The following is a 112,500-nucleotide window of genomic DNA, read 5'->3' as shown; positions in this document are numbered from 1 at the left end:
AAAGTTTCTGGATGAAAGGTGAAAATGACAGATCGTTGAAAGGTAGAACAGGGAAACATTTCTATAAGTAGAACTGGGAAATTTCAACCTTATTGTGTTTATGGCTTTAGGGCATAGCTTATGTTTTTCAGTATGAAATGGGAAACGTATACATGGCTATTTAAGATTCAATTATTTATAATATTGCATAATACTAAAGAATAGAAAATTAAGAGAAGATAATTAGATAAAACTTTAGTTCTTAGCTACATAATCGGACAACGGGTGCTTAGAGACCTTGCTTAGCCCACGGCGTTTGTTTCACCTATCCTATTTTTATACTAGCTTTTTTCTGTTTCATTCTTTGTAGTATTCATTCTGTTATGATATAAATGTTTCATTTAAAGTCCAACGTAAAAAAAAAGTTAATCTCCAAATCAAGTGGAAAAAAAAAAACATCAAGCTACGGAATTATGAGATTTCTCGTTAATGATAACAAAGGAGACAGTCTTTGATGAAATTTTCTTGACGAAATAGAACAGTTTTCTATACGAATTTTCTTTGAAATCCTTGTCTTTGCAGTATGATTTGCATTGCAAGTGGAATCGCCAAAGATTTTAAAAGGAGATAGAATAAGTCCTAAGATTTGTCTGTGATGCCTCTAATATCCTAAGGTTGTTTCAGTGTAGAAGAAATTTTCCTTTTATTTTATTTTTCCTTTTGCATTTTTAGCTATTCTGAAAGTTTTCAGCATAAAATTTTGCTTTGCTAATGCTATAAATTTGTGTGCATTTTCAATTTTTTTCAGATTACATGAATCTGCATTTCGCGGTAAATTAGCAGAGTTTTTGCATTAATTTAATTCATCAGGAAGCGATTTTAACATTTCTGGAGATCTTTTAGCAGAGTTTTTGCATTATTTTAGTCATCAGGAAGCGATTTTAACGTTGTAGAACCTCTCTTAGCAGAGTTTTTGCATTAATTTTAATCATCAGGAAGAGATTTTAACGTTTCAGATGTTCTCTTAGCAGAGTTTTTGCATTAATTTCTATCACTTTCCATGGCGAGTCAATAGTCGATCACGAAAATATGGTGACAATTGATGAAGTTTAACCAAGTAAAATGTAGATTATCAGAAAATTGTGCAACTTTAGCAGCCATCTTATTTATGGGGTGAGTTCATTTGTAATATCTGAACGAAATCATATTATCAGAAATCTTTGCATATTTGCTTTATTTTTCTCTAAAACTGACAGTACATAGGAAAACAGTACTTGGAGGTTCAAGCGTTTGCCAAAAATAATGAATGCATTAACAATGTGAATTCTTTACTAGTTATTATTATTATTATTATTATTATTATTATTATTATTATTATTACGAGCTAAGCTACAACCCTAGTTTGAAAAGCAAGATGCTATAAGCCCAAAGGCCCCTACAGGGAAAAATAGCCCAGTGAGGAAAGGAAACAAGGAAATAAATAAACTACAAGATAAATAATAAACAATGAAAATTAAATATTTTCAAAATAGCAACAACTTTGAAGTAGATCTTCCATATACTATATAAACTAAAACTTAAAAAAAAAAAGAGGAAAAGAAATGAGATAAAATAATGTGCCCGGGTGTACCCTCAAGCAAGAGAACTCTACCCCAAAACAGTGGAAGACCATGATACAGAGGCTATGGCACTACCCAAGACTAGAGAACAATGATTTGATTTTGGAGCGTCCTTCTCCTAGAGGAGCTGCTTTCCATAGTTAAAGAGTAATGTCTACCCTTACCAATAGGAAATTAGCCACTGAACAATTACAATGCAGTAGTTAATACTTGAGCTAAGAATTTTTTTTGGTAATCTCAAGTGTTGTCTGGTGTATGAGGACAGGGGAATACAGAAGGAATAGGCCAGACTATTCGGTGTATGTGTAGGGAAAGACTAAATGAACCGTATTATTATTATTATTATTATTATTATTATTATTATTATTATTATTATTATTTGCTAAGCTACAACCCTAGTTGGAAAACAGGATGCTATAATTATGGCCAGGGTCTCCAACAGGGAAAGTAGCCCAGTGAGGAAAGGAAATAAGGAAAAATAAAATGTTTCAAGAACAGTAACATCATTAAAATAAATATCTCCTATACAAACTCTAAAAACTTAAAAAAACAATAGGAAGAGAAATAAGACAGAATAGAGTGCCTGAGAGTATCCTAAAGGAAGAGAATTCTAACCCAAGACAGTGGAAGACCCTGGAACAGAGGCTATAGCATTACCCAAGACTAGAAAACAATGGTTTGATTTTGGAGTGTCCCTCTCCTAGAAGAGCTGCTGACCATAGCTAAAGCGTCTTCTATCCTTACCAAGAGGAAAGGGATCACTGAACAATTACAATGCAGTAACCTCTTTGGTGAAGAAGAATTATTTGGTAATCTCAGTGTTGTCAGGTGTATGGGGACAGAGGAAAATATGTAAAGAATAGGCCAAACTATTTGGTGTGTGTTTTTAAGCAAAGGGAAAAGGAACCGTAACCAGAGAGAAGGATCCAATATAGTACTATCTGGGCAGTCAAAGGACCCCATAACACTCTAGTGGTAGTATCTCAACGGGTGGCTGATGCCCTGGTCAAACTACTACCTACTAGTTTTCATATTGTGGTTTTAACGCTAATCGCAAAACTTGTTTTAAGGAGGGTTTACACGGTCGAACCCGGTTGTCGAACCTGCTTGGCAAACTGTTCGAAGAGCTGGAGTCGGCCACAAATGCATGTTTGTGGACAATGAAGCCCCGCCCACAAAAGTCAGGCAATAGTAGACTGTCTTCGAACGTGTTCGACAACAAAATACCCCATTCACTCGTTGGAACATCACTTCAAACACGTGTCTGTCGAACCACGTTCAACCGTGCACCTTTACACAATTGGATTGTGAAGCAGATGTGGTATCTAATGTCCTCTTTATTCTCCTCACTCAACTGAAAAAAAAAAAATTGCTATTAAGGAATCAGATTTTTTTCTCATCTAGTCTGCCATCCCACAGCATGTGACCATATCCGGGTCTCTAAGTGTAACTGATTAGGCTAATCTCTTTTGTTCGGATCTTATGCTATGAAATGTCATTGCTTTTTTATGTTTTATTTCAAAGGTCATTGCCATCTATTTGTTATTGGTTGTTCATATATATTTATGATATTGTATTGCACATTTTAATTAAGTTATTTATTCTCCATTTATATCACTCCAAATATTAATGTGTGCAGACTTTTTTTGCCTTATTTTCGTACTCTTCTCTTCTTCATTTAAGTGGACATCCGTCCATTTGTGTTTACAATTTTCCTAGATATTTGTCGTCTTTATTATCGGCCCTTAATTTGCTTCTGATTTTATCATATCATCCTTATCTGTTATTACATTACAGTATCTGACTTTTTTTCACATTCAAATCCTTAATTTAATTTGATTTAAAAGGCTTGTGTTGGGGATTTGATCCTGAAAAGATAGACATTTTAAGAGTTGACATAATGTGAAGACGGGAGTTTTACATGCTTATGGTGCATGTATGATATGTATAAATGTATGTAATTCCACTCGATGTCTATGAATACTGTATGTGTATCAAAGAAATTAATTTCTTAATGATAATAATCAGATTTTATTTTCATAAATTTTTTGTTAAAAGTGGTGAAATTACACAAGTAATCATTTTAACGTAATGCATGTCACTCTTGAAATGGTCAATAACTTTATACATACTAGAAATTTTTTAATACTATCTGTACAAAATGAAAGCAGGCGCATTATGCTTTGGAATGGTTTGTACAATTTGTTCAGATCTAATTTTATTATGCCAAACATTAAAATTTTATGCGTGATTCTCAGCAGCAAATTTACTTTTGAGAAACTCGGTAGGTCTGTGTCTTCTTCAATTGCACAAAGATTGGCTTATTGAGAAAGTCTTTCAAGATTTTCGGTGATCAATCTATTCTGAAGAAGTGTTTTAATTCTTAAGTTCTATTCTGTTTCGAGTATTGTTCTCCTGTCTGGTCTTCAGCTGCTGATTCTCATCTTAATTTGTTGGACAGGAACTTACGGTCTAATAAATTTCTTATTCCTGATCTAGATATTAATCTTTAGCACCGTCGTTCAATTAGTTCATAATGCATGTTGCATAAGATTTTCATAATTCTGACAATCCTTTTTGGACAGTTCCATCCTGTTCGTAATACTAGGCATGCAGTTAATTCTAATAGCCAGGCCTTCTCCATCATGAGACTCAATACCACAAATTATTCTGGAAGTTTTATTCCAGCTGTGACCAAGTTGTGGAATGATCTTCCTAATCGTGTTGTTGAATCAGTAGAACTTCAAAAGTTCAAAGTTGCAGCTTATGTCTTAATGTTGAATACGCTGACATAAGTTTTTAGTTATATATGAATGATCTGTTTTAATGTTGTTAATGTTTTTTTTTAATATTTAATTTTAATTTGCAATTACTTCATATAACGTTTATTTATTTCGTTGTTTCCTTTCCTCACTGGGCTATTTTTCCCTGTTGGAGCCCTTGGGCTTATAGTATCTTGCTTTTCCAACTAGGGTCGTAGCTTGGCTAGGAATAATAATAATAATAATAATAATAATAATAATAAATGTCCAATTTATGAGAATATATTTTGTTCAAATTAGGGAACAGTTTTTCATACGCACAGTTTTTTTTCATCTAATTAGGCTACATATGTGATTAAAAAAGATTTAACTGTATATAAACCCAGTTTTATTTTTTTTTTATTTTGTGTGTAGCATGTCATCCCTTTGCTTCAAAGATGGCGATTCAACAGGTCTGCAAGGTTTTTTTAAGGAAATATGGAATGTCGTGAGCGGACATTAATATCTGATTATAGTGTTCGAATAAAAGTGGCTATTTGTCATAGTCATTCTAAGTATTTTCTTGTTACCAGTTATTTTTTTAATCTAGATATTCTAGGGTTTCCAACGATACCAATCTTATAGAGGTCCTGGGGTACACGAATGGTTCTTCTTGCCCATGGCCTTTCATCCAGTAGGTTATTGCTCTTACGCTCTTGGATTATCGTCTCTACGGTTCAGTGACGATTGTGGACGATATTTGTCATATTTGGAAATGTGACTGATCAGATTTGACTGGGAATAACTATACCCATCTAAAACCTGTTGCTCAGAGAGTTTATATTTCATCTGAATAGGCATACAATTTGACTTTAGAAATCTATTCTGGTATAACATTTTTCCGAAGTTAAATTAGCTAGTTTAGCTTTTCGGTCCCGTTATATTAAAGATAAAGCCAGCTTAAGACAGAAATTAATATATACATACATACAGACATACATACATACATACATACATACATACATACATACACACACACACACACACACACACACACACACATATATATATATATATATATATATATATATATATATATATATATATATATATATATATATATATATATATATTTGCATCAGTATTATACTTACAGTAAGAAAAGATGTGTTAGAACCAAACACAATAAATAGATAACGGTGAGGTGAAAATTGTATTTTTTTGTGAATATGAGGAAGATTTAACCAATTTTTAGTTATTTTAGCAGGAATATCGAAAAGAAATTAGTTAATTGAGCAACAAAAACCTTTCCGAGAAGACAAAGAAAATAATAGGATTGTTTTTATTCATTGGAAGATATATAGAAAAGAAGAAAGAAGTTTTATACATGTTAAAAAAAGTAAAATGAAATATTAATTCAAATCGCCAGCTTACTAGGGTTGCCGTTGCAAAGGTCTGTGTCTCAACGGTTGAATATGAGCCTGTTCAACTTTTAAGTTCTTTAATCTTTAACCTGGTGTAGTTAGAAGTTATAAATAATAAAGTATGGAAGCTTTGCTAGATGTGGCGGTGCCTCTAGAAACAAATAGTGAAGAACATGGAAGTGATTTAGACGAAGAAGCAGCACTTAGAAGAACGCATAATAATGGTAAATGTGCTAGGGCCCAAAAATGGAGTGGCCCTCCTGCCACTTCAACTTCGAATCCTGCCTCCTCCTAATTTGCAGGATCTTCAACTAATGGTTATGACCCAAATAAATGACTCTGGCGATGAACCTTACGTCACCATTGTTGCTGCTACACCTCTTACCTCAGGTACTGTTGCAACTATTTTTCCCTGATGGAGCCTTTGGGCTTATAGTATCTTGCTTTTCCAACTAGAGTTATAGCCTATCTTGTAATAATGATAATAATATTATTATTGATAATAATAATAATAATAATAGACTGCCTGGATTTCAGCAGTGTCACCTTGAACTTTTTCTCAAATATATCGTACAGGGACTTGAAAATTATGGATTTTTCAATGAAATTGTCATACATACTAATATTTGCCTTCAATATATTTAGGCCTAGAGGTTGAGGACTATGGAGCGTGAAGTAGGAGATGGTGATTGGAGAAGTATTGAATTAAAACTCAAGATAGGGATGACCGGCGATATATATATATATATATATATATATATATATATATATATATATATATATATATATATATATATATTTATGTGTGTGTGTAGAGAGAGAGAGAGAGAGATAAAAACTCTTAGGTATGGATTATTTAGTACACTTTGTGGGCAAAATTGAATGACCAAAATGGATAGAAAAAGTAAATGGTTTAGCTATATAATTATTAAAACATAGTACTAATTAAAACTGTCCATTATCAGGCACAATTTGTACAAAAGTCATCTGTTTTTAATGCAAGCCATCATGGCGCTCGTAGGATTAAATTTTCAGCCATCTTCTTCATTAACGCATTCAGTTCCTATGAGAACTGCATTTACAGTTGATGTGTTCAGCTTATTTCCTTGGTTTTGAAAAAATTAACTTTACTGAGTATATTCTCGCATTCAGCATTGAAATGTAGTAGATTTAGTATTACTAAAGCAAAATCTGAGAGTTCTTTGAAATCTTTTTTTCAGCAAAGATATAGATAAATTAACAAGACTGCATAATCAGCATTCCAGTTTATACAATTTGGGTGTAATACCTATAAATGGACTTCTTGTATGTCTTGTAAAAACAATTGATTCTGTATGTGACCCATTTGTTATCTGCTTGATTATTTACATTTCTTTCAGTTCTGTTGTCAGTAAAAGATAAATCTTATGGTTGATAAATAGTTACTGGGATTTAGGGGTCATTGTCCTTTCAGAAAGTATATCCCTATTAAACCAGCTAAATGCAGGATAAAACTTGTTATGGCCAATGATGTTTCAAGCAAATATATGCCGAATGCCATTCCATACCTTGGGAAAAATGGTTCTCTACAGTGAAGTGGCCTACAACTTGACCACATGTTCACAAAAGAGTTAACTTGAAAGTACCATTGCACCAAGCAATACATCACCACTGACACCCGGTTTACTTCTGTCCCACTCATCCAAGACCTTATAGATATCTGTAGCATGGCACTGGTTGGCATTGTTTAGGGGAACACAAAAGAAATACCTGATGTTTTGAAAAGCAAATTAAATAAAGTACTAGGCAGCAGTGCTTTCCTTATATTCATAACATGATACTAGTGTCATACATGCTAAACACACTAATAACAAAGAATGGGTGCTACTTTGGCATGGGGTCTACTGCACTTTAGTGTGAGATCTACCTCCCTTTAGCGTGAGGTCTACCACACTTTAGTGCGAGATCTACCTCCCGTTAGCACTTTAGCGAGAGGTCTACCGCACTTTAGTGCGCAATCTACCTCCCGTTAGCACTTTAGCGTGAGGTCTACCGCACTTTAGTGTGAGATCTACCTCCTGTTAGCACTTTAGCGTGAGGTCTACCGCACTTCAGTGTGAGATATACCTCCCGTTAGTACTTTAGCGTGAAGTCAACCTCCCGTGAGCACTAACAATGACGGCTACCGCTGTTTAATCCCTCCCTCATCGACATCACACATTTCCATACATTTATTTTAATGATAAACAATTAATTTAAACATATCCTAGGAAAGACTGAAATAGATGAGGAAGAAAGGTAAAAATAAAAATGTTATCATAAATTTCCATACATTTTTCTAGCGATACCCACTTCATACTTCTTCTAAGAATGACACAAAGAGATCATTGGAATTTTTTCTCATCACCTTCGAGCAAAAGGTTAGGTTAGGTTAGGTTACGCAGACCTCAAGTTTCACGTGGGTAGGCTACATATGGCGGTATTCTTTTATATGAACTGGGAGAGCGGGAGCGACAGGTCACGCGGGAGACCTCAGGTTTCACGTGGGTAGGCTACATATGGCGGTAAACCTCACACTAAAGTAGCACTGAAGAATGTCCTTCTTTTATTGTGAATCCACTTACAGCCGATTGTTAGTGAAAATGGGAAGCTTGAAATCAACTTCTATTATGAAACAAAGTGAGAGGTTGATACCCTTGAAAAAATGTGTGCAATACAGCTGCAGCAGAAAGACAAATAAGAGTCCTACCCATCATTCATTGTTATAGCTTTGACTGGTAGCAGGGTAAAGTACAGTAATACAGTACTTCAGGATATGTAAGTTACGGTTCTGTATATGAAACTCACCATACGAAGAGACATACAAAGATACGAAACAAAATTTGCCCCGCTGCCGAAAAAAATATAAAAATTTGTGTGCTGCACAAACTATAAACTCGCCACCATAGTCCTGCTCTCCCATTGGTTATCTCACTATCCTGATGCTAGTTACCACCATAAGATCCTGCTCTCCTACTGACCAGCATCTTTCCCATCATGCATGTACATATCTGCGTTCCTGGACCATTTCGTTTCGGCAGCACTGTCATTCACATTGAATTCCCGTTGGTGATTTTGACTTCGTACTTATAGTTTCTGTGTTGCATTATTCAACCCGTAATTCTATAGCCATGGGTCCCAAGAACATCGCTGATGTTCAAGGATAGAAGAAGATGATGACGTTCTCTATGGAGACAAAGCTGGAGATAATCAAGAAATATGAGGCTGGCATGCAGTTGAGTGTGATCGCTAAGGAGTGTGGGTGAAATCTGTCGACAATAGGCACCATCCTTAAGCAAAAGGAAGCCATCAAAGCAACAACACCTGCTAAGGCCATGACTGTCCTTTCAAGTAAGCGGAGCAATGTCCATGATGAGATGGAGAGACTTCTTCTCCTCTGGATTAAGGACAAATAATTCACTGGAGACACAATCACTGAGATGATAATCCGCCACAAGGCCAGTGCTGTTTTTGGTAATCTTGTGCATGCTCAGGGCGAAGAAGACGCAGGAAAAGGGACATTGCAGCAGGAACACACAAAGTTCAAGGCTTCCCGCCGGTAGTTTGAGAAATTCAAGAGATGGATTGGTATTCATTCGTTGGTGCTGCATGAGGAGCCCGCCAGCTTGGACACGAAAGTGGCTGAAGCCTTTGTTAAGAAATTTGACGAGTTGAATTTTGAAGAAGGCTACAGTCCCCAGCATGTCTTCAACTGTGACAAAACTGTGCTTTATTGAAAAAAAATGTCTTGTCGGAGCTATCCCACGGCGGAAAAGAAAAAGTTGCTAGGGCATAAGGCTATGAAGGACAGTCTTACCCTTGCACTCTGTGCCAACGCCAGTGGGGATTGTAAGGTCAAGCACCTACTGGTGTATCATTCTGAGATTCCTTGAGCCTTCAAGTTCCACAAAGTACTAAAGGAGAAGCTTCCGGTGATGTGGAGGGCTAATACGGAAGCCTGGGTAACGAGATTGTTTTTCGTCGAGTGAGTAAATCTCTGTTTCGGTCCGACTGTGAAAAGTTACTTGGAAGAGAACCAACTCGTTCTAAAATGTCTGCTGGTGTTGGACAATGCTCCTGCTCATCCTCCTGGCCTTGAGGATGATATTCTTCTAGAATATTCATTTACTGTATTAAGGTTCTTTACCTTCCACCTAACTCCACCCATCTCCTCCATGTTTCAAAATGAAAATCACTGACAGCACAAAGCTCATCCTTCGTGAATTTGGAAGGAGCATTTCGATATTGTGATATACTGTACTTCAGACTCATCAATCAAGCTTGGTAGGAGGTTTCGAGGCGCACCTTGAACTCTACATGGAAGAAGCTGTAGTCTGATGCCGTCTCTTTACGAGACTTTGAGGGATTCGACTTAAGCCTGGCTGAAACCGAAGTTGATGATCCTGAACTTGTTCCACAACCTGAAGTTGAGGAAATAATTTCACTCCGGAGGTCCGTGGGGCTGGTCTTCGATGAGAACGACATTAATGAGCTTCTCGAGGAGTACCGAGAGGAGCTTACTACAGACAACCTGAAGGAGTTAGAAGCCATGCAACTAAGTATCATTCTGAAACTGTTCTTTGGCGACGAGGTGGAGGAGGACATAGATACGACAACGGCAGAAATTAAGAAGATGCGATCTTATTATCATAAGCTGGTCGATTTCATAGAAAAATAAAAAGAAAAAAGAAACACCCCGAAAAGGTTCACAAAGATTGTTTTCTTGCGCAGTTTAATGACAGTTGCCCGAGTCATTTCAGGAACGTTTTAAAAAGTAGACAGAAACAAGCTTCCTTGGATCGTTATTTTTTAAAGAGGCCATTCGTAGGCCAAAGTGAAGGTCAAAGTGATCCGAAAAAATGGAAAAGTGGAAGTGAAGAGGAAATTGATGAAATTTAGATAGTGCAAAACGTAAGGTAAAAAAAAATAGTAAAGGCAAAAAAAAATCTAATTTCAACTTTTTCTTAATGTTAAGTGTTAATGTTTTCTAGCATTCGTTAAATGTCGTACGTAAAGTCAAGTGTAGAGGTTTTTTGCCATTTGTTGATGTTTTCTGCCGTTTGCTCTCCTGCTCTGCCGCCACTTTTGCTTTCGGATATCGTCTCACTCGAAAGGTAAGGTTCCACATTTTCCTATCATTTTTGTATTATTATTTTCCATTTATTATTGTACTGTATTATGTTCTAATATCTATTTCATTTACAGGTAATAACAGTCAAGTTAGGCATATTGAATGATCAAATGTATTTAGCTCTTATTTTATTGTTGTTATAGCTTTATTTAATTAAATGTGGTGTTTGCATGGGGCTTGGAATGAATTAGGCAATTTACATGTAAAACTGCACCCATTATACGAAAAAATCATGTTACAAAAGCTACTCCAGAATGAATTAATTCTGTATCCTGAGGTATTACTATACCTTTATCTTGGCAGTGTATCCTTACCGGTTATACAGTACAGACCTGCAGTATAATATGGCATGCTGTTTGTATAAATAGCAACAAAATTTATAAATCATGGCACTTTGAGCCAGAATTTCCTGAAAGGTCCAAGGAAGTGAAACCTCTGATCAAGTAAGAAAACAACATTCTATATTTCAGAAAGTTAGTTGGCATATATCCAGTTTAAACGTGTCTATGATTTTTCTTTTGCTGGGTATATGCAACTATTACATCCTAAAATTAACCTTTGTTCCGGCTTAGATACAAAACCTTCGCTATTTACAGGGGTATACTTACGGCACAGTTGAAAGACGAGCCATGATAATTTTAGCGAGAGATAACTACCCCATCCGCTAGTTAGCGGGTGGGGCGTGGGCTAGACTGGCTACCCCGCTCACTCATACCTCGGCTGAGTAACCACTTTACTTTATGGCTCTGTAGAGGACGGACATGCTGTCTTTCTCTCCCGCAAAGACTTGCCTTGATTGTTTTTCTGTTTTATTATTTTTTGTTTTTCTTGTGTGTTTTCATTTATCTTACATATATATGAGTGTATATATGTATAAATAGAAATATACGTTGTTAGATACTTGTAACTTTAATTGCTGTTGACAACGTATCCGACTGCCTCCACCGTAAGCGAGTTGTCATTGCCGCCCTACCCTGCGACTGATGGTCGGCAGGTTCTCAACACTGTCGTGTGTTTGTTTCATTACTGAATTAAAGTGTATAACAGTTCAGCTCCCTTTCGAGGAATTATCTTACAAGGAAGGTGCCTTATTCCCCAAATAGTGTATTTTGTGCAACGGAGCATGAATTATATTTGATCACAACTTCATTTTTTCGCAGGTACCAGCGACTTAGAACACAAGGCCGAGTGCTACGGCCGCCCGGTTCGTTATCCTGCGCTCGATGTGGTAGCTCGTGAGCTGCCCTCGTTACGAGGTAGCATTCGCTGTCAACCTTCAACTTGATGTTCCTCCTTCGAGGGGAATTTCTACCTCTCTCTCTCTCTCTCTCTCTTGTGAGAGAGTGATATTTTTTTTTCTTTTTTTACACCTATGCTTTTTTCCCTTAGAGCTGGGAGAAAGCTTTACTTAGGCTATGTCCTCTTGCAGGAGGACTTCTCTCTCGTTCGCGAGAGATTTTTACGCCTACGCTTTTTTCCCGTGGTGCTGGGAGAAAGCTTGCCTTAGGCGATGTCCTCCTTCGGGAGGACTTCCCTCTCGTTGGTGAGAGAGATATTTTATGCCTAAGCTTAATTCCCATAGAGCTGGGAGAAAGCTTGTTTGTTCCGTAACCGAAATATAAACCACGCTATTTACATAGGGGGGTATTACTTTCGGCGTAGCTGAATGACGAGCCAATAGATTTTTAACGAGGGTTAAGTACCCTCTCGCTAGTTAGCGAGGGGGTAGGGGAGGGGTAGCTAGCTACCCCTCCCCCCCTCACACACCGGTGAACTGATTCACTTCACTTTTGGCTCGGGTGATGATCAGATGTGTCTGTCTCACCCTCGCATTTTTGACAGCCTTAATTTTTTTTGCTTTTTCTTACAGCTCGTGTGTTTGGAAGTTGGCCTCTCTCTATCATGCGGAAGTGCCCTGGACTACCCGACCGCCCTTGTGGGACGTTCATGTCGGCGGTCGAGACGGACCCTCACCTTGTGTCCGTACTGCAGAGGTCAACGGTGTGATAGGGATAAAACTTGTAGTGAGTGTAAGGAGTGGTCTACCTCCCAGTGGGAGAGGTTTTCCCGGCGACGTAAGAAGAAGTCTAGGCGTGACCTTTCTCCTTCAAGGGCTTCCTTGAAGAAGGAAGGTTCCAAAGACTCTTCTTCCGTTGCCCGAACCTTCTCCGAAGCTCCCACTCGATCGGTCTCTCGTGAGAGGCCGTCGAGTGGTAGCGTAGGCCATTCTTTTGTTGACCAACCTCGGGGTTCAGGAGAGGGAGTTGTCTCCCTTAGCGAGGCAGCTCCTCCTCCTCCAGGGGAGGATATTGATATTGATAACTCTGTTGCATGAGCAGACCGTTGCAGCTGCATCGCGAGACCTCTCAGCAGATCGTTCGCGATCTCCTACGCCTGCCAGACCTGCTAGTCTTCCTTCTCCGTTCCTGGACGCAGATGCGTAGTGGGCGCCAACGCACCCTGTTATCCAACGAGCACCAGTCCCTTCAGGGCAAAAGGGCTTATCTCACAATGTGAGTAAGTCCCTTAAGTGCCAGGTTTTACCTGCGCGCCCACGATCTCCTGTGCACTCGTGCGCAGTAGCGCGCAAGTGCTCTCCTGCTGTAGCTGTGGACCAGACCTCTTCGGACTCAATGTGCCAGCGATCTCCTTTAGCTGAGTCATCTCGCCGTAGATCTCCTGCTCGCCAGCGCTCACCTGCGCGTCAGCGCTCTCCTACTCTTCAGGGATCTCCTGCTTGCCAGCGCACATATGCGCGCCCTGTTCCTGCTGCGCGCCTTGCGTGCCCACGTATTCCTGAGCGCCCACGATCGCTTACTCGCCAGCGCACATCTGCGCGACCTGTTCCTGATGCGCGCCATGCACGCCAACGTTCGCCCGCGCGCCCACGATCTCCGGATCTGGGCGCAGGCAAGGAGATTATTCCTTCGCCTCCTCGCCGACGATCTCCTGGAAGGAACCCCACCTCGAGTAGGAGAATCGTCCTATGTGGGGGCAGAGAGGAGCCCTCAGTCTTCTTTACTGGAGTCCTGTATCCCTCCTAGGAGAGAGCCCAAGGAGGGAGCCCAAGGACTCGAAGACCGTCCCAAAGTCTTCATCCTGGATTCGACCAGAGCCAGCAAGACCCCAGGAGAACGTCCATGTGTCCCCCCAAGTAGAGCAGCTGGGGACAGGAGACTTTGCTGCCAGTCCACAAGGAGGAGAGCTGCATGAGTCGGAGCATGCCTTCTGGCAGGTCCTGAATCTGATGAGGCAACTCAACAGGTTCAAGGATCCGGAGACCGCCCCTCGCGAAGGCAAGGATACGGTCCTGGACCTAGTCTACGGCACTCAAAATGTTCCGAAGGCCAGTGCGGCTCTGCCCTGGTCCTAGGGGGTGAAGAGTGCCAGAGACAGGGTTGAGGGCCATCTCTCCGAACTCGCTTCCTCCAGCCGTTCCTCTGCCGGTAACAAACTCCTCCCACCTCCTCGTGTACAACAGAGGAGGTACTTTGAGATCATGGGGGAGTCTTGTTTAGCTCTTCCTCCCCACCACTCTGTGAAGAGCTTACCAGGGGAATTTCTCTTGAGAAACTCTCCGCCCCGTAGGTGACATTCTCGGCTACAGAGATCTTGAACCAGGAGAAAGTCGCAAAGTGTGCCATGCAGGCCACTTCGTGGCTGGATGTCTAGCTGGGGTCTTTGGGAATCCTGTTGCGATCCGAGGACTTGTCCAAGGAGAGCACCAGGAAGGCCATGGAGACTTTCCTCCTCTCGGGCACACGCACCATCGAGTTTCTGGCTCACCAAGTTCCGAACTTGTGGGCAAACTCGATCTTGAAGCGTCGTGATGCGGTGACCGAGAGGTTCCACTCGAAGGTCCCAGCCGTGGATGTCTGCAAGCTCAGACACTCTTCCATCCTTGGAAAGAGCCTTTTTGAGCCCAAGGATGTGGAACGGACAGCTGAGAGGCGGAGGAAATCAAATTACGATTCTCTCCTCCAAAAGGCTCTTACATCCAGAACCTACAAGCCTCCAGCACCTCAACAGCAACAGCCTCGTCAGTCTAGGACATCAAAACCGGCTCCGGCAGCAAAGGCAAAGGTGTCCAAACAGCAGCCCTTTCCGGTCAAAGACAGGAAGGGCGGAAATTCCTTCAGGGGAGGCAGGAATCCTAGAGGGAGCGGCCGAGGCCGCAAACGCTAGGATTGGCAATCCCCCTGCATGTCCACCAGGGGGGGATGCCTGCAAAGTTGCGCGTTCAGGTGGCAGCAACTCTGGGCCAATTCCTGGACGATCTCCGTGATCAGCCAAGGATATCGCGTCCCGTTCATAACATCTCTACCTCCCCTGACAGCAAATCCAGTGTTGTTGAGCTCCTATGCCATGGGATCGGCAAAGGGGCTAGCCCTTCGGGCAGAAGTTGAGACCATGTTCAAGAAGGATGCTCTCCAAGAGGTCGTCGACGGCTCCCCAGGCTTCTTCAGTCGACTCTTTCTTGTAAAGAAGGCGTCTGGATGCTGGAGACCCGTCATCGACCTCTCAGACCTGAACAAGTTTGTCAAACAAACTTCGTTCAGCATGGAGACAGCAGAGACGGTCAGACTTGCAGTGAGAACGCAAGACTTCATGTGCACACTGGATCTGAAGGACGCGTACTTCCAGATCCCAATCCATCCGTCTTCCCGGAAGTACTTGAGATTCAGCCTATACAACAAGATCTACCAGTTCAAGGTGCTGTGTTTCGGTCTCTCCACAGCACCACAGGTGTTCACCAGAGTGTTCACCCTGATATCTTCGTGGGCACACAGGATCATCATCCGTCTCCTTCGCTATCTGGACGACTGGCTGATCCTGGCAGACTCGGAGTCAACCCTTCTTCGACACCGAGACAAGCTTCTGGGACTTTGCCAAGATCTAGGGATCATGGTAAATCTCGAGACTTCTTCTCTGCTTCCATATCAACGACTGGTATATCTAGGCATGATATTGGACACCAATCTCCACAAAGCCTTTCCATCAGACGACAGGATAGCAAGGCTGAGGAAGGTCGCAGAGCCTTTCCTCAGACGAGAAGAGCTTCCAGCCCAATCTTGGTTACGTCTCTTAGGTCACCCGTCTTCCTTGGCCCGTCTAGTTCCAAATGGCCGCCTCAGGATGAGATCCCTGCAATGGCAGCTCAAGGCCCGGTGGAATCAAGGCAACGATTCCCCGGACACTCTGGTCCCTATGGGGCCTGCGGAACGGACGGACCTGCAGTGGTGGTTGACCGACGGAAACCCTCGAAAGGGAGTGGATCTTCTCGTCCTCCCCCCGGATTTGATGCTGTTCTCGGACGCGTCGAAAGGAGGGTGGGGGGCCCCACGTTCTGAACCACAGGATCTCAGGCCTATGGTCAGAATCAGAAAAGTACCTCCACATCAATCTGCTAGAAATGAAGGCCGTATATCTGGCCCTTCAACAGTTCCAACAGACCCTGGCGGGTCACTCTGTGGTGGTGATGAGTGACAACACCATAGTAGTGGCTTATATCAACAAGCAGGGAGGTACCTTTTCACAACAGCTATCCCATCTTGCAGTAAGATACTGAGATGGACCGAAGTCCACCCGATACCACTATCAGCTCGCTTCATTCCGGGCAAAAGGAATGTGCTCGCCGACAGTCTGAGCAGAGCTTCGCAGATAGTGAGTACCGAGTGGGGTTCCCCGACAGTGGACCTGTTCTCGACAGCCTTGAACTTCAAGCTGCCGCTGTACTGCTCCCCAGTCCTGGACCCCAAGGCACTCTGGCAAGATGCCTTCCAACAACGGTGGGACAACATCGACGTCTACGCCTTCCCACCGTTCTGTCTGATGAGAAGGGTGCTCAACAAGACCAGACTATTGGTCAACCTGTCAATGACCTTGATAGCTCCTTATGGCATCATGCAGAGTGGTTCCCGGACCTTCTGCAGCTCCTGATGGAACTCCCGAGAGAACTCCCCCCACGACATGAGCTACTCAAGCAACCACACTGCAACAACTTCCACTTCATGCCTGGAGACTATCCAACATCTCCCCACAGAGAGAGGTTTTCGCAACAAGTTGCGGAGAGGATGTCTCGACACCTGCGAAAGTCATCTGCAGGGGTCTACCAGGCGAAGTGGAGAGTCTTCTGTGGTTGGTGTCGTGGGAGGGGTATCTCTCCCCTCGATGCCACTATTCCAGCAATAGCGGAGTTTCTTGTATATTTGCGCCTTAAGCCTGGCCTTCAGGCTGAAAGGAATAGACATTTCTTCCTCGCTGGAACTTTCTTTGCTCATACGAAGCTACGAACTTACCTGCCCTCAGTCGGAAGTGAGACCTCCTCCATGGAACATGGTTCGGGTTCTCAGGGCTATTAAGAGACCTCCCTTCGAACCATTACGCCAGGTTTCTGATCGTCACCTGACTTGGAAGACGGTGTTCCCGCTCGCTCTGGCTTCAGCCAAGCGGGTCAGTGAACTTCATGGTCTCTCGTACAACATCGCCCATTCAAGGGGATGGGGGGAGGTAACGTTCAGGTTTGTCCCTGGGGTAGTTGCTAAGACTCAAAATTCTGGAGTTCCGGACCCACGGTTCAACTCCTTCAGGATTTCGAGTCTTCGTTCTGTAACAGATGACCCAGACCATCTCCTACTATGTCCAGTAAGGAGTCTGAGGCGTTATCTTAAAAGAACTGCTGCAGTTCGTCCTCGCGTGCAACCCCTGTTTGTGAGCACAGGAAGGACGAAGAGGAGGGTCACCAAGAATACCATCTCAGCTTGGATTTGAAGGGTCATCCATCATGCCCTGAATCCAGACCCTCCTCCGTCACGTTGCCCTAGAGCACACGATGTCAGAGGCATCGCAACGTCCCTGGCATTCAAGAGAAACTTCTCTGTGACGCAGGTGCTACAAGCTGGGGTCTGGAAGCGTCAAACGACCTTCACAGCCCACTACCTGCAGGACGTGACCCACAGGAGCCTCGATACTTTCTCTATCGGCCCTGTGGTGGCTGCACAACAGCTGGTCTAACCTCAGGCTCCTTAATGGACAGGTAGCAGAAGAGTGAGGGCATTGTTACCCGGTTTTAGACTGCATGAATGAAAAAGTATATCTGGCCCTTACTCTTTTCTTCATCCTCCCCTCTCTTGGGGAAAGCAGCATCCTAGGTTCTATGCATAGCTGACCTCAAACCACTGCAGGTAAACCATGCTTCCTTGTCTTCCTAGTATTAATATAATACTGTCGCGTCCCCCATACCCAGACGAGGTGGTATTGGGAACGTCCTAGCCTAGAATTCCATCTAAAGAACTTCAGGTCAACTTCCTAGGATGAGTCACACTTCATTCCTTCACACACAAGCTTATGTAGGCGAGGTGCAGGGACTCCTTTTCTCGAGTGCTACTCACTCGGATTCTGAGTCCCCGGGCAAAAGCCAAAGCCAGTAAGGCTGGGACTTTCCACCCTACCTAAGGGTTAAGTCACCCTATGTAAATAGCGTTGTTTGTATTTCGGTTACGAAACAAATGAAAAATTCGGAGATAATTTGTATTTTTCCTAACCATACAAAACTTAGCTATTTCCAAATATTTGCCCGCCAGCCCTGTCTCCGTGAAGTCCTACCTCTAAGCGAAGTGAATCAGTTCACCGGTGTGTGAGGGGGGAGGGGTAGCTAGCTACCCCTCCCCTACCCCCTCACTAACTAGCCAGAGGGTAGTTAACCCTCGTTAAAAATTTAATGGCTCGTCATTCGGCTACGCCGACAGTAATACCCCCTATGTAAATAGCTAAGTTTTGTATGGTTAGGAAAAATACAAGTTATCTCCGAATTTGTCATCTTAGGCGATCTCCTTCGGGAGAACTTCCCTCTCGTTCGCGAGAAACAACTTATAGGAGTTTGCTGATCCACCAGGGGTGGTGGCAGAGCTTTCTCTGAAGCAGGTTATCCCTTCGGGGGAACGAGTCTCTTGTTCTCGAGAGAAGACCGCCTCTGGGCATCGGCGGTCCCCCGTTACGCTTATGGTTCTCCTTCAGGGGCGGAGCGAGAGCCTTATCTTAAGCGACATTCTCTTTCGGGAGAACAAACCTCTTATGCGAAGGTGTTATCTTTGAACCTGCTGGTTCTCCTTGATCCTTCGGGGTCTCGTTACGATCACCTTTTGGGCTCTTGTCATGTTGATCCTGCGGGTTCTCATGACAGGAGGAGTCCTTTGGGGCGAAGGTTTCAGTTACGCTGAACCTTCGGGATCTCGTAACGATGTTAACATTGAGCCTTCGGGAACTTGTGCCATCAATCACGCTGACCTTTCGGGGTCTCGTAATATTAGTTATGCAGAACCCTTGGTCTCTCGTAACTTTTGTCACCCTGACACTTCAGTGTTTTGTGACAGGGAAACTTCGGTTTCTCGTTGCGCTGACCCTTCGGGCCTTCGGGGTCTCGTAATATTAGTTACGCTGAACCCTTGGGCTCTCGTAACTTTAGTCAGTCTGACACTTCGGTGTATTGTGACAGGGAAACTTCGGTTTCTCGTTACGCTGACCCTTCGGCCTTCGGGGTCTCGTAACATTAGATACGCTGAACCCTTGGGCTCTCGTAACTTTAGTCACTCTGACACTTGGTGTTTTGTGACAGGGAAACTTCGGTTTCTCGTTACGCTGACCCTTTGGGGTCTCATAACACTTAGTTATGTTGAACCCTTGGGCTCTCGTAACTTTAGTCACTGACACTTCAGTGTTGTGTGACAGGGAAACTTCGGTTTCTCGTTACGCTGACCCTTCGGGGTCTCAAAACATTAGTTACGCAGAACCCTTGGGCTCTCGTAACTTTAGTCACTCCGATACTTCAGTGTTTAGTGACAGGGAAACTTCGGTTTCTCGTTGCGCTGACCCTTCGGGGTCTCGCAACACAGGCTACGTTAGGCCTATGGTCTCTCGTGCCCTTAATCACGCTGATCCTTCGGGGTCTCGTGACAGAGAAACTTCTCGTTCGCACTGATCCTTCGGGGTCTCACAACGCAGTTCACACTGAACCTTTGGGTTCTCGTGATTATAGCCATTCTTATAGGACAGAGTTTTCGGACTCTCGTTGTGTTGACCGTTCGCGCTCACACAACACAGGCTATCGTGAACCTTCGGGTGAACGTAGTAGTGAGTACTCTCGCCACAATGAGAGCTCTCGCGCGCAAATTGGAGCGCACGATCGGTTTGGCGTGCACGACCAAATTGGCGCGCATGGCCGATGTGGCGCGCATGACCGGATTGGCGTGCACGACCATATTGGCACGCATGAACAACTAGGCACACGCAATCAGTTGAAGTTCGCAAACCACTCTTATGACAGAGTTTTTGAACTCTCGTTGCGCGAAGTGTTCACGAGTGCATAAGAGTTTTACCCTCATGACAGAGTTTTCGAACTCTCGTCCCGTAAGTTGATCGTGCGCGCCCATCGTCATCAAGAGTATTACTCTTATGACAGAGGGATGCCTGCTGCCCAGGGGTTTACGATCTCTACAGGTAACTATGACACAGTTCCTTTGGGTCGTGGTCACGTAAAACGATTCCTGAAAATTCCATCAGGAATCAGTGACAGAGTTCCTGCGGGTTCTCGACACAACATCCCTTAAGGTCGTGAGAAAGGAATTCACAAATAGATTCTGAACCCCTAGGTTCTCATCCAAAGCTTTTTCTGAAAACTATATGGTCGACCTCCCCCCCCATGGGATGGGTCTTCCAAAGGTGTGACTTGATACGTCACTCTATACTCCCAGCTGATTACTATATCAGCTAGTCTGGTTTCGCCAGCACTGATCCTTTCGTTTTCGAACGAACCACCGTTATTCCAGTTCATTTCCGCTGGCATTTTTTGCCTGATGTAGACGATATTTTCTCACTAGCAAGAAAGCGTTCGATGGCAACCCCTTCTGGTAAGCGATCGATGGCAATTATGTCTGGCCTTCTTAAAGCAAACCCCCACATACGAGACTTCACCCTTTTCGGGAGTCTCGTTCCTGAGAGTTTTTACAGAACTTCAATTGGTGTTGTTAAAACTTCATGAAGGCCGTAGGCCGTCCCGGAGCATGCGCTCTAGCCAAGACAAAACCGCGAGGTTTTGTTTTAAAGTCGGTCCTACCATTTGATGGAGGCAGCCTCCCCCGTCATTGTACCGTGAGTATAACGACTTGCCTTTTACACGATAGGCTTCCGAGACATTTTATTCTATCCTTACAGGGTTATTGTTTCGAACAATTAGTCCCAAAGGAACTTGTTAGCTGACGTTAAAAGAACGATAACAACAACGTGGGCAACATTTCATTACGTTTACGAACGTTTCAATCCCCACCCACAGGTAACCAGACATCCGTTTCTGTGTAATGAACACTGGCTAGCCCCTCAAATAAAGAGGAGAGGTAAACCAAAGGGGAAATGATCGCCTCTATAACTGTATATTTTGTTTGCGAACATGTTCACTCTCATTCAAGAAAATTTTACAGTTAGTCAACGATCAAAATCCTTTCGGCAATAATGTTGAGATTTGTACATACATTATTCCCGCAACCGGATTCGTTGCAAACGTTTCCTGGAGGCAGAGAATACGCTGCCCTAGCGCAAATGGACAAGTATATATATGCGTGAAGTTGATCTTTCTGCCAATAAGAGCTATATGCATCTTGCAATTAGAACTCCGTTCTATTAAGTTGTATATTTATATCCCTGACTGAAACGAGGTTATTCAGTACATTACTTGGCTACTTTCCTGTAATCAGACATACGGCATTTACGTTCTGCCTCCTTATATAGTAGGCCTTTTTTCCTTTCCCCCAATCGGCAGTCTTAGTCTTCTACAAAGGCTTTGGCTGGAAACTTCTCATAAGCATATTTGTTCCCTAGTAGGGAACATTTAATATAAATGCTAGGTTACCGATCGGAGACGGAGAAGTACGAACGTTTTTTTGTCCTAAGAAGAAGAAGCCTTCGTTACGAACGTTTTCAACGTTCTCCAACCGAGTTCCGGACACGACTTTTATGTCGAACTACGCATGTATGCTTGTCATGCTCACAGTTCGGGGTTACTACTCCGTAGTAGACTTATGTTCTTTACCTACCCAGCAATAGATTGAAGATACGTCTCAATCCCCTCTTGGGTTTGGTTGGATGCATTTGGTGATTACCATACAGTCTCTTGTCTGGAAAACGATCTCTATGGAGATTCGCTATTTTAACATAAGCTGTATTGATTAACTGGTTTTCCGTTTGGTATCAGTCTTATTCGGCCAACCACACTGGTTTAGTGGCAGTTGGAGGGAGAACAGGCTGTTACTCTACGTTGCAAGAACGTGCAATCAGTTACACGTCTCAACATCATCTCGAGACGTGTTTATTGCTAAGCACTCCCCCCCCTTACCGCTAGACAATCCGCGGATGATGGATGGCAGACGAGAGCTTCTGCAAAGAGGCCTGTCTTCTCGTCTTCCCTCTGGATCTGATGCTCTCTTTAATGCATCAGAAGAGAGGGGGGGGTGGCATATGCCGCACCATTCTAACCTCGTCCGTTGGCCCGATTCAGAAAGGTACCAGCATTCACCTCTCTTAGAGAACGATCTAGCAGTACAAAGCCTCAGATGGACAGAGGACAATTAGTTGCCCCCATCTGCTCGTGTCATTCCTGGTACAGGAATATGCTTGCAAAACCACCCAGATAGTGGTCTCCTAGTGTCTTGGAATCATCTTGTATCCAACAAAGTCTTAACTTTGTGAGGTCCCCGACTGTGGTTATGCTCGCAGCAGCCCTGATCTTCAGGCTCCCATTCGACCATTCCCCAGTCCCGGAGCTCCAAGCCCTCAAACAAGAAGTATTCCAAGATCGGTGGGGCAGCCTAGAGGTGTGCCTAGTCCCCCCCCCCCATTCGGTCTGGTGAAACAGTCCTCAGACAAGTCAGGATAAGTAGATCTTATCAATGACTCCAATAGCTTCGCTATGGCATCCCGCAGAATGGTTCCCAGAACTCTGCAGCCCCTGACAGAGCTCCAATAGCTTCGTTATGGCAACCCGCAGAATGGTTCTCGGACCTTCTACAGCTCCTGAAGGAGTTCCGAGGGATCTTCCTCCACGGCACGATCTTCCAAGCAGCCACATGTTAACACTTTCCTAAGCCGTAGCTTTGCTTTGACTTCACGCCTGGGACGATCCTACACACCCCTCTCAGAGAGACCTTTCGCAGTAAGTTACGGAAAAGATGTCTAGGCACCTCAGACACTTTTCAGCGTCGGTCTTCCAGGCGAAGTGTTCGGTCCTTTGTGACTGATGTCGTGGAAGGAGATTCTCTCCCATCGATGCCTTTACTTTACAAGTGTGAGATAACTTGTCCCCCGTCGGATCTCAACCTCCTCCTGGGAACGCAGTTCGGGTCCTTCAGTCTCTGAAGGCCCCTCTCTACGAACCTTATGCCCATCAGCAGATCGCTTCCTTGCATGGAAGACGGCCTTTCTACTCACTTGTGCTTTTGACCACGAGAGTTAGTGTGTTGTATGATCCATCTTCTGATGTCTCCTATCCTTGGAGACGGGGAGAAGCAATCCTCAGCGGTGTCCCTGAGTGGATTGCCAAGACTCAAAATCTGAGTTTGCTGTAGCCTAGGTGCAGCCCATTTCGAATAAAGAGTCTTCGTTCGGTAACCGAAAACCCATCAACTGGAGTTTTACCCAGTGAGGAGTCTGGGGTTACCTTAAAAGAACGATATGAGCTCGCCCCCATATGTCGGCACTGTTGACCAGCATGGGGAAGGTCAAGAGGAGGACCTCAAGGATTTCCTTCCCCTCTGGGATCGGAAGGCAATTGAGGTTACTCTCAATCTACTCTCTCCTCCATCCTAAGACCCAGAGCTCGTAACGTCAGTGGCGTTACTACGTCCCTGGCATTCAAGAAACTACTCTGTGGTGCAGATACTTCAAGTGGGCATGTGGAAGCGTCAATCGACCGTCACGGCCCACTACCTGCAAAGACGTAACCCACAAGAACAGGGAGACCTTTTCCATTGGTCCTGTGGTGGTCGCACAACAAATGGTCTAAACACCTCAGGCTTCTTGATGGACAAGTAGCAGAGGGTTGAGGGCTGAGGCTACCCGGATTAGTCTGGGGTGAATAAGTAAGAATACCTGGCTCCTTTCTTCCTTTCACCTTCTCCCCTCCGGGGAAAACAGCTCCGCAAGCCTCAGCATAGCTGACCTCACCTCACGGCAGGTAAGACCCATTTTCCTTGTGCCTCCTAAGTATAGAAGAATACTTTGTTACGTCCCCAATACCTTTTCGAGGGAGGGTATTGGGTAAGTTTTTAAGAACAATAGGTTTTGTACTCAAGTTCCTATGTTAAAGACAAGCTACAATGTTAGTTCCACTCACATACAAGCTTCTGCAGGCTGCTACCAGTGCTTTACCTCATATCGGTACTTGATTTTAGCGAGGGTAGGGTCCCTTCTACTATCGATCACAGATTGAAATAGAGAGGACCCCGGGTCATGATGACCAAGGCCAGTTGGTGAGGACTTCCTCCCTCCTAAGAGTAAGTCACCCTATAAATTGTGGAGGGTTTCTATCTACGCCGGAACAAATAACAAATTTGTAAGTAATTTGTATTTTTCCTAGTATACAAACCTGGAGCTATTTATACAAATTGGCCCGCCACCCTGTGCCCCGAGAAGTCCTGCCATAAAGCAAAGTGGTTACTCAGCCGAGAGGTGTGAGTGAGCGGGGTAGCCAGTCTACCCCAACCCCCACCCGCTAACTAGCGGATGGGGTAGTTATCCCTCACTAAAATTATCATGGCTTGTCTTTCAGCTGCGCCGAAAGTATACCCCTATAAATACCTCCAGGAAAAATACAAATTACATACAAATTTGTTATATTTAGTCTCTTTCCATTACTCGTACTTTACCTCTCATGATCTCAGGGTCTAAAAAGGTTTCAAGATTTGTTTATGTGAGGTAGATTGATAAAATTTGACACAGGAGAGAGAGGAGTCCGCTCTCTACCAGCCAAAAAGAAAAAGTGATTAGATCATCGATCTGTGAGTATATACAGTATATATAGGTGGTTGGGTACCCCCCTGGCCACCCCTACCCAGTGTCTGAGTAGGGTTGTCACCTCGCACTTAAAGTTTAATTGGCTACCTTCCAGCTATGCCGAAAGAATATCCACATAAATAATTCCAGGTTTGTATTAGTTACGGAAAAATACAAATTATCTCCATATTTGTCATGTTAGGGTTTGCATTGTTGAGAAAAGTGGATGAAAGAAATATTTTCCAGGTACTGTATTTTAATTTCACACATTCTTTTTTATAGGATACTGAAGAAATTGCCTTAACCAATTAGCCTAAAGATATAGCAAGAATACAACTTGATGAAAACTGGACTTTGTTGCTTTGGATCCTACTCATAGTAAGTCCAATTCTAATCAAAACACATCATGTATCCTAACCAGGTAGGTCTTTTCTCTACATAATATATTCTTTAGTTCCTACTTGCAATACAAACTTGTAAATTTTGATAGGAGTATGACTTCAGCAGAGCTGGAAGTGGTCTTTGAGCTTTTCAATGTGGTGAATATAAATTGCCTTTGTTCCGTAACTGACATACAAACCACACCATTAGAATTTTAACAAGGGTTTACTACCCCACCGCTAGTTAGCGGGGGGTAAGGAGGGTAGCTTGCTAAACCCCCGCCCCCCACACACACCTGTGCTTGAGCTCACTTTGCTCTCGGCTCGGGTGGTAGTCGGACATGTCCGCTTTCACCCTCGCCTCTTTGACAGCCATTAATGCTTTTTGCTTTTTCCTTTACAGGTGTGTTTGAAGTTGGCCTCTGCTATCATGCGAAAGTGTCCTGGATTACCCGACCGCCCTTGTGGCATGTTTATGTCGGCGGTCGATGCGGACCCTCACACCCTTTGTCCTTATTGTAGGGGCCAACGGTGTGATAGAACTAGTAAGTGTGGTGAGTGTAGGGAGTGGTCTACCTCCCAGTGGGAGAGGTTTTCTCGGCGATGGAAGAAGAAGTCCAAACGGGATATTTCTCCTTCGAAGGTTTCTTTGAAAGGAGAAAATTCCAAGGACTCTTCTTCCGTTGCCCAAACCTCCTCCGAAGCTCCCGCTCGATCGGTTTCTTCCGAGAAACTGTCGAGTGGTAGCGTAGGCCATAGTTCTCTTGCCCGAACTCGGGGTTCGGGAGAGGGAGTTGCCTCCCATAGCGAGGCAGCTCCTCCTCCTCCCCTGGGGGAGGATTTGAATATTAATTTGTGTACTAATGATTTGTTTCAGCTTTGGTCTTCCTTAGGGCTTGAGGGTTCGCCCTCCAAGGAAGCCTTGTTTGACATGATCCGGTTGGGTGCCGCCGTCAAACAGTCGCCGACTTTGGCAGAGGTTGATCCTCTGTCTATCGTCGACGTTATGGTGGAAGAGGCTTCCGATGTGGTATCTCCGACCTCTGTACCTGATCAACCTGCTGTAGCTGAAGGCTTAGTTTCTCCCTCTGCTCATCCTTCGAGGGAGGAACTAAGTCCAACAGTCTCTCCTGCCGGTGATTCTCACCCTCGGGCGAGTTCACTCACAGAGACTCCTCTTCAGAGTACTGCTGACGGTCAGCTCGCTGACCCTACGGCCCCCAGAGGGCACATACGGCATAAAGCTCGCCTTCCTTCACCTCACAAGGGTGTGAGGAGGCGCCTCTTCGGTTCATCGTCTCTGCTGCAGTCCGCCGCATAGGAGCCTCGCCATCGTTCTCCGACTTTCCCAGCTACATCCCTGGACCTCTCTGTGGATTGTTCGCGATCCCCTTCGGTGGAAGGTCGTCCTTACAAAGTACATGTCGACCTTCCACCCGTCAGACCTGCTGACCTACCGTCGCCGTTCCTGGCTGCTGATACGCTGTGGGCGTCAACACATCCTGTTGTTGTGAGACAGGCAACGGTCCCTTCGGGGCAACAAGGGAGTATGCGCAAGTTGGCGCATACGTCCCTTACGCGCCAGCGTTCATCTAATGCTGACGATGCTCCTGCTAAAGCGCGCCGGTGCTCACCTGCGCGTCAGCGCTCTCCTGATTGCCAGCGCGCCTTATGAGGAATCTCAATGGGTTTGCTGACTCAGAGATTCCTCCTCGTGAGGGCAAAGACACGGTCTTAGACTGAGTCTTTGGGACTCAAAAACCCTCGAAGGCCAGTGCGGCTTTGCCCTGGTCTCAAGGGGTCAAGAGTGCCAGAGACAAGATCGAAGTCCAGCTCTCCGAGCTTGCCTCCTCCCACCTCCTCATGTCCAACAGAGGAGGTACTTTGACATCGTAGAGGAGACTCTTCCCCTTCACCATTCGTTGGAAGAGCTTACCAGGGGAGTCCCTCTTGAGAGAGACTCCAACCGGCAGGTCTCGTTCTCGGCAACGGAGATCCTTAGCCAGGAGAAGGTGGAGAAGTGTGCCATGCAGGCTACTTCGTGACTGGATATCTCGCTAGGGACCTTTGGTATCCTGATACGTTTGGAGGATTTATCCAAAGAAAGTACCAGGAAGGCTATGGAGACCTTTTTACTCTCGGGCACTCGCACGATCGAGTTTCTAGCCCACCAAGTCTCGAACTTGTGGGCCAACACCATCTTGAAACGTCAAGATGCGGTTTCTGAGAGGTTCCATCAAAAGGTCCCTAATACCGAGATCAGCAGGCTCAGACATTCTTCCGTTATGGGAAAGAACTTGTTTGAGCCTAGGGACGTGGAGCAGGCTGCTGAGAGGTGGAGGAAGTCCAACCAGGACTTTCTCCTACATAAGGCTCTGACATCGAAGCACTATAAACCTCCAGCACCCCAGCAGCCACGCCCTGCCAAGACCACGAAACCGGCAGCGGCAGCGAAGACAGTGGTGTCTAAGCCCTTTCCTGTCAAGGACAAGAAAGGCAAAAAGTCCTCTAGGGGAGGAAAGAATCCTAGAGGGAGCGGCTGAGGCCGCAAATGCTAGGATTGGCAATCCCCCTGCATGTCCACCAGTGGGGGGATGCCTACAAAGTTGCGCGAACAGGTTGCAGTAATTCGGGGCCGATTCTGGACGATTTCCGTAATCACTCAGGGATATCGCGTCCTGTTCACAACATCTCTACCTCCCCTGACAGCGGATCCAGTGTCGTTGAGCTCCCTTGCCATGGGATCAGCAAGGGGGCAAGCCCTTCGGGCAGAAGTCCAGACCATGTTGAAGAAGGGCGCTCTCCAAGAGGTCCTCGACGTGTCTCCAGGCTTCTTCAGTCGACTCTTTCTTGTAAAGAAGGCGTCTGGAGGCTGGAGACCAGTCATCGACCTCTCGGCTCTGAACAAGTTTGTCAAGCAAACTCTGTTCAGCATGGAGACCGCAGACACAGTCAGACTTGCAGTGAGACCACAAGACTTCATGTGTACACTGGATCTGAAGGACGCGTACTTCCAGATCCCAGTCCATCCGTCTTAAAGGAAGTACTTAAGATTCAGCCTAGACAACAAGGTTTACCAGTTCAAGGTGCTGTGTTTCGATCTCTCCACAGCACCACAGGTTTTCACCAGAGTGTTCACCCTAATATCGTCGTGGGCACACAGGATCGGCATCCGTCTCCTCCGTTATCTGGACGACTGGCTGATCCTCGCAGACTCGGAGTCATCCCTTCTTCGACACCGATACAAACTTCTGGGACTTTGCCAAGATCTGGGGATCATGGTAAATATCGAGAAGTCCTCTCTGCTTCCGTCTCAAAGACTGGTATACCTAGGCATGATCATAGACACCAATCTCCACAAAGCCTTCCCATCAGACAAGAGGATAGAAAGGCTGAGGAGGGTCGCAAGCCCTTTCCTCAGACGAGAAGAACTTCCAGCCCAATCGTGGTTACGTCTCCTCGGTCACCTCTCATCTTTAGCTCGTCTAGTTACCAACGGTCGCCTCAGGATGAGATCCCTCCAGTGGCGACTCAAGTCTCGGTGGAATCAGGGTTACGATTCCCCGGACGTCATGATCCCTATGGGACCTGAGGAACGAACGGACCCCTAGTGGTGGGTGACAGACGAGAACCTACGAAGAGGAGTGGATCTTCTCGTCCTTCCCCCGGATTTGATGCTGTTCTCGGACGCGTCAAAAGAAGGGTGGGGGCCCCACGTTCTGAACCACAGGATCTCAGGCCTATGGTCAGAAACATAAAAGTGCCTCCATATAAATCTGCTAGAGATGAAGGCCGTATTCCTGGCCCTTCAACAGTTCCAACAATACCTGGCGGGTCATTCTGTGGTGGTGATGAGCGACAACGCCACAGTAGTGGCTTACATCAACAAGCAAGGAGGTACCTTTTCAAAGCAGCTATCCCATCTCGCAGTAAAGATACTGAGATGGACCGAAGTCCACTCGATTCCACTATCGGCACGTTTCATTCCATGCAAGAGGAATGTGCTCACCGATAGTCTGAGCAGAGCGTCTCAGATAGTGAGTACCAAGTGGTCTTTGGATCATCTAGTAGCCAACAAAGTCCTGACTTTGTGGGGTTCCGCGATTGTGGATCTGTTCGCGACAGCGTTAAACTTCAAGCTTCCACTGTACTGCTCCCCAGTCCCGGATCCCAAGGCGCTCTGGCAGATGCCTTCCAACAACGGTGGGACAACATCGACGTGTACGCCTTTCCCCCGTTCTGTCTGATGAGGAGGGTGCTCAACAAGACCAGAATATCAGTCAATCTTTCAATGACCCTTATAGCTCCGCTATGGCATCACGCGAAATGGTTTCCAGACCTTCTGCAACTCCTAACGGAACTTCTGAGAGAACTCCCTTCACGACACGAGCTACTCAGACAACCACATGCCAACATCTTCCACAAAGCCGTAGCTTCGCTACGACTTCACGCCTGGAGACTATCCAGCATGTCCTCGCTGAGAGAGGATTTTCGCAACAAGTTGCGGTTAGGATGTCTGGACATCTGCGAAAGTCATCCCCATCTGTCTACCAGGCAAAGTGGAAAGTCTTCTGTGGTTGGTGTCGTGGAAGGGGTATCTCTCCCCTCGATGCCACTATTCCAGCAATAGCGGAGTTCCTCATGTATTTGGGAGAAGAAATGCGCCTTTCAGTCTCGGCGGTGAAAGGCTATCGCTCAGCCTTAAGTCTAGCCTTCAGGCTCAAAGGAGGGGACATTTCTTCCTCGCTGGAACTTTCCCTACTCATACGAAGTTATGAACTTACCTGCCCTCAGTCGGAAGTGAGACCTCCTCCATGGAACGTGGTTCGAGTTCTCAGGTCTCTTAAGAGACCTCCCTACGAACCATTACGCCAGGCTTCAGATCGCCACCTAACTTGGAAGACGGTGTTGCTACTAGCTTTGGCCTCGGCCAAGCGAGTCGGTGAACTTTATGGTCTCTCATATGACATTGCCCATTCAAGGGGATGGGGGGAGGTAACGGTCAAATTCGTCCCCGAGTTTATTGCTAAGACTCGGAATCCGGGGGTACCGGACCCTCAGTTCGACTCCTTCCAGATTTCGAGTCTTCGTTCTGTAACATATGACCCAGACCATCTCCTACTGTGCCCAGTAAGGAGTCTGAGGCTATATCTCAAAAGAACAGCTGCAGTCCATCCCCAGGTGCAGGCATTGTTTGTGAGCACTGGGAGGACTAAGAGGAGGGTCACCAAGAACACCATCTCGGCATGGATTCGTAGGGTGATTCATCTGTCCCTGAATCCAGACCCTCCTCCGTCACGTCGCCCTAGAGCACATGATGTCAGGGGAGTACCTACGTCCCTGGCCTTCAAGAAAAATTTCTCAGTGACGCAGGTGCTTCAAGCTGGGGTGTGGAAGCGTCAGACGACCTTCACAGCCCACTACCTGCAAGACGTGACCCACAGGAGGCTCGATACGTTTTCTATCGGCCCTGTGGTGGCTGCACAACAGCTGGTTTAAAACCTCAGGCTCCTTAATGGACAAGTAGCAGAAGGTTGAGGGCATTATTACCCGGTTTTAGTCTGCATGAATGAAAAGGTATGTCTGGCCCTTATTCTTTTCTTCATCCTCCCCTCTCTTGGGGAAAGCAGCATCCTGGGTTCTCTGCACAGCTGACCTCAAACCACTGCAGGTAAACCATGTTTCCTTGTGTTCTTAGTATTAAGCTAATACTGTCACGTCCCCATACCCTAACGAGGTGGTATTGGGAGAGTCCTAGCCTAAAGTTTCCATCTAAAGGACTACAGGTCAACTTCCTAAGACGAGTCACACTTTATACCTTCACACACAGCTTACGTAGGCCGCAGCCCTTGCGTAATAAGGTTCTAGCGAGTCCCCGGGCAAAGCCAAAAGCCAGTACTGGTCGGGACTTTCCACCCTTCCTAATGCGTGGTTTGTATGTCAGTTACGGAACTAATGACAAATTCGTAGATAATTTGTATTTTTCCTAACTATACAAACCTTGGCTATTTAATCAGACTTGCCCACCAGCCCTATCCCCTTTGAAGTCCTACCTCTAAGCAAAGTGAGCTCAAGCACAGGTGTGTGTGAGGGGGGAGGGGGGGGGTAGCAAGCTACCCTCCCTACCCCCCACTAACTAGCGGTGGGGTACTCCGTCCACACCATTCTCTCTCTATCCATCACTAACTCCGCCGATATTACTCACTTCTGAACTCTTATTAGAGCCAATTTTCTTCTTCCTTATGTTAGCAAGGTGTTGAAATTGTCTTTTCTTCTTTGGCATGATGAAATTCTTGCCGAAACTAAGAAAAAAAGGGATTTTGACAAAGGAAAAATCTATTTCTGGGCGAGGAACCTGTGTCACCCAGTGAAATGCTCCTCTAGCACCATTTCTAAGGCATAGTTATTGCTGAATATACCAGAGAAAAAAAGATGCATGGAATGCCAGGAATAAACAAAGAATGGCTTGGTGGCGCCGCGCGGTGGCGATTTGGCGCACTATTTACAGTACGGTAGGAACGACGCTCCTATATTCTTGCCACTTTTCCCCTCGAAGCGAAAGCACTATTAGGGGTGTAGATAGCTATGAGATGTGTCAAGAATACGTCCTCTGATATTACGCGATATCCCTTTTTAAATTTTAAGGGATATTCGCTCCAGGAGTTAGAATTCTGGATACCTTTGGTAAATTCTCTGGGATATATCACTGTAGTCAAATATACCTAGGAAGCTACTATTGAAGGAACTTCCATCAGGACGACATGGCTACATTAGTTACAGACAAATCTCATCCCATACAGTGAGAATCTCCCTTTAGTTTTTCATGTCATGAATTCCCTGAAACTTTGATTACAATAGGCAACATCCATAATATTCAGAATAGTGTCAACCATTTACAGCGAGACCTTGAGCTGGCACTTGTCAAAGACTCTTGCGTTGAGCCTAGTCCCAGCACATCAACCATGATTATGGCGAAAGAACATGCTTGTTCAAAGAGATATGCCTGTTGGAGGGACTGTAGGGTCGAGAGAGCTCCCCCCCTTTACATAGTCTCAAGAACTCTTAGAGTCTTATGATGGAGGTGATCAGACCACGTCCACACCCTAAAGCTTCCCAAAACTACGCATTCCTTTTAATTTAACCTCTCCTTTGCCTATTAGAGAAGGGACGTCAAGTAGGACAAAAACAGAAACTACCGCCTTACATGATTCAGTTAGAATTATCACTCAGCCAGACGAAGCTGTACGCGCCACCACACTCGCCAACTTTTCTGCTTGTAGAAATTATCACGTGCACGACAAGTTTACAACCCATCCCAGGTTATTATGCCGCCCTACAATGACATATCATAAGCTTTTAGTTAAATGCGCAAGAACTTTTCTCCAACCCAACAAGGTTGAAACACCCTCCCTGAAAAGTCCAGGAATGGCCCAAACAGTGGCCCCATGAACATGAATGATGAGCATGTAATACCTGATATCTCAAGTGTAATGCACACGTTAGAGCATAGAATTATCTTCTGCTCAGGGGATATCCCTTCATAAACCTTGGGAGATAAAGGACACAAAACTCCTACCCTACTTCAATAATGGAACCCCAACCCCAGTCTGACTTGGTAATCAAACTTACTAAAAAGCGTAGACGTGGCTCACATTGAAGACGACACAGAGACCTCCCAGTAGAGAAATCTATCTCTTGTAATAGTCTGAATCTGGGAAAGGATGCCCATATTTTGGCCCCACATGTTGAGCCTGGAAATTTCCTTGGGCCTCTCTCCACCTCCTATCTTGCCTCAATGTATTTATGGCTAAAGAAAGGAAGGACGTTCAAGATGTGATGGGAAATGCTTCTCAAAATTTTGACATTACCAATAATCATGCAAATAGTAGCTATGTCTGCAATCCAAGCCTTATAGCTTGACAGTTGGTCTAGAGCAATATCCCACTACTGTATGTGACTTGGGAAGATCTTATGCATCATAATGCTCTATTATTATTATCACAAGGTAAGCTATAACCCTAGTTGGAAAAGAAGAAAAAATAATCACAAGCATGGACAAGAGCACTAGAATTTCTGTTGCATTAGACCGTTCTGACGCGATGCAATCTTGGCCAGATGCCTGGAGCAACTGACCCCTGGATATGAGTTAAAGTCTGAGAGACTTTGATTTGGTGAATTCCCCCTATCTATTCTTCCAGACAGAAGTAGAGTCGGCAATAATAAAGATCGCAAGACTGAAAGAAACTACCTCAGGGAGGAGAGAGATGCCTACCTTTCAGCATTAACAGACACACTCGCTTTAAGATCAGACTCCCCAGGAGAGACGAAGTCAGCCTCCAGCACAGACACCCTGTAGATCAAACTCCTCAGATCAAGGGAGAAAGTTTCCTACTAAAGGTGAAGACCACAGATTCAATGACTCCTACTAATAAAGGGTGCGTACTTAGACTTACCACAGGTAGGGAGTGGTGATGAAGTGCAACTAAGGTAGTCATTTTGTTGAAGATCAATTTCTGAACAATAGAAATAGCTTTTCCAGGTTATAGTTCTTCATATTTCCCTTCTTTCCTACCACGGTTAATCTAGATACGTCTCCACTAACTGTTTTGTTTATGTTGACAATCTAATGCTATTATCCCTCAGTTTTAGTCCTCTTTTTCAGGAGCATCTTAATACCAGTTAGGGGCACGGGAGGAACCTCGTTCAAGTCTCCAATTCCCTTGGCATTACAGTGGGAGAGAATTCTTTTGGTTCCTTCTATCTTATTTTTAGTTGGCATGACAAATTTTGAATAGTGTTTTAGGCTGTTTGTTACCCGAAAGCATTTAGTGAGGTATCAAATCTAACCTATGCAAAGTCTACCTCAAGGAAGATCTCAAAGATACTACCTTTCGATAAGACGACTCAAGATTGTGACGACAAATTCGTAGATAATTTGTATTTTTCAATATTAAACTTACCCGATGATCATATAGCTGTCAGCTCTGCTGCCCGACAGAAAAACCTACGGGCGGAATACGCCAGCAATCGCTATACAGGTGGGGGTGTACATCAACAGCGCCATCTGTCAAGTAGGTACTCAAGTACTCGATGTCAACATAGAACCAATTTTCTCTCTGTCGTGCCACTGGCAAGACCTACTAAATACGCTGTTACTAACTGGATTTGTTTTCACAACGATTTGGTGAAGTACACTTTTCCAGTTTTGAGCTTTCGCTATGCAGGGGTTTTATCTTCATTTCAAACTTGAACTCGTTTTGGATAGATTTAATTATGGTGACGAAGAGAGTATGGACTCTCTTTCACTTTTAAATGGCCGACCCTTCCCTTAGACGGAAGTGTGTTTAGGTTTTTGGTAATTTTGCTTAACACGTTATAGATCTATATATTTTATATCTCTCCGCCTTTATAGGCCTCTTCGATTAACTTTCCTGATAGTAGGCGGTCCTAACTTGGAACCGAAGTTAATTAACATTGAGCCCGTTATATCGTATTTAACCTTTAAAGAATTTAATACTTTTTAAATTTTAATGTTTTATGAAAGAATTTCTTTGATAGTCTCGTACTGTTTTCAAAGATGAACTAACGTTTAGTTTTTATTCTACGCAGTTGTTGACGTTCAGGACGTTCAACATGCGCTCTATCGTTACGATAGAGAGAGAGTGTATCACGGTTTCACTTTGCAGTAAGAGTAAACCGATTCTGGCGTTTCGTTCATTCTTTCTTAGCTTAAATGGTTTAAATTCTAAATTAAAGGAACTTTTTATTTGGAAAACCTTTCAGTTTTTTCCTTTAGCAATAACATGTTTTAACGATATATAATTGGGCTCTTCTCTCAGGTGCGAAATCAAGAGAGTAAGAGAGAGAGAGATAGAGACGGAGGGAGAGAGAGGAGAATAAACGTTTCGTTCAAGCTGGTAACGTTGTTCTCGTTTTTTACTCTCCTCCCTAGTCGCTGTAGGGGAAGAAGGTAAAACATTTCTAGGGTTTTATTCTTGTTCCCAGGCTATGTGCGGTGAGAGATTGTAAACGTAGTTTATTTGATCTAGTGTTTAGTCTCTTTCCCAGCCACTGAATTCTTTATCTTTATATATGTTTTCTGTTGCATTGTACGACTGTTTTCGCAATTACTACCTTTTGAAGGATAGGATTGCGTGTTTCAGGTAGAAATCAGTTAAAGTTTCGATTTCAGTGAAATAAGTGCAAAACAGAAAATCAAAGTGATAAAGTGATATGCGCAAAGTGTTACATGTTGCGTCCGAGGGTTCGTCTGTTCGTGCCAGTCGTTCACCTAGTCCGGGACCTCTTACAAGCTCCCAAGCCCAGGGGAGAAGTAATGTCGAACGACTTATGGGTTCCACAGGCCTTGATCAACGAACAGACGTTTTTCCCTCCGTGGTTTCGGGCGTATCTACCCAAGATCGCCCCACCCACACAAAGACGAGAGAGCCCATTTATTCCTCGTCTGCGGAAGAGGTTTCTCGTAAGAAACCATGGACCACATCTCGCAGCTTTTTAAGTGCAAGTCGGTCCCTTCCGCGCAAGTCCAACGGCCCAGGTGTAGCTACTGGGTCAGTTCGGACTCGCTGCAGTCATCCGACGACTCCACACCTCCCAAGAGAGGCAAGGTGGTACCGCAACAGGCAGTAACTCCGTCTGTTGCCGCACCAGCTGTTTTAGACCCTCAGTCACAACGGACAGTAGCTCCGTCTGTTGCCGCTTTTGTAGACCCTAAGTGGTCTTTACTGCAGTCTATGCAGACTCAGTTAGCTGCGGTTATGCAGGAGTTTCGTGCGGAGAAGGTTGACACTGCTCCCACACTCCGGCTGCCGAGAGCTCCACCACCGATGCGCAGTCGACCCTGCCAGACGCATGTTGACGTTAGCCGACGTGCGGCACCCTCCGTTGACATGCGTGAGCTACCGCATCAGCAGTGGGAAGGTGGAGTCAAGCTGCCGTGTTTTGACGCGATGCGTTAAGTTTCCGCAACCCACGGCAGTCCCCACCACGCACCACCACTCCGCTTTGGTTGTTGCCTGCTCCCACACTCCGACTGCGGAGAAGGTTGACGATGCACCCGTTTGCCTACAACCTGCCACGGTTGTGCGCCCAGCAGACGCTGCGGCTGCTCTTGTTGTGAGAGCTCCTCCACCCATGCGCAGTCGACCCTGCCAGACGCATGCTGACTCCCACAGACACACGGAGCACTCCGTTGCCGTGCGTGAGCTACCACAAGCTGCCGTGTTTTGACACGGTGTGTCAGCCTCCGCAACCCACTGTGGTTACCGCCACTCGCCCGCAGCAGACTAGTCAGTCAGGAGTTGAGGCTTCCCCACACAGCTTTGGTTGTTGCCAGCTCACAGACTGTCAAGCAGTTACATGACGTTGCCTTCTGGTCTGCTACTAATGCACCAGTGCTGTATGTCCTCACGCACCTGTTGTGGTTGACAGTTCAGTTTTTTGACAGTTCACAGACTGTCAGGCAGTTACACAACGTTGCCTTCTGGTCTGCTGCTAATGCACCAGTGCTGTATGTCCTCACGCACCTGTTGTGGTTAACAGTTCAGTTTTTGACAGTTCACAGACTGTCAAGCAGTTACATAACGTTGCCTTCTGGTCTGCTGCTTATGCACCAGTGAGACCCTCACTGAGATAACCTAGCTTTTTTCGGACATGGTTCCTGTAGATGAGAAAGTGCTGTTCTCCCTCCTACTGATATTCCTTTGAGGACTCTGTCATTTGGAGAGGAGCCTTAAGCTGCTTAGCCTCCTATGGACTTTAATTAAAGCATAACAAGGCTTCCAGGGATGGTAAATGGTTCCGCTTCAGTCGCTAACCCCGTCTGTTGCCACACCTGCTCCCGTAGACCCTAATGGGCTTTGCTGCAAGACATGCAGTCCAAGCTTGTGTCCTTGATAGAGGATTTTTTACGGAGAAGAACCTTCTGGCCAACAACCTTCCTACCGGTTGGTTGTGCGCCCTGTTGACGCTGAGGTATCCTACTCGCGTCCGCCAGTTGAGGTGGTTCCTCCACCGATGCGACCCAGTGTGGGTTGCCAGTCGCACGTTGACGTTAAGCGACTCGGAGGTGGTTGTGGACGTTCAGTGTGTCACTAGGAAGACGTTCAACAACCAGCAGAGGTGACTTGTTGTGACGCAGTGCGGCAACCTCAGCAACCCGGTAGGGGGTTGACTGCACAACCCAGACAGTCTAGACAGTTTCGGGTTGACGCTGTACTTCCTCGCGTCCCCATGGTTGACAGTTCACAGACTGTGCAGCAGTACCATGATATTGTGTCCGGCTCCGTCACGCATCCACCAGTGCGACCGGATTCAGCGAGTCAGACGTTGCCCACTCCGTTGCCGTTTCCTCATCAGTTTCGGATGAGGAACCCTCTGATGAGGACGTTGCTGAACAAGACGATCAACCCCCAGCCCTGCTATCCATCCAGAAGATGCTGAAGAAGGAACGCTGCCCTGTCAGGCTGTGGATGAGTCTGGTTAGGACACTGTCATCCGTGGTTCAATTTGTGTCACTTGGAAGACTACACCTCCGTCCTCTTCTGTATCATCTAGCTTTTCACTGGAAAAGGACAAGACGCTAGAAGCGGTCTCGATCCCGGTTTCCGGAAAGATAAAGTCTGGTCTGACTTGGTGAAAGGACTTTATCAACCTTTGAAAGGGTCTTCCCCTGACTGTTCAGACTCCCAACCACGTTCTCTTCTCGGACGCATCGGACGTAGGCTGGGGTGCGACATTAGGCGGTAGGGAATGCTCGGGATTATGGAACTCGAGTCAAAGGACAATGCATTTCAACTGCAAGAAGCTACTGGCAGTACGTCTGACCTGGAAAAGCTTCAGGTCTCTCCTTCAAGGCAAAGTGGTGGAGGTGAACACGGACAACACCCTGCTTTGACGTACTTCTCCAAGCAAGGAGGGACCTACTCTCTGACATGGTACGAGTTCGCAAGAGACCTCCTCACCTGGTCAACAGGTCTAGACTTTTCACTAGTAACGAGGTTCATCCAAGGCAACTTGAATGTCATAGCAGATTGTCTCAGTAGGAAGGGACAAATAATTCCAACAGATTGGACCCTCCACAAGGATGTATGCAAGAGACTTTGGGCCACCTGGGGCCAGCCAACCATAGATCTCTTCGCAACCTCGATGACCAAGAGGCTCCCAATAGTTTGCTCACCTATCCCGGACCCAGCAGTAGTTCATATAGATGCCTTTCTACTAGATTGGTCACATCTAGATCTATATGCATTCCCTCCGTTCAAGATTGTCAACAAGGTACTGCAGAAGTTCGCCTCTCACGAAGGGACAAAGTTGACGCTAGTTGCTTCCCTCTGGCCCGCGAGAGAATAACTCACCGAGGTTCTTCGATGGCTAGTAGACGTTCCCAGAACACTTCCCCTAAGGGTGAACCTGCTACGTCAGCCACGCGTAAAGAAGGTACTCCAAGGCCTCCACGCTCTTCGTCTGACTGCCTTCAGACTATCGAAAGACTCTCGAGAGCTAGAGGTTTTTTCGAAGGAGGCAACCAGAGCGTTTGCTAGAGCAAGGAGAACATCCACCCTTAGAATCTACCAATCGAAGTGGGAAATCTTCCGAAACTGGTGCAAGTCAGTATCCGTACCCTCGACCAGTACCTCTGTAACTCAATAGCTGACTTTCTCTTATATCTGAGGAAAGAACGATCTCTTTCAGCTCCCACTATCAAGGGTTACAGAAGCATGTTGGCATCAGTCTTCCGTCACAGAGGCTTAGATCTTTCCAACAATAAAGATCTACAAGACCTCCTTAAGTCTTTTGAGACCACGAAGGAGCGTCGTTTGGTTACACCTGGTTGGAATTTAGACGTGGTTCTAAGATTCCTTATGTCAGACAGGTTCGAACCGCTTCAATCAGCCTCCCTGAAAGATCTCACCTTTAAGACTCTTTTCCTGATATGCTTAACCACAGCTAAAAGAGTCAGTGAGATTCATGCCTTCAGCAAGAACATCGGATTCTCATCCGAAACGGCTACATGTTCTACAACTTGGTTTTCTAGCCAAACACGAGCTGCCTTCTCGGCCTTGACCAATATCGTTCGATATTCCAAACTTATCGTATGGTTGGAAATGAACTAGAAAGAGTATTATGTCCTGTAAGAGCTCTTAAGTTCTATTTTAAAAACCTTTACGAGGCCCGTCTGAAGCTTTATGGTGTTCAGTTAAGAATCCATCTTTGCCTATGTCAGAGAATTCTTTATCCTATTTTATCAGACTGTTAATACGAGAAGCTCATTCCCATCTGAATGAGGAAGACCAAGCTTGGCTGAAGGTAAGGACACACGAAGTTAGAGCTGTCGCAACTTCCGTGGCCTTTAAACAAAATAGATCTCTGCAAAGTATATTCGACGCAACCTATTGGAAAAGCAAATCAGTGTTCGCGTCTTTTATCTTAAGAATGTCCGGTCTCTTTACGAGAACTGCTACACTCTGGGACCATTCGTAGCAACGAGTGCAGTAGTGGTGAGGGCTCCACCACTACAATTCCCTAATTCCATAACCTTTTTAATCTTTCTCTTGAAATGTTTTATTAATATTTTTGGGTTGTCCGGAAGGCTAAGAAGCCTTTCGCATCCTACTTGATTTGGCGGGTGGTCAAAGTCATTTCTTGAGAAGCGCCTAGATTAGAGGTTTTGATGAGGACCTTTAGTATGGGTTGCAACCCTTGATACTTCAGCTCCTAGGAGTCGCTCAGCATCCTATGAGGATCGCGAGGCTCAGTAAGGAAGACGTACTTAAAAAGGCAGAGTAATTGTTCAAGTCGACTTCCTTACCAGGTACTTATTTATTTTATGCTTGTTATTTTGAATAACTGCTAAAATGAAATACGGAATACTTAGCTCATAATAATGTCAACATGTAATGCTGGTCTCTACCCACCCCCCTGGGTGTGAATCAGCTATATGATCATCGGGTAAGTTTAATATTGAAAAATGTTATTTTCATTAGTAAAATAAATTTTTGAATATACTTACCCGATGATCATAAATTAAAGGACCCACCCTTCCTCCCCAATAGAGACCCAGTGGACAGAGGAGAAAATTGGTTCTATGTTGACATCGAGTACTTGAGTACCTACTTGATGGATGGCGCTGTTGATGTACACCCCCACCTGTATAGCGATCGCTGGCGTATTCCGCCCGTAGGTTTTTCTGTCGGGCAGCAGAGCTGACAGCTATATGATCATCGGGTAAGTATATTCAAAAATTTATTTTACTAATGAAAATAACATTTTTCCTAACTATACAAACCTTAGCTATTTACATGGGGTAATTACTTCGGCGTAGCTGAAACGACAAGCCATAAAATTTTTAACGAGGGTTTCCTACCCCTCCGCTAGTTAGCGGGGGTAGGGAGGGGGTAGCTATCTACCCCTCCCCCTCACACACACCGGAGAATACTCCACTTTACTTAGAGGTAGGACTTATCTTGGGGGACAGGGCTGGCGGGCACATAACTGTAAATAGCTAAGGTTTGTATAGTTAGGAAAAATACAAATTACCTATGAATTTGTCATTTGTTCCGTAACTGAAATACAAACCACACTATTTACATGGGGTGACTTAACCCTTAGGAAGGGTGGTAAGTCCCGGCCATACTGGCTTTGGCTTGCCCAGGGATTCCATATTCGAGCGATCAAGTACTCGGACAATAGGGAATCCCTGCTCCTCGCTGGGGGTTGTGAAACTGCCGCGGCCTATGTAAGGTGTGTGCGAAGGGGAAAAGTGACTTGTCCCAGGCAGTTTCCCTGGAATCCCTCAGAAGGAAATCCAGGCTAGGACTCCCAATACCACCTTGTCAGGGTATGGGGACATGACAGTATTACACCTAATACTAGGAACACAAGGTATACTGGGAACACAAGGAAGCATGGTCTACCTGCAGTGGTTTGAGGTCAGCTGTGCAGAGAACCCAGGATGCTGCTTTCTCCGTGGGAGGAGAGGATGAAGAAAAGAATAAGGGCCAGACAGATCTTTTCATTCATGCAGACTAACATCAGGTAACAATGCCCTCAACCTTCTGCTACTTGTCCATCAAGGAGCCTGAGGTTTAGACCAGCTGTTGTGAAGCCACCACAGGGCCGATAGAAACGTATCGAGCCTCCTGTGGGTCATGCCTTGCAGGTAAGGGGCTGAGAAGAAGGTCTGATGCTTCAACATCCCCGCTTGTAGGACCTGCATCACTGAAAGATGCTCCATGAAGGGCAGGGACGTATCTAACGACGTATCTAAGCCCCTGACATCATGGGCTCTAGGGGGAAGCGACGGAGAAGGGTCAGGATTCAAGGCAGGGTGTAGCACCGTGCGAATACGGGCTGATGGTACTCCTGGAGACCCCTCTCCTCGTTACCCAGGATCCACGAACGAGACCTGAGCCTGGAGACGAACTGCAGCTGTTCTCTGAAGACGCCAGCTCGGACCCCCTACCGGCAAGGTAGGAGATGGTCTGAGTCATCTGCTACAGGACGGAGACTCGAACCCTGGAAGGAGTCGAATAGCGGGTCCGGCACTCCCGGATTCTGAGTCTCGGCAACAAACCTCAGGGACGAATCTGAATGTTGCCTCCCCCTAACTGGGCAAAGTCGTAAGAGAGAACATGTGACTCGCTTGGCTGAAGATAGGCTAGCAGGAACACTCTACCCAGAAAGGTGGTGGTCTGGGGACTTACGTAGTGGTTCGTCAGGGGTTTTCTTTAGGGACTCGAACCACGTCCCAAGGAGGAGGTCTCACCTTCGACTGAGGACAGGAGAGGACAAGGCTTCGCATGCGAAGGAAGAGTTCCAGCGGGGGAGAAATGTTTGTCCCTAGAGCCAGGAGGCAAGATTTAAGGCTGAGGGATAGCCTTTCACAGTCGAAATTGAAAGGCACATTAATCCCGTAATCCCAATAGGGGCTCCGCTATTGCTGGAAGCGGCATCATGTGGAGGGATCCCCTCTCCCCGACACCGGCCACAGAAACTCGCTCTTTCGCCTGGGAGACTACTGCGGAAGACTTGCGCAGGTGTCCAGGCCTCCTTTTCGCCACGTTGCGAAAATCCTCTCTCTTTGAGGAGATGCTGGATAGACTTCCGGCGGTAAGTGGAGCAAGCTACGGAGGCAACACATCGATGGTGCGATGGTGTCCCACCGTTGCTGGAAGGCATCCTACCAGAGGGCCTTGGGAACCGTGACCGGGGAGCAGAACAGCGGGAGCTTGCAGCTCAGTGTTGTAGCGAACCGGTCCACAGAGGGAGCCCCACCGAGTCAGGACTTGTAGGCTACTTGAGGATCCAAAGACCACTCGGAATGTGGTGTCCGTGACACACTGCTCAGACTGTCGGCGAGCCCATTCCTTTGCCTGGAATCAAGCGAGCTGCTAAGGAGACTGAGGGGGACTCGGACCATCCCGGTATCTCTACCGCAGGATGGGAAGGTTGTACTGAAAAGTACCTTCTTGTCTGGGCCAGAAAACCATCACTGTGGTGTTGTTGAGCCTCATAACCACAGAGTAGTCCGCCAGGCTAGGTGGAGCTACTGAAGTGCCAGAAACATGGTTTCCGTCTCTAGTAGGACTAGAGGAGGTTCTTCCTGGTTCTGACCACCGGCCTGAAGACCCGTGGATCAGAACGTGCCCCCCCCCCCCCCCCTTTCCTTTGACGCGTCCGAAGACAGCATCAAGTTTGGGGGAAGGACGAGAAGGACCACTCCCTATTGTAGGCCCTCGTCTGCTTCCCACCCCTATGGGTTCGTCTGTACCAGTTGTCCCCTAGGGGTCTCGGCGTCTGGGGAGACGTGCCCCCGACTCCCCCGCGCCTCGAGTTGCCACCGTAGAGAACTCATCCTGGGGCGACTGTGGAAACCTGACGGGCCAGGGAGGAGAGACGTAACAACCTTGAGTTGGAGGGTCTTCTCGTGTGAGGAAAGGTCTCGCGACCTTCCTCTGCCTTGGTACCCTGTTGTCTGAAGGGAAGGCTACGGGAGATAGGAGCCTAAGACTAGGCTTGGTATACCAGACTCTGAGAGGGCTGCGGGAAGGACTCCTCGAAGACCACCATGATCTTTAGAACTTGGTAAAGTCCGAGGAACTTGTTCCGATGACGAAGAAGGGATGCCTTCGAGTCTGCCAGGATCGGCCAGTCACCCAGGAAACGGAGTGGCCGGATGCCGATGCTGAGAGCCCGTGAAGAGATCCGAGAGGAAGTATCGGAGAACTCTTGAGGTGCCGTGGAGAGGCCGAAGCACAGCCCTTGAACTGGTATATCCGCCTTCCAGGCGGACTCCAAAGTACTTCCTTGAAGATGGGTGAACCAGGACCGGAAGTACGAGTCCTACCGGACCAGCGTACACATGAAGTCTTGTGGTCTCACCGCAAAGCTGACTGCGTCTCCTGCCGCTATGCCGAACGGAGACTGTTCGGCAACCCTGTACAGAGTCGAGAAGGGAAGGAGACGGTTAAGGAGGCCTCGGAACCCGTTGGCCACCTCATGGAGAGAACGTATCTCCGACATTGACTGGACTTCCGCCCGGAGGGCCCCGTCTCCTCACCGATCCCTACCCAGGGAGGAGGGAGGGGCTCGAAACCAACCGGGATTGTTGAAGGAGACAAGCTCGGAGAGCTGGCCCTCGGCCTAGTCTCTGGCGCTCCCCATTCCCTGAGACCAGGGCAAGCTGCAGTGGCGTAAGGGAGTCCTTGGGTGAGTAGAACTCGGTCCAGGACCATATCCTTCACTTACCGAAGAGGAATCTCTGAATCTGGGATCCCCTTCAGGTTTCTCCTGAGGGCCAGAACGCAAGTTCCGACCCCTGGAGCTCCTCCTCCTGATGGACTGGCAGCAAGGTCTCCCATCCCCGGAGGCTCTTCCTGGGGAGACTCGTAGACATGCCCCAAGGGTCCAACTGGATCCTGTCGGATCCTTGCGGAAAACAGGACCTTAGGATCCCTCCTATGAGGGAAACAGGACCCCAGCGATGAAGGACGTAAGGCTTCGCCCCCTCCGCACGATAGGACCCTCAGGAAGAGGCGGGGATTCTCCCAATGGAGTGAAGGGGTAGAGGACCAGGTCTTCCGACCCTCCTGGGGATGGGTAGTGCTCATCCGCAGGGGAGGGGAGATTAAGTCCGAGGAGGGCTCATCGCCTGCGTAAGGTCTCACGAAGGGACAGGATAGTCCTTGGGGGAGATACCATGACAGAGACTCCTCTCACCCCCTTCAGGGGGGAGAGGAAGCTGCTACTGATTAATGACCCCAGTCAGAAGGCACATGCTCATCGCCTGCTTGAACGTTCTGACGACGGCATCCCACCAGGGATGCCGACCAACCCTCGCGCTGACAGGGAGTCCCTCTGGAGGGAAGAGGATCGTTCGATCCTCTGGGGGAGATGACACATGAGGGTTCGCCCGTAGAGAACCTGCAAAGAAGGGAGAAGAGACCTTTGACCTATCCGGAAACCTCCCCCCCTCCGGAGAGAGCGCTGCTCTGCGATTCGGGGGAGGGAAACGCGGAGGTGGCCTGACCGCCATAAGCCCTGATGTGAACAGGGCGCGGTCGCGTCGGAGAACGGTGCGCCGATCACGCTGATGATCGCGCGAAAAGCACAGATCTTGGTAGCGCTTGAATAAAGCATGCTTAGCAGTATAACCGCACCTGCATGGCTGCGTACCCGCGTGAGCGTGGGCGTATCGGTGTCCGCGTGAACGATCCCCGCGCTCCCGCGCGTATGCAGATCGCTGGCGCTTGCGCGTGAAAGATCGTGGGCGATAGTGAGGGAAACCATCCCATGCGCGAACGATCTCGGCGAAAAAAGATCGCCGGTGCTAGCGCCGTCGGCGATTGCGTGTGGGAAACCATCCCACGCGCGGAAGAATAACGCTGCTGACAATCTTCGGCGCTTACGCGAGTACGAAGATTGTCGGCGCTAGCGCGAGAGAAGACCGTAGGACAGCGAGCGGGAAACCAAGGTGCCCGCGTGCGTATTATCTCCAACTATTTAAGACGATCGTCAGCGATTCGTGCGAGCACGGACGATCTTCGGACGCTCACGCGTACGCGAAGATTGTCGGCGCTCGCGCGCGAGAGAAAATAGTCGGCGATCACGAGTGGGAAAACCTCTGTGCCCGTGCGCGGACGATCCGTGCGATGGGTGTGTGAGCCTCAATGGTCGCGTGCGGGAAACCATCCCGCGGACGGAACGATTTCCGTCGCTTACGCGAACTGTGAAAATCGTCGGCGCTCGCGCGCCTAGCGCTGAATCCGAAGATCGGCGGCTAACGGCCGTCAACGATCGTGTGCGGAGAACCGCCTGCGGACGGCCTCGTTGTCCCGCGCGGGAAACCATCCCGCGCACTGACTGATCCTCGGCGCTTACGCGCACTAAGAACATCGTCAGCGCTTGCGCGCCTAGCGCTGGATCCGAAGATCGCCGGCTAACGACCGTTGCCGGGTTAACGATCTTCGACAATCGCGCGCGGAAAAATCGCGAGCGGAAGGGCCTTGGAGATCGTGCGCGGGCGATCTACAGCATTTACGCGTTGGCGCGTAACAGAAGATCGCCGGCTAACGATCCTAGAAGATCGCGCGCGGGCGGTCATTAACGCTTACGCGTTAGCGCGTATCAGAAGATCGTCGGCTAACGATCCTCGACGATCGCGGGATCGCAAGCGGGAAATAATCCCGCACGCGGGCGGTCTTCAGCGCTTATGCGCGAGTGAAGAACGTAGGACCCTGTGTAACAGAAGATCGTCGGAAATGGTTGAAGGATCGGCTAAACTCGTAGATCAGGAACTGGGATGTGTCCCTAAAAGGGAGGGCATCCCCTGAAGAGGACCAGGAGGTCTACTTCAGTGCCGACGATCAACTGAGGGACTGCTAAATACTCCGAGGAGTGGTCTCTGTGAGGTACCTTTCCCGCGAACGGGAGAGGTGTCCTTCGTAGAAGAGACTTAGAGATACCGTAGGCTGAAACGCTGGTGAACGCCAGTGCACTATCTCAGGAACCCCAACGATGTGCGCAAATGGGCAGGGAACGTTGGTAGCAGCCTAACTGAATACTGGAACAGGGTGTCTCTGAAGGGAGACTCAGGAACAGCAGTCGAGCGCGTAAGGGAACGTTGGCGCGCAGGTGATACCTGGCACTTAAGGTACTTACTCAAGGTGTGAGAAAGTCTCTCCTGCCCCAAAGGGAGGAGCCCGTTAGATAACAGGGGCGTGGGCGCCCAAGGCGCGTCTGCAGTCAGGAACGGATACAGCAGGCAACAGGTACACTGAGGGACGAGAGACCAAGGGTCTAACGTAGCTTGAGTAGCGAGGCCCCGAGGGGATTAGTTGTAAGACCCCGAAGGGTCAACGCAACGAGAAACCGAAGTTTCTCCGTCACTAATCACCGAAGTGTAGAAGTGACTAAAGTTAAGAGAGCCCGAGGGAACTGCGTAACTAAAGCTCCGAGACCCCGAAGGGTCAGGGGAAAAGAGAAACCGAAGTTTCCCTGTTACTAAACACAGAAGTGCTAGTGACTGAACAGCAAGCTGTTGACAACAGGAACAAACCTCCGAAGAGGAGTCTCTATGAGTGGCGCCTCTCGCGAACAAGAGAGGTGAGCACTTCGTAGAAGAGACTGGTGATGGAGCCCCGAAAGGCCGTGAGATCAGCAGACGTAAACAGGAACAATCCTCCGAAGAGGAGTCACTGTGAGTGTCCTCTCACGCGAACGGGAGGGGACACTTCGTAGAAGAGACAAAAGGAGCAATCCTCCGAGGAGGAGCCCTTAATGCGGCCTCCCTCGCGAACGAGAGAGGGCCAGACTGAACCTGCAGCTGCTCAGCCCCTTGAGCGTAGCTACAGAAGCGACCGCTCAGCCCCGAGAGCATAGTCGCTAATACCATGGTCTAGCCTTGCAACCGCTCAGCCCCTTGAGCAAGTCACAAGGGTGGCCGCTCAGCCCCTTGAGCAAGTCACAAGGATGGCCGCTCAGCCCCAAGAGCATAACCGCCAAAGGACCAAGGAAACTACCCTGGAGGCGAACCTCCTTATCGTTCTAGGATGCAATGAAGAGCTAGCAGTAGTCACAGGGGAACTTCTAAGAGAAGGGAACGCCTTGAGAGACGGCGGCGAAGCCGACTCCCCAGGAAAAACAGGACAGCTCTGCTTCGAAGGCACACAACAGGCACGAAGAAACAGCATCGCAAACTGGAAAATAGAACAGAATGATTATTTAACAGAAATTCCCCCGGGTGAAACTCCGAAGAGAAACCCCGAGGGAAAGAACATAAGAACGAAAGAAGGTATGCGGCCCCCTCCCCCACCCGGCATGCCCAGGTGAGGGGGGGGGGCGAAGGTTAACAAAACAGAATTAAAACATTATAATTATGCAATTGACTTTGAATGTTCCAAGGATCACCGATCCCCGAAGGGACGTGAGCCCTGAGCAGAAAAGTTAAAATACAATTACAGTATATTCATAAAAATAATTGAGACAAATAAAACGAAATAGCGACTCGGTCCTGAGAGGCTATCGTAGGCGTAGTACGGAGTAAGAGGTGAACGACCTCAAGAGAAGGGCCGGTCTCCACGAAGGCAACCATGGTGGCCTAGGAGGGAAAGGCCGTGATCAAGAAAAGATCGTAGTGGCCTGAAAGCCGGCGATCACTCTCGTAGACGTACACAACACACACCGCACAACACCGAAAGCAAAGGAAACTTACTATTTTCTATACACAAAAATATACATAAACATCAATAATGTTTAAATATATTAAGTATAAGAAAAGGTAAGTTAAAAGACAAAACAATAATGGCTGTCAAGTGAGGATAGGAGCGGAGACATCCGATCGCCATCCGAGCCAAAAGTAAAGTGGAGTATTCTCCGGTGTGTGTGAGGGGAGGTGTAGCTAACTACCCCTCCCTACCCCCCACTAACTAGCGGAAGGGTAGGAAACCCTCGTTAAAACTTTTATGGCTCGTCGTTTCAGCTACGCCGAAGTAATTACCCCATGTAAATAGCGTGGTTTGTATTTCAGTTACGGAACAAAGGAAAATTAGGCTGTGGAAATATTGGACCTTTTATTCCCAAGAATCTGGAATGGAGCCAGCCCCACCCAGTGACTATCAGAAGACTGACCGGCCCTTTTTTTCTTCAAGAAGGAATGGTCGTTCTCAAAACCAGATATTGGATGGCAGAACTCTATTTCACCGGGAAAATAATTATCCATTCTGAGAAGTTGTGTGTCTGCTAGATTTAACGGGACCCTCGGTGCAAGTGGTGTTTAGCATCAAAATACTATGAGTACACAGAACCCCTCCTCTGTCAGAGGAACCTTTTGCTTCCTATAATTTCTTGGCGGACATGATGACTTGAGGACAAAGCTCAACTTTGAAGTCGAAACTTAGACCTGTCTTTCCCGTCCATCAGTTAAACAAGATTTCAGTACTTCCTCTCCAATTCTAGAGAGTCTAAGAAGCCTCTCTGGGAAAGATAATGGATTAGTCACTTCTTGATAAAGGACTTTTAAAGTGAGAAGATACGCATTTACTCCTGTCAGGCAATGGAGGTTTACGAGTAGTCCTATACCAGATGTCCCCCTTTGCGGAGGAAAGTTATCACCGAGTAGAGAGCAGTCATCACTATCTCTATGAAAGTTATGTCCTCCGTACCTCCTAAAAAGAAAATCTTGGCCTTAAATGATTTCCTCTCCATCGTTTTCACCAAATACTGTACTATACTGTACTACGGTAATGGTCAATGTACTCCTCTCTTGACTCTGGAGTATAATATCAGGAGATCTAAGGGAGACAAATCGACACCACAAACATTCTTGTGTATAAGAAAAGGTCCTCAGCTCTGGAACTTTTCATGATAAACCCGAAGAGACTGCTGGACCGAGTAAAGTGGTGTCAACAATCACTCAGAGCAAGTTGCAGTAAGTTTGCTTGACATGTCACAATAGAAATCTAACTGACATCTTCCCTGGGAAGAGTTAGTCAATAGAAAGAGGACTATTCTAGAGTTTGGAGCTTTTCCAAGACTGCCTCTCCTTGAATATGGACTGTTTGACCGTATCAGCCTTGGAAGTTTAGATCTAATTCTGGATGTTGAAGCAGACCCTTGTTTGAGATTTATCTCCTATGATTATTATCACAATCCCAGACAGGAGGGCTTTACTTTACTACTAGCCTAGGAAAACAAGTCAACTTCCAGGGTCTTTTTTACTCGAAAACCCAATTCAGAAAATGTTATAAATTTTTGGGGATACCTTTTTCTCAATTTGATGAGAAACCAGATTCTGGTAATTTCCAGTTATTGTAGAATTTTTTGCAATTTGTCTCTCAAGGAGTCCTATGAAGAACAGTGATTCAACAATTCAGCCCAAGGAAACTATGTATGGATCAACCTCTTGGTCAAGACAGCGTTAAAACTCGCAAGACTCAGGAAAAGCGTTGCCAGGGATACCCCCTTCAATCACATGGCATCAGTGGACCTGCCACTTTTTACCAGTTTCTATTTTAGTGAACAAAATCCAGACTCCGGTTTGAAATGATCTCAGATTTAGCTCTTTCACAATCTTGTGTCTAAAGAGGTTTCTTATAGCACAAACAACTAGGTACTCTGTCCTGCTGAGATGTGCAAGCTTCCTGTTGGAACAAAATATGTGGGCATATTATACTCATTTTGTTCGAACTCTGGCTGCTACAAAAGAAAGTATTCAGAATCACTTTCTCCCTCTGATTAAGAGAAACTATAATGAGAGACTACATCCTTTTTTGTTTTGATTGGTCAGTCGTAGAAAACATTACCAGTTACCCATATAAATGACTCAGGTTTGTATAGCTAGGAAAAATACAAATTGTATTGAAATTTGTAGTATTTAGTTTTGTGATCACCAATTTCGCCCCATCAATATTGTGTGGTAGTCAGTAATGTAACCTTCTAGTAAGGTTTCCTCAAAATGGACAGAATTTCAATAATCAAATTTTATTTTGTTACCTGTAGGTCACATGATGTCCATCCCGCCATACCACTTCAAGTCGTTTTCTGTTATTACATATTGGTCTATGTAAACTAATAGTGTGAGATCCTGCATTTAAGGGGTGGTGTTGAATTGCTGAGAGAAGTTCTATCCTTTGAACCTGTGTAACATTTCTGCCCTGGGTTCTAGAGGAAGGTATAGGTAATGGAAAGAAAAATTAATTTTTCTTAATACTATCAAGATAAAAACAACCCATACTTGATGAGGTAATAACAATGTGATCTATAGGTATCTAAATAATTTATTTAATTAAAATTTTATGTAATTTATATTGTTACATAACCATGCTATAGATTTTGTTTTGTGTAGGGTATATACACATGCTGGAACACAATTTGTGGATAGAATAATTTTAATTTATGCTGGTGTCATTCTTTTTTCATAGGATCACAGCAAACAAGAATCTAAGACACACAGCAGTCCCACTTGGGTGTGAGATTTTAAACCACAGGCAATTCTTCAGAGATCATTTACTTGTTATCAAAGAGGCCAATTTTTGTGGTACCAGGCAAAAGTACTCATTAAGAACCTTTAATAATACACCAATGATATAAGACTTAATACGATAAAATTAAAAGACTGACTATGCACAGATAGTGCTTAATAATGTTGAACGTTAAACACGTCAGTTCTTTGTTCCTGCTATTATGTTGAATGTTAAACAAGTCAGTACTTTGTGCCTGCTATTAAGTTGAATGTTAAACAAGTCAGTACTTTGTGCCTGTTATGTTGAATGTTAAACAAGTCAGTACTTTGTGCCTGCTATTATATTGAATGTTAAACAAGTCAGTACTTTGTGCCTGCTATTATATTGAATGTTAAACAAGTCGGTACTTTGTGCCTGCTATTAAGAGTCACCCTGCATTCTATAGTAGCATGTTTATATATATTTTATAGCAGCTGTTTTTGTATATAGGTTCTATGGAATAGTATTAAGGGTGGTTGGTTTATAAAGAATCAAGACTTTTGACAAAATTCAAAGCCCTACTTAAATGTTAGTATATATAACAGTGAAGATTGTGTTTTATGTAGTTTGATTGCATTTCTGTGACTTATTCTGGTTCTGACTGGATGGATGGTGGGATGATTGATTAGTTGATAGTGTGTAATATATATACTGTATATATTTGTTAACCACTTTATTTAGTTTATTTTTATAAAATATGAAATTTTTTAGATGTTCCCCATTTTATAGTTGTATTTTTTTTATTCAAGATGAAATTTAATATAATTTTAATAAAAGAGTAATTAAAGTATAATAATGCTACTAATTTTATTCTAGTACATATTTTCCTTTTGGTCTTTCCACAAAAAAATAAAAGTTTTCATGCTAAAGTATATATTAACTAAATTTCTTTCCTATTACTGTATGTACCAAAGACCAGTTGTACAAAGTAAAATTTTACCAAGAGTAATCAAGATAATAAGAGAGTAGCAGTGTGTATATTACTTAAAAAAAAAAAAAAAAAGCAGCAAAAAGGAGACATATGACAATATTTTTTTGAAAAATATGTTGGGACAACTCCCAATTTCCATTGTTAAACAAAATCAAGAGATAAATATTTATATACATTGACAGAAGTGCACTAGACCATATTTATAGGTATGGCAGAGGAATGAATCACTGTGCTTTTAACTTACCCTCACAAAGGTATACCATTTAAAAGTACCTCAATTGCATTCCAATCATATTGTTCATGGCCAACCTACCACTGTAAAAGGATAAGCATAATCCTATAAACTCTAGGGTGCCAACATGTAAAACATCCTAGTGCAGAAAGGAAAGAGAAGTAATAAAAAAGTTATACAAGATGAAAAAATAAATAAAATTAATTAAAATAGATGTCACAAAATATGAAATGAGATAAGTCATCCTGCTTAGAAAAAGCATTTAAAACAAGTCTGAACTTTTGTAATTCCAACAATTCAACCTCTATTATGAAAATTGTCCCAAAATCTAGTCACAGATGGAGAAAAACTTTCTAGACTACAATGTAGTATTGAGCCTTAAGATGGAGAAGGCCTAACTTAGAATTAACTGCATTCCCAGTACTAAGTACAGGATGCTACAGTCTATGAAGATGTGAATGCAAAGGGTAGTCAGAATTATGAAAAATATTAAGCAACTTGCACAAACAACTAACTGAATGAGACAGTACCAGACATTAATTTCCTGATCAGGGATAAGGAATTTAATAGCCAGCAAGATAGGAGTTATCAGATAAGGCCGGACAGTAGAAAATACATGTTAAACTGAAAGAATTAAAGTAAAATTTCTCAAAACATTTTAGGCTGAAAAAATTAAAACATTTCCTCAAAAAAATTCTTTGGAATCTAATAACAGGCCATTTAAACTACAGTAAATATCTCTATAAACTTTACCACAGAGAAACAAAAATATTTTCCTCTCACTACCATGTATTGCCCTCCAAGGGAGTGCCAAACTACCATCCACCTACCATGTCTCAAGAGAGTGAAGAATTACATGCCCAAAAATAAAGAATGATATTAACTTATTGTATCAGACTAGAGTGTGAAACAAGATTTATTCAGTATTGTATTCCTATTTATTTCCAATAATCTTACCTTTGGAAAAGTAAAATGCTGAATTACCTGTTTTACAAGTGAAATGAAGGCGAGAACCAAAATTAATACAACGCTGTAACCTGTAATCCTCAATATTATCTCTGAAAACCACAGAGTAGAGGAAAAAGGCTAAATAAATAAAAACTCAACTTATCTTGTTCGAATGATACTGCTGTCATTAGTGGCAGCATATCATAAAAATAAGGTCTTAGGCCAGAAATTTTTTTACTATAGACCAATCTTTGTCATCCAAACATGTTAAGGAATTTTATTGCCACCAGCCACCCGTTGAGATATTACCGCCAGAGTAGGGTCCTTTGACTGGCCAGACAAGTAAGTACTACATTGGATCCCTCTCTCTGGTTACGGCTCATTTCATCTTTGCCTGGCACACACAGAATAGTCTGGCCTATTCTTTACACATTCTCCTCTTTCCTCATACACTTGACAACACTGAAATTACCAAACAAATCATCGTCTCTGAAGAGGTTAACTACTGCACTGTAATTGTTCAGTGGCGACTTCCCTCTTAGTAGGGGTAGAAGAGACTTTAGCAATGGCAAGCAGCTCTTCTAGGAGGACACTCCAAAATTAAACCATTTTTCTCTAGTCTTGGGTATTGCCATAGCCTCTGTAACATGGACTTCCACTATCTTGGATTATATATCTCTTACTTGAGGGTACACTTGGGCACACTATTCCATCTCATTTCTCTTCCTCTTGTTATTTTGATGATAGTTTATATATGAAAGATTTACTTTAATGTTATTATTTTCCTTAAACTTCTATTGTAGTTTATTTCCTTATTTCCTTTACTCACTGGGCTATTTTCTCTTTTGGAGCCCTTAGACTTACAGCATCCTTCTTCTCCAACTAGGATTGTAACTTAGCAAGTAATAATAATAATACATTCAGTACATTAATTCTTAGCAAAACAAAATTGCTTACATATGAAAAATAGTAACCTTTATAAGTAACATATACAATATATATTGATAAAATAACATACGAAAAAGAATGGTTGAGAAACAAAAAAGTAGAGTTTGAAGTACTGTACACTAACAAAAAATAACAGTATTGATATGGCTGAGTTGCGCTCCTTAATGCAAGCACAAGAAAAAAATATTCTTTCTAAACAAATTAGGAAATCTAAAATTAACCTTACTCAAGGACAATGGCCATGGATTTCATTCATCCGATTAAAGTTGAATCTGGGACTGAAAGCTTTTCTGGAATTTTCCATGATGTATCTACCAGGATCAAAAACTTTTAGTCTGTCAATCTGTATTGTATATCATGAATTTATGTAATCTCTTACTTTGCTCTATCACAGGTTCTAAAAACATGGCTGCTGCTGAGAAACTATTATGGAAGGCATATATTCATTTGAATAAACCTTCTGCTTTTTTAAATGTAATACAGTTGTGAGGTTTTTATCATGGTAATTGAAATTATGATCCTGCTCTTAATCGCATACAGCACTTTCTTCATTAACTCATCCAACTGATTTAGTTAACAAATCTGCTAATTGAAGATGAAATTTGGTAAAAGTATTTTCCAGGATTTGCTAAGATTTGGCAGAATGTATTAAGGAATTCAAAAGTATCCTATCATTCAGATTACTGTATATACTTACAGTACACTAAATACAGTATATTACCATTACAAAAAAGAAGAACTTCCTCATAACTACAACCAGATTTAGAATCCTTACACAAAAAATACTTCAGGACTTTCATCCATGTCATTAATCTGTTCCTGAGTAACCAATTTTATACCTTGACCAACTGAATTATTTAGGAAACATTGCCTTTTAACCCCCTTTAAAAATTCTAATAACTCCAAATGACAGAAATCTGTCATATGACTAGAACCTTGAGGAATTAGCTCACAATGAGGTACATACTATCTTCTATACATTCGCCACATGTACATGTAATTCAAAATTTTGTCCTTATCATGTGGGACAACAAAAGCCCTCTTTCATCTTTCCTTTAGAATCACCAGTTGGAGGTTTGGATATACAGTATGTAAAAAATTAGTTTGCTTTCCTTCACTTTGACCAAGATGGAAAGTGATGAGAGTAGAGAATGCTAAATGACGTATTCTGCTGTCTCCATTGGATAACTTAGTAGACAAGGGGATATATCCACAGACAATTTGAAATGGCTTTCCTTTATGTAAAATATTTTGACTTTACATGGCTTTATAAATTATACCTGGCATAAAGACCTTATTAAATATACCTTGAGACATGATGTCTGCCTCAAACAGACGAGGGGAAAATATTGCCACAATCAGGTAAAAGCTCTTTTTGGCAATATCATATGACCTATCAATAAGAAGGTAGGAAATTAAATCTTGTTTGATGTACTCTGATGTAAAATGTGAAAATTGAAACTACTTATGAAGGAATATGGCAGTGTTACATCACAAACACAGCACCATAAATTTAGTCTAGAGACAGAGATAGGGAAGCTAGATGAATATTGTATAAAGGAGTTTACATATGGCATAAAACAAAACTAAATTGTGTTAATACCAGGAACTCTTGATTGATATCAGGCTAGTATCTATATTGCCAGTTTCTGCCAATAATACAAAACAAACAAACAAAAAAATTGGAAAACAGCACAGTAACTTTGCAAACATCTGAATGGAATCCTTTAAAATAAAAGATAACCTAACTGACCAAAGCAAATGCATCAACAACTCCCATGGGCAGAACCTTCAACAACATGCACAAAATGAAATCTACAAAATACTGGAATCAGAATCTGTAATCTTACCAAACTGTTTCTTCTAAACCTTACATCTCAAGTCTGTTGGTCTATCCTAATATATTTAAGGAATTAATTCTTATCATCAAGGAATACACAATGATGACACTGAAAGGCAAAAGTACCAATCAGTGACCTATCATAAAACCTGTTCAAAATAACAAAAAAAAAAATTTGCATTTAAGACAATATGTTAACAAACACACACATTCCTGTGTAATGTTGAAATGCAAGTATACCATTACAGTAAGACAAGCCTCTAACTATTGTGCTTACTGTTAATAAGACATGAAAAATAAATAAAAAATGGAAATAGATTTAAATTACAGTACATGTGTACAGGTAAGTGAACACATGACTTCATTACTCTTGAATAACATACTTTTATATTGGGCACTCGTCAACCTCCACTGCCTGATAGGGACATGATAGGTGGGCAGTTTAACTGTCAATTGGAGGTAAGGGTAACTAGCAGCCAGAGTATTATCTTTTTTTTTGTTTTTGAGGTTGTGAAGTTGGCTACTTTGAATTAATAGCATTATAATTTTCAAAGTCAAGATTCAAGGAAATATTTTACCATATTTACATAACAGCTTAATATTCAAAACTTAAACTAAGTACAGTAGCCTAAACTCTTGGAGTGTACAGGAAGAAACTACAGTATATTAACAGCTTTGTACTGTATCTGAAAAGTAATATTTAACTTTTTCTTGTTTGTACCAATTTAACTGATAAAAATGAAAACATTCTTGCATTCTACCATTCCATGTTCAACATTGCTATTTTCAATTATCTACTCATTATATGATAACCAACAATTTATGAAACAAGGGAGGCATTTATTACACAACCAGCAATAGTAAAATGCTTAGATTTAACACTGCTAAGACATTAAACTTATAAGTAAAAAAAACCTTAAACAAAACAAAAGTTTAAAAACAGTGGATTAATTACATTTTCCAAGCAATTATATAGTCTGACAGCTTCTTTAGCTGCATCCATATAAGGCATTGCAACTGAAGTACTTGCATAGTACCTGAGGCGTTATCCAGTTATACCTCATGCCTACCATATACTGTACAGTCGTTTATCCAAATCATCATTAGCTCAATAAACTAAATGATTCCCTTCCAAACCACAAAGGTAACATAAGTCTCCATCATGGCATACATCTAGACATTTTTTTTTTCATAAGCACAAATAGGGCACTCTTTCCCTATCAACATCCAGCAAACTTTGCACAAAAGAATGTCAGTGTTTGGATACCTGGGGCATCGACATCTCTTCTCAAACAGCAATAATCTTTGGCAAATGGTGCAACTATTTTTCTTAAACAAGAAAACCATAAAAACATAACTAGGATTAACTTCCAAGTGTTTCATCTTTTGCAATTTTGCATGCCAGTCTTTGTAAATTGTAAGAATTTTCGTCTCTGACCCATGATAGTGACGTTTCATATTCATCAGAGCTGCTTCTGGGTAAAGAATACCAGTTAACCAAGGCTTCAAGTATATCAAGACCTGTAGTTTACTCTCAAGAAACCCAATGAAAAAGATAAAGAGAATCCACTCAAACGATGCATGGGGAACTAATGGTGGTTCCATAATACAGCTGGAAATATCCATATCAAAATCTTTGCTGTGGTGAGACTTATACTTGTCTACTTTCTTCTGAAACATTTCTGCTTCTTGGCCTTCTCCTACGACATTGATTTCTAAATTGTAATCTTCATCTATAAAGGTAGTGTTCATGTTTACTAGATGCTTCTTAAATTTATAGCTAGTGAGGACAGTATACTGCAAAAGCAACCAAAGACATAAGACATAGAGCACTAGTAAAAGGTTAACCTTGGGTATTTTGTCCTTTCTCTTACTAGATTTGAATAAAGACTCCATTACACCAAAGACAGAAAATGACCTTTGGTTCATAGCTATTTGCTTTATATCATATATTTTGAATTTTCTCCCAACATGGGCGTCATCAATGTGCCCACATGTGATAAATTTATTTACATAGCAATGACTTTCCCTAATTACCTGAAACAGAACAATGCAAAGAAATAGGACAAGAACCAGAGGGAAAACTTTTGACACAATCTCGAGAGCAACACTGAATGATATGTTCGTTGCCTCTTTAAAAGACGGTAGCTGCAACTCTAAGGCTTCAAAATTTTCTATACTTAAATTTGGCATCTCCATCTCAAATGCAGAGGACACCAATTTCATTTTCTTATATGCCTTAGCCATCTTTTGCATTAACTCTGGCAAGGAATTATTAAATTTCTTGCATACTTCTTCCTCTTTTATATTTTGCTTAACTTTAGCTGTGCAGTTTATGGAATTTGTTGCTTCATCGCACAAACTAATAAGATTAGTTAGCGTCATTATTACACTTCCAGTAACTAACCCCGTATTATCATCAACAGCCTCTCTAAACTTCTTTCTACACTCTACATTCATGTCTTTTTGAGATTCTAAGCACAGATCACCAAGGCCTCTTATAGTTTCTAGGCATTTAGCATGTTGCTGATTAATATAGTTACTTCCCACCTCTTCAAATTTATCGAGAGAGGTCTCGTTACTTGCTCCAAAAATGTCCATGAAAGACGTAAAGAGTTCATCTTTAGGGGGAATATAGTCCTTGTCAAATTTTAGGTCTTCATTCACTAAACGTTCATGATTGTCTACTGAATCTTTGGTTGCTTGTAATGCAAAATCATTAGCTTCTAGCAAAGCAACTGAGGCTGCCCTTGTAACACAACTGTGGAAGTTGTAATTCTTTGATGCTGCTGTCATCAATATAGGAAGGGCAAGCAGGGTCACATAAATTGTACACACATAACAGATAGATTTAAAATAATACTGAGCTGTGTGAATAAACATGAGAGGAGCAATTAACAGATTAGGTGGTAAAAGGGAAATGCAATTTAGACAGATTAACATAATATTCACCACCCTAACTATTTCTCCTGATGGTCCAAATGCAAATATGAGAAAATTTTGTAACAAATACCAAAAACTAAATGTGGCCATCACACAAAATAGTATACCGATTATTCTCTGTGGCCAATCCAAAGGTGCATAAAGACAGTACGTATTACCTATAAAAGGAGCTATCTTCAGCAAAACAAAGGCAGTGGAAACAATAAGTACGCTGAAAAGCACTTGTGACAATGCTATTACTCCACCCATAGAAAAGATAAATGGAATGACGAAAGAGTGATTGGTTCGGTGAGTTTCATTAAAGATGGCTTCAAAGACTACCTTGTTGTTGTAGAGGATGTCACCTGGTTGGGGTATTACCAACCTGAACACATAAGAACTGTTCCCTAAGTTTTCTGGATAATGGGCAATCATTTCCTCATGAGGATAGCCACTGTAGGCAGGCCTCTTGCTAACAACCGTCCATTTACCAAATAGTACTTTTTCATCAGTTCTGACAAGTACTGCTACCTCCACAGGATCATATGCAATGTTGCCAAAGGTAGCATTCCAATCCAAACTGACAAAATTTGCCAAAATGGCATTCCATAACACAAACTTCAGTTCTGACGTATTGAAAGGTTCTGCAGTAAGTTCATTTGGTGCAAGGTGTGTAATGGTTACCTCACTGTAGGCAACACCACCAACTGCTAATAACAGTAGCATTGTGCTAACCATCTGAAATAAAAATAAAAATTCATGATGAAGGTTTCAGTACCCAATGGATGCTCATGAAAGTTTGAAGTTAATGCAATAGAATACCATAACAAATCTAGAAGTAATTTGCATTTTTTCTAACTATACAAACCTTGATCTCTTTATAGAAAATATACTTTTGACGAAGCTAGAAAATAGCATCAAACTTTTAGTGAGGTATAACCATCACCAGTTAATATGAGAGAGAGAGAGAGAGAGAGAGAGAGAGAGAGAGAGAGAGAGAGAGAGAGAGAGAGAGAGAGAGAGACATTGCTCACACACTCGCCTGTGATATGTCATCCCTTTTGACTGCAGGCAGGACTTGCAGGGGGATAGGTATGGTGGGACAAATCTGTATAAAGAGCTGAAGGTTTGTATCGTTAGGAAAAATACAAATTACTGTACAGTGATCCCTCGTTTATCGCGGTAGATAGGTTCCAGACCCGACCGCGATAGGCAAAAATCCGCGAAGTAGTGACACCATATTTACGTATTTATTTAACATGTTTATTCAGACTTTTAAAACCTTCCCTTGTACATAGTACTGTTAACAAACTACCCTTTAATGTACAGAACACTTAATGCATGTACTACAGTACCCTAAACTAAGACAGGCACAAATATTAAAGGCCATTTTATATCATGCGTTTCCTAAACACGCCAAAAAGCACGATAAAAAATGGCAACCAATGTTTTGTTTACGTTTATCTCTGATCATAATGAAGAAACAAACGCATTTAGTGTACACATCTGTGTATAGGTTAGTTTTTGCATCGATTATATTGATTATACAGTATGTTGATTTTGTTATTACCAATGTTTTACTTAATTTTTCTTAGAACTTCCAAATGAAATGTTTTTCTTTATGACGCCGCCTGAAACGTCGGCGTCATAAAGTACACTCCATCTTTGATCGTAATAAACAAACGAAGGCATTTAACGCGCATGATGAAAGTGATAAATAATGATATTACAGTAAAAGCTTTTAGAAAATATGTTATTACAAATATTATTTACCGTATCTATATAAAATCATACATACGTAGCAAAGCAAGAAAACAATTTAAGAGAGAGAGAGAGAGAGAGAGAGAGAGAGAGAGAGAGAGAGAGAGAGAGAGATTTGTTTTACGTACGTAAATGTATATTTCAAACAAAAAAATAGCCCCATTTCATATAAAATATGTTATTACAAATATTTTATTTTATCATATTACAGTAGTCTGTATAATACTGTAAAGTTCAGTACAGTATGTTGTTGTTAGTCGTGGCGATGAAATTCTCACGAAACAAAAACACGGCATTCGATTACAACAGCTGATTCATCTCTCTCTCTCTCTCTCTCTCTCTCTCTCTCTCTCTCTCTCTCTCTCTCTCTCTCTCTCTCTCTCTCTCTCTCTCTCTTCGTGTTATACAATACTTACATATAGATGAAGAAACTAACTAAAATTAGTTTTCTTGGTGTCAATTAAATACGAAACGAAAAAATTATGCCGAGTTTACATCCATTTCAATCGTTGCTAAAAATACGGCATCCGATTTCATCAGCAAACCTCTATTTTTTGGGAAACATCATTTTATTCTAGAAAATTGCTATTCTTTAAATAGTTAATTGCACATTAAGAAAGTGTGTACTTTTGTTTTTAAATTTCGGGTGTGTTTTAAAATTTGAGTATTGTTGACTTCTTTTTGTTTTACTTTTGGCTGTGATCAGATCAGCTGACGTCTAGCTGCCGCTCTTGAGAGCCTACGAATACACTAACAAAGTATCGTTTATACCATTTCTTAACTTATTCAAACCGTATATACAGTTGATATTACATAAGCACCAATGTGTTATAACCTATCAAATTTTTTTGTTTATTACATTTAAAACAACACACACACACACACACACACACACACACACTCACACTCACTCTCACTCTCGCTCTCACTCTCACTCTCTGTGTGGGCTACTTTTCACTACCTCCCATTTCTTACCTCTCTCTATCTCTCTAACAAATGATATCTTTGTTGCTCCTCAAAGTTTCATTTATATTGAAAATCAATCATGATTCAATTTTCCTTACTTTCTCCAATCTCGCACCATCGGTTACATCGCGGTATTTTCGAAATTTCCGGAAAATCCGCGATATATGTATATACATGCGTTATGAAAAAAATCTGCGATAGTCCAACCGCGAAGTAGCGAGGGATCACTGTACTTCTAAATTTGTTATTTGTTCCGACACTCAATAAAAACCATGATTCATACCTGCAGACAGAGAAGGCCAGCTTGTAGCATACCAAAGGTGCTGAAGAGAGAAGAAGCCAGTCACTATTATTCATCCCAGACTAATCCCAGGTAACAGCTGCCCTCAACTGATTGCTACTTTTCCAACAAGGGAGCTTGAAGTGTTTAGATCACATGTTGTGCAACCACCACAGGACCAATGAAGAAAGTATCCAGGTTCTTGCAGGTAGTGGGGTGTGAAGGTTGTCTGACATTTCCAAACACCCACTTGAAGTACCTGTGCCACAGAGTAGTTCTTTTTAAATGCTAGGGACATGATGACACCCCTAACATTATGAGTTATGGGACTAAGACCTCACGGGAGAGAGCCAGGATTCAAAGAACAATCTATTACCTGTTGAATCCAAAAAGAGATCGTATTTCTTGGGACTCTCCTTCTGATCCTGCCCGTGCTAACAACCCTTTGTTAACATGTGGGCAAGCTCCAGTGGTTTGTTTGAGGTAACTCCTCAGCCCCCTCAGAGGACACAGTGAAAGCTGATCTTGGTCAACAGTTACTGAATAAAGTACTCTCAGTCCGGAAGGGCCCGAATCTAGGATCAGTTACAGCCAGAATTTGAGTCTTAGTACTCAGGGACAAAGCAGTGTTACCAGACCTCATCCCCTTGAATGCGCGACATCGTTAGAAAGACCATGCAACTTGCTGACACTCTTTGCAGAGGCAAGATGAAGAAGGAAGTCCCTCTTGAGTGTCAAGTCACGGTCTGATGACCGACACAGCCTTTCATAAGGCACTCGTTTCAAAGATCGTAGCATACAAACTACGTTCCAAGGAGGAAGTCTATCATTATCATTATTATTAAAGGGGGGAGATTGACCAACTCAATGAGTCAAACTCGACTCTTACAGAGCTGGCCCGATTAACATTGGAAAGAAAATTATATTTCTATATTAATGTTGAATAAATGAATAAAATATTTTCATAATAAAATAAATTTTTGAACATACTTACCCGGTAATTATATATACGTATAGCTTACGTCCCTGACTTCACAGCAAAAATGTCAAAACACGCAGCAATCACCGCCGAATGGGTAACCAGGTATATCACCAGTGCGCCCTCTACCCAGGTACCTGGAACCATTCCAGTCATTCCTCAAATATTCCATGCCCTTAGGTCTCTAGAGGGGAGGAGGGGGAGAATTAAATTATATATAACTACCGGGTAAGTATGTTCAAAAATTTATTTCATTATGAAAATATAATTTCTAAACATCTGACTTACCTGGTAGTTATATATATATATAGCTGATTGACACCTTCGGTGAAGGGTCAGAGACAGCCAACATTGTTGGAATTTACTTAAGAGAGTTAATAAACAAGCTTAAGGGTTCGTACCTGATAAGGAAGCCGACTTCAATGAATTCCTGCCTTATTATGTCCGCTTTCCTTACGAGATCCAGCGATCCACCCAGGGGGCTGAACACCTCTAGGAGCTGTCAAACCGGTGTAAATACCTCTATGTGACAGGACCTCCTCCAATACCCTTGTTCCAGGCACTCTCAAGGAACAAACTGACCACCTGACTAAAATCAACGATTGTGGAAGACTGTCGTCCAATGTCCACAAACAACCATAAAAATACAAAAGTTCCAAGAAAAGAAAAGGGTATTAGGTTACGGGAATGTAGTGGTAGATCCTTCCCCCACTACTGCACTCGCTGCTACGAATGGTCCCAGAGTGTAGCAGTCCTCATAAAGAGTCTGGACACGTTTCAAATAATGAGAGGCGAACACAGATTTACTCCTCCAAAAGGTTGTGTCCATAATGCTTTGTAAAGATCTGTTCTGCTTGAAGGCTACAGAAGTTGCTACAGCTCTAACTTCATGTGTCTTGACTTTCAAAAGCTTGAGGTCTGCCTCACTACAATGTGAATGAGCCTCTCTTATTAAGAGCCTGAAGAAGAAGGATAGTGCATTCTTCGACATCTGTAACGAGGGCTTCTTGACCGAGCACCAAAGAGCTTCTGACTTGCCTCGTAACTCTTTCGTTCTTTCCAGGTAGAACTTCAGGGCTCTTACTGGGCAAAGGAGCTTCTCCAATTCCTCACCAACCACATCCGAAAGGTTCGGAATCTCAAAAGCCTTGGGCCAGGGTTGAGAAGGGCGTTCGTTCTTGGCAAGAAAGCCTAGCTGCAAGGAGCAGATAGCTTTATCTCTAAAGCCTATGTTCTTACTAAAGGCATGAATCTCACTGACCCTTTTTGCTGTCGCCAGACTGACCAAAAATAGAGTCTTCATAGTGAGGTCCTTAAATGAAGCTGAGTGCAAGGGCTCAAACCTGTCACTCATTAGGAACTTCAGGACTACATTATATCCAGATTCCAAGCTGGTGATTCCTGGTGCCGTTCCTTAGATGTTTCAAAGGATTTGAGAAGATCCTGCAGGTCTTTATTATTGGAAAGGTCCAAGTTCCTATGCCTAAAGATGGCCGCTAACATGCTCCTATATCCCTTGATGGTAGAAGATGAAAACCTACGTTTCCTTCTAAGGTATAACAGGAAGTCAGCAATCTGGACGAGGAAACAGAGTTGACTCTGCACCATTCTCTAAAAACCTCCCACTTGGATTGGTAAACCTTGATGGTAGAAGTCCTCCTTGCTCTTGCAATAGCCCTAGCTGCCTCCGAAAAACCTCTGGCTCTTGTGAGTTTTTCGATAGTCTGAAGGCAGTTAGATGTAGAGCTTGGAGGTTTTGATGGTACCTTTCCAAGTGGGGTTGTTTGAGTAGATCTACTCTTAATAGAAGGCTTCTCAGGGTGTTCACCATCCATTCTAGTACCTCTGTGAACCACTCTCTTGAGAGCCAAAAGGGAGCCACTAGAGTCAATCTGGTTCCCTCGTGTGACACAAATTTTTGCATCACTTTGTGCAGAATCTTGAACGGAGGGAATGTGTACACGTCCAGGTAGGACCAGTCTAAAAGGAAAGCGTCTATGTGGACTGCTTCGAGATCTGGCACTGGGGAGCAGTATGTCTCTAACCTCTTCGTCTTCAAGGTTGCGAACAGGTCTATACAAGGACAACCCCAAATCCACCTCAGGTTCTTGCAGACCTCTTGATGTCCATTCTGTGGACAAAACTTGACCTCTCCTGCTGAGACTGTCTGCCATCACGTTCTTTTCCCCCTGAATAAACCTTGTTACAAGGGTTACATTCTTCTTTTTTGCCCAGTAGAGAAGAACCCTCGCAGTCACGTAAAGGGACCTCGAGTGGGTTCCGCCTTGTTTGGCTATGTAGGCCAACGCTGTAGTGTTGTCGGCGTTGACCTGCACCACTTTGTTCAATACTGACCCTTCAAAGTCTTTGAGGGCCAACAGGACTGCCAACAGCTCCTTCTGGTTGATGTGGAGGCTCTCCTGATCTTTTGTCCACAGACCCGAGATCTCTAACTTGCCCCGTGTTGCTCCTCACCCCGAGTTCGAGGCGTCGGAACACAAGGTCTGGGTTCCTCTGTTCCAGGGAGAGACCTTCTTGAAGTTTGCCCGGATCGTTCCACCACTGAAGGCAACTTTTTACGGATTCCGTAATGGGGATGCATTTTGTCTCTAGATCCTTTTCCTTGTCCCAATGACGATTGAGGTGGAACTGAAGAGGGCGAAGATTCAGCCTTCCCAAGGAGACAAACTACTCCAACGAGGAGAGGGTTCCCAGCAGACTAATCCACTCTCTCACAGAAAACTTCCATTTCTTTAGAAAAGAATGAAGTTTCAAGAGGGCTTGCTCCGTCCTTGAGGCTGACGGAAAAGCCCGAAAAACTTGACTCTGAATCTCCATCCCCAAATAAAGGATCTTTTGGGATGGTGTCATTTGAGACCTGTCTCTGTTTATAAGAAGACCCAGTTCTTCTGATAACCTCAATGTCATCTGTAGATCCTCCAGGCAGCGATTGTAGGAATGAGCTCTGAGTAGCCAGTCGTCCAGATACAGGGAGGCTCTGATACCTCTTGAATGCAGTATGCTTGCTACATTTAACATCAGCTTCGTAAATATTTGAGGGGCGGTGCTGAGGCCGAAACAAAGGGCCCGAAACTGGAAAACTTCCTCCTTGTAAACGAACCTCAGGTAATGCTTGAAGCTCGGATGAATGGGGATGTGGAAGTAAACATCCTGGAGGTCTAAAGAGACCATCCAGTCGTCTTTTCTTACTGCTGCTAGGACTGACTTCGATATCTCCATGGAGAACTTTTTCTTCTGAACGAAGGCGTTGAGAGCACTTATGTCCAGGACTGGTCTCCATCCCCTGGAGTTCTTGGGAACCAGGAATAAGCGGTTGTAAAAACCTGGTGACCGCAAATCTCGCACCCTCTCTTTTGCTTCCTTCTCCAACAAGAGAGACATTTGAAGTTGCATAACCTACCTCTTTGACTCCTCTCTGTATCTGGCAGAGATCTATCGGAGCTACTACTAAAGGAGGTTTCCCTATGAAAGGGATTTTGTATCCTTCCTTTAGTAATTGTATGGACCAAAGGTCTGCTCCTCTCTTCTCCCAAGCTCGCCAGAAGTTGTTTAGTCTGGCTCCTACTGCTGTCTGAAGGTGAATGCAGTCAGACTCTGTTTAGCCCTGGTCTGGATCCTCTTCTCCTTGCTCTCCTTCCCTTGGGTCTGGAACTATCCCTACTGAAAGTTTTCCCTCGAAAGGGCTGCGAAAACTGAGGGAATGGAGCTTCTTCCTTCGGCTTGCAGCTAGTGAAGGAAGTAGGTAAAACCTTCCTTGCTGTCTTTGACACCAAATCCTGTGGGGCCTTTTGGGTTAAAGCGGAAGAAACCTCTCTGACCAACTCTTGAGAAAAAAGAGAGGAAGAAAGAGGTGCATACAGCAATTCTGACTTCTGAAAGGGTGTAACCCCAATGGACAGAAAAGAACACATTTGGGCTCTTTTCTTAAGAACCCCCACCGAGAAAAGGGCTGCCAACTCATTGGATCCGTCCCTTAAGGCTTTAAACATGCACGACATAATGTGGATGAGACTATCAGTGTCCACATCCTTCAAGGCAGAAACCTTTTTCCCTAAGGCTCCCAGAGTCCAGTCAAGGAAATTGAATACCTTGAAAGCTCTGAAGACGCCTTTGAGAAGATGATCAAGTTCTGACGTTGACCAGAGAATTTTGGTCCTTCTCATGGCCGTCTGACGAGGAGCGTCTACCAGACTCGAAAAGTCTCCTTGGGCAGAGGCAGGAACTCCCAAGCCGAGAACTTCTCCCGTCTCGTACCAAACACTAGATCTGGAGGCCAATCTGGCCGGGGTAAAGAGAAAACCGTCTTTCCCTGGTCCTCCTTGGATTGCATCCAGTCTCCCATCATCCTCAAAGCTCTCTTTGATGATCGAGACAGTACCATCTTTGTAAACGGAGACAACTTTGATGCCTTCCCTAGTGTAAATTCTGAGGGAGGTGAACAAGGAGCAGCAGGCACAAGATAATCCGGAAACTCTTCAGTAAAAACTCTCATGAGTTTCTTTAGGTCAACCGAAGGATGAAGGGTCTTCTTCTCCTTCCGAGAATTCCTCTAAAAGATCAGTAGGGGAAAGGTGATCGTCGAACCATTCCTCCGACAAGGCTCTAACCGAGGTAGAGACGTCTTGTTTTCTAGGAGTCAACTCCTTAAGGTACTGACTTCTGGCGTCAATGGGTCCAAGACCATCACGCCTGGCGTCACGTTGTCAAAACGCTTGACACTCAGAACTAAGACGCTCGCGATCATTACGATTGGAACTAAGGCATCCGCAATCTCGACGCTTGGCTCGACTGGCGTTATCACGACGTCCGAGGCTCTTACACTCGGCGTCACGTCTAACTGCTTGACGCCCGGCGTCACGTCTAACTGCTTAACGCCCGGCGTCACGTCTAACTGCTTGACGCCTGGCGTCATGCGGATCACTCTTTCGAGGCTTAGCAGGAGGATCATTACGCCGCTCGGCGTCGCGTCTAACTGCTTGACGCTCGGCGTCATGCGGACCAGTCTCTCGACGCTTAGTAAGAGGTACCTCATTAAGCCGCTCGGCATCAAGTTTAACTGTTTGACGCTCGGCGTCATGACTACCAGGCTCTCGACGCTTGGAAAGCTGCCCGTCGTCAAGGTCCTCTCGACTTTTAGCCTTCTGACGCTTGGTGTCAAGGTGTGAAGCTTCTTGATTGACGCTCTGGGTCTTGACGAGCCACTCTCTTGTTGTCCGCAAGCTGATAGACTTGCATGAGAGAAGAGAGTTTCTGCAGCATATCTTGCAGCATACTAAAATTAGGGTCAACTTGTTGTGGCAAAACAGGAGACGTTGCTTCTACCACAAGCTCGCTTTCTACGTCGCTCAAGGTACGCGTAGTGTCCAGAGGACGAAAACCAATCTGAAGGAGGAGGAGGAGCATGTACCGAGGTCATGCCAGTCTCAGGAAAACTGTCCTGCAACCGGTTGGGCTGGACACTTGACAGCTTGCGACATCCTTCTATCTCCTACCGACGAAACAGGGCGCCGGTGCGGCGGCAGGGAAGATCTGAGGAATGACTGGAATGGTTCCAGGTACCTGGGTAGAGGGCGCACTGGTGTTACACCTGGCTACCCAATCAGGGATTGCCGCGAGTTTTGAAATTTCTGCCGTGACGTCAGGGACATAAGCTATAAGTATAACTACCGGGTAAGTCAGATGTTTAAAAATATATATTATTTCAAATGTAATAGATGAAAAGAAGATAAATTATGAGGTAAACATCTGTGATAAATAGAAATCTAAATCTTGTCTACAAAACCTATGTTTCTTCAAAAGTTAAAATCCTAAAAGCAGAGAATTTCTCAGAGTCTGATAAAAGATCAATAAAACTTTTACCAAAACATAAGTCTCTTTTTCTTTTAAAATCTTTACAATTGATAAAAATATGACAAATTCGGAGATAATTTGTATTTTTCCTAATCATACAAACCTTAGCTATTTATATGGGGTATTACTTTCGGCGAAGCTGAATGACGAGCCATTAGATTTTTAACGAGGGGGTAGGGGAGGGGTAGCTAGCTACCCCTCCCCCCCTCACACACCGGTGAACTGATTCACTTCGCATAGAGGTAGGACTTCACGGGGGACAGGGCTGGCGGGCAAGTATGTGTGAATAGCTAAGGTTTGTATGGTTAGGAAAAATACAAATTATCTCCGAACTTGTCATTTGTTCCGTAACCGAAATACAAACCACGCTATTTACATGGGGGGACTTAACCCTTAGGTAGGGTGGTAAGTCCCAACCTTACTGGCTTTGGCTTTGCCCGGGGACTCAGAATACGAGTGTGTAGCACTCGAGATAAGGAGTCCCTGCACCGCCCTTCTTGTCTTTGACAGGAAAGGGCTGCTGCTTGGACACCTTCGTCTTTGCTGGCGCTGCCGGTTTCGTCGTCTTGGACTGGCGAGGTTGTTGAGGTGCTAGAGGTTTGTAGGGCTTAGATGTAAGAGCCCTTTGGAGGAGAGAATCGTGGTTCGATTTCCTCCACCTCTCAGCTGCCTGTTCCACATCCCTGGGCTCAAACAGGCTCTTTCCTAGAATGGAAGTGTGTCTGAGCTTGCAGACATCCACGGCTGGGACCTTCGAGTGGAACCTCTCGGTCACCGCATCACGTCGTTTCAAGATCGAGTTTGCCCACAATTTCGAAACTTGGTGGGCCAGAAACTCGTTGGTACGTGTGCCCGAGAGGAGGAAGGTCTCCAGGGCCTTCCTGGTGCTCTCCTTTGACAGATCCTCGGATCGCAGCAGGATGCCCAGAGACCCTAGCCAGACATCCAGCCACGAAGTGGCCTGCATGGCACACTTTGCGACCTTCTCCTGACTCAGGATCTCTGTTGCCGAGAATGTAACCTGCCGGCTAGAGAGTCTCTCAAGAGAGACTCCCCTGGTAAGCTCTTCCACGGAGTGGTGGAGCGGGAGAGCTAAACAAGGCTCCTCCATGATCTCAAAGTACCTCCTCTGTTGCACACGAGGAGGTGGGAGGAGCTTGTTACCAGCAGAGGAACGGCTGGAGGAGGCGAGCTCGGAAAGCTGGCCCTCAACCTTATCTCTGGCACTCTTCACCTCTTGGGACCAAGGCAGAGCCGCACTGGCCTTAGAGGGTTTCTGAGTGCCGTAGACTTGGTCCAGGACCGTATCCTTGCATTCACAAGGGGCGGTCTCCGGGTCCTTGAACTTGTTGAGATGCCTCATCAGAGTCAGGACTTGCCAGAAGGCGTGCTCTGAATCATGCTGCTCTCCTCCTGGTGAACTGGCAGCAGTCTCCTGTCCCCAACTGCCGTACTTGGGGGGACACGTGGACGTTCTCCTGGGGTCTCGCTGGCTCTGGTCGAATCCTGGAAGAAGACTTCGGGACGGTCTTCAAGTCCTTCGGTTCCCTTCTAGGAGAGATGCAGGACTCCAGTAAAGAAGTCTGAGGGCTCTTCTCCGCCCCAACACGCGACGATTCTCCTACTCGTGGTGGGGTCTCTCCCATTGGTGCGGTGGGAGAAGGTCTCACCTCGATAGATTCTCCTGAGGACGGAAAAGCTTCGTCCACTGGAGAAGGAGAGAACGTCTGAGGGGGGGAAGGAGCCTTCCTTACGGACTTCTTAGGAGCCAGCTTGACCCTAGGAGAAGTCACCACGAACTCTACTCCTCTCTTCCTCTTCAGTGGGGTCGAAGCTGTCGTTGCTCTGAGACCCAAATCAGCGAAGGCAGGCTTAACAGCCTGGACGACAGCTCTGATAAGGGACCCAAACCAAGGTTGCCGACTGACAGATGCAGTGTCAGAGACTCCCACCGGAGGGAAGGGGATCGGGCGATCCTTCGGAGTAGAAACCATAGGGCCTGCCTGAAAGGAAGAAGAAGAAGATTGGTGCCTAGACCTTTCTGAAGACTTCCCCTCCTCCTGCGAGCGCGCTGTTCTGCGCTTGCGGGGGGGGGGGGGTCGTGAAGATGATGACCTGGTTGTACGCGCTCCTGAAGACTCTCTAGGCTGCTCGCGTTGCGAAACCCGGTGGGAATCGCGCTTGGGGACGCGCTGGTGCTCGTGTGATGGAAAAATCGCACGTCCGCCGGAGATGAAAGCGCGGGGGCGAGGGGGCGCGCGGGCGTAAGGGCGAGCGTTGGCGGCCGGGAGAATGACGACGCGCAGGCGAGCGATGGCGCGTTGGCGAGCAATGGTGCGCAGGCGAGCGATGGTGCGTAGGGCGAGAAGGTGAGCGACCGCGCACAGGTGAGATTGCGCGTGGGCGCGTAGGTGACCTTCAGCGAGCAGGATCGTGGGCGCGCCCTGGAGAGTGCTTGCGCGCAGGTGATGGATCGCGTGGGCGCGCAGGAGATCGCTGGCATGCAGGTGCGCGGTCTGGAGAAGACAGCTGGGGCTCAGGGCCAGTAGGTGTAGAAGCGAGTACCGGAGGCTGCTCGTGGGCGCATGCAATAAACTTCTCGTGAGCGCGTAGTGTCTCGTCCAACTCTGGAAGTGCGCAAAGGTGAGTGCGCACGATGGCGCGCAGGCGAGGGCTGACGCGTGGGTGAGTTCCGAGGGCACGCAGAAGAAAGAAAAGTCTTCTTGCCTGCGCCCAGATCCGGAGATCGTGGGCACGCGGGCGAACGATGGCGCGCGGGCGGACGATGGCGCGCGGGCGGATGATGGCGCACAGGTGCGCGCTGACGTGCAGGAGAAGAGCTGGAGATCGTGGGCGCGCATGGCGCGTGTCAGGAACAGGGCGCGCAGATGTGCGCTGGCAAGTAGGAGATCGCTGGTGCACGGGAGATCGCTGGCGCGCAGGTGAGCGCTGGCGAGCAGGAGATCGGTGACGAGCAGAAGAGCGCTGACAAGTTGACTCTGCTTCTGCTCCAGGAGATTGAAGGCGCATTAATTCTGGTGCAGGATGGTCCTCAGCAACAGCAGGAGAGCGCTTGCGCGCTACTGCGCGCGAGTGCGCAGGAGAACGTGGGCGCACAGGTGAAACCTGGCACTTAAGGGATTTGCTCACATTGTGAGACAAGCCCTTTTGCCCCCAAGGGACCGGTGCCCGTTGGAAAACGGGGTGCGTGGGCGCCCACTGCGCGTCGGCTTCCAGGAACGGTGAAGGAAGTCCCATAGGTCTGGCAGGCATGGGAGATCGCGAACGATCTGCAGAGAGGTCCAGTGATGCAGCTGCAACGGTCGACTCACCTCGAGGAAGAACCTCTGCGGGGGACGTCGAGGGTGAAGAACCGAAGAGGCGCCTCCTAACTCCCTTGTAGGGAAAAGGAAGACCTCTACGGCGAAGAGGAGTGCGAGCCTTGCGGCGAAGACGACCTCCAGGAGCAGGAACACCATCGTCGGTCCTCCGAAGAGGAGTCTCTGTTAATGAACTCCCCTAGGGGGAGAATCAACCGCAGGAGAGACCGTTGGGCTCAGCTCCTCCCTCGAAGGATGTTCGGAGTGGGGAACTGAGCCTTCAGCAACATCAGCAACCAAGGCAGGGGTTTGACCCGACCCGTCGGAAGCCTCTGCCACAACAACATCGACAACAGACCTCCGCTATCGCTGGCGACTGCTTGACAGCTGCGCCCAACTGGATCAAGTCAAACAGGGCTTCCCTGGAGGGCGAACCCTTAAGCCCCAAGGAAGCCCAAAGCAGTAATAAATCATTATTATACACAGTGTTATTAAAATCCTCGCCCGGAGGAGGAGGAGGAGGAGGAGCTGCCTCGCTATGGGAGGCAACTCCCTCTCCCGAACCCCGAGGTTGGTCAACTAAAGAATGGCCTACACTACCACTCGCCGGCCTCTAACGAGAGACCGATCGAGTGGGAGCTTCGGAGGAGGTTCGGGCAACGGAAGAAGAGTCCTTGGAACCTTCCTTCTACAAGAAACCTTTGAAGGAGAAAAATCCCGCCTAGACTTCTTCTTCCGTCGCCGGGAAAACCTCTCCCACTGGGAGGTAGACCACTCCCTGCACACTTTGTCTCTATCATGCCGTTGACCTCTGCAGTACAGACACAAGGTGTTAGGATCCGTCTCGACCGCCGACATAAAAGTCCCACAAGGGCGGTCGGGTAAGCCAGGGCACTTCCGCATGATTTTGGTAAAGGCCAACTTCCGAACACACAACTGTAAGAAAAAACAAAAAAAAAGATTAAGGCTGTCAATATGCGAGGGTGAGGTAAACACGTCTGACCATCACCCGAGCCAAAAGCGAAGTGAATCAGTTCACAGGTGTGTGGGGGGGGAAGGGTAGCTAGCTACCCCTCCCCTACCCCCTCGCCCTAATGGCTCGTCATTCAGCTACGCCGAAAGTAATACCCCATGTAAATAGCGTGGTTTGTATTTCGGTTACGGAACAAAACAAATTTAGAAATAATTTGTATTTTTCCTAACATACGAACCTTCCGCTATTTATAGGGTAATACTTTCGGCAATGCTGAAAACTAGCCAAGACAATTTTAGTGAGGGATAACTAACCCCATCTGCTAGTTAGAGGAAGGGGGTGGGGTACACCGGCTACCCCGTTCACTCACACCTGTCGGTTGAGTAACCACTTTTGCTTTCTGACAGGACTTCTAGGGAGACGGTGGAGGGCCAATTTGTATACTGTAAATAGCTCCAGGTTTGTATGTTAGGAAAAATACAAATTATTTTCAAATTTGTTACTATTTTTGTTCCGACACAGATACAAACCTTCCGCTATTTATAGGGTGACTTACTCTTAGGAGGGAGGAAGTCCTACCAAGGTGAAAGGAAGAAGGGAGCCAGACATTCTTTTAAATCACTCCAGACTAACCCGGGTAACCTCAGCTCTCAACCCGCTGCTACTTGTCCACAAAGGAGCTTGAGGCATTAGGTCACTTGTTGTGAAGCCACCAAAGGACCAATGGAAAAGGTTTCCATGCTCCTGTGGGTTACGTCTTTCAGGTAGTGGGCTGTGATGGTCAATCTGGCGTTTCCACACGGCCGCTTACATTACCTGTGCCACAGAAAAATTCTTCTTGAACACCAGAGACGTTGCAATGCTTCTGACATCATGAACTCTGGGTCGGTTTATCAGAGGAGGGTCTGGATTGCTTCCCTATCAACTATCAAATGCTTTCTTCAGATCTATAAACGCAACATACACCTCCTTACCTTTTGCTAAATATTTCTCGCATATCTGCCTAACTGTAAAAATCTGATTCATACAACCCTTACCTCTTCTAAAACCACCCTGTACTTCCAAGATTGCATTCTCTGTTTTATCCTTAATCCTATTAATCATTACTCTACCATACACTTTTCCAACTACACTCAACAAACTAATACCTCTTGAATTACAACACTCATGCACATCTCCCTTACCCTTATATAGTGGTACAATACATGCACAAACCACAAATATATATAAACATTAATAATGTTTAAATATATTAAGTATAAGAAAAGGTAAGATAAAAGACAAAACAATAATGGCCGTCAAGTGAGGATAGGAGCAGAGACTTCCGATTGCTATCCGAGACAAAAGTAAAGTGAGCTTTTCACCGGTGTGTGTGAGGGGGAGGGGTAGCAGGCTACCCCTCCCTAACCCCCGCTAACTAGCGGAGGGGTATAAACCCTCGTTAAAATTCTTATGGCTCGTCATTCAGCTACGCCGAAGTAATTACCCCATGTAAATAGCGTGGTTTGTATTTCAGTTACGGAACAAACAACCGTTAGAGTTAAGCGAACGTAACTTCTATCAATCGGCCTTCTTGGGCTTCACGATGATATCTACTTAACTTCTCATAAGTTAAAGCAAAGAAAAAAAGAGAAGGGTTTGATGATTCTCTTCTCAGGAGTCTTGTAGAATGATGACGATACTCTTAGGGCAGGACACAACAGCCATATGATACATATCATCCTTAGCTCCTTCAGCAATCAGTAGACACTGAAGGGAAGAAGGGTAGCACCCCTCCCCTTCACACTGGGCGATAGTCTGCAAACGGAGCACCTGTGACGTCCAAAGAAAACCTACTTTTGGCTCACATTGTCGGCCACAAACACAAGGGTTAAGATAGCAATATGTAGGAAATAAAGCGCCCCATACTGTTTAAGTGCTAAAACAACAAATGTAATAATTTCATTTGCCTACTACTTTAAAATGAATACTATATTTGTACCATATGTAACAATAATTAAAACATATTTTGTATCTTTTGTAATCTTCGATATTTCTAATTTATGTAATAATTGATAGATATTTTGTATTCTTTACTATTTTTGCATTGTGGGATGCTGTTATGAACGTTGCCACCCTTCCCTCCCGGTTCCAGCTCAGTCCACCTCGTGCACTCAGCTAGTTAACTTCTTTCTTGTCAAGTTTAAAGAAGGGTTCAACATTTTGGAAGCATAGATTGTTGTTTACATTTGTGTTTTGCACATTTTTAAGTCGGTAATCCGTAGAATTGATTCGTATCTTGATTGCCAGTGTACGAGGGTTCTCTAAAGAAATTGTTTATTTGAAGCTATAATACTGGTCAGATATGCAAAATAAACACAAGATAACCAGTTGAAAAAATACAGAATATGGTTCATTCAAGTGGATGAAAAATGATATTTTAATTATAAAATAAATTTTTGAATATACTTACCCGGTGAATATATAATAGCTGCAACTCTGTTGCTCGACAGACACATACAGTAAAAACTCGCCAGCGATCGCTATACAGGTTGCGGGTGTGCCCACCAGCGCCAACTGTCGGCCAGATACCACTCTCGATGTAAACAAAGACTCAATTTCTTCTCATCCCACTGCGTCTCTATTGGGGAGGAAGGGAGGGTCGTTTAATTTATATATTCACCGGGTAAGTATATTCAAAAATTTATTTTATAATTAAAATATCATTTTTAAATATTTAACTTAGCCGGTGAATATATAATAGCTGATTCACACCCAAGGAGGTGGGTAGAGACCAGAGTTAAATATGTTTACATCGTATAAGCTAAGAGTTTTTTATTTCATTTTGGCAGTTATCAATATAACAAAACCAAAATAAATAGGTACCTGGTAAGGAAGTCGACTTAAACGATTACTCTGCCTTGTAAGTACGTCTTCCTTACGGAGCCCAGCGATCCTCTTAGGATGCTGACAGACCCCCAGGAGCTGAAGTATCAAGGGCTGCAACCCATACAACAGGACCTCATCAAACCCCTAATCTGGGCGCTCTCAAGAAATGACTTTGACCACCCGCCAAATCAACCAGGATACGAAAGGCTTCTTAGCCTTCCGGACAACCCATAAAAACATTAAAACATTTCAAGAGACAGATTAAAAGGATATGGAATTAGGGAATTGTAGTGGTTGAGCCCTCACCCACTACTGCACTCGCTGCTACGAATGGTCCCAGTGTGTAGCAGTTCTCGTAAAGAGACTGGACATCTTTCAAGTAAAATGACGCGAACACTGACTTGCTTCTCCAATAGGTTGCGTCCATGATACTTTGCAGAGATCTATTTTGCTTAAAGGCCACGGAAGTTGCTACAGCTCTAACCTCGTGCGTCTTAACCTTAAGCAAAGATCGGTCTTCCTCACTCAAGTGTGAATGAGCTTCTCGTATTAACAATCTGATAAAATATGACAAAGCATTCTTTGACATAGGCAAGGATGGTTTCTTAACCGAATACCATAACGCTTCAGATTGGCCTCGTAAAGGTTTAGTACGAGCTAAATAGAACTTAAGAGCTCTAACAGGGCATAAGACTCTTTCTAGTTCATTGCCTACGATCTCCGATAAGCTAGGAATATCGAAAGATTTAGGCCAAGGACGAGAAGGTAGCTCATTTTTGGCTAGGAAACCAAGTTGCAGAGAACAAGTAGCTTTTTCTGACGAAAACCCGATGTTCTTGCTGAAGGCATGAAGCTCACTGACTCTTTTAGCCGAGGCTAAGCATACCAGGAAAAAAGTCTTAAGAGTGAGATCTTTCAGGGAGGCTGACTGTAAAGGCTCAAACCTGTCTGACATGAGGAATCTTAGGACCACGTCTAAATTCCACCCAGGAGTAGCCAAACGACGCTCCTTAGAGATCTCGAAAGACTTAAGGAGGTCTTGCAGATCTTTATTGTTGGAAAGATCTAAGCCTCTATGCCGGAAGACCGAGGCCAACATGCTTCTGTAGCCCTTGAAAGTAGGAGCTGAAAGGGATCGTACTTTTCTCAGGTATAAGAGAAAATCAGCTATTTGGGCTACAGAGGTACTGGTCGAGGATACGGAAACTGACTTGCACCAGTCTCGGAAGACTTCCCACTTCGATTGGTAGACTCTAATGGTAGACGCTCTCCTTGCTCTAGCAATTGCACTGACTGCCTCCTTCGAAAAGCCTCTAGCTCTCGAGAGTCTTTCGATAGTCTGAAGGCAGTCAGGCGAAGAGCGTGGAGGCTTTGGTGTACCTTCTTTACGTGTGGTTGACGTAGAAGGTCTACTCTTAGAGGAAGACTTCTGGGAACGTCTACTAGCCATCGAAGTACCTCGGTGAACCATTCTCTCGCGGGCCAGAGGGGAGCAACTAACGTCAACCTTGTCCCTTCGTGAGAGGCGAATTTCTGCAGTACCTTGTTGACAATCTTGAATGGTGGGAATGCGTAAAGATCTAGATGTGACCAATCTAGGAGGAAGGCATCCATATGTATTGCTGCTGGGTCCGGGACTGGAGAGCAATAGATTGGAAGCCTCTTGGTCAGCGAGGTTGCAAAGAGATCTATGGTGGGTTGACCCCAAGTCGCCCAAAGTCTCTTGCACACATCCTTGTGGAGGGTCCATTCGGTTGGAATTACTTGACCTTTCCGACTGAGACAATCTGCTAGGACGTTCAAGTCGCCTTGGATGAACTTCGTTACTAGGGAGATGCCTCGATCTTTTGACCAGATGAGCAGGTCCCTTGCGATCTCGTACAAAGTCAGTGAGTGGGTACCTCCCTGTTTGGAAATGTACGCCAAGGCCGTGGTGTTGTCCGAGTTTACCTCCACCACCTTGCCTCGAAGGAGATTCTCGAAGCTTATCAAGGCCAGATGAACCGCCAAAAGCTCCTTGCTGTTGATATGCATGCTCCTCTGACTCGAGTTCCACAGACCTGAGCATTCCCGACCGTCCAGCGTCGCGCCCCAGCCCAAGTCCGATGCGTCCGAGAAGAGAACGTGGTTGGGTATCTGAACTGCCAGGGGAAGACCCTCTCGTAGGCTGATATTGTCCTTCCACCAAGTCAGACAAGACTTTATCTTTTCGGAAATCGGGATCAAGACCGCCTCTAGCGTCTTGTCCTTTTTCCAGTGAAAAACCAGATGGAGTTGAAGAGGACGGAGGTGTAGCCTTCCTAGCGAGACAAATTGCTCCAGGGATGAGAGCGTCCCTACCAGACTCATCCACAGCCTGACTGAGCAACGTTCTTTCTTCAGCATCTTCTGGATGGAGAGCAGGGCTTGATCTATTCTGGGGGCCGACGGAAAAGCCCGTAAAACTTGACTGTGAATCTCCATCCCTAAAAACAGAATAGTTTGGGATGGGACCAGCTGTGACTTTTCCAAATTGACTAGGAGTCCCAATTCCTTGGCCAGATCTAGAGTCCAATTGAGATCCTTCAGACAGCGATGACTGGAAGAGGCTCTGAGAAGCCAGTCGTCCAAGTACAGGGAGGCTCTGATCTCCGATAGCTCGAAACTGGTACCCCACATTCCTGTAAACAAACCTCAGAAACGGTTGGGAATCCGGGTGTATAGGAATGTGGAAGTATGCCTCCTGAAGGTCGAGAGAGACCATCCAGTCGCCTTCCATAAATGCTGTCAAGACAGCCTGGTAGACTTCATCGTGAAGTTAGTCTTGACAATGAACACATTGAGCGCACTTGCCTCTTACGTACTCCTGCAGTGAACATGGCTGCCAAATCATGGAGCCATCCCTGAGGGACTTGTCCCTGCAGAGAACGTGGCTGTCAGATCATTGGAGCCATCCCTGAAAGCCTTGTTTATGCATGACATAATTGTACAGCAAAACTTCAAAGGCTCGAAAACAGCTGTGAAGTTGACCTGTAAAATATTGGAGCGTCTCCTGGCCAGGCGCCAGGGAGAGTCTACGAGATTTGAGAAGTCTATCTGGGCAGAGGCAGGAACTCCCAAGCCGAGAACTTCTCTCGTGTCATATCAGACTCTCGCTCTATAAGCCAGTTTAAAAGAAGGGAAAGCAAAGGCTGTATCCCCCAAACTCCTCCTGGTGATAAACCAGTCGCCTAGCAAACGTAAAGCTCTCTAGGAGAGCGAGAGAGCACTAGCTTATAAAACAACGGCTTCGAAGTAGCTAGGCCTAGTGTAAGCTCTGACGTTTAGGCGAACGAGGAGCAGCAGTTACAAAAAGATCCGGACAAAGATCCTTAAAAATCAGCATGATTTATTTAAAGTCCATAGAGGGCTAAGCAGCTTTAGGCTCCTCTCCGTCTGACAGAGTCCTCAAGGGAATATCAGTAGGAGGGGGAACAGCAACTTCCTCATCTAAAGGAACCTTGTCCGATAATAGCTGAGTCTCAAGCAAGGGAGAGACCTACCGTGGTGGCAATGCTTTACAAGCAAGAGTCCACACGCACTGGTGCATTAGTAGCGGACCAGGACGCAACGTCATGTAACTGCTTGACAGTCTGTGAACTGTCAACAACAACAGGTGCGAGAGACCAGGACGCAACGTCATGTAACTGCTTGACAGTCTGTGAACTGTCAACAACAACAGGTGCGTGAGGACGCATAGCGTCCACTCGAGACTGCTTTGCCCGCCTAGACTGAGCAGTCAAAACAACTCTAGAATGCGGAGGTTGACGCACAGCGTCAAAACAAGTCAACTCCGATTGTTAGCGAACGTCCTGAACGTCAACAGGAGCATCAGCAAGTGGCCTAACGTCCAAATGTGGCTGAAAATCCACACGAGACCGCATCGAGTGTGGTTCTAAACAACCTGACCGACGTGACTTAGCTACGCCAACGTCAACAGGACGCACAAAGGAACGTTAGGTTGGCTGAAAGCCAGGATCTCGATGAGATAAACGGCTAGGCTCAACGGACTAATCGGCAGAATAGTCTTCCATAAGGGAGGCAAGCTTATTCTGCATGTCTTGCCGTACAACCCATTTAGGATCAACGGAAAAGGTTGCGGTAAGAGACGAGGGTAACGTCTGTGACCGCAAAACCTTGCCAACAAAAAGACTCTCGGAGTCTGTGTTACGCTTTTGTTAGGCGGCGAGCAGTCTTCCGATGACTGCATAGGGTCAGAGCTGTCCTAATGGCTACAACCAGGACGCTGGACCTGTCCTGAAAGGACTGACTTTCGCTTAAGGGCCTCGAAACCTTGTTTCAGGTTTCTTATGCGAAAAGCCTTCGGATGACGAGGAGAAAATTGTCTCTCTCGCCTTATGGTAGGGGTGATCTTGGTAAGATACACCCGATACCACAGAGGGAACGTCTGTTCGCTGATCAAGGCCTCTCGAACCCATAAGTCGTACGACATTACTTCTCCCCTGGGCTTGGGAGCTTGCAAGAGGTCCCGGACTAGGCGAACGACAGGCACGAACAGACAAACCCTCGGTCGCAACACTGATAACACTTTGCGCAATATCACTTTATCACTACGATTTTCTGTTTAGCACTTATTTCACTGAAATCGAAACTTTTACTGATTTCTACCTGAAGCACGCAATTCTAACCTCATCAAAAGGTAGTAATAGCGAAATCAGTCGTATAATGCAAGCACATTAATACCAGCAAAAAACAGTAAACATATTTTAAGATAAAAAATTCAGTGGCTGGGGAAGAGACTATACACTAGTTCATTCAAAACTACGTTTTCAATCTCTCACCGTACATTGCCTGGGGACGAGAAGAAAAACTAAAAACGTTTTATCCTTTCTCCCCGTACAGAGACTAGGGACGAGAGTAACTCGAGAACAACGTTAACCGCTTGAACGGAACGTTTTCTCCCCTCTCTCTCCCTCCGTCTCTATCTCTCTCTCTCTCTCTCTTGATTACGCACCTAAGAGAAGAGCCCACTTACGTTTCGTCAAAAAAACATGTTATTTGACCAAAGTAAAAAAAACTGAAAGGTTTTTCAATTAAAAAGTTCCTTTAAAATATAATTTAAAACATTTAAGCTTTGAAAGAAGAATGAACAAAACGTCAGAATCGATTTACTCTTTCTGCAAAGTGAAACCGTGATACTCTCTCTCTCTATCGTAACGATAGAGCGCAAACTGCGTAGCATAAATAAACTAAACGTTAGTTCATCTTTGAAACAGTACGAAAACTATTCAAAGAAAATCTTTCATAAAATATCTATTAAAAAATATTCATTTAAAAAGTTTTAAATCATTAGCTCTTTAAAAGCTATTTACGATTGAAAGGGCTCAACGTTGTTTAACTTCGGTTTCCAAGTTAGGACCGCCTACTCTCAGGAAGGTCGCATATAAACAAATCATTAAAATTTATTTTTATGTTTATTATAAACGGAAAGTTAATCGAAGAGGCCTAATAAAGGCGGTGAGATATAAAATATATAGAGGAAAATCTATAATTAATTTATAACGTGATAAGATAATTGCTAAAAGCCTAAACACACTTCCGTCTAAGGGAAGGGTCGGCCATTTAAAAGTCAAAGAAAGTCCATACTCTCTTTGTCATCAAAAAATTAAATCTATCCAAAAACGAGTTCAAGATTTAAGATGAAGATATGATGGGAAAAACTCCAGGTTCTACAGCGAGTAAAAGTACGTCTTGTCGACACGTCGACAGAGAAGAAATTGAGTCTTTGTTTACATCGAGAGTGGTATCTGGCCGACAGTTGGCGCTGGTGGGCACACCCGCAACCTGTATAGCGATCGCTGGCGAGTTTTTACTGTATATGTCTGTCGAGCAACAGAGTTGCAGCTATTATATATTCACCGGCTAAGTTAAATATTTAAAATCAAAGTATCACAATTCATTTTACGTCCTTCTAATGGTTGTTGCTCCGGTGTGACTTGCTTCCCTCACAAATAAACAGTCTCACTGCTCCTTTGTTCTGGCAAGAGTACATGGATGTGTTGCGCACACCCGACCCATGGATCACTATTTCGGGGATATTTTTTACTTTCACATACGCAACAATACAGTAGTTATACACTGAATGGAGAGCGCTTTCATCATAATCTAATGGCGACATACTTTAAATTACACAAAATTTGGAAATAGATTGTACTTCCCTCTCGAGACGTCTTTTTGTGATGGTAGTGAAGTTGAAACTGATAGGGAAGAAATAAATGGCTGTTGTGGAACAATATCCGGGGGAACCTGTGCATAAATATTTGGAAGCTCGTAATTGGTTAAAAAAGCCAGGTAATGATTAAGTCATACAAAAAACAAAACGGCTTACGCAAGCAATGCATGCACAATGCCAATAACTCACCACCAGTTCGCAAATGTAAACAAACAATAGAGTTAGTATGAAACACTTCACATTTTAATCAACTGATACGCAAGTTATTATGCCCCAACCCTCATTAAACACAGTCTATAGAGAAAAATGTCAAACTAGCCAGCATTCCTCCATTTTTTATAGCAAAATTATATTTTAATTATAAAATAAATTTTTGAATATACTTACCCGGTGAATATATAATAGCTGCAACTCTGTTGCTCGACAGACACATACAGTAAAAACTCGCCAGCGATCGCTATACAGGTTGCGGGTGTGCCCACCAGCGCCAACTGTCGGCCAGATACCACTCTCGATGTAAACAAAGACTCAATTTCTTCTCATCCCACTGCGTCTCTATTGGGGAGGAAGGGAGGGTCATTTAATTTATATATTCAACGGGTAAGTATATTCAAAAATGTTATTTTCATTAATAAAATAAATTTTTGAATATACTTACCCGGTGATTATATAAGCTGCAGCTCTGCTGCCCGACAGAAAAACTCTACGGTCAAAATACGCCAGCGATCGCTATGCAGGTTGCGGGTGTACATCAACAGCGCCATCTGTCTAGCAGGTACTCAAGCACTCCATGTAAACACAGAACCAATTTTCTCCTCGGTCCACTGGGTCTCTATTGGGGAGGAAGGGAGGGTCCTTTAATATACTGTATAATCACCGGGTAAGTATATTCAAAAATTTATTTTATTAATGAAAATAACATTTTTCAATATTAAACTTAGCCGGTGATTATATAAGCTGATTCACACCCAGGGGGGTGGGTAGAGACCAGCATTACATGTTTACATTATTATGAGCTAAGTATTTTGTATTTCATTTTAGCAGTTATTCAAAATAACAAACATAAAATAAATAAGTACCTGGTAAGGAAGTCGACTTGAATAATTACTCTGCCTTTTTAAGTACGTCTTCCTTACTGAGCCTCGCGATCCTCTTAGGATGCTGAGTGACTCCTAGGAGCTGAAGTATCAAGGGTTGCAACCCATACTAAAGGACCTCATCAAAACCTCTAATCTAGGCGCTTCTCAAGAAAAGAATTTGACCACCCGCCAAATCAACCAGGATGCGAAAGGCTTCTTAGCCTTCCGGACAACCCAAAAAACAACAATAAAAACATTTCAAGAGAAAGATTAAAAAGGTTATGGAATTAGGGGAATGTAGTGGTTGAGCCCTCACCCACTACTGCACTCGCTGCTACGAATGGTCCCAGGGTGTAGCAGTTCTCGTAAAGAGACTGGACATCTTTAAGATAAAAAGACGCGAACACTGACTTGCTTCTCCAATAGGTTGCGTCCATTATACTCTGCAGAGATCTATTTTGTTTAAAGGCCACTGAAGTTGCGACAGCTCTAACTTCATGTGTCCTTACCTTCAGCAAAGCATGGTCTTCCTCATTCAGATGGGAATGAGCTTCTCGTATCAACAGTCTGATATAATAGGAAACTGCATTCTTTGACATAGGTAAAGAAGGTTTCTTAATAGCACACCATAAAGCCTCTGACTGTCCTCGTAAAGGTTTAGTTCGTCTTAAATAGAACTTAAGAGCTCTAACAGGGCATAAGACTCTTTCTAGTTCATTTCCAACCAAATTAGAAAGGCTTGGAATGTCGAACGATTTCGGCCAAGGACGAGAAGGTAGTTCGTTTTTGGCTAGAAAACCAAGCTGTAAAGAACATGTAGCCGTTTCAGATGAAAATCCGATGTTCCTGCTGAAGGCGTGTATCTCACTGACTCTTTTAGCTGTTGCTAAGCAGACGAGGAAAAGAGTCTTTAAAGTGAGATCTTTAAAGGAGGCTGATTGTAGTGGCTCGAACCTTTCTGACATAAGGAATCTTAGTACCACGTCTAAATTCCAACCTGGTGTGGCCAAACATCGCTCCTTCGAGGTCTCAAAAGACTTAAGGAGGTCCTGTAGATCTTTGTTGTTAGAAAGATCTAAGCCTCTGTGACGGAAGACTGCTGCCAACATGCTTCTGTAACCTTTGATCGTGGGAGCTGAAAGAGATCTTTCCTTCCTCAGGTATAATAGGAAGTCAGCTATTTGGGTTACAGAGGTACTGGTTGAGGATACTGATACCGACTTGCACCAGCTTCGGAAGACTTCCCACTTCGACTGGTAGACTCTAAGAGTGGATGTCCTCCTTGCTCTAGCAATCGCCCTGGCTGCCTCCTTCGAAAAGCCTCTAGCTCTCGAGTCTTTCGATAGTCTGAAGGCAGTCAGACGAAGAGCGTGGAGGCTTGGGTGTACCTTCTTTACGTGTGGCTGACGTAGAAGGTCCACTCTTAGAGGAAGTGTTCTGGGAACGTCCACCAGCCATTGAAGTACCTCGGTGAACCATTCTCTCGCGGGCCAGAGGGGAGCAACTAACGTCAACCTTGTCCCTTCGTGAGAGGCGAACTTCTGCAGTACCTTGTTGACAATCTTGAACGGGGGGAATGCATAAAGGTCTAGACGGGACCAATCCAGTAGAAAAGCATCTATATGAACTGCTGCTGGGTCCGGGATTGGCGAGCAATAATTTGGGAGCCTCTTGGTCATCGAGGTTGCAAAGAGATCTATGGTAGGTTGGCCCCATGTGGCCCATAGTCTCTTGCACACATTCTTGTGTAGGGTCCATTCTGTTGGGATGATTTGACCCTTCCGACTGAGGCAGTCCGCCATGACATTCATGTTGCCTTGAATGAACCTCGTTACTAGAGACAGGTTTAGATCTCTTGACCAGGTGAGGAGGTCCCTTGCGATCTCGTACAACGTCATAGAATGGGTCCCTCCTTGCTTGGAGATGTACGCCAAGGCCGTGGTGTTGTCTGAGTTCACCTCCACCACCTTGCCTAGAAGGAGAGACTTGAAGCTTTTCAAGGCCAGATGAACTGCCAGTAGCTCCTTGCAGTTGATATGTAACGCTCTTTGATTCGGGTTCCAAGATCCCGAGCATTCCCGACCGTCTAATGTCGCACCCCAGCCCGTGTCCGATGCGTCCGAGAAGAGAACGTGGTTGGGGGTCTGAACAGCCAGGGGCAGACCCTCTCTGAGGTAGATGTTGTCCTTCCACCAAGTCAGTGAAGACTTCATCTTCTCGGAAATGGGGATCGAGACCGCTTCTAGCGTCTTGTCCTTTCTCCAGTGAACAGCTAGGTGAAATTGAAGGGGACGGAGGTGCAGTCTCCCTAACGCAATGAACTGGTCCAGTGATGAAAGCGTCCCTATCAGACTCATCCACTGTCTGACTGAACATCGGTCCTTCTTTAGCATGTTCTGGATGCATCCTTGGGATTGACTTGTTCTGGGGGCCGACGGAAAAGCCCGAAAAGCTTGACTGTGAATCTCCATCCCTAAGTACACTATAGTTTGGGATGGGACCAGTTGGGACTTTTCCATATTGACCAGGAGACCCAATTCCTTGGTCAGATCTAGAGTCCACTTTAGATTCTCCAGACAGCGACGACTGGAAGAAGCTCTTAGAAGCCAGTCGTCCAAATAGAGGGAGGCTCTGATGTCCGCTAAATGCAGGAATTTGGCAATATTCCTCATCAGTTTCGTAAAGACAAGAGGCGCCGAGCTTAGGCCAAAGCACAGGGCTTGAAATTGGTAGACAACCTTCCCGTAAACGAACCTTAGAAAAGGTTGGGAATCTGGGTGGATGGGGACGTGAAAGTAAGCGTCCTTTAGGTCTAAAGAGACCATCCAGTCTTCCTTCCTGACCGCTGCTAGAACAGACTTTGTCGTCTCCATGGCGAACGTCTGCTTTGTGACAAAGACATTCAGAGCACTGACGTCTAGCACCGGTCTCCACCCTCCTGTCTTCTTTACCACTAAGAAGAGACGGTTATAGAAGCCCGGAGATTGATGGTCCCGGACTTTGACTACCGCTCCCTTTTCTAGTAAGAGAGACACCTCTTGCTTCAAAGCTAGTCTCTTGTCCTCCTCTCTGTACCTGGGAGAGAGGTCGATGGGAGACGTTGCTAGAGGAGGCTTGCGCATAAACGGGATCTTGTACCCTTCTCTGAGCAACTTCACAGATTGTGCATCTGCGCCCCTGTTCTCCCAGGACTGCCAGTAGTTCTTGAGTCTGGCTCCCACTGCTGTCTGAAGAAGGTGGCAGTCAGACTCTGCCTTTAAAGGACTTGGTACCTTTCTTCTTAATCCCACGTCTGCCTTCGGCACGAGCACCTCCTCTGCTGGAGGCTCTGCCACGAAAGGGCGGAATAAATCTGGACGCTGGAGTGTCCATCCTGGGTCTAGACACGGTAGGCAAAGGGGTGGCTTTGCGGGCAGATGACGCAACCAGGTCATGCGTGTCTTTTTGAATCAAGGAGGCAGCAATCTCCTTGATCAACTCCTCTGGGAAAAGACACTTTGAGAGAGGAGCAAACATAAGTTCCGATCTCTGACATTGTGTTACTCCAGCTGACAAGAAGGAGCAAAGGTTTTCCCGTTTCTTGAGGACCCCGGAAACGAACGAAGCCGCAAGCTCACTGGAACCGTCCCGTATGGCCTTGTCCATGCAGGACATAATGAGCATGGAAGTTTCCTTGTCAGAAGGGGAGGTCTTCCTGCTCAACGCTCCCAAACACCAATCCAAAAAGTTAAAAACCTCGAAGGCTCTGAACACTCCTTTCATCAGATGGTCTAAGTCTGAAGGAGTCCAACAAATCTTGGAGCGTCTCATGGCTAGCCTGCGGGGAGAGTCTACTAGACTTGAGAAGTCGCCCTGGGCAGAGGCAGGAACTCCCAAGACGAGAACTTCTCCCGTGGCATACCAGACGCTCGATCTGGAAGCGAGTTTCGCAGGGGGAAACAAGAATGCTGTCTTCCCAAGGTGCTTTTTGGACTGCATCCAATCTCCCAACACTCTTAAAGCTCTCTTAGACGAGCGGGCGAGGACGAGCTTCGTAAAGGCAGGCGCGGATGACTGCGTGCCTAAAGCGAACTCAGATGGAGGAGAGCGTGGGGCTGCAGAAACAAACTGATCAGGAAACATCTCCTTGAACAGTGCAAGAACTTTCCTAAAGTCCAAGGAGGGAGGCGTGGTCTTGGGTTCGTCGATGTCCGTATGCGGGTCGTCAAAGTGTGCAGCATCGTCACCATCAGAGAGTCCATCGTCTGAATACTGAGGAGGAAGCGGCAAAGGAGTGGGAATTGGCTGGTCAGCTGAGTCCGGCAGCACGGGTGCATGCGTGACTGCACTGGACGCAACGTCATGGAACTGTTGGCCAGTCTGTGAGCTGGCAACAACCATAGCAGCGCGGGGGCGCAAAGCGTCTACTCCTGACTGTCTAGTCTGCTGTGGGCGAGTACCGGTAACCACACTGGGTTGCGGAGGTTGACGCACCACGTCAAAACAAAACAACTTAGGTTGTTGTTGTAATTCGCGAACGTCAACGGAGGGTTCCGTGCGTCGCTGAACGTCAACATGCGGCTGGCAGGGTACACTGCGCATGGGTGGCGGGACTCTCACAGCTGGAGTGCGGGAGAAGGTAGCCTCAGCGTCCACTGGACGCACAACCGTGGTTGGTTGTAGGCTAACGGGTGGTGCAGCGTCAACCTTCTCCGCACGAAAGTCCTGCATTAATGACGTTAACTGCGTCTGCATGGTCTGCAGCAGACCACTTAGGGTCTACAGTAGCAGGTGCGGCAACAGACGGTGTTACTGCCTGTTGCGGTACCACTTTGCCTCTCTTAGGAGGTGTGCAGTCATCGGAAGACTGCAGCGAGTCCGAACTGACCCAGTGGCTACAGCTGGGCCGTTGGACTTGCGCGGAAGGGACCGACTTGCGTTTAAGAGGCCGTGAGACCTTGGTCCATTGTTTCTTCCGAGAAACATCTTCCGCAGACGAGGAATAAATGGGCTCTCTCGTCTTCTTGTGGGTGGGGCGATCTTGGTAAGATACGTCCGAAACCACGGAGGGAACGTCTGTCCGGTGATTAAAGCCTGTCGAACCCTTTGGTCGTACGACATTGCTTCTCCCCTGGGCTTGGGAGCTTGCAAGAGGTCCCGGACTTGGAGGACGACAGGCACGAACAGACGCACCCTCAAGCGCAACACTAACACTTTCCACAACACTACCACTCACTTTGTCACTACCCACTGCACTCTTACCCTTCAACTCCTTGACGTCTGCCATGAGTTGGTTACGGTCACTCGCCAACGACTCGACTCTCTCACCCAGAGCCTGGATGGCACGCATCATATCTGCCATCGAAGGTTGTTGAGTGCTAAAAGGGGGATCAGGAGCAACCACTACAGGGGAAGGAATAGGTTGTGGGGCATGAGGAGAGGAAATATCAACGGAGCGAGATGAACTTCTCCTGACTCTATCTCTCTCTAGCCTACGTGAATATTTCAGGAATTCGAGAAAATCGAATTCCGAAAGCCCAACGCATTCCTCACATCGATCTTCCAATTGACAGGTTTTATCCCGACAATTGGAACAAACGGTGTGCGGATCGATAGAGGCCTTCGGAAGACGCCTTGAACAGTCCCTAGCACTACACTTTCTGTATTTAGGGACTTGAGAAGGGTCAGCCATCCTGAATTAGTCAAAGGGGAATTCAAAATCTATCCAAGTCGTCAACAAATAATCCAAAAATCAATAAAAGAATGCAAGGATGTATTGAAGATAACCTCTGCAAAGCGAAAGCTAACAACTAGAAATGTGTACTTCACCAAAATCTGTGAAAACCAATCCAGTAAGCAACAGCGAATTTAGTAGGTCTTGCCGGTGGCACGACAGAGAGAAAATTGGTTCTGTGTTTACATGGAGTACTTGAGTACCTGCTAGACAGATGGCGCTGTTGATGTACACCCCCTACCTGCATAGCGATCGCTGGCGTATTTTGACCGTAGAGTTTTTCTGTCGGGCAGCAGAGCTGCAGCTTATATAATCACCGGCTAAGTTTAATATTGAAAAATTTATTTTATAATTAAAATATCATTTTTAAATACTTAACTTAGCCGGTGAATATATAATAGCTGATTCACACCCAAGGAGGTGGGTAGAGACCAGAGTTAAATATGTTTACATCGTATAAGCTAAGAGTTTTTTATTTCATTTTGGCAGTTATCAATATAACAAAACCAAAATAAATAGGTACCTGGTAAGGAAGTCGACTTAGACGATTACTCTGCCTTGTAAGTACGTCTTCCTTACGGAGCCCAGCGATCCTCTTAGGATGCTGACAGACCCCCGGGAGCTGAAGTATCAAGGGCTGCAACCCATACAACAGGACCTCATGAAACCCCTAATCTGGGCGGTCTCAAGAAATGACTTTGACCACCCGCCAAATCAACCAGGATGCGAAAGGCTTCTTAGCCTTCCGGACAACCCATAAAAACAACATTAACACATTTCAAGAGACAGATTAAAAGGGTATGGAATTAGGGAATTGTAGTGGTTGAGCCCTCACCCACTACTGCACTCGCTGCTACGAATGGTCCCAGTGTGTAGCAGTTCTCGTAAAGAGACTGGACATCTTTCAAGTAAAATGGCGCGAACACTGACTTGCTTCTCCAATAGGTTGCGTTCATGATACTTTGCAGAGATCTATTTTGCTTAAAGGCCACGGAAGTTGCTACAGCTCTGACCTCGTGCGTCTTAACCTTAAGCAAAGATCGGTCTTCCTCACTCAAGAGTGAATGAGCTTCTCGTATTAACAATCTGATAAAATATGACAAAGCATTCTTTGACATAGGCAAGGATGGTTTCTTAACCGAATACCATAATGTTTCAGATTGGCCTCGTAAAGGTTTAGTACGAGCTAAGTAGAACTTAAGAGCTCTAACAGGGCATAAGACTCTTTCTAGTTCATTGCCTACGATCTCCGATAAGCTAGGAATATCGAAAGATTTAGGCCAAGGACGAGAAGGTAGCTCATTTTTGGCTAGGAAACCAAGTTGCAGAGAACAAGTAGCTTTTTCTGACGAAAACCCGATGTTCTTGCTGAAGGCATGAAGCTCACTGACTCTTTTAGCCGAGGCTAAGCATACCAGGAAAAGAGTCTTAAGAGTGAGATCTTTCAGGGAGGCTGACTGTAAAGGCTCAAACCTGTCTGACATGAGGAATCTTAGGACCACGTCTAAATTCCACCCAGGAGTAGCCAAACGACGCTCCTTAGAGGTCTCGAAAGACTTAAGGAAGTCTTGCAGATCTTTATTGTTGGAAAGATCTAAGCCTCTATGCCGGAAGACCGAGGCCAACATGCTTCTGTAGCCCTTGATAGTAGGAGCTGAAAGGGATCGTACTTTTCTCAGGTATAATAGAAAATCAGCTATTTGGGCTACAGAGGTACTGGTCGAGGATACGGAAACTGACTTGCACCAGTCTCGGAAGACTTCCCACTTCGATTGGTAGACTCTAATGGTAGACGCTCTCCTTGCTCTAGCAATTGCACTGACTGCCTCCTTCGAAAAGCCTCTAGCTCTCGAGAGTCTTTCGATAGTCTGAAGGCAGTCAGGCGAAGAGCGTGGAGGCTTTGGTGTACCTTCTTTACGTGTGGTTGACGTAGAAGGTCTACTCTTAGAGGAAGACTTCTGGGAACGTCTACTAGCCATCGAAGTACCTCGGTGAACCATTCTCTCGCGGGCCAGAGGGGAGCAACTAACGTCAACCTTGTCCCTTCGTGAGAGGCGAATTTCTGCAGTACCTTGTTGACAATCTTGAATGGTGGGAATGCGTAAAGATCTAGATGTGACCAATCTAGGAGGAAGGCATCTATATGTATTGCTGCTGGGTCCGGGACTGGAGAGCAATAGATTGGAAGCCTCTTGGTCAGCGAGGTTGCAAAGAGATCTATGGTGGGTTGACCCCAAGTCGTCCAAAGTCTCTTGCACACATCCTTGTGGAGGGTCCATTCGGTTGGAATTACTTGACCTTTCCGACTGAGACAATCTGCTAGGACGTTCAAGTCGCCCTGGATGAACCTCGTTACTAGGGAGATGCCTCGATCTTTTGACCAGATGAGCAGGTCCCTTGCGATCTCGTACAAAGTCAGTGAGTGGGTACCTCCCTGTTTGGAAATGTACGCCAAGGCCGTGGTGTTGTCCGAGTTTACCTCCACCACCTTGCCTCGAAGGAGATTCTCAAAGCTTATCAAGGCCAGATGAACCGCCAAAAGCTCCTTGCAGTTGATATGCATGCTCCTCTGACTCGAGTTCCACAGACCTGAGCATTCCCGACCGTCCAGCGTCGCGCCCCAGCCCAAGTCCGATGCGTCCGAGGAGAGAACGTGGTTGGGTATCTGAACTGCCAGGGGAAGACCCTCTCGCAGGCTGATATTGTCCTTCCACCAAGTCAGACAAGACTTTATCTTTTCGGAAATCGGGATCGAGACCGCCTCTAGCGTCTTGTCCTTTTTCCAGTGAAAAGCCAGATGGAATTGAAGAGGACGGAGGTGTAGTCTTCCTAGCGAGACAAATTGCTCCAGGGATGACAGAGTCCCTACCAGACTCATCCACAGCCTGACTGAGCAGCGTTCTTTCTTCAGCATCTTCTGGATGGAGAGCAGGGCTTGATCTATTCTGGGGGCCGACGGAAAAGCCCGAAAAACTTGACTGTGAATCTCTATCCCTAAATACAGAATAGTTTGGGATGGGACCAGCTGTGACTTTTCCAAATTGACTAGGAGTCCCAATTCCTTGGTCAGATCTAGAGTCCAATTGAGATCCTTCAGACAGCGATGACTGGAAGAGGCTCTGAGAAGCCAGTCGTCCAAGTACAGGGAGGCTCTGATCTCCGAAAGCTCGAAACTGGTACCCCACATTCCTGTAAACAAACCTCAGAAACGGTTGGGAATCCGGGTGTATAGGAATGTGGAAATATGCCTCCTGAAGGTCGAGAGGGACCATCCAGTCGCCTTCCATAAATGCTGTCAAGACAGCCTGGTAGACTTCATCGTGAAGTTTGTCTTGACAATGAATACATTGAGCGCACTTGCCTCTTACGTACTCCTGCAGTGAACATGGCTGCCAAAACATGGAGCCATCCCTGAGGGACTTGTCCCTGCAGAGAACGTGGCTGTCAGATCATTGGAGCCATCCCTGAAAGCCTTGTTTATGCATGACATAATTGTACAGCAAAACTTCAAAGGCTCGAAAACAGCTGTGAAGTTGACCTGTAAAATATTGGAGCGTCTCCTGGCCAGGCGCCAGGGAGAGTCTACGAGATTTGAGAAGTCTATCTGGGCAGAGGCAGGAACTCCCAAGCCGAGAACTTCTCTCGTGTCATATCAGACTCTCGCTCTATAAGCCAGTTTAAAAGAAGGGAAAGCAAAGGCTGTATCCCCCAAACTCCTCCTGGTGATAAACCAGTCGCCTAGCAAACGTAAAGCTCTCTAGGAGAGCGAGAGAGCACTAGCTTATAAAACAACGGCTTCGAAGTAGCTAGGCCTAGTGTAAGCTCTGACGTTTAGGCGAACGAGGAGCAGCAGTTACAAAAAGATCCGGACAAAGATCCTTAAAAATCAGCATGATTTATTTAAAGTCCATAGAGGGCTAAGCAGCTTTAGGCTCCTCTCCGTCTGACAGAGTCCTCAAGGGAATATCAGTAGGAGGGGGAACAGCAACTTCCTCATCTAAAGGAACCTTGTTCGATAATAGCCGAGTCTCAAGCAAGGGAGAGACCTACCGTGGTGGCAATGCTTTACAAGCAGAGTTCACACGCACTGGTGTATTAGTAGCGGACCAGGACGCAACGTCATGTAACTGCTTGACAGTCTGTGAACTGTCAACAACAACAGGTGCGAGAGACCAGGACGCAACGTCATGTAACTGCTTGACAGTCTGTGAACTGTCAACAACAACAGGTGCGTGAGGACGCACAGCGTCCACTCGAGACTGCTTTGCCCGCCTAGACTGAGCAGTCAAAACAACTCTAGAATGCGGAGGTTGACGCACAGCGTCAAAACAAGTCAACTCCGATTGTTAGCGAACGTCCTGAACGTCAACAGGAGCATCAGCAAGTGGCATAACGTCCAAATGTGGCTGAAAATCCACACGAGACCGCATCGAGTGTGGTTCTAAACAACCTGACTGACGTGACTTAGCTACGCCAACGTCAACAGGACGCACAAAGGAACGTTAGGTTGGCTGAAAGCCAGGATCTCAATGAGATAAACGGCTAGGCTCAACGGACTAATCGGCAGAATAGTCTTCCATAAGGGAGGCAAGCTTATTCTGCGTGTCTTGCCGTACAACCCATTTAGGATCAACGGAAAAGGTTGCGGTAAGAGACGAGGGTAACGTCTGTGACCGCAAAACCTTGCCAACAAAAAGACTCTCGGAGTCTGTGTTACGCTTTTGTTAGGAGGCGAGCAGTTTTCCGATGACTGCATAGGGTCAGAGCTGTCCTAATGGCTACAACCAGGACGCTGGACCTGTCCTGAAAGGACTGACTTTCGCTTAAGGGCCTCGAAACCTTGTTTCAGGTTTCTTATGCGAAAAGCCTTCGGATGACGAGGAGAAAATTGTCTCTCTCGCCTTATGGTAGGGGAGATCTTGGAAAGATACACCCGATACCATAGAGGGAACGTCTGTTCGCTGATCAAGGCCTCTCGAACCCATAAGTCGTACGACATTACTTCTCCCCTGGGCTTGGGAGCTTGCAAGAGGTCCCGGACTAGGTGAACGACAGGCACGAACAGACGAACCCTCGGTCGCAACACTGTAACACTTTGCGCAATATCACTTTATCACTACGATTTTCTGTTTTGCACTTATTTCACTGAAATCGAAACTTTTACTGATTTCTACCTGAAGCACGCAATTCTACCCTCATGAAAAGGTAGTAATAGCAAAATCAGTCGTATAATGTAAGCACATTAATACCAGCAAAAAACATTAAACATCTTTTAAGATAAAAAATTCAGTGGCTGGGGAAGAGACTAAACACTAGTTCATTCAAAACTACGTTTTCAATCTCTCACCGTACATTGCCTGGGGACGAGAATAAAACTAAAAACGTTTTATCCTTTCTCCCCGTACAGAGAATAGGGACGAGAGTAACACGAGAACAACGTTACCCGCTTGAACGGAACGTTTTCTCTCCTCTCTCTCCCTCCGTCTCTATCTCTCTTTCTCTCTTGATTACGCACCTAAGAGAAGAGCCCAATTACGTTTCGTCAAAAAAACATGTTATTTGACCAAAGGAAAAAACTGAAAGGTTTTTCAATTAAAAAGTTCCTTTAAAATAGAATTTTAAAACATTTAAGCTTTGAAAGAAGAATGAACAAAACGTCAGAATCGATTTACTCTTTCTGCAAAGTGAAACCGTGATACTCTCTCTCTCTATCGTAACGATAGAGCGCAAACTGCGTAGCATAAATAAACTAAACGTTAGTTCATCTTTGAAAACAGTACGAAAACTATTCAAAGAAAATCTTTCATAAAATATCTATTAAAAAATATTCATTTAAAAAGTTTTAAATCATTAGCTCTTTAAAAGCTATTTACGATTGAAAGGGCTCAACGTTGTTTAACTTCGGTTTCCAAGTTAGGACCGCCTACTCTCAGGAAAGGTCGCATATAAACAAATCATTAAAATTTATTTTTATGTTTATATAAATGGAAAGTTAATCGAAGAGGCCTAATAAAGGCGGTGAGATATAAAATATATAGAGGAAAATCTATAATTAATTTATAACGTGATAAGATAATTGCTAAAAGCCTAAACCCACTTCCGTCTAAGGGAAGGGTCGGCCATTTAAAAGTCAAAGAAAGTCCATACTCTCTTCGTCATCAAAAATTAAATCTATCCAAAAACGAGTTCAAGATTTAAGATGAAAATAAAACACCTGCACTGCGAAAGCTCAAACCAAAATGAAGTACTTCACCAAATATGTTGAGAAAACTCCAGGTTCTACAGCGAGTAAAAGTACGTCTTGTCGACACGTCGACAGAGAAGAAATTGAGTCTTTGTTTACATCGAGAGTGGTATCTGGCCGACAGTTGGCGCTGGTGGGCACACCCGCAACCTGTATAGCCATCGCTGGCGAGTTTTTATTGTATGTGTCTGTCGAGCAACAGAGTTGCAGCTATTATATATTCACCGGCTAAGTTAAATATTTAAAATTCCAGTTTTGCTGGTAATTAAAGTATCATATATTAACATAATATAGTTACTGTTCTTAAAATATTTTAATTGTTCATTACGGTATTTCTCTCGTATTTTATATCCTTGTTTCTTTTCCTCACTGGGCTATTTTTCCCTGTTAGAGACCTTGGGCTTATGAAATCCGGTAATATTTCGATAGAATCCCACTCGGCGCTTTTATTGTTATTAAAATTTTTGTCTGGTAAAACATGAGGGAAAAAAACTATTCTTATCAATACATTATCAGTGCAAATACATAATAAGAGACAAAAAATATAATTAACTTAGAAGATGTTTTCTAGGTTGTTTGTTTACCTTCACAGTGACACAGAATAGCAGCTCATGTTACTTCATAAGTTCGTTCCTATTCTATTGAGCGCCACTCCTTTACGCACTGTGATAATTTTCACCCGAATGGGCAGTAGCTCCACCCACTGATCTCTGAGCTCAAATGGAAACACAGTAGTTTCTCTTAATGTATTACTATTGAGTATTACATTTTGGCAAGACTTTGACTTGATGATGTGTTTATCCTTGACCGTACTGCACATGCGTTAGAAAAAAAAAAATTATTCTTCTCTCTCCCGTTTTGCTTGATCTGTAATAAGAATTGGCCAATCAAAATCCAGAAAAATAATCACACCATTTGGTTGGTCCTTGATGGAAAACGTTATTCATGCATCTCCGCAGTAACCCACTCATTTTCAAATCACGAAACCTGGCTTGCCTTGGCTTCCAGTTACCAATTGACTAGGTCTTTAATTCAGTTATGGCGACCTTTAGTACAAGTTATGAATTGAACCCACACAAAGCTATTAAACTATTATTAACAAATAATTAATAAACATAAAATTTATATATATTCACTGTGTGATTTCATCAAAATATTACTCAAGCGATATAAAACCCAGGACCAGGTGGCCATACCCCACATGCTGGACATAGTGGCCTTACCGAACAAGCAGGACCCAATGGGGCATCTCAACCCATTGAGCCAGTTTTTACTCCCAATTTTGGGTATTCTGAGCCCATCTACAACTATAAAGGCAAGTCATTAGACATTTAAGGCTCAGTGTAAACTAAGGATACAGCATAATATTTGCCGACTAGGCGGACCCGTATAGCTCAAAATGTAGCCTATTGCTTGCTAGAACATAGTAGCAATGACGTAATGTTGAACTGCGAGCGAACTGAGCCACGGCGGAGCAAACACCAGTTAGTGAATAATTATTGGGTAAATTTACAGTTTCATCCATTATGGGGAAACTGGAATAAAAATATATTTGTTGCATCAGAAATAGTGTAGTTTCAACAAATTTAACGTTTATTTTGACCGCAAACCATCCGATTTAGAGATTTACTATGTAATTGGAGTTAAAACAACAAGTTGTTCCAGAATGCAGAAAGACCCTACTTCACCCCAACAATTATGGGGGACACCAGGTGGGAACCAGGGTTTTGGGTGGGGGGGGGGCATCAAATGATATTTGCAATAAATAAATACTTATCCTTCCACCACCCCTCCCCCTCTACCCCTATCTAGCCCTACCGGGGGGGGGGGCAGAGCCCCCCCCTGCGACCCCCCCCCCCTTAAGGCCACAGTGATTTTCAGGGCACTACTGAACCTAAGAAAACCCACCTAACCTAGCATAGGGGCCTTGTATCCCTACCTAGGCCTACCGGGGGGGGGGGGGGGGGCCTCTGCCCCCCCCCCCCTGCGACCCCCCCCCCTTAAGGCCACAGTGATTTTCGGGACACTACCGAACCTAATACAACCACCTAACCTAGGGCCCTGTACCCCTACCTAGGCCTAGCCTCTGCGCCCCGCCCCCCCTTACAGCCACTACCTAACACATCCATCAAACCAAATCCAAAGTGATGGTACTGCTGTATACATCGTTATACTATCACCGTTATAATATACTCTATAAATTAATGAAGCTTACCTTAAACTGTTGGTTCATAAAGATATGCTGCTGCTTTGAGGAAAACGTGAAGCCTTGGGAAGGTTCCTTGGCATGCAGGACAATTTTTATTTTGTAAAATTAAATTGTGTCTCTGTCACAAATGCACTAGTTTTTCAACAAATTCATTGTAAGTTAGGAAACAGTCAGGACAAGAAGATGGAATTTCAACATCTTGTGCAACATGAGATGACGTGCTTTCTATGGTCTCCATGTCTAAGAACGAAATGAAATGCCTGGGAATAAAATGTATTGTTGCGCAGTTGTATTGTCACGCTGTGATTGTCCAAACATGTATGACGTCATAGTGGACAGGCGCTGTGATTGGCCAAACGTGTAAGACTTCATAGTGGACTAGTTTGTCAGCGGATTATAGTGGTTACAGGGCTCATTTAAGCAAATACAAGACAGTCAACAATAACAACAGACTTAGAAAAAATCTGGGAGGAAGACATGAGTAGCGTGAGTTTGATCATCGATATATAAAGAACTAGGCATTTGCGACAGATAATATTTTACAGAAATACTACAAAAGACTTGCTTTACTCGGGAAATATATTATTATAATAGATTTCCCATAATGGATGAAACTGTAATACCAATTATTGTTAGTTCATTAATCAATATACTGTACTGTACTCATAAAGCAAGGCTCATTGTAAACTTAGGATACAGCACAACACTTGCCTACTCAGCGGACGCGCATGGCACAATATGTACTGCTTGCCAGAACATAAGAGCAGTGATGTAATATTCAATTGTGAATGAAGCGAGCCACGGTGGAGCAGTGATCATTATGCATATAATTAGCGTTAGTTCATTTAGCAACATTCGTAAATACAATTATTTAGAGAATTTTACCAAGTTCACGCTCGATAAAAACAGGGCTCGGAAGAAAACAGCCTATGATAGCTTTCAAAAGTGTTGTTCCTCCTTTTAGCATGAAAAAACATTTATTGTTAGTTTTCTTGTTTTGTTGGTTTCTGCCGTTACTCTCTTTCGCAATTCGTTATTTTTCCATTTTGTTGGGTGTGGTAATCGGAAAACGATACTTTAGTGGAATATAACAACATCAGAACACAACAAGAAAAGTAATGGATGAAATGGTTTTTTCATGGGGGAAAAAAATAGCTGGGTGAGACTATTAAGGCCATGAGAGATAAACAGTGATATTATTATTATTACTTGTTAAGCTACAACCCTAGTTGGATAAGCCGGATGCTATAAGCCCAGGGGCTCCAACAGGGAAAATAGCCCAGTGAGGAAAGGAAAAAAGGAAAAATAAAATATTTTAAGAGTAACATCAAAGGTAAAGTTTTACTGTCATTTTCGAAGAGAGTAGACCTTCTTCTATAGACAAAAGTAGATTTTCCCTAGGTTACATTACCCTGTAATACAGTACAATAATACATCAAAACGAATATCACCTATATAAAAAATATAAACTTTAGCAAGGGCTTACTATAATATAAAATCAACCGCATATCCTTGTATTTTTCCTTTAATTCATCCTGGTTTACACAAACAAAACACCCTGTGCTTCACTTTGAGTCATTGTAATCCTATTAAAATACCATGGTTTGCATTTGTATACAAACAAATTTGAATTACAATCGTGTCTTCTATGGTAGGCCTACAGATGCATAAGTCCCCCAAGTTTTGGTTGACATCCCTTTTGAAATAGGCCTAAAGGGCTATTCATCTGCATGACTTGCACTTGCACAACTATTAAGCACAATAACTTAATTTTACTTTTCTAAATGCTCTTACCTTAAAAAATGAAGGAAAGATGGCTCGGAGAAAAGAATGTTATGCTTTCCCGTATTTCAACTGTTCAAATTCCAATGACACTGATAATACCAAGAATTGGAAGGAGTCCTGGTGTTGCGAACTTACGATCTTGTGTTCAGAATCTCAGCCTAATACAGTGTTGCCACACCTTTTTTCTTCAAAAATCTGCATATTTACTAAAAAAAGATCTGAATAAATCTGTATAGAAATCTGAGGAATTGGTAGGTTATATTTTAGCATATGTTACTAGAAATAACACGTAATTTAGAGTAAATCAATTGCCTGAAGGAAGAAAGAAAAAGAAAAAAGGAAATATGTTTATTAATGAAAACACTTCCACCTCTTGAGTACATGAAGTAAACAGGAAATTGTCATAATGTATATTTTGCTTATTTTATAAGAAAAACCTGAAAATCTCAAGCATGTTGAAAAACCTGTATATTTAAGATTAATCTGTATATGTGGCACACTAGCCTAAAGCAAGTTCAGCAACTTGAACAAGGAGGACATTTTGGTTCTTGATTCATCACAAACGAATTCCAAGAAATTTCTATTTACTACTAAAGTTACATTTAGAATATTCTATTAACTTCTTTAGAAATTATCAAGTACATTTATGTTTAGATTTTTTTTCTTTTTGGTTTATCTTGAACATATACTATTGTACTTATTTCTGTAAACCAATACCTAGGATCAACGGTTCCGTGATTGGGCCTGTGGCAATTTGGCAAATGTTAATGTAAAACAACTTGTTAAAGTTTTTATAGTTTATATAAGAAATATTTATCTTAATATTGCTGTACTTAATAATAATAATAATAATAATAATAATAATAATAATAATAATAATAATAACGGCCAAACCTGCTAGTAGTGAACATTAAATAAATATGGAAAAAAGAAAAAGAACCAGGTAATATACAATGTTGTGGAAAAGCACAGACAGGAATTAAAGCTCAGTGAAATAAGTATATTGTTTTCAATTCAAACCTGGGAGGAACCGGTAATAAAATAATAGAACCCAGTAGACTAGGAAATCCAGAAGTAGGAATTATAGGCCTACCTTTAGCCAAACTGACCGAAATCAACGAGGCTGACAAAGGCTAATAATAACAGGCCTACTAGTCAAAATGAAAATAAAAAGGTAGAAGCTAAGAAATTCACAAGAAGCAAGGGAAAGTGGGTTCTTCGTAGCACCGGTGTAGCAGGAATTTTTTCCCCCCTGACTGAAATTCCCCCCGGGAAAAATAGCCTAGGATCAATTTCCCCCCCGGGAAAAGCAGCCCGGGCTGTTATTCCCCCGGGGGGAATTTCAGCGCTAGGATATTTCCCCCCCCCCCCTAGGCCATTTCTCCCCCACCCTCCCTTACAGAGAAACTATTTTGATGAATTAAATAATCAACGGTAATTTTGACAAAATATTAGGAAACATATATTATATTATATATATATATATATATATATATATATATATATATATATATATATACATATATATACATATATATATATATATATATATATATATATATATATATATATATATATATATATATATATATATACATATATATATTATGAAAACTTACTCTTCTTTCGTACTGTCCAGCACGAAATAAAAAGTACACTTGATGCTAAGAAGCACTATGGATGAGAAAGGAGATGATACCAATTCAGTTGTGTTACCAGAGATTATGGGGGAACCGAGTGGGAAACCGGGGTTTTTAGGTTGGGGAAATGTCATAAACGAGTGATTTACAGCAATAATAATGGTCAGAAATGCTAAATAAGAACAAGATAACCAGTTGGTAAAACATATGGATCATGTAAGGGGCTGAACATAGGCCAATCATGATCATTTAACGCATTTGAGATTTGTAAAAGGGTACAGAACCTAACAAACCCACCTAACCTAACCTAGTAGTTCCCAGGTCACAACCCCTAGCCGGGGGCAAGCCCCCGGACCCCCTTCCCAGGTCACAGCCCCTAGCCGGGGGCAAGCCCCCGGACCCCCTTCCCAGGTCACAAACCTTCCCAGGTCACAACCTCTTGGACTATCCCAATATCAGCCTTCATCACAAATTCTTTAAACAAACAGGCATTTATTTTTTTTCGTTGCATTTGGAGATTTAAAGTTACGTCTGCACAAATTTCTTGAATTGAGGATTTATATACTAAAGAATTTGATTGTTCCTTTACATCCTTCGAAATCAGCAAGCTTGTTTTCTAAGCAATATTGCATGGGGTTTGATACGGATTCACCAAGAAAGTGAATAGCACGTTTAAAATTCATTGGCCTTTTTTATCCAAGCAACATGTTGTGACCTCAATTTATTGCCTAAATGTAATCTTTCATTGTCTTGCAATTTGTCCAGCTTTTCTATGAAATCCCATTGAATTTGATTTCCATGGCAAACAAAAAAAAAATAATGGTTACTTCCACCAAGCAGAGGGGGAATCTTGGCCCAGAGGGGGGAATATTATCCTGGGACAAAGTTCCCCCGGGGGGATATATATCCTGGGCCATGTTTCCCCCGGGGGGAATTTCGGACGGGGGGAAAACCAGACCGCTACACCTGACCTAACACCCAAAGAACAACATAATAACAAAGTAAAAGAAATTGGGGATCCTTATCTGATAAGTATATGATACTTGGAAGTTTTAACAAAATGAAAAGAGGTGTGAAGTTGAGATGACATTTTCTTTGCGAGACACACACACACACACACACACACACACACACACACACATAGATTAAGCTTGAGTACCCTAAAGGTGTTAGTAAATTAGAATACATGAAGCATATGGATGATGAAAAGGGAGAGGGTTTGATGGAACTCCAGTTAAATAGCGATAGCATAGACATTGGGATAAAACAAAAAGACAGGAATGTGATAGTTATGAGAAACCTAAATAAAAGAGAAGCATCACTTATATTAGGGGCTTAATCGTGGGATTTTTAGGGTATCAAAATTTAGATAGGAATGAGGAAATGATTTTAGATTGGGTGTAGGCCTACATCAAGAAAAGCTCCCAATAAAGAAGTGTAATATAGACAAATGGTTATCAAATAGGGGAAATGGATGTAAAAAAATTTAGAGAAATTATAAAAGACAACGAAGATTAAATTTCTTATATCTCAGATCATAGATTACCATCGAACTAGAATATGAGATAGAGCAGAACGCAAGATATTAAAGACAAGAATAATAAAAAAAAAAAAGCGGCAGAAATTCCACAATAATGCAATACATCTTCATGGGAGCGATAAAAATGCTAAATAATGAAAATAAAATAGATTTTTAGTTTAGAATGAAAAAAAAAAAACCAGTAGATTATGAAAATTAAGTAGGGGACCTGGATCATAGCTTATAACAGATGGATTGTACTTCATTTAATACCAAGAGGACACTATGATTTTGTAATGGAAACAAAAAGGATAATAAAACCAAAGGAAGACCCAACAAATCCCAACATAAAAACCAAAGAACTGCCTGGGAAAACTTAAGGCAAAGAAAGCAGCAGGACCGGATAGTGTTAAACCCGAGCCCTACAAGCCAAGCCACTAGGAAAAAAAAAATATGTCTGAAACCTTACCGAAATGCCACCAAAAGAGAGACGAGGAAGAAAAAGCAAATAATTGGAAGAAATCAAGGACAAAAGGGTTTGAAAAGAGAAAAAGATCAATGTAAAAAAAAAAGAAAAAAATAACTAAATTATATAGCTCTAATAAATATATCATATAAGATATTCAAGATGATGATGATGAAAGAGGAAATAGAAAATCACTCAAGAATAACAAAGTAAGGGATTTATCTTACAGTACTGTGTTGAAGAGATTGATTAATTGATTTAGAATTCTCTGGCATAGCAATAGAAATAAGAATCCCGCCATTGTAACTGCTATAGCTTTTAGCAATGCTTTAGATTCTGTAGAAGTTTCAAAAGAATACATGGCCTACACCAAGATAATAACTGCGATTACAAACATTTACCAAGGAGACACGATAAATATGGACTTACGGGAAGGCATAGAGAAAATTTTACTTTTTTTTTATTAATTACATAGATTATTATAAAGAACATATAAGAGAAAGAAAAAAAGCTTTTAGAGATAATTTAGTAGGCTAGATAAAGAACCAATATTCTTTACAGATGATGCCACCTTGGTGATCCTGGAAGATATATAAGAAAAAAAACGCTACATTCAGCTTTTAGTAGGAGCGGGGAAAATGTTGGTTAGAAATAAAAGAGAAAGCAAAGCAGGCAGTAGGTTGGCGAGGGCACCAGCCACCCGTTGAGATTCTACTGCTAGAGAGTTATGTGGTCCTTTGACTGGCCAGACAGTACTACATTGGATCCATCTCTCTAGTTACGGTTCATTTTCCTTTTGCCTACATTGTGGGGAATTATTCTTTATTTAAATGTTTGAGTGGGAACTTAGTTAGTCCAGGAAAGTCTCCCTACGGCAGTTACTCAAAGATCAACAGGGGAGGATAAAGAGCACTTACACTCGGGGCACAAACACCCTGCTAATAACTTTACTGCCGCTGTTTACTAACCGTCACTCTTAAATACTAAAGGGGGAAATTTTACTCTGTCCAGAGGCCGGAGAACTCCACATGTGAAAATAAAGGTAATATAATGGCCTACTCTAGCTTTGTCAGGTCTATAGTCATTTTGCACTCTTAGGCTCTGTTTCGGTTCCGCCCTAGGGACCCCAGTGAGATGTTGGACATAAATCTTACGTTAATGTAATTAGAGACGATAACAAAAACTGGGAGCAGTAGAGTATAAAAGTATAAAGTAAAGTTAAATGGGGATCTTCACCTTCAAAGCCCAAGTTAAAGTGCGTACATTTGCTGATACCAACTTACCTATATGTACAGTGGTAAAATTCATATAATAGGGTTAAAGATACCAAAGTTTGTAATCTATTCCAAATAATTTATTACAGCAAAAAAAAAAAAAGAGAATTGGAGTAGCTCAATAATGATTTAATCACATAGCAAAATTAATAAGTGAAAAGAGAATCAGTAACTCAATTATGATTTATTCACATGGCAAAATTAATAAGTGAAAGGAGAATCAGAATTTACAACACAAAATATTGAAAATATTAAACGAAATTAACTCGTCGGATTAACCCTCAAACGGAATAAATAAAATCAAAATCTTCTGTAAAACAACTTGTGCGGTAGGCTGCTTCAACATTGACTAAAATGTGGGTTACTAACAGTATGTATGAAGTTATAATTTTCATTGAATTGAGCAAATTTATTGCAAACAAATTGTTTTCCTCCAACAGTTCTACATTCATAGGATATGCCATACTTACTAAACACAGACTCTATCTTATTTATAACAGCTCTATTTTAAGTGTCTGGCAAATATAGCCTAGCACTTCGAAATGTGAGTAACAATCAACCATTACCTAATAATGGTTTTTTTATACCGCAAATATCCACTGCAATCATCTGCCACGTTCCCCCATGGTTTGTGCCGTTTTTAGGACCTATTCTCTTCACAAAAATTACAAGATCCACAAGATTTTTGGTGATCAATCTATTCTGAAGTGGTTTGAGTCTCTCATTTTATCTTGTTTTGAGTATTGTTCTCCTGACTGGTTTTCAGCTGCTGATTCTCATCTTAATTTGTTGGACAGGAACTTACGGTCTATTGAATTTTTTATTCTTGATCTAGATATTAAACTCTGGCACCGTCGTTCAATTAATTAATTATGCATGTTGCATAAGATTTTTATAATTCTGACCATCCTTTACATTCTGATCTTTCCGGACAGTTCCATCCTGTTCGTAATACTAGGCATGCAGTTAATTCTAATAGTCAGGCCTTCTCCATCATGAGGTTCATTACTACACAGTAGTTACAGTACTCTAGAAGTTTTATTCCAGCTGTGGAATGATCATCCTAATCGGGTAGTTGAATCAGTAGAACTTCAAAAGTTCAAACTCGCAGCAATTGTTTTTATGTTGAACAGGGTTACATAAGTCCTTTTATAGTTTATATATCAAATATCTGTTAAAAATTTTAATTCAATTTTCATTTCTTCGTATATCGTTTATTCATTTTCTTATTTCCTTTCCTCACTGGGCTATTTTTCCCTGTTGGAGCCCTTGGGCTTATAGCATCTTGTTTTTCCATCTAGGTTGTGGCTTGGCTAATAATAATAATAATAATAATAATAATAATAATAATAATAATAATAATAATAATAATAATATCAACATTTTAACAGTAGGCCACCATGCACATTATTGAGCTAACTTACGACACTTCGTGATACCCATATGTCCAGCATGAATTTCAGCTGAAACATCTTATTGCAAAGATTCCGGTATTGCAAAATAATAATAATAATAATAATAATAATAATAATAATAATAATAATAATAATAATAATCTATAAAAAAAAGATAAACTCAAATAAAAAATACATAGGAAGCTCATCGGAGCCACAGTTATAAAGGTTATGCTTCAACCCTGAGTATGAATCTGCATATAAAAAATTACATCTTTATAGGTAGGGCAATGCACATGTAAGAATAATTTAAAAAGTCCAAACTGACTACAATAGGTTGCCAAAACTGATGATAGCGGGGTGTTATCCTATCTGATTTCAGGGTTGAATGGGATAAAAGTAAAGATTGGGAATCTCATTATTGATTTATTTATGGTACAGGGAAAATAAGCTTAATTACAATGATAAGAATGAGCTTAGAAGCTTTGCACCTATCTATAAAGTAATAGAGTGCCCGCAAACTTATTTCGCGGAGTGAGGAATAGAAGACCAGGAACAGTACCAACAGTCTATTTAATTTGATTAAATTTGTAATAGTGCGTGATCTACCATTGCTTTGTTATCGATATTCTAAAGATATTGTGTTGCATATATGCTGAAATAAAATCAGTCCAATTTATCACCACATGTCTGAATGGATTATGTAATTTAGACCGGTATCAAGATAACCAACCTTGCTAAGCTACCACCCTAGTTGGTAAAGCAGGATGATATAAGCCCAGGGGCTCCAACAGGGAAAATAGCTCAGTGAGGAAAGGAAACAATGAAAAATAAAATATTTTCAGAAGAGCAACAATATTAAAATAAATATCATTATAAACTATAAAAACTTTAACAAAACAAGAAAGAGCAAGCTGGAATGAAAGTAAAGTAGCATGGTTAAAGATAGTTTAACATTACATTCTTTACCTGCACATTCTCTCTCTCTCTCTCTCTCTCTCTCTCTCTCTCTCTCTCTCTCTCTCTCTCTCTCTCTCTCTCTCTCTCTCTCTCTCTCTCTCTCTCTCTTACTTTTGCTCGATAATCTTATCTCCATTATCTATTACACAATTGCAAATCTGAAAGGAGAAACTACCAATGTTTCCTCCAGTCTTTTTCGAGTTTTGTTTGTCCTTTGTAATTATCCAAATCTTACCATTTATTCAGATGGATATTGAAATTGATTTCGGTTCTCTATCATAGATGTAAGTATGGGGTTATGATTTAGGAATTCAACGTAACGGACTTAGTAAAAATAGACAGATTCATTCGAAGTAGGATCTCTCTCTCTCTCTCTCTCTCTCTCTCTCTCTCTCTCTCTCTCTCTCTCTCTCTCTCTCTCTCTCTCTCTCTCTCTCTCTCTCTCTACGTGCCAAAGGGAGGGAAGGGATTTAATTTTTTTTGTTGGAGGCAAGGTGAAAAATAAGAAGAGCGGTTTCTTTATAGAATTGAAGTGTGAATATTGAATGCAAATAAAACCTACTATCCTCTTATTTCCACTCCCAGGTAGGCTTTTCAGCCTGCCAGTGGGGTCAGTCGTCGTCTCCACTCCCTTCTATCCTCAAAAAATCCTTCTTTTCTCAGTTATTCAATTGTTGGCATAATACATATGATCACCGCCCAAAGCCCCTCTCCACCCAAGCTAGGATCAGGGAGGGCCAACTCTACCCAAGCTAAGACCAGGGGGTAGAGTTGGGAGGGCCAACTCTACCCAAGCTAAGACAGGGGGTAGAGTTGGGAGGGCCAACTCTACCCAAGCTAAGACCAGGGAGGGCCAACTCTACCCAAGCTAAGACCAGGGAGGGCCAACTCTACCCAAGCTAAGACCAGGGAGGGCCAACTCTACCCAAGCTAAGACCATTGAGGGCCAACTCTACCCAAGCTAAGACCAGGGAGGGCCAACTCTACCCAAGCTAAGACCAGGGAGGGCCAACTCTACCCAAAATAAGACCAGGGAGGGCCAACTCTACCCAAGCTAAGACCAGGGAGGGCCAACTCTACCCAAGCTAAGACCAGGGAGTGGCAACTCTACCCAAGCTAAGACCAGGGAGGTCCAACTCTACCTAAACTAAGACCAGGGAGGGCCAACTCTACCCAAGCTAAAACCAGGGAAGGCCAACTCTACCTAAACTAAGACCAGGGAGGGCCAACTCTACCCAAGCTAAGACCAGGGAGTACCAACTCTACCTAAACTAAGACCAGGGAGGGCCAACTCTACCCAAGCTAAGACCAGGGAGGGCCAACTCTACCCAAGCTAAGACCAGGGAGGGCCAACTCTACCCAAACTAAGACCAGGGAGGGCCAACTCTACCCAAGCTAAGACCAGGGAGGGCCAACTCTACCCAAACTAAGACCAGGGAGGGACAACTCTACCCAAGCTAAGACCAGGGAGGGCCAACTCTACCTAAACTAAGACCAGGGAGGGCCAACTCTACCTAAACTAAGACCAGGGAGGGCCAACTCTACCTAAACTAAGACCAGGGAGGGCCAACTCTACCCAAGCTAAGACCAGGGAGGGCCAACTCTACCCAAGCTAAGACCAGGGAGGGCCAACTCTACCCAAGCTAATACCAGGGAGGGCCAACTCTACCTAAACTAAGACCAGGGAGGGCCAACTCTACCCAAGCTAAGACCAGGGAGGGACAACTCTACCCAAGCTAAGACCAGGGAGGGCCAACTCTACCCAAGCTAAGACCAGGGAGGGCCAACTCTACCTAAACTAAGACCAGGGAGGCCAACTCTACCTAAACTAAGACCAGGGAGGGCCAACTCTACCTAAACTAAGACCAGGGAGGGCCAACTCTACCCAAGCTAAGACCAGGGAGGGCCAACTCTACCCAAACTAAGACCAGGGAGGGCCAACTCTACCTAAACTAAGACCAGGGAGGGCCAACTCTACCTAAACTAAGACCAGGGAGGGCCAACTCTACCCAAGCTAAGACCAGGGAGTGCCAACTCTACCTAAACTAAGACCAGGGAAGGCCAACTCTACCCAAGCTAAGACCAGGGAGGGCCAACTCTACCCAAACTAAGACCAGGGAGGGCCAACTCTACCTAAACTAAGACCAGGGAGGGCCAATTCTACCCAAGCTAAGACCAGGGAGGGACAACTCTACCCAAGCTAAGACCAGGGAGGGCCAACTCTACCCAAACTAAGACCAGGGAGGGCCAACTCTACCTAAACTAAGACCAGGGAGGGTCAACTCTACCCAAGCTAAGACCAGGGAGGGACAACTCTACCCAAGCTAAGACCAGGGAGGGCCAACTCTACCCAAACTAAGACCAGGGAGGGCCATCTCTACCTAAACTAAGACCAGGGAGGGCCAACTCTACCTAAACTAAGACCAGGGAGGGCCAACTCTACCCAAGCTAAGACCAGGGAGGGCCAACTCTACCCAAGCTAAGACCAGGGAGGGCCAACTCTACCTAAACTAAGACCAGGGAGGGCCAACTCTACCTAAACTAAGACCAGGGAGGGCCAACTCTACCCAAGCTAAGACCAGGGAGGGCCAACTCTACCTAAACTAAGACCAGGGAGGGCCAACTCTACCCAAGCTAAGACCAGGGAGGGCCAACTCTACCCAAACTAAGACCAGGGAGGGCCAACTCTACCCAAGCTAAGACCAGGGAGGGCCAACTCTACCTAAACTAAGACCAGGGAGGGCCAACTCTACCTAAACTAAGACCAGGGAGGGCCAACTCTACCTAAACTAAGACCAGGGAGGGACAACTCTACCCAAGCTAAGACCAGGGAGGGCCAACTCTACCTAAACTAAGACCAGGGAGGGCCAACTCTACCCAAGCTAAGACCAGGGAGGGACAACTCTACCCATACTAAGACCAGGGAGGGACAACTCTACCCAAGCTAAGACCAGGGAGGGCCAACTCTACCCAAACTAAGACCAGGGAGGGACAACTCTACCCAAGCTAAGACCAGGGATGGCCAACTCTACCCAAGCTAAGACCAGGGAGGGCCAACTCTACCCAAACTAAGACCAGGGAGGGCCAACTCTACCTAAACTAAGACCAGGGAGGGCCAATTCTACCCAAGCTAAGACCAGGGAGGGACAACTCTACCCAAGCTAAGACCAGGGAGGGCCAACTCTACCCAAACTAAGACCAGGGAGGGCCAACTCTACCTAAACTAAGACCAGGGAGGGTCAACTCTACCCAAGCTAAGACCAGGGAGGGACAACTCTACCCAAGCTAAGACCAGGGAGGGCCAACTCTACCCAAACTAAGACCAGGGAGGGCCAACTCTACCTAAACTAAGACCAGGGAGGGCCAACTCTACCTAAACTAAGACCAGGGAGGGCCAACTCTACCCAAGCTAAGACCAGGGAGGGCCAACTCTACCCAAGCTAAGACCAGGGAGGGCCAACTCTACCTAAACTAAGACCAGGGAGGGCCAACTCTACCTAAACTAAGACCAGGGAGGGCCAACTCTACCCAAGCTAAGACCAGGGAGGGCCAACTCTACCTAAACTAAGACCAGGGAGGGCCAACTCTACCCAAGCTAAGACCAGGGAGGGCCAACTCTACCCAAACTAAGACCAGGGAGGGCCAACTCTACCCAAGCTAAGACCAGGGAGGGCCAACTCTACCTAAACTAAGACCAGGGAGGGCCAACTCTACCTAAACTAAGACCAGGGAGGGCCAACTCTACCTAAACTAAGACCAGGGAGGGACAACTCTACCCAAGCTAAGACCAGGGAGGGCCAACTCTACCTAAACTAAGACCAGGGAGGGCCAACTCTACCCAAGCTAAGACCAGGGAGGGACAACTCTACCCATACTAAGACCAGGGAGGGACAACTCTACCCAAGCTAAGACCAGGGAGGGCCAACTCTACCCAAACTAAGACCAGGGAGGGACAACTCTACCCAAGCTAAGACCAGGGATGGCCAACTCTACCCAAACTAAGACCAGGGAGGGCCAACTCTACCCAAACTAAGACCAGGGAGGGCCAACTCTACCCAAGCTAAGACCAGGGAGGGCCAACTCTACCTAAACTAAGACCAGGGAGGGCCAACTCTACCCAAGCTAAGACCAGGGAGGGCCAACTCTACCTAAACTAAGACCAGGGAGGACCAACTCTTCCCAAGCTAAGACCAGGGAGGGCCAACTCTACCTAAACTAAGACCAGGGAGGGCCAACTCTACCCAAGCTAAGACCAGGAAGGGCCAACTCTACCTAAACTAAGACCAGGGAGGACCAACTCTACCAAACTAAGACCAGGGAGTGCCAACTCTACCTAAACTAAAACCAGGGAGGGCCAACTCTACCCAAGCTAAGACCAGGGAGGGCCAACTCTACCCAAGCTAAGACCAGGGAGGGCCAACTCTACCCAAACTAAGACCAGGGAGGGCCAACTCTACCCAAACTAAGACCAGGGAGGGCCAACTCTACCCAAGCTAAGACCAGGGAGGGCCAACTCTACCCAAGCTAAGACCAGGGAGGGCCAACTCTACCCAAGCTAAGACCAAGGAGGGCCAACTCTACCCAAACTAAGACCAGGGAGGGCCAACGCTACCCAAACTAAGACCAGGGAGGGCCAACTCTACCCAAGCTAAGACCAGGGAGGGCCAACTCTACCTAAACTAAGACCAGGGAGGGCCAACTCTACCCAAGCTAAGACCAGGGAGTGCCAACTCTACCTAAACTAAGACCAGGGAGGGCCAACTCTATCTAAACTAAGACCAGGGAGGGCCAACTCTACCCAAGCTAAGACGAGGGAGGGCCAACTCTACCTAAACAAAGACCAGGGAGGGCCAACTCTACCCAAGCTAAGACCAGGGAGGGCCAGGCAATGGCTGGTGATGACTCAGCAGGTAGGCGTCTAAATTACGTAGGCTCTCCCCAAACTGCCACCTCTGCTTCTTCCTTAACTCACACGGAAGATGAGGTTGTAGATACTAAAAAAACTATCGAGCTTGTAAGGGTCTCGAAGCCCAGTCCAGTAGATCGACAAGCCGGGATGTTTCTAACAGGCAACCTCAACACTAGAGGGGTGGCGCTTATTCCTCCAAGCTGTCACCTATCCCCTTTTCATATCGGTTCTCCATAAACTGTTTTCTTAAATATACTTTCCCCTCCCGAGAAGGATATTTAAAGTTCTGATACATAGCACCCTATATGTTAGCAAAGGTGATGTTGTAAGCTGGAAAAATTAAGCCTGCATATGCAGATATTATCATAACATCGTATCAAACATAACGCAAATTGTATCTATGGATTCCCTATTTTTGTAGCTTCTACAACCACTACTACTTTGCAGTAGGTGCAACGGCTTTTGGTAATTCAGGCATGGGGCTAGCCCATCCAACCACTGGCCCCTCTGTGGACCTTATAAAGTTAGCTCTGAGGGTAAACCAGCTTGTGGCCAGTTTCAACCGCCGTTGGCCCCTAAAAACCGGGAAATTTTGCCCCCAATGTCTATATATTTATATAGAACTTTTGCCCTATGCATAGCGTCTCGACTTGGTGTTACCGTATTTTGGTATCCAATAGATTATTGCCCCGATCCTCTCTTAAAATACTCTCAAATTTAATTTCATGATTACACTAGTATATGTAGTCCAAGTGAATTAGAGAGGTTAGACTTTTGGCATCTGTTTAAAATAATTGCAGTACTTAGCAGCAACATATTACGGGGAAAAAGAGGGTGAAAATGTGAAAATAACCCCGATGAAAAGTTGGGGTATTAAAATAAACTTGTGATAATTCTCAAAAAACACACACAGCACGATTCTTGATATCTATCATGTGTGAATTTATAAAATAGAGTAACGTCACACAAAAGCTCCATTACAGAGATGTGGAAAAGATGGTACTTCTGTGTGAGGATGTGGAACAAGATTTGCTAAGAAGATTTACAGCACATCGTGGTCCTTTCGTCAATCGTTTGAAGAAGAATGACGACAGGAAGGCAGCTATGCCTAGGTGCTGGGGCCAGGATCGGGATACAAGAAACACGTGTAGCCGAAGTGACACGGTTACCTAAATAAGCCGACACCCATAAACAGAAGTATTGTTGTTGTGGTAAGTTTTTTTGTCATTTCAGTTCCTTTGCCTCCTCAAGAGGATGCATCGATGAGATATTCTGCTACTGTTTAGGCACAATTTACATGAACTGAACTCTGCCCTTTTGGTTTTCCGATTCCCAAAAGACTTCCAGGCATTCGGTCATGGGAATATTTGTGGTTACGTAACCTGTCTACATTCAGACTTCCCCATTTT

The 112,500-nt window shown here is 44.4% G+C and overlaps 1 protein-coding gene and 1 long non-coding RNA gene across 2 annotated transcripts; one reads left to right on the top strand and one right to left on the bottom strand.

Annotated features, from left to right (window-relative positions):
• The first annotated feature begins 5,850 nt into the window (after positions 1–5,850).
• Positions 5,851–51,609, top strand: LOC137614726 (uncharacterized). The gene is made up of 3 exons (XR_011039140.1): positions 5,851–5,987; positions 25,232–25,370; positions 50,347–51,609. It is a non-coding gene; the product is annotated as an uncharacterized lncRNA (long non-coding RNA).
• A 3,635-nt stretch (positions 51,610–55,244) lies between these two features.
• LOC137615375 (uncharacterized) lies at positions 55,245–99,062 on the bottom strand. The gene is made up of 2 exons (XM_068345192.1): positions 98,939–99,062; positions 55,245–59,408 (listed from the first exon to the last, which is right to left on the bottom strand). Exon 2 carries the CDS (start codon positions 59,406–59,408, stop codon positions 56,922–56,924), a length of 2,487 nt encoding a protein of 828 aa, XP_068201293.1. The 5' UTR covers positions 98,939–99,062; the 3' UTR covers positions 55,245–56,921.
• Between the last annotated feature and the right edge of the window lie 13,438 nt (positions 99,063–112,500).

The sequence above is a fragment of the Palaemon carinicauda genome, chromosome 21 (assembly GCF_036898095.1).
Source record: "Palaemon carinicauda isolate YSFRI2023 chromosome 21, ASM3689809v2, whole genome shotgun sequence".
In the NCBI taxonomy this organism is placed as follows: Eukaryota; Metazoa; Arthropoda; class Malacostraca; order Decapoda; family Palaemonidae; genus Palaemon; species Palaemon carinicauda.
This window is presented reverse-complemented; position numbering and strand designations above follow the sequence as displayed.

Bases quoted from the DNA above. Each gene is read 5' to 3' on its own strand.
- LOC137615375 (XM_068345192.1), bottom strand. From the start codon at position 59,408: ATGGTTAGCACAATGCTACTGTTATTAGCAGTTGGTGGTGTTGCCTAC.